The sequence below is a fragment of the Mytilus trossulus genome, chromosome 12 (assembly GCF_036588685.1).
Source record: "Mytilus trossulus isolate FHL-02 chromosome 12, PNRI_Mtr1.1.1.hap1, whole genome shotgun sequence".
In the NCBI taxonomy this organism is placed as follows: Eukaryota; Metazoa; Mollusca; class Bivalvia; order Mytilida; family Mytilidae; genus Mytilus; species Mytilus trossulus.
This window is the reverse complement of record NC_086384.1, coordinates 22,638,215-22,766,297: the sequence shown is the minus strand read 5'-3', so window position 1 is coordinate 22,766,297 and position 128,083 is coordinate 22,638,215. Positions and strand designations below refer to the sequence as shown.

The 128,083-nt window shown below is 32.9% G+C and overlaps 4 protein-coding genes across 5 annotated transcripts; 2 read left to right on the top strand and 2 right to left on the bottom strand.

The window, feature by feature from the left end:
* The first annotated feature begins 2,590 nt into the window (after positions 1 to 2,590).
* Positions 2,591 to 19,514, top strand: LOC134693341 (collagen alpha-1(III) chain-like). Of its 2 annotated transcripts, none has more exons than XM_063554097.1 (6): positions 2,591 to 2,699; positions 6,904 to 7,026; positions 7,813 to 11,540; positions 12,268 to 12,437; positions 13,242 to 13,318; positions 14,590 to 19,514. In XM_063554097.1, the coding sequence occupies exons 1-6, from the start codon at positions 2,681 to 2,683 to the stop codon at positions 15,390 to 15,392; spliced, it is 4,920 nt and encodes a 1,639-aa protein (XP_063410167.1). In that variant the 5' UTR covers positions 2,591 to 2,680; the 3' UTR covers positions 15,393 to 19,514. The 2 variants fall into 2 exon arrangements, with proteins under 2 accessions (XP_063410167.1, XP_063410166.1); XM_063554096.1 differs by having other exon boundaries at positions 13,164 to 13,318.
* A 7,068-nt stretch (positions 19,515 to 26,582) lies between these two features.
* On the bottom strand, positions 26,583 to 35,450 carry LOC134692316 (uncharacterized). Its single transcript, XM_063552766.1, has 7 exons — positions 35,356 to 35,450; positions 33,971 to 34,125; positions 30,817 to 32,179; positions 29,612 to 29,749; positions 28,739 to 28,837; positions 27,763 to 27,854; positions 26,583 to 26,882 (listed from the first exon to the last, which is right to left on the bottom strand). The coding sequence occupies exons 1-7, from the start codon at positions 35,444 to 35,446 to the stop codon at positions 26,583 to 26,585; spliced, it is 2,238 nt and encodes a 745-aa protein (XP_063408836.1). The 5' UTR covers positions 35,447 to 35,450.
* Positions 35,451 to 44,426: 8,976 nt separating this feature from the next.
* Positions 44,427 to 82,029, top strand: LOC134693340 (large subunit GTPase 1 homolog). Its single transcript, XM_063554095.1, has 15 exons — positions 44,427 to 44,568; positions 48,174 to 48,300; positions 49,259 to 49,379; positions 53,259 to 53,345; positions 54,523 to 54,609; positions 56,236 to 56,379; positions 57,873 to 57,960; positions 58,898 to 59,317; positions 60,414 to 60,515; positions 63,586 to 63,729; positions 66,793 to 66,916; positions 76,256 to 76,335; positions 76,683 to 76,793; positions 80,471 to 80,518; positions 81,771 to 82,029. Exons 1-15 carry the CDS (start codon positions 44,476 to 44,478, stop codon positions 81,984 to 81,986), a joined length of 1,992 nt encoding a protein of 663 aa, XP_063410165.1. The 5' UTR covers positions 44,427 to 44,475; the 3' UTR covers positions 81,987 to 82,029.
* An 18,594-nt stretch (positions 82,030 to 100,623) lies between these two features.
* Positions 100,624 to 108,812, bottom strand: LOC134693333 (uncharacterized). The gene is made up of 2 exons (XM_063554088.1): positions 108,737 to 108,812; positions 100,624 to 102,719 (listed from the first exon to the last, which is right to left on the bottom strand). The coding sequence occupies exon 2, from the start codon at positions 102,709 to 102,711 to the stop codon at positions 100,663 to 100,665; it is 2,049 nt and encodes a 682-aa protein (XP_063410158.1). The 5' UTR covers positions 102,712 to 102,719; positions 108,737 to 108,812; the 3' UTR covers positions 100,624 to 100,662.
* Between the last annotated feature and the right edge of the window lie 19,271 nt (positions 108,813 to 128,083).

Here is a 128,083-nt window from a genome sequence, read left to right as displayed (position 1 = left end):
ACACAGTATATATTCCATTGAGCGAAGAACTTATCATGCTAGGAATGTACGATTACAAAAAAAAGTACAGTGTCATAACTAATACGATTATGAATACAGTTAAATGGATTATTTGGAAATGTAGGAATATAATCAAATATCAGTCTAAAAGTTTTACTTCCAGCCAATTGATAGCATATGCAAAACGGGAACTGGGAAGTTTAATTGAATCTATGGACAAATCATTATCATCCAAAAAAGAAAATGTTGCAGCTGAAATAAAACTTATAATAAATCTTATACATTAGTAAGTGACGAAATAATTTGTACTTACTTTCTTTTCCTTTTTAGAACATAATACATCCAACGATAGAAATATACAATACACGCATTTACAAGGTCGAGCATGTGACCTATAAAACCACTGACCGACACATAACAATGTAATCCAGGTGTTAAAAGTACAAAAAATTAAATGCCAATTATATAAGCAAAGGTAAATTATTGTGTAGATTGTAGTGTGTTTTGGGGGACTTTTATTAATGTATTTTATTTACTGTAGAATATTGTGAACATTTTATACGCAAACTCAATCTGTGTAATTAATATGAATGTATAACTTATGTATGGAAAAAAATATTAAATAGATTTCTTTTTATGATAGAGTCCACCGTTTATCCCTGGACGTTGGATCATTGTAAACACAGGGCCCCTTGTGTATTCTTCCCTGAGTTATACAAGGAAAATGTAATCAGGTGATTTTCAATAAATGTATATCAAGTCTTAAAAAAAACCAAAAAAAACCGTATATTTTGTTATTTAAAAATAATCAGTGCCTGAGGTCTATATTTTTGCAACTGCATGGTGAACACTTTTTTATGCAGATGCTGATATAGATTTATTATATTTGTTTTTCTAAAACTTAAACTGTTTCAATGACTTTGCTTATCAGGGTTTTAATACTTAGTTTAAACATTTAAATCAAACTCCTGCTTTTTACCTACTTGTTTTAACTGCGGTACATGAATAGTACTGCTTTATTTGCTGATTTATCATGTGTAACTCTTTTAATTTTGATTAAATTAATATTTATCTGTGAAATTTAAAAAAATTTTTTTTTTACATTTTTCATGTTGATATCGTTTTTGAAAAACATATTTTTTTATGTTTTACATTTTATAAATATTCCGCATAAACTGTGATCCATTATTATTTATCTTTCGAAACTAGTATTCATATATTATTGTTAAAATTGAAACATTCATACTTGTTTTTGTGCTTTATTACAAATGTCTGTTATCTGAATTTGCAAATTACTTGTTTAAATTTAAAAAAAAAAATCAATGTTCATAACTTATTTATTCGACACAAAAATGTCTCATGCCAATAAAATATCTATATATTTTCCCCGAGCGCATTTTTTCCCCGGGCGCATTTTTCCCCGGGCGCATTTTTCCCGGGCGCTTTTTTTCTTCCCCGGGCGCTTTTTCTTCACCCGGGCGCTCCCGGGCGCATTTTAGTAGGACCCATTTGACTATATAAGCATATACTAGTTTACCAAGGATTTGAAAAGTAAGAAGGTCTTATTACTCCAAAATCTTTGAATATACTTACTCATAATACTCACTGACTGACTGATAACATAGACATTTGTGTATGTATGTCTCTGCTTATAACTGTTATGTCGGCAAATGCTGTGGGACATTGATTGGAAAATAAATTTTATGAAAATTCATCACTATCTGTATCTGTATCTGTATAATACTGGAAATGAACATATTGCTTACTAAAACTTATCTCTAAGAAGTGTGTGTGTGTGTCTGCGCGCGCCCGTGACTAACCTCACTGACGTAACTAGTCGCGCGAGTTAACTGCCTTAATACTAATAATTCCTACAGTCGAGAAAAACAAGTCAACGGCTGGTATTTCTGTACAAAGTGGTTGAGGGTTACTCCCAGCTATTAATCCCGATTATTTTCTTGTTTTTAAAATAGTAAACATAAGAGGAAATCCAACCTAAAACATTTGATAATTTTGTAAGTGCCAATATAGTGAAAAATTTACGGTGAAGAAGGCACAAGACACTGACTATTCCCTAATAAAACAATCAATATCAGAACACTTTCTTTGTCAAGTCTCGCATACTACATTTGAACCAACTGGAAAACAGTATTGTATGCACAAATAAAGTTGAGAGCTTCAAGGCTGCTCAGTCTCCAACATGGTAAATAGGTGTCTTTTCAGTAAAAGCCAGAATTGGTATCTTCAACGTTCTCATACAGATACCGATATAGACAGATACTTTCCAGTTTTACAGCCTTCACCCTGGGTTAATATGTATGTTCCTGGTTCACCTCAGCATATTTGGCGTGAATAAAAAAAAAATAAGTTCCTATCAATGACAGTTTGTGGAAAAAAAGAGAATGTTTATAAATGTCCTTATTTGCTGATAAAGGTTTAATTTTTATAATCAGTGTAATCAATTATATGAACTACCTTAAAAATAGTCCCAAAGAATTACTGGCCTATATTAGTAAGTTCATTAGCGAAATTTTGTACGTCGCATCACATTTTTTCAACTTGAAGATTTGGGTCTACGGTCAGACTATTTACTGCTAAGCTACAATTAATGGGGAATTCAACGGCAGCGATAATTGCCGAAATTTGTACTATTAAACCAAGGCATTCTTGTTAAAGCATAATGTCTTCTGGTGCATCAGGTAATATTCAATTGAATAATCAACATCTTTACGTGTCTCAGCTGTCGGAAAGCTTTTTGAATGCAAGCACAACATCAGCCCGGTTCAATTACCATGTGGTATCTCAACTTTCTGTTTGGCTAGCCACTCTTGTTAGCTTTTGTTTTTGTTAATCTTCAAAATAAAAGTATTCACATCAAGTTGCTGTAGCTGGTTAAAATTGATATGCTTGTGTATTACCTATTTGCTTCGAAACATGTCAAGAGTAGCAAAAATTCCTTTCATGTCGATCCAGCCCCACGTCGATCGGGCCCAAGTGAACCTGTCCCACGTCGATCTGTCCCAACATCCATCCGGCCCATATTTAAAGTCGATGCGGCCCCAATAAAAAATATATTTATAAGGAATACAAATAAAGATATTTATTAATTGTTATTCACATAAATGTTTATGGGATTTTATTATAAGGTAAAAAAGGTGTATGGTAAAAAAAAATGTTTTCATTACAAGTTTTCTAGATTATTTGGTATAATTATATTAAAATTCATTTATTTGTATGGGCCTGGATCGACTTGGGACGGATCAGTTTGGGCGGGAACGACCTGATACCAAAGATTTTTATTGCAATATTGGCATGCAATGATGTTTGTTTCGCATTAAAGATGAATGTTGAGTCTTTTCACCCAATCAAATTCATGTTTGCCCTTGTTTTTTGGCCCTGTCTTCTATTGCATTGACACATGTTAGCAGAATGCTAGATTTCATAAGGATCATTAGATTCTTATTATTTTTTAAAACTTTAAACAATGGAAGCAGGATAAATTGCCCCACTGACAAATCGACCCACACCTAATTGCCCCACTTTTTATACCAACTCGTCCCACTTTTTAAAAAAATCACAATTTTTACAGTGCATCATAAGCCTCTAAAGGCTGGTTGGTATAATTATACATTTTTATTGAATGCTTATGTTTGAAACTGCAATATATTGTATTTCATGTATATGTACCAAGTTGTACTCTAAAATAAAAATATATATCTATCTATTCTATACAAAATGTATTACTCCTACCATCTCAAGGGTTGGCAAAACCCGGGTTTTATGACCCTAGAGTCTGCAGCTTGAACAATGTTGAACGATTGACGTATTGACGTCGTACAACAATCACTTTCCTATTGTGTTATCAGATATCTTCTATTATGCAGTCAAAATTTAATGGGAACCTTTGTAATGTCCTGGAAATGGTTGGCAAATAGGGATACATCAATGAAGTGTTATGTTTGCCGGGATATTAGTCATATATTATGTCCCATAAACATGTTCAAAAATGTATATAATATATTAAAATTCAGCTTGTAAACTCTTTTTTCTTAATTTTATGATACAATGTTGCATGCAGCATGTATCTATTGCATACACATAGTTCTAAAAACAATTTTTTTTTTTGACAATTCGATAACACAAAAGGGACTGGACATTTTGAAATTCAGTCAGTCTAAAAGGTTTCAAGAAAAAAAACTGAATCCTAATTTCCTGTCTATGTGCAAACAGTATATTATGTCATAAAGCTATAAAAAATAAAACCATGATTTTGAAAAGTATTGTTTGTCCTTTGGCCCAAAATCACATCTGCTCCCATTTTCTCACTCCCTTTCACATTCGCACCACATCTAGGTAGACACCCTTTTAAAGTTGTTGCGTTGAATAAACTTTAAATCATGCTTTATTAAGGTGGTACCCAAGGCTTAAATTAAAATATTGTTTGTTTGCAGTTTACCGACCGACCCTCGAAAATCCTCCCGACTGTGAAAATTTTATTGCTTAAAATTTGAAGATTTTTTTTTTAATACCTCTATTGACGCGTTCCGGAACTTTGGGTCCTTTCCGGAAATGATTTAAAGTCTGGGTCAATTACGCATTTCAAGTTCCGTTTTTCTTAGCTTCCCTTCAAGCGTTCATGTGACCATTTAATGATTAAGCACATGGAAATTGTTTACCTGTATCCATGAAGTCACGGAGGAGTACTTTACGCTGTCGTCTCGTGTCAATTTTAAGACAAATAACAAACAAAAAAGTTTATTAGTAAACTGTTTATACAGATTCAGGCACATGTAATGATGTGTGATGATATCATTGACGGTGATGCAGCGGATATTCATAACTGACACAATAACCATTCTGTCTCAAACAAATCGGGTTCAGAATCTGTGGAGCCTGACTTTATGGAACCAATTTAAGTAGTTAAATAATTCGACAGCAGCTTGAAGTTTAGCGTATCTTCTACAAATCGTTGTGAAGATGACAAAGATGAAACCACTCCTCCCTGACTTAAATCTTCATAGATATCTGTAAACCCGCCTTTACGGAGGAAGGGCTCATTTGAAATGTTAATGGATATATAGATCATGCCAAATCAATAAGAAGCAACCCTAACTACACAAAGATGTAGAGAACATGAATGGTTAGCTTGAAAAATAAATATACTCTCTCTATATTAAATCTATCTTCGATTGCAATGAGTATGCTCCTTTAGGATAAGGGTGGCTGCCCCACTCATTGCAATTATTCTCTTTCTTGCAATATTAAATATACCCAAACTGTGTGGCCTGTGTGAATTCAATTAGAACATGTCCTTAGGAGCTATGCTGCCAATTTTATTTATGCATTAAAAACATTTCAGTACAGACTATTTACTTTTAATGGGGTGCTATGGATTTCACCCCAAACTTTCAATTGAGGAAGATTCAATGGTTATTTTTTTTTATTAAAAATACACTCTTTAATAATTGTCCTATAAATCTATAGTATATACATTTTTCTGATGAAAAGACTCTACTCATGAAAACATTCTAGTCAAGAAGCATACATGTCTGAATATATTTCTTTTAAAAACAGTTCTAGTCATAATGACATTCCTTGTTTATAAGTGTTCCAGTATTTAATAATTATACCATATTCTATGTCATAAATTGGATAATGACACTATGTTAAAGTTTCAGTTTTGGTTAAAAAGTTTTTTATCTGAATGCCTGTTCATTTGATGTTGGTTTTCAGCATGTCCAGTGTTTGTTGTTTTTTTTCTTCACAAGAAACTTGGTTTAGTGTAACTGCTTTTTTAAACTGTATTTTGGCTGATAAAATAAAATATTTTTCCTACCTACCGACCCTTCAGTCTGAAGGTACTGTCGGAAAACTGCAAACAAACATATTTTTAAGGTTGGCCCAACACTTTCGCTAAAATAAATTTGGCTGGTTTAATTTTCATAAAATTTTGACAAAGTATTTACTTTGACCCTTTAACAAAAATATAAAAATTTCAAAAATTTTGAACCAACCGTTTTGTCAGAAAAATTACAATGGTTATATAGTAGTTTGACAAACACCAATTTTGATCATTAAGAAGCTTATTTTTTCCTTTACAACTCAACGTTATTTAAACGTTAAGCTGATTTTACAGAGTTATCTCCCTGTAGTGTTAGGTACCACCTTAAGTTTATTTTTTTTAAATAGAGAAAATTAGTTATAGTTTTTTATTTAATCATGTTAATATTAAAAATAAGATAAAATAACATTCTAAAAATGTAAATATATTTTTTGTGAATTAATTTCTCAAAATAGATTAATGAAAGACAGAAGATTCAAAACCGCTATCAAACTAATCACAAACTATTTAAGATTTTTTGTACTTAAAAACTGTCAAAAATTTCTTTGAAGAAATTATAAATATTTTGATATAATATATTTGCATCTAAAAATCATCTTCTATTTCAACTTGCATTTGAATATGAATTCAGAAAATAAAGGAACAAACGAACCCGAGGGCCAAATGTGTGGGTTGTGAAAGTGTTTATGGATCAAAAGGGCCTGAAACAGTTGAAAAATAGTGATCTTGAACATGATGAAACAGGTGCCACTTAAATCTTCATTTATACAACAGGAATTTCTATAATATTTAAAATTAGTAGGGATATAATTATACATTGATATGATTGTATTACTAAATGTCCTACAGTCCTATGATGAATTTTTCTGTACCTGTAGTCATGGTAGTAAAACCATGCATTATCTTCAAGAATTTCAGGTAAAATTCAAAGATGTTCAGTGGAAAGCAGGTTATATTTCTGTGCATTATTAATACTTGCATGATTAGTGATTATTTTGTATCTATGTCATGTATGTCTTTAAATTTAGTATGAAGTCTAATTTTATCATTCTCCTTATTAGGAGGCTATGCGACAGCAGGAGGAGGAGCTGCCCCACCCCCACCACCACCCCAGGGATCTGGAAGTTATTCACAATATCAGCAACCAGCCAGTGGATATTCAACTGACAACTATTCATCATCAGGTATAAACATGTAGTTTAGAGAATACAATTTTCATTTGTTTAGAGAATACAATTTTCATTTGTTTAGAGAATATCATTTTCATTTGTTTAGAGAATATCATTTTCATTTGTTTAGAGAATATCATTTTCATTTGTTTAGAGAATATCATTTTTATTTTGTTTATATCATGTAGGTTGTGAATGAACTTTCTTTATCATGGTTTTAAAAAGCACCTGCTGAAATAAAATTCAAATAATAACTCAAAACAAAATACTTTTCCGCAACTTGAAATTCTGACATTGATTGATTTTTTTAACCAAGTTTTTATATCTACATTTGTACCATGTCCTCAGGAGCTACATGTACATATAGATTTTGTCAACTGTATGTTTTGCATTATTTATGTATTTGCTTTTTAAATTTACATTTGATAAACTACTATTTTTACTGTTGTCTCTAAAAAGATACAATATTGTATTAAGAGGGATGATATAAGGGCTGTTCCAGAAAATACAATGCTTTACCCATGAACAGAAAATTATATTTTTCCCATGGGTAGTTGATGAGGAAAAAGTACATACATTAAATATATTGTGCCATGAATATTTGATAGTGTTGGTTGGTAATTTTGTTATGCTACATACAGTTATCATAATTTGGTAGCAGTTATCTAATTTTGATTGTCCCTTAAGAAAGAGTATTAACTTAATGTCACAGTAGTTTCAGGATGATTGAATGATTACAGTTATATAATTAAATAAAAGTTTTAAATGAATTTTATATTTATTTTTATATTTATTTTTTAGGATACAATTATTATTCATCAAACCAATATCAAGGACAGCAGCAACCACCCCAGCCACCTGTGCCGCCCACAACAACACAGAGCCCGTCACAATATTCCACATCAGCAGCATCCTACTCAACATCATCATCAGCACCAACAACAACAACACAGTATTCAACAGCAGCGACACCGACAGACTCGCAGTACTCAACATCACAGAGTCAACAGTATTCAACAAGTAACTCACAACAACCTTACTCTCAGTATAATTATTCACAATATGGCAATTATACTCCAGAACAATATCAACAGATGTGGGCTAATTATAACCAGTATCAACAAAGCTCAACTACAGGCTACCAACAAGCAGGTCAAACTCAACCAGTAACGACAAGTAGTACTACTCCTACACAACAAGCACCTGCTCAGGCTACTGGATACCAGCAACAAAGTCCTGCTAATCCACCCTTACCGACAACGCCCACAACCCCTGGATACCCACCACCCAGCCCAGCAAGTCAGCCGACTTCAACACCAGCAGCTGTTCCTACAACCAATGCAAGTACAACACCAACTAGTGGTCAACCATACCAACAAGGTACAGGGTATCAAGGATCAAGCTACCCACCAACGAGCTATCAACAGGGTAGTAACTGGTACCAACAGGGAGAAGGCAATTATGGGTACCAGTCTAGTACAAGCTCTGGATATCAGCAAAGCACACAGCAAGGGACAAATCAGCCACCACCACCTCCAGATAAAACAAAAGAACCAACACCAGAAAAAGCTACTTCATCTTATCAACAGGCAGGAGACAGTTACGGCTATCAACAGTCTGCTCCAGGATACCAGCAGGCAAAAGGCACTGAAAGCTATTCACAGGCAGGAAGTTATCAGTCCCAGAGCAGTAGTGGATACCAAACTGCTCCAGCGCCAGGTAATACAGGTTACCAGCAGGCACCAGGGGCTTCTGGTTACCAATCAGCTCCACCAGTAGCTACAGGATACCAGCAGCCACAAGGTTCATCTGGATACCAAACAGCTCCAGCCAGTACAGGTTATCAACAGGCTCCAGCTTCATCTGGTTACCAAACAGGACCTGCAAGTACTGGATACCAACAACCTCCTAGTGGACCTGCAAGTACTGGATACCAGCAGCCACCTAGTGGACCTGCAAGTACTGGATATCAGCAGCCACCTAGTGGACCTCCCAGTACTGGATACCAGCCTCCTCCTCCAGGACCAACTGGTTACCAAACAGGACCAGGAAGCACTGGATATCAGCAAAGTCCAGGAAGCACTGGATATCAACAAGGACAAAGTAACACTGGCTATCAGCAAAGTCAAGGAGGAACTGGATACCAACAAGGACCTGGTGGATACCAGCAAGGAGAAGTCAAGGGAAGTACAGGATATCAACAAGGCTCAGATGTCTCTGGCTACCAGCAAGGACCTCCTAGTAAGGCTCCGTACCAGCAAGGTCCTACTGACTATCAGTCCAGCTATCAAAAAGATCCTCAAGGATATGGCAGTCAGCCACCATCTGGTGATTATAGAGACAATAGTACTGGTTACAAAGGTAGCAGTTCAAGTTACCAGCAGGATGCAAGATACCAACAAGGTAAAGACAGTAATCCGCCTGGAAGTAACTATGACTACCAGCAATCAGGTCCTCCTACTGATTACCAACAAGGACAAAACTGGAACCAAGGTGACCCAAAGCAAGGATCCAGGTGGGGAAGTCAAACTGACGCAAAGCCAGCATCTAGATGGGGTGATCAAGGGGAAACAAAGCCAGCATCAAAATGGGATCAAGTTGATCCAAAGCCAGCTTCTAAATGGGGGAATCAAGGTGATGCAAAGCCAGCATCAAAATGGGATCAAGTTGAACCAAAACCAGCATCCAGATGGGGGAATCAACCACCAGAATCAAATTATGACAAACATGGGCCAAGTCCTTCAAATTATCCTCCAGGTAACCAAGGACCAGCAGTACCACCAATTAAGCCAGGATATGGTGATTATCAACAGCCACCACCAGCTAGAGCCAAACCAGATAATTTTCCATCTGATGATATGTATGATGATGGTCCACCAGATACCAGTGACAAACCATTTATGACAGGCATGGTCCCTTCACAATATTCAAGAGATGAAGATAGATTTGATCGAAGAGGACGTGGAAGAGACTTCAGAGGTGGTCGAGGTGGAAGGGGACGTGGTTATGATGGACCTGATGATCGTGATAATTTTGGACACAGAGGTGGTGGTCGTGGTGGACGAGGTGGTAGAGATCAAGATGATCGCTTTGATAGAGGCAGAGGAATGGGTGGTGACCGTTTTGCAGGACGTGGTGAACGAAGGGAATCAGAAGACAGATTTGAAGGGCGAGGTAGAGGAAGAGACTTTGGAGGAGGAGGACGTGGTCGTGGTGGATATGGACATGATGATGGAGTTAAAGGAGAATTTGATGATAATAGAGGAAGAGGGAAAAGTTTACTTGGTGAATTTGCAGGTGACAGAGGCAGAGGAAGTGATTTTGGAGAAAACAGAGGGAGAGGTGGAGACTTTTTTGGTGATAACAGAGGGAGAGATGGTGACCTCATGGGAGATCACAAAGGCAGAGGTGGAGATTTTATGGGAGATTCTAGAGGAAGGGACTTTGGAGATAACAGAGGAAGAGGTGGTTTTGGAGGTGACAGAAGAGGTGATCATAGAGGTGGATTTGGAGGTGACCACAGAGGTGGATTTGGTGGTGACAGAAGAAGTGGTTTTGAAAATGACAGAAGAGATGGATTTGAAAATGACAGGAGAGGCGGATTTGGAGGTGACCACAGAGGTGGATTAGGAGGGGACCACAGAGGTGGATTTGGAGGTGACAGAAGAGGTGGATTTGACAATGACAGATTTGAAAATGACAGGAGAGGTGGCTTTGACCCTGACAGGAGAGGTGGATTTGGAGGTGACCGAAGAGGTGGATTTGACAATGACAGGAGAGGTGGATTTGGAGGTGACAGAAGAGGTGGATTTCATGGTGGAAGAGGGGGTGGAGGAATGAATGAAAGGGAAAGATCTTGGGACAATTCTAGGGACAGGGACAGTCCAAGAGACAGAGAACACTCTAGTTCAGTTAGAGCTTCGAGTAGGTCATTTGGTGGAAGGAAAGACAGTTTTAATGAGAATGAAAATAAGAATAAAATGGACATTAAGGAGGATAGACAAGCTAAACGCAAAACTGAGAATGTATCTTCTTCTCTTGGTGAAGATAAAAAGTCCCAACCTCCTGTCAAGATAGCTAAAGTTGATCCTCTAAAGCCAGATAAGGAGAAGAAAGATGAAAAGCTGGATGACCTGAAGAAGACAGAAGAAGAGTTGAAGAAAATAGATGATGAACCAATGGAAAGCAAGGGCAATTATTCCGATATTGATGAAGCAGAACTTGACAAGAAGATTGAGGCCTTGAAACAACCATTGTACTGTAAACTCTGTGAAACAAAGTTAAACAATGCATTACAAGCTAAACAGCATTACGAAGGTAAACCACACATGAAGAAAGTTAGAGCATACAAAAATCAGGCAGCACTCGATGCCACATTGGCAAAAATAGCAGCAAAGAAAACTGGCATTCCAACTGATGATAAAAAGACTGCTGAAAGTGGGAAAAATGGGGATGGAGAAAAGAAAGCTGATGAAGTCCCTAAGAAAGACGAGAAAGATGAGAAAAAGGATGCTGATACAAAATCAGGGGTATGTCTTGAATTTATTTTGTTAAAAGTAATTTTGTAAACCAACTTATTTTCAGGGATACTTTATTTCGTGTTTAGCCAATATAAGCCATTCCCTGGCTGTCTAATTTTGTGATATTCAAATTGTTTCATGCAGTTAAATAAGGAAAGATTCAAGTACATGTATTACATATACACAACGATTTTTTTATGCTATTTTGGTTCTTCTCACTTAAGTTGCGAAATATAAGTTGGTTTACAGTAACTTAAAATTTCAAGGTTTGATTTTGAAAAGAGTAGTACCAGGGTATTTGATAAAGAGTTTGATAAGAAAATAACAGTACCAGCATAAATTACTAGACACATAGGGTTGACACAAATCAGAGACCAACAAAAAAGAGCATCAGTCACAGTATTGTTCCAGATGACATCACTACATGTCTTACAAACAGTTTCAAAGGTTTTAGAAAATATCTAATTATTTAAAATATGACATTTAATTTTTTAGTTTGACCTAAACCTGTATTGAAGTGAGACTTGTACCCATAATTTCTATATTCACTCTCTACTGTACCCCAACAATTCAGCAATGGGAATAATATTTTATTGACCATGCCATGTAACCTAGATTTAGTAAGCTATGGATTAACATTAGCTATTACTTTTTTTTTAGAAAGAGTTGCCTCCCTTGAGGCTGGTTTTGTAAAGAAGTGGAATTGTTTGATAATTGATACTAAATGTTTTTGTAGGACATAGACTTTCCAGATACTTGTGATATATGTGAGATGGCATTCCAGCACCCTTCGATGGCAGAGGCCCATTTCAAGGGTAAAAATCATAAAAAGAAGATGTTAAAGTTAGAAGGCAAACAAGATGTTGGATTTGAACTTCTTGAGGAAGATGCACCCCATATTTCTAAGTAAGAATATTTGAAGAATATTTGAAGAAATGCATGAATTTGTAGAGACAATAAAATTGTAACTTAAATTTCTGCAAAATGAATGATGTTTACAAATCTGTGCATTCCTTCATCTTTTAGACTGCTGTCCGTCAGTAAATCCCCTATGATGTTATTGTTTTGGTGTTAGGTAGTTTGCAATGAAATTGTGGGGTCACACTACACTATATAAAAAGAAGATGTCTCAAAATACAAAATCAGAGAACAAAATATTTTAGCATCTGTAGTGCACTGCGGTTTTCAACATTGAGTAGAACCCATACTGTATACTATTAAAGCGAAGTCAGAATAATGTGGACTGTTACCATGCAAATTATCATGTCAAAAGTTCAAAAGGGAATGTCCATTATTTATCAAACGGCAAAATTAAAAGATCGAGCACATCAAACCAATTGATAACAGCTGTCATATTCCTGATTTGGTTGAGGCATTTTTTATGTAGAAAATGGTTGATTTAATAACAGTAGTAAAATATTTTCTTTGTATTGGCATAGAATTACAAGCTTTTTTTCTGTTATATACTCACCAGGTAAATACTTTATTGTTTTGATTGACAATTAACCGATATCACATCACTCCCATTTCATTACATGTCTCATAAAATAAAAATAAAATTTTCTGAAAAATGCCTGTGGAGAATTTTGTTAGAATTGTTTTTGATTAATTTTTGTGGTCTTGTTTTTGTAGGGAAGTAGAAATATTTAAATGTTGTTTATGTAATCATCAGACAATGTTTGAAGACAATATATTTGAACATTTAAATAGTGAAAAGCACAGACAGAAAGCCGGACGTGGTCCACTTCCTATGTATGGGCCTGGTGGGAAAATAACATTGATTAAAGGTATGGTTATTGTTACTCAATTCTCTTTGTGAATACTTGCACATGAGGCCACTACCAACACCCTAATTTTTGTCTGTCTTGTTTGATTCTTTCTGCCTCTCCCTATGGTCCACAACCTACTGTGGATTCATTTATTTTCGTGGTTTGGGGAAAAATTGCATATTCGTGGATATTTTATTTCGTGGTTTTGGAAATAATCTACATACAATCTCTTAGAAAACTTCTCAATCAATGATCATTTGAATTCGTGGTTCTCCTTAACCCACGAAATCCACGAAAATTGGTATCTAACAAATATTAATGAATCCACAGTATGTATGGGCCTGGTGGGAAAATAACATTGATTAAAGGTAAGGTTATTGTTACTTAATTCTCTTTGTTAATACTTGCACATTGGGGCCACTACCAACACCCTTTACTGTTGTCTGTCTTGTTTGATTCTTTCTGCCTCTCCCCATGTCTTTTCCATGATTCTCAGTTCACTCTCTTTTGTGCGTCTCCATGTTTCTTTCGGTCTCCCTCTCATTCTTTTACCCTCTGCAGGTGTCCATAGAAGAGCTATCTATAGTGGTTAAGCAACAAATTTATATTTTTGAACTCAACAATATGTATAATGCTTTGCCAATATTCATTTCTTTGAGAACAGATTTTAAAACATTGATTTATAACATTTGCTGTATACTGTTGAGACAGAACGGAAATAAAAGAAATATTTTGAAAGCAGTGAAAACTGTGCATCTTATAATTGGCATGACTTTATCAGATGGCTAACAATATTGAAAGGTTCACCATGCGGAAACACTATAAAACGTGACAAAATTAACAAGTTAAGAGTAACAATTATGATCCATCATTCTAAGTGAAATGAAAGGTTATATCATATAGTTATGGCTACTTAGATTATATATTTTGCAGTGGATGGTAAAAATGAACAAGCAGAATTTGGTAGCGATGACTTTTCTGATGATTTGAAAGGTATCAGTCATAAATGAGAGTCAATATCTTCCTAGTTAATATCTTCAATTATAAGGATGACTGATACCTGAAATATATATATATATACAGTTCATAAGTAAATGATTAGTTAATGACAATACCAATACTAAAATAAGGCATATGCATAGTTATATACTTTAATTCAGTTACGGACCTGTGATATGATGGGTGTGTTATAGTACTATAGAAAAAGATTAAGTTTTTATTTGATACATTCAAGTTTAAACAGTCAACAGATACTGTATGCATAAAAGTATTTCAAATTAATTTTTCAGATGATGTACCAAGTTTGCTTGGCCCAGGTCCACCTTTAGGAGGGCATGGTCATGGCCCAAGACCACCAATGAATAAGGGCCCAGGACCACCTTCACTCTTAGATATGGATGAACCACCTCCTAGAGCTCTGTTAGACATGAGACTTAACAGAGGGGGTCCTAGGAGACCTAGTATAGAAACTGGACCCGGAATGATGGATAATCCTCCATCTAATAGGTCTCCATTGTTCGATGGTCCCCCAAGGCGATTTGATGGACCAAGGGGTCGTGGTGGTTTTGATGGACCTAGAGGTCGTGATGATTTTGATAGACCTAGGGGTCCTCCTGGATTTGATGTACCTAGGGATTTTGATGGGCCAAGAGGCCCTGGGGGCTTTGATGGACCCAGAGGTCCTGGAGGGTTTGATGGACCCAGAGGTCGTGGTGGCTTTGATAGACATAGAGGACGTGGGGGCTTTGATGGACCAAGGGGACGTGATGATTTTGATAGACCTAGGGGTCCTCCTGGATTTGATAGACCTAGAGACTTTGATGATTTTGATGGACCCAGGGGTCGTGGGGGTTTTGATGGACCTAGAGGCATGCCCCATGATAGATTCCGTGAACCATTCAGGGAAAGGCCTCCTTTTGATCTTATGGAAGTGAGTGATGAAGAAGTGGACCGTGACCCAAATCCCTTCAGGAGTTTGGAGAGAAGAGAAAGAAAATCGAGAAACTTTAGAAATGATGATTTGCCATTTGACCGTCGCAATCGTAGAGGTCCAATGGGTCGAAGAAATTCAGCAGATGAAGAAATGTCATGATTCATATTGTAATCATTATCATGTATAGTTGAAGTCATTTTACTGTTTATAGTACCATTCATCAAGAAATCTGCCATTAACATACATCTCAAGTGACCATTGTTCAACTGTTTACACTGCATTCAAAATGTAAAAAGAAAAAACATTGTATTTGATTGGTTGAATTGATATGTGGGAGTTTTCCTTTAATCACTTAGAATTTTAATTGAATTTCATGATTTTATATTTTTGTACAGATTTTTCATGTATGTTTGACATGAAATTTGGCCCATTTATTACATAAAAAAATCAACTGCAGTCATTTAAAGGTTTCAGTATCTGTAACACATTTCCATTTTGAGTAGTATTATAATGGTCACTTGGGTTATGTCAGAAATTCTTTTGTTACATTATGTAAATATGTCTCTTTTGCTGGAGTGTCATTTTGTCATTCGTCATTGTTTTTGGCGGATACCAAGTATCGTAGAATTCCTCTGGGATACTAAGTGTCATAGAACTCTTAGGATAATAAGTATTGTAGAATTCCTCTTGGATACAAAGTGTCATAGAACTCCTTGAATACTAAATATTGTAGAATTCCTCTGGGTTACTAGTAATCATAAACTCCTGGGATACAAAGTATCCCAGAATTCCTAGCAAACTATAATGGTCACATTCTGGAGAATTATTAAACAAGTACATCTGGAACCAAGTTCTTTAAAGTTGGTTGGTAAAGTCATTTAATTACTTTAATAGCCTATTATACATTTTATGCAGATTGTGGGTATTCTATTAACTTGGATATGGGAGGGTATGAAGGGAAATATAAATTCTATCAACCACCAACTTGTAGTAATTTCTCCTAGAAATTAATTAAATTTAATGGAAAAGCCCTTGAGAACATATTTAGATCAATTTCAGTTTTTTGTAACCATATTTCAGCTTTTAAAAAGTTTTTCTGACCATATTGAGGCTATATTCCAGGTTATTTTCAGGGTTTATTTTGTATTGAGATAGTTGGTGTAATGATGGTCAGGGGATATGTCATTTAACTATGTGTTATTTGAATAAATATTTATCATTATAAGTTGATAAAAAATACACATATTTTGTGTTATATATACTGTAGAAACATTAATTTTCTTGGGGTTAAAATTTCGTGGTTTTGTCTCTCTGTAAGATTTCATGGGGATTTAATTTCGGTGTTTCCTTAAACTGTAAGTGGTTTTGTATGGAGGTTAAATTTATGTGGGGGTTTTAATTTCATGGATATATTCTTTCCACAAAATAAACGAAATTAAATCCTCCACGAACATTTTTGCTTTTACAGTAGGTACAAAAGAATTCAAGAGTTGAAAGTGGGATTTTTGGTGTGTATGTATTGTTGGAATATAAAAAGCTGATAAAAATATTTTTGTTGTTTGGATTTCAACATAGTTGTACATTGTGTTATAATTTTGTTATGATTTTAATTAATTAATTGATGTGTTATCACAAGTTGATATTTACCTAGGCAGTAGGCTGAGGTAAATATTAATTAAGAATTATCTGTAATTAAGGCATCTTGTATCCTCCAAAGATATGGATATTTATGATTTTTTATGTGACTGAGCCATAATCTTTTTAATGCTTGACAATGTTATGTGTATAATTTTGACCTGTTTTGGTGAATATAAGGTTATTTGTAAGAAAGGTATAAATATATGTGAGTCATTAAGAAAGAAATGTTCTTATTGTGAGTTTTTTTTTTACTATTTTTACTATTTGAAGATAGCAAAAAACTAAGATGGTTTATCATATTATAAGGGTCATTAATCACACTTTTTTTTTTAATTTTTGTATCTTTAATTAACATTTTAATGAGGTGCAAATAAATGTCTTAAATTTAGTTTGAACCCAACATTGTATAGTGCTTAAACATAAGAAACCATGCATTCATTATATTATTTTTTTTCATTTAAATTTTATGTGAAATTGAAAATACATGGGGCAGATGCACATAAGGCAGTATTCCAAATATATAAAAAGTTATATATACTGGTGGTAAAAATAATCAAATAACTGGAAAACATTGAATTGAATGAAAGTTTTTTTTTTTTCACAACATAAACCATGAATTTATTTATCAATTATATTGCAGTAGATCAGTTCGATTTCAATTTATCAAGTGCAAACCAAGGCAACATCATATTACAGCTACTATTACCATTTGAGTTGGGTTTTTTTATTAAAAAAAAAGTGTATTTTCAGGTGTTTGTCTATTACTGATTTATGGTTTTTAATTGGGTATCTTCTTACTTTTTTTTTGAAGATTTATAGTTGCTTTAGTACAAATATTTTAATAACCTGTAAAGCAATTTTTGTTTGAGTACCTGCCATATTTTTAAATAATTCTTGAAAATGTTGAAAGAGTTATTCCTGAATTGAAATCTTTCAGGAAAATTGATATATATATATATGGTTTGTTTTGTAAAATGAACTTTTAGTACAGGAAATAAATGTAAAAAAAGAAAAGATAAGTAGCACTTCTTGTTGGTTTATAGAAATACCATTCAATTTCTGTCCCTTAAAAAAGGTTACTGTTCATTTGACCCCTTATCTCTTCACTGTTGGTCATCAATACCATTCAACTATGATCTTGAAAATAAAAAGTATTTATAAACAAAAGTCATGTACTGTTTTATTTCATATTAGATGATATCACTAACACAATATTGAGTGTACATTTATCACTATATAATTAGAAACTGTAATTTAATTATATGCAGCATGTCTTCAAATTGTAATAATTAAACTAACATGTTTGTCAATGGTTTCCAAAAGTTACCAGAATCTGGTTTTTTATAACAGTTTGTTATGAGCAGGTGATTTCTTTTTACATATTTGTACAACTGTATTCATAAGTGAAAGATGGGATAGGAACAAAATTATGTTTAAAAAAGTTAAAATGCACTAACAGTGCAATTACATGTTTGAATGACATACAGTACCATGGCCTGAATAAAAGAGTTTTATGGAAAGACTAAAAAAGTCTTAAAAAGTTGCACTCAAGTTAGATCAGTTCAAATCCCCGACGAATTTGGGATGAACTCTGGTGCTTCAGATGGTAAGCAATTCCTACTTCACCTCATGTCTGTTTTTGTTCAAATAATAATTATTTCCATTATGAACAAGATGGCATCTACCATTTTGTCAAAAATGAAAAGTAGGAAAAAGTGATTTGAAACATTTGCACTTGATGTGGATATTAATTTTTGGTAATTTGCATAGTCCCTCAAGTCAGGAAAATACCTTCAATAATCAGATTGATTGATGTAACTCTGTTGTTTGATAATAAACCGATATTTCTTTGTATATGCAGCATTAACTTCCTGTTTTGAGTGTGTGTTTTTAGTGTTAAGGTCACATAAATACAAATGGGAAGACAAGATGTGTTTTGTAGTGTTTTGTTAATGTAATTGTCACAATAAATACAAATATGAGAAAAAAACAAGAGTTTTTTTGGGTGTGTGTTGTTACACATAGAATACAAATAAAGAAATATGAATATTTATTTATGCTGAAATGACCATAGAACATTTGTATACAGTGAGTTGCCAATATTGCTATATCCTCTTTGTTTTATGCTGGTTTATATTGACAACATGGTCTTTAAGATGTGTGCAATTTTCTGAGCTCACCATTGGTTTAAGTTTAGCTATGATGTTAATTTTGTTTGTACCCTGTTATAGTTTTGCGATTGATACAGGACACCAGAAAGTCAAATATGCCTTAAGATGCCACACAGAATAAAACAAGCAAATAGAATACTTTTACCTATATTGTCCTTACAGGCATAGATTATTGAAAACAAGATTCAAACTTGCATTACAAATTTTTTACAAGGGCCATTTTATCTTTAAACTTATACACTTCTCAGCAAACCCCATGGTCTCATTTCTAGTTATACACCGAGGTATATTATATATTTATATGCAGCTAATTTGATTGAAATGTTTGTCAATATCTAATTTCAATCTTGCATATTAATACTTGTTAACCATTGTTTTTGCATCAAAGATACACCATTAACATTTGTCATCTAAACCTGATGTACGATTTCTGTTTTATTGTACAACATTGATTAATAAAGTGTTGTTATTATATTTTAGTTACTTTGCTTTTCTGTTTATTTGTAAGTCAAGACTTTGGATAAAGGAATGGAAGAATAGAAAGTCACTTAAATTTTCTATTTAGAATTTAGAGTAAATTATTTTGCAACTTCTTTCAAGTTTGTTATGGCAAACTCATGATCAGTTCATATTGGCATTTTTGTCGAGCCTGCAACTTTTGTTGCAGAAAGCTAGACATAGGGATAGTGATCCGGCGGCTACGGCGGTGGCGGCGGCGGTGTTAGCTCACTTCTTAAAAGCTTTATATTTTAGAAGGTAGAAGACCTGGATGCTTCATACTTTGTATATAGATGCCTCATGGTACACACTTTCTGTCAGTCACATGTCCAATGTCCTTGACCTCATTTTCATGGTTCAGTGACTACTTGAAAAAAAAGTTCAGATTTTTTGTAATGTTAAATTCTCTCTTATTATAAGTAATTGGATAAGTATATTTGGTATGTGCGTACCTTGCAAGGTCCTCATGCCTGTCAGACCGTTTTCACTTGACCTCGACCTCATTTCATGGATCAGTGAACAAGGTTAAGTTTTCGTGGTCGAGTCCATATCTCAGATACTATAAGCAATAGGTCTAGTATATTCGGTGTATGGAAGGACTGTAAGGTGTACATGTCCAACTGGCAGGTGTCATCTGACCTTGACCTCATTTTCATGGTTCAGTGGTTATAGTTAAGTTTTTGTGTTTTGGTCTGTTTTTCTTATACTATATGCAATAGTTCTACTATAATTGGTGTATGGAATGATTGTAAGGTGTACATGTCTAGCTGACAGGTGTCATCTGACCTTGACCTCATTTTCACGGTCCATTGCTATGTTTTAAGTGTTTGTGTTTTGGTCTGTTTTTCTTTATTTATAAGCAATAGGTCAACTATATTTGTTGTATTGAAGAATTGTTAGCTGTACATGTCTGCCTGGCATGGTTCATCTGACCTTGACCTCATTTTCATGGTTCAATGATCAATGTTTCATTTTATTGGTTAATGTTGAGTTTATGTGACAGTTGTAATAAATCTTTATATTTAGGTCTATCAAGATAGTATCAAGGATAAGTAAAGAAGGCGAGACATTTCAGTGTGTGCACTCTTGTTTATTTTCACATAGAAATTTAGGACTTTTAAGGGTTCCATATTGAAAAATTCAAAACGATTTTGCTTGTAGGACAGAATCAGTATGCCTAATTTCCACCAATGTAAGCTTGTGCTCCGACTTGTGCAAGTATTTGAAAAAAGCTTCAAATGATGTTATTGTTGTGAAAATTACTGATGGAAAGGTTAAGCAAAAATAAAAAATCGAATGTCAATAGCATTATAAATTTTTTTATAATGCAACATTTCTTTAAACACAACAAGTGATCCCAATTCTTGAAATGTTTAAAGAATCACATTAATAAGTGCATACAAAAATTACTGACATTGCAGTACATGACAAGAATAAATCATTACCAGGACTCATGTCCAGTCTCATGATTGTCTCTGGTGTGAACAATGAGCAGTTATGAACAATACAGCAATGTTGTAAATATTGAGTTCCTTATAATTATATTGACATTATCAGTTGGGTAGACATTTACCTTTAATCTGGCTGCTGATTTTGTGTTGAAAGAGAAAATAAATAAATCTCATCTTGGCTACATTGATATTTGTTGATCGTTTTAAAGGTTTTAAACTCGATGAAAACGATTTGTCTTGGGTGGTAGAGTGTCTACTGTGGAATCAATTATTTTCGTGGGTACCCATTGTCGTGGTTTGAGGAAAACTTGCATATTAATGGATATTTAATTTCGTGGTTTAGACAAGGACTGGATACTTTCCTTTTAAAAATTGCAATTCCATGAATATTTAGATTCGTGGTTCCCTTGTACCCACAAAATCCACGAAAATTGGTATCCAACGAATATTAATAAATCTACAGTATACTAGTATCAATAATTGGCCTGTCAACACTGAAGTTGTTAGTTTGAACACCTGGTGAGACGGGGAATCATATTGGATCTTAATTGACGAGGACTGCCAGTTGTTCTGCAGAATGTTGGTTGCTCTCTTCTGATTTTCTGCTTTATGCAATTACACACTGTCAGCCATAATATAGCCAAAAGTGTTGGAAGTGGCATTAACCACCAACAAATTGTCATCAAAGTATAGGAAAAAGTAAAATCACAATTTGAGGAAAATCAATTCGGAAAGTCCATAATCACATGGCAAAATCAAATAACAAAGCGCATCAAAAACGAATGTACGAGAACTATCATATCCCTGACTTGGTACAGGCATTTTCAAATGTAGAAAAATGGTGGATTAATATAATATAATAAAATATAATTTTAAGTCTAGCCAAATATATAATTGAGGATAGACCATTACTTTGATTTGTATGGAAAGATACAGAGGGTACAAGGATAACTGAAATTTGGTTTCAGGGTTAATATATATCCGTGTGATGAGTTTCCAGATTCATCCCTCTATAACTTCCTGTTTACCGAAATATTTCGGCTGGGGTACCATCAGTGAGCAGTAGCTCGCAGTTTTACTTGGTATTTACGTCTCGCCTGCATATCAATACAATCACGAGATGCAGATTTTTTTATACTTAAGCCAACCTTTACAAAATCCTGACAGAGAATAACAATTAAAATGACATAAAAATACAATGTAGTTAACTTGACAAATATGAATTATGAAAAACTAATCATCACTTTGCCTAGCTTTGATATTTACAACTGCCACATACCTTATTGAAGAAATATGTGCTGGTTGAATAACTATACATGCTTCTGAAACTGGTGAAGTAACTTAAATTCTGTCATCCAATGTATTATAATACCATGATCTTAAACATTAGAATCTTAACAGCCTCCATACATGAAATTTATACTAGGAAAACTGAAGTTCGAAATTGGCATTCAAAATTAATGGAATGCATGAATATAGTCCGAAATGACTTTGATTTTTGAAATACTTACAAGGACTTGCAAGGTCCATGCAAATCTCAAAAAGTCCATCAGGCATCGAAGTTATCTCACGATTACATTTATAGAATTTAGAAAATGGCTATACCAAGTCAGGAACAGTTGTTATCCATTCGTTTGATGTGTTTAAGCTTTTGATTTAGCCGTTTGATAAGGGACTTTCCGTTTTGAATTTTACTCGGGAGTTTGATATTTTATTATTTTACTTTTCACAATGCGATAGCTTAAACTGTAGAGGAAAAATTGTGGGCATTTAGAACTGTCAGATTTGAAATGTTTCAATTATCAGGTACTAGTACTGTGACTAACACAGGCAGTTTTGGTGTTTTTAGCCTTGGCATTTTTGGCATCAAACTGTTGCTTTAATCAAAATGTTAAATCGTAAACAAGACCCACATACACTTAGATATACAAAATTGAAAGCCAACAAACATACAGGGATAAAAACATAGCTACAGAAGAAAATGAATATGACAATGTTTAGTATTTGTTAACATAGAATATCGGTAAATATCACCTTCTGAACCGTTAAACATAGACAAAACATATCCTTAGACGTTAAGCGACTGCAAGCGAATTGTCTCAATATTAATGAATATATTGCAATGGTAAAGACTAAAAATTGATTGAAATATTTTATTGTTTGTCCTTTTAAAAGCTGTTCAGATCAAAATGACCGTTTCAGAACAGTATTTGTTTACTTTTGAGTGCCTTTATTATACTGTTAATATTGTAAACTCTTTTGTGTGTTTTTTCTTAATCTTCTTATCGAGATTAAAAATGAAAGGATTGAGATTTCGAACAATTATATGGCAATTTCTTCTTTAGCTTGTATCAAAAGAGGGGCGAAAGATTCCAAAGGAACAGTCAAACTTATATATCGAAAATTGACTGACAACGCCAAGACTGAAAATGTGTAATAAAACAAACAAACAAATAATAGTACACAAGACACAACATAGAAAACTAAGGTACACAAGACACAACATAGAAAACTAAGGTTTAAGGTGGTATAGGAGTCTAAAATAAAAATGATAGAATTTGTTCATACTTTGCCAAAACGTAGAATCTATTGATATATAAATAAATTTGGTGTATTTACTGTCTTCTCATTTGTTAAAATTATTAGTTTTATTTTCAATGTTGTCAATTTTTATGGCTACACGCCCACTCTGACGTTGTGTATTCATACGCCAACATGTGTGTATGTTGTTTTTGTTAATATAACTAATATAAAAAGTTCTTTGAGCCTTATTCTTGATGAAAATTTATTTATAATGAATGGCAATAATTTATTTTGATTTTATTGAACCATAAAACTAATTTTTGACTCTTCACATTTTACATAATCCGCTTCGCGGATTATTCAAAGTGAAGAGTCAAAAATTAGTTTTATGGTTCAATAAATTCAAAATAAATAATAGCCATTCATTAAATGTTGAAACATATAATAAAAATGATGGGTCACCGCGAATTTTATCAAGCTACAGGACGTGAAAAAATGACATATTTTGTATGGATTATATGTAGCAAAAAACAACATTTTGTGATTAGAAACTAAACAAAATGTTAGAATTGTTTGATACTTAAGGAAAAGATAGCTTTCAGACAATGCTTTGAGAATATCAAAAGAAAAGAAAGGGTCACCGTACGTTTTTTCAGGCTAAAATACAAAATAGGAAAATTCCATGATGAATCCCTCAGAAAATGAACTATTTGAGAGTTACCTCCCCTGAAAATGCCAATTTACCAAATAAATTAAAACAACCAAAAATAATCAACATTTGTTAAAATATTAATATTTATAAGTTATATTATTATAAATTGGTTGTTCTTTTAAATGAAAATTCACATTAAATATCTGCGGTCCTGCATCATATTTTGCTAATTTGATAGAAAATATGGACCTTTGGTTCTCTGTTTTTTACGATCCAAGATGGAGGAAGACACCCATACCACCTTAAGCAATACGAACCCTACCAAAAACTGGGGATGATCTCATGTGCTTCGGATGGGTAAGCAGATCCTGCGCCACTTGTGGCACCAGTCATGTTGCTCATGTTATTACAAACCTGGTAAATAATCTAATTCGGTAGGTCACATTCGTGGTGAAAAAGGAAGTGGATTGTATATACGACATACGGAACATATCCGAGATCATCTGTGAAACTGTTATTCCATAACGGTCAACCAACTTGTGGTTGCGTCCGTAAAATTTACGAAGGGATTCTTTCAACTCTGCCATTTGGAACTCTTGATTTAATAGCTTCCCTGTGAGCACCAATCCTCTTTGAAGGAAATGATGTTAAGACTATTGTATCAATTGGGAGATATATACTCCGTATGCAGGCTCTGTTGGAATGTTTCTACATAGAAATGGAAAGTTCACAGTTGGGAAGCTGTAATCACCTTGGTCGTAAGTTTTGTTTTCAAGCTACCCTAATTGGCAATTTCTACATGTAAATCAAGATATGAGGCAGACTTAACTGTATCTGTTGCATCCCTATCGCTAGTTGATGGGATAGATGCGTTTATTAAAGTCACCAAATTTTGAATTACTTAGTGAGACTTAACTGTATCTGTTGTATGTGAGAGAACATCACCTATATATATAGTTCAAGGATATTGCTCACTTCTTATCTTATTCCTAAGGAGTTCCTGTATGTGGTCAACCACATAACGAGAAAGAACAAGTCTGAAAGAAGAAGAACACAATTGGTTCTCATTGGAATGCCGACATTCTGTTAAAAAAAACCGTCCTTCAAACGTAACACATATGTTGTCAATAAAGAAATCAAGCACTTGGTCGAAATGTGTTTATGTCATATCATAAAGTCTTTTATACTTGAAAAATTGGTTGTAATGGCAGTTCGTTCATTGCCTGTTTGTCAACTATCTTCACAAGTTTAAACCCAGTAGTCAGCACTTCGGTGTTAGCATGCATATCAATTAGTATATGGTAATTTTTATAAATTTACTGTTTGAAAAAGTATGAATTATTCGACTTATTAAGGATTTTCTTATCCCAGACATAGATAACCTTAGCCGTATTTCACACAACCTTTTTTGAATTTTGGTTTATCAATATTCTTCAACTTTTTAATTTTTTGGCTCTCTAACGATTTTGATCTGAGCGTCACTGATGAGTCTTATGTAGACGAAACGCACGTCTGGTGTATTAAGTTATAATCCTGGTACCTTTTATAACTATTTACACCACTTGATCGATGTCACTGCTGGTGGACGTTTCGTTCCGGAGTGTATCACCAACCCAGTAATCAACATTTCGGTGTTGTCATTCATATTAACTATAAGGTCTTTGAAAAAGTATGAATTATTCGAAATACTAAGGATTTTCTTATTTCCGCATAGACAATCTTCGCCGTATTTGGCACATTTTTGGTCATCAATGTTCTTTGAACTTTGAACTTGTTCAACTTTCTAACTAGTTTAATTTGAGCATCACTGATAAGTCTTGAATTGACGAATAATTTTATTTTTTTTTCCTCCTCATTTTTGTTGAGGCTGCGACTAACAGAACAAGTAGGAGAGACAAATTTTTAATGGGTTCCGCGGAACCCTTACAACTTTTTTGAGGATAGGGAGCAAACATGGTTAGTAATTTTATGTTAAGTAGTAGGTGTTTCATCTATTACAAGAACTATATAACAATACTATATCAATTCGATAAATCAAATGAATAAGATGATACCTTGAACAACGAAAAAATGGGTAATGCCAGAAATCATTTCACTATTCACAGACAGACAGAAAATATCCAACAACACGTATATTCCTAATCGTCTGTACGTTATATTTTATACATCAACGCTGCCATACGAGTGCCATTGATCCTTACGCATGAAAAGAGTAGTTTACTAAACAGGGGATCATTTACATCAACAATAAAAGACCAATTTTGGGTAACTTAAGGTCAATTTAGATCACTTGATGTTTTTTGTAGAGAATTTCAGCCATTATCAATAGTTTTATATTCCAACTACAATTTGGAGACAGTTATAAAAAATAAAATATTTATAAAATATATAATAATTGTATATTAATACATGGTTCTCATATCACGGTCTCTTCAAACAACACGTTTCCCTGTGTTCTGTAGCGTCGTGATGACGATAGATCCGACATACTCTGGAAAGAACAGTGAGGCATTGTGGGATCGTCAGGTTGAAAAAGATGAGCATGCGTCCATGCTGGAGGCATTCCTTCCTCTGCGTCAAATTCATATAAAGGCTTCTGTTCCAATTCAATAGGATGAACGATGGTACTACGACGTCTGTAATTCAATTCTGGTGCCACAGAAACGACAGAAACACGTTTCCCTAGTAACCAGTGAGTACAAATTTTCTTTCCATTCTGAAATATATCACAAAAGCAATAAAACAACTGAATATGCTGAAGCCTTTAAGTAAACATATCTATAAAGAAGTATGAAAGACGCGGACGTTAGGACCGTTGCTGTAAACATCATACATTTATACTTGCTATCATACTTTTCGGAAAACTATTTGATTAGATGGTAAATTACTATTTCATTAGATTGTATGGAAAAAGATGGACGAAAGATACCAAAGGGACAGTCAAACTCATAAATCTAAAACAATCTGACAACGCCAAGGCTAAAAATGAAAAAGAAAAACAGAAAAACAATAGTACACACGACACAACATAGAAAACTAAAGAATAAACAACACGAACCCCACCAAAAACTAGGGGTGATCTCAGGTGCTCCGGAAGGGTAAGCAGATCCTGCTCCACATGTGGCACCCGTCGTGTTGCTTATGTGATTACAAATCCGGTAAATAGTCTAATTCGGTAGGTCACATTCGGTGTACACAGTGTAGGAATAAAAAAACTTGGCTTTCGTCGAATTTGAAAGGTCTTTAATTACAAGCAATTTGTCTAAAGATCTAAAGATTTTTCCCCTCGAGAGATAAATTAGATTATATTTTTTGCTTATACTTTATAATTACAATCCGTAATAACTAATTTCTGAAACAAAAGAATAAGATAGAACTTGATAAAAGACAGAGAAATTTAGTTGTAGATTACATACTTGTAGCCGAAAAGAAACGATTTTGAAGGGTTTTGTGTAGTTTAAGGAACCAATAAATAGTAAAGACCTCCAATTGTTTAGAAGTCCTTAGTGAGATGTGACAATCACATATAAATAAAGGGTACAGTAGTAAACCGCTGTACATGATTGTCAACTCATAAACATTATATAATAATATACCTTTAAATCTATATAACCCCTTTTCTGTGTGTTGTAAACTCGGTCACGTGACAGTAGTTTATACGTATTATCACTAATCTGTATTTTGTTCGCTAAAATGAAAAGAAAAACTTATCATCATACCCTAATAATTACATTAAATGTAATATGTTTCATTATAATACGTTATTCGGATTGGCTAACTACACATCAAGTGTTATTCCTTAAGCAATTGCATTTTACATAAAGTGCACAGGTGAATTAAATGAAAAAAAAATGATAAAATTTGTGTCATAAATCAAGCCTAGCTAAAAAAAAATGTAATTATTAGTATTGAATGTTTCTTTTTGTAACTTCATATGGTTGTAAAAGCGTTGACCTTCGCTTCATATAAAATGTACTTCGGTCAATGCTTTTACACCCAAATGAAGTTACAAAAAAAAGCATTCAATTCTTAAAAAAACATTTAGATTCATCAACTGAGTAGCTGAATACGGATTTAATGTCTGAACAAATGTCAGTAAATACATTAGACCATATTTGTAAAATATGTATTTATAACATTGAATGATAAAATAACTATACATCATTTATGACTTCGTCACTTTGCCTTTGCAAATATTTCAGTTTGCATCTCTGCGTAACGATCTCTTTGAAATCTCTTTGCGGTCAAACTAGTATTTTTAAAACAACTTTAGATAGTTTGACAACTTTGCTTAATCAAAATTTTTGAATTTGAGATGTAAACGTATAGAGTATACATTTTTACACTATTTTAAATGCAACCGCCAGCGAAAAATAAATCAGTTTCTATATGAACCGACAGGAATTATTATCGATAAAAAATAACATATATTGTGATTATTATAGAAAGAAAAAAGGACAATTATCGGTTTCATAACGAGTGAGAATTGAATATCGCTTGATATCAACTCTCGTTTAATATTTAAATTTTATTCCCTATAATAAACACAGATATAAACCAGTAATAACTTACGAAATGAGGATTTTTGTAGTGTCTGTACCGTTTTCAATATACCCCCATATATGCGAAATCTTGTCTTTGGTTGCGTTACTATTGAAGCGCAACTGGAATCTACAAAATAGATCATATGTTATAAATAAGATTATAAGATGAAGATTAGACTAAGGTTCCTTCATAAAGTAAATAGCTTCAGATGGTTAAACATGAGTTGTATCTCATTGTTTTAATGAGTTTGTTTATGGTTGTGTGTGTTCGCTTTTCTATTTCTATTCTCTTATCCCTTTTCCAGATGTTAAATAGATCGATTTGGAATATATTCACTGTTTTTTTTATACTGCATGTAATATCGCGAGGAGGAACTTTTACAAATTAGAATTATCCAATATCATAATTTGGTCCTATACTGTCAGGCATAAATCAGTTGTCGTCAAATAGTCCGTTTCTATGTATGTTGGCGTTTGTTTTTGTTGCATTTCGGTGTTCCGTTGTTTTACGCTGATAATTGATGTGTTTCCGACGGTTTTAGTTTGTAACCTTGATTTGTTTTCTTTCAATTGATTTTTGACTTTTGAACAGCGCGATATACAATTGTTGCCTTTTATTTATCTATACTGACTTATTGTTTTTTTCGAGATCCATAGAACAAGATATAGTTTTACGCCAAAAAATGGCTTCGAACTAAACGATATATTATGTTTGAGGTTTAAATTTGTGTGTGTGTTTCCCTGTCATGTGTAATTTGACTTCATTTAAAGAAAATGTGGTATAATTGTCAATGTGCTAACTCTCCACAAGAGACCAAAATCCATGTCTAGCAAAAACAAAATAAGCATGGCCTAAATACGTTTACAAATAAAAACAAAGCACCATTGAGACATTACCTACCTGTATGAATACCAATACGTAGGCGTAATTTGCAATCTGGCACACTATCTATCTCTAAATCTCCACATGAAACACTGACATCCAACGCCATATTGGCTATATGTGATGCATGGTAACATCTTTGCTCTTCTGTGAAACCTTTATAATGAAACAAAATGGTATTATAAGTTTTCTGTAAACGGATTTAACAAAAGCATATATAAACTTTTTTTCTAAATAAGTTTTCTGTTTTGTGTTCGTATGCTTCTTTTTTGCTTGATCTTCATTTCTCAATTATATGAATAAACTCAGCATAGATACCAGGGCTAAATTTAGTATACACGCCAGACGCGCGTTTCGTCTTCAAAAGACTCATCAGTGACGCTCGAATACAAAAAATGTTAAAAGGCCAAATAAAGTACGAAGTTGAAAAGCATTTAGAACCAAAATTCCTAACAGTTTTGACCCACTTTCGATATTTTAAATGTAAAACCCTATAAAACACACTAATAAGTATCAATTAATACACATTGAGACAACAAAAATCTCACAGATTTTTAAAATTAGCATTTGTGCAATTTAGCCCGTCGAAAATCAAGAATGGTCATGCAAAAAACCTTAACAAGGTAACACGTATTTGACCTTTTGATGTATTTATTCACACGTTGGTCGTATTTGACCTTCTTATGTGCTTTACCTCTTCAGGTGCCTGTTTTACCCACACGGTGTATGATAATAAATTATCGAAACGAAATGGTAAAACCTGTTTCATCAAATAAAACAAACAAAAACAGGAATACCAAACTTTAAATCACCTTAAAAAGAAATCATTAGACAAATTTCGTAGAGATGGCATAATAAAGAACTGTTATCGAATATTTTGAAGGAGATATTTACGTGTATTCTATCCATTTTACTCAGTCTGTTTACCAGATCTTTAATATACTATACATTGAAGAAAGTATAAAAGCTACATGCATTTTGTTTATCGTTTTTTAAATTTCATTGAATATTATGTAAATTACATGCAAAATCGTGTAATTCTAAGAAACTGCCGTTCAAGACAAATATTTTTTTTTTTTAAATATTTCTTGATTTATCGTTGAAAAATACAGGTAAAAACTTTGGGATGATGAAATTATATCGTTAATTTCAAGTTTTTTTAACGATAATTTAAAAAAAAATGTTGATAAAGTAACCCATATAAGTAATTTATAAATGGTCACCTGAAATAACCGTGTATGATGAGGTTCCTTTCGAGGCTATGAAAACATCATAGAAAGACGCTCTGTCATCTATAAGTCGTGTCATATAAGTCACAACGTTGACAACTTCGTTTGCCGACAAGTAATTTAACAAACGATTGAAGTTTGCAATGTCAATCATCATCACGGTGACCTCTTGGTAGTAGGGGTCATCAAGAGTGACATCCTCGATTCGTCGATGTACATGTATAGACGAGCTGCATCGCTCACCGCGTGAATGTCTCATTCTTATGTCTGCAGGTGTTGAATGCCCATAATTAGCACCGTACCATCTATTGTTGGAAATATTTGTTGTTGAGGACTCTCTATGAAATACTTCATCTGAAAGATTCTCATAATCTGGTTCTTTGTAAGATTTTTTCTCTTTGAAATCAAAGTCAAAATCTAAAGACGAAAATAATTGTCTTGGAATTACGTCTGATAAAGTATCCTTGAAAAATTCGTTTTCATAATTGATTTCTTGTTCTAACAGGTTATCACAATATTTCAAGTCGTCTACAAGTTCAAGTTTACATTTATAGACAACAGCAAAAGCAGCTACAATAATAGACGCAAATAGTACAAGCAAAGTAATCATGGTTAAATATTTCTCAGCTAGATTGACACGTACTTTCTTGATCAGTATTTCCTGATGAATCATTTCATGAGTAAAATCAAGTGCTTGAAGAGACACATTGATAGATAGATGAGAATCTATCACCTCGAAGCATGATTGGTTACTACTAGGAACAAAATTGTCTATAGAAGGATATTTTTTTATGAAGTCATTTACAGCCTCGATGATAACAGTTGTATTGTCGGTAAAGTCTTTGAAAAACAATGAAGACATGTGACCTTTGGCATAATTCATATATCTGAAAAAAGAATCTATTCTGTCAAACTCTGTATTAAAACGACAACCCATCAAGAGCAAATAATAACATTCACGAAGAAATGTAGATGCTCTGATTCCAGACGCTATTCTAACCAGTGGATCTTCAATTTCAACAAATACATCTGACGTTAAACGGTTCACAAGTTTATTAACACGATGATCTATGACAAGGAAAAATAGATCGAACACAAACAATGTATCTTCATAGTTTAAAGTTCTCATACTATCGTTATGGCAAGTTTCCAATGTTAAGACGGACAAAATAGTTTCATTGGTCAAAAGGTATCCATGGTAATATTCATAGAGATCAGCCACCATGATGATAACTGTTTCTACTTGTTCTTCCGTCATATGACCATGCATTGCAATTTCAAAAAAAGATTGCAGTTTTTCATTCATTCGGTGAATTGTCCGTACATCAGCGTCAACTGTCTGCAGTAATTTTGTACTCTAAAAAAATAAAACGATAATATATAATAATGATACAAATGATATTGATGATAATAATGATAATGGTAATATTAATGATCATAATTATAATGATAATGAAAGTAAGGATTATGATAATACTGATAATGATAATATTTATAATGATAATAATGACGTTGATGACGAAAATAATAATGATAACTATAACAATGTTTATGATGATAATGATAACGATCTTTACGATAATGATGATGATGTATGTAGAAAATTACTTGATTCCTAAAAATAGGAAAGGGAGATAGTTATCAAAGGTACCAGTATTATAATTTAGTACGCCAGACGTGCGTTCCGTCTACATAAGACTCATCAGTGACGTTCATATCAAAACAAGTACAAAGTTAAAGAACATTGAGGATCCAAAATATAAGGGGTCTTGTTAATTGAAAAACGATCGTTGTAGTCATGTCTGCGTTTAGCTGCCAGTTACTGTGAGTATTCAAAAACTTTAATAGTCTCTCTTTTACTTTGGTATGTATAAATATACGCTGCCATGTCCGCTCTGTGTTTTCGTCAGATGATTTAAGTTTATATCGTACTGTAACGTAATAACATTATTTTGTCGTTTTTTAACCTTGTCATATCAGTAGGTTGTTGGCTAGCAATAAAACAAGGTTAAGTTCACCATTTTCTACTTAAGAAAATGCCTGTACCAATTCAGGGATAGAACAGTAGTTATCCATTCGTTTAATTAGGGACTGTACGTTTTGAATTTTCGTCTGTGTTCAGTATTTTTTTTTTTTTTAATTTTTACATTATGATAGAACTTGGTGTTCAAAGGTAAACAATTTAGTCGTGAAATACAAGAACCGTTATAATATGTTAGTTTCAAATGAAAACAATAAGTATGGAATACAAGTACATGTTTTACTGAAAAAAATATTCCAGTATATATTCTTAAATGGAAAAGAACCTTTGTTCGTAACGGAATAAAAGGAAAAGAGTACTTGTTCCTGGTAGAAAAAAGGTAGTAGAATATCTGTTCCAGGAACTGTAACCTTGTCTATATGTAGGAACCCATTTACTGAGGCATATCATCTTTCTGACATTGTTGTTTCTCAGTTGAGTGATTGACTATTGAATATAACGACTGGATAATTCGGCTTATCCAATCAAAAAAGGAATTAACAAATTACAGTAACACGCAACGACTATGGAATGGCATTATTATAAGTTAACTCTTAAAAAAGCGATACAGCGTGCGTCGAAGGATTTTTTGGAAAAAAATAAATACAAAAAATAATTGAAAAAACACTATCAAAATCAGACGTCAACAATTATCAGAATGCTAATAGGTGTTAGCATGGTTAAGTAAAACTTTTCTTTCTCGCTGTAATAAAAACTGTTGTTTTATACACTTTTAATGAGTGATGGGAGAAATGAATAATACAATGTGAACGTAAACAAGCTTCATAAGATATGTGTTAATGAGACAAAAACTCGAAAACATAAAATCTAGAAAATTATCGCCAAATATGACATGGTCTCAAAACCATACACAAAGCTGTTATTCGCAATGAGTCTTTATAATGCTTAAATATTTAGTGAATATTTGCAAAATATATGTATTTCATTTACGATTAAACTTAAACAATGTTATTTACTTTTAATAATATCCCCCCCCCCCCCCCCTTGCAAATACAAATTAGCACTCATACTCCATCTTGTTATATCTGTTTATATTGACGAATTTAATTGTCACACATCGCCTTCATGCAGTTGGTTTTCCTTACAATTTAAAAATATTTGACTTACCGTATTAGCTTTTTCAAGGCTATATATACTGATTCCACAAAAATAAAAACCAATTAATACAAAAACAGAATACAGCATGATAAACATTCCCAGTTTAACAATTTTATTTGGCTGTTTATAGGATCTAGACACTGACATTTGCTTTGAAAGCTTTCCTGAAAAACAAAATTATGATTGTTAAGCTATATATCAAAAAAGTTCCCCCATATCAAATTTCCATATTTCTTTTTCATAATTTCCATTTTTGTCATAATGTCCATACAATTTGTTATTGTGTGCCTTGAAAATTGTTAGAGAGCTGAACATATAATTTATTGGTAATGACTTCTTTTATACGGGCGCAAAAACTTAACTTTTTTTTGCGTCGTCCTGAATATGCATAAGATATAGATGTGTTAACAAACAAAAGTAAATTCATCAATCGTTTTTAAAACATTTTTTTTTATCTGTGACGTTTTTAAAGGTTTTCTGATGCAGAGCTGAAACTATGGGAAAATATTATATTTCCCTCAATTCGTGGGTACTATTGAGTATGACAACTTTAGCACATAATCGAAGACCTTTTCGTGAATATCAAAATGATGTGCATGTAACAATGGTTTTCTATTGGTAAATGTCTATTCTCAAGGTTATTACTTTTAAGCTTGGAGCTCACACGATGAAAAAATTGCAGTTTTTGTTTCCAAAAAAACTCAAAGTATTTATACTTTCCACAATTTGAACACAGTAATTTTGTTCACAGGATATTAGAATTAGTCTTTAATGGTAGAATTATGAATCTTTTACTTTGTTTGCTAGGCTCGTGGTCGCGTGCTCTAGTTAGGTGGTGGATGTTAAGAGATTGATACATCAAACTAAACTTTACAATCAATAGTTGCTGCTTCTCAGCTAAGCACGCTGTATTAAGAGCATAGAGATTGATACCCTGGTGGGTCAAACTAGACTTAACCATTAGTATTTGCTGTATTAAGAGCATATGAGGAGTCAGAATGATGTATCTAACAGTGGATAGGGTAACATCAAACTCCGTACAGGGATCGTTTCCGTTCCTTTACTCCATCTAGTGTAGAGTAGTATGCGGACCCGTATGCGGATCGGAGCTGGAACTGCCAGGGAGTTCGGGGTAACATGTCCTCTTGCGGACTTTTACCGTGTGAACGTTAGATATCCGACTTAGCGTGTCGGTCTAGTCAAAAATATGGTTCATTTTTATTCAACGGAAACCTGCTCTTGCCCGGAATATGCAACTGAACTAAAAAAAAGTATTCAACCACCATCTCTTAATTTCTAACACTTTGGAAACATGGAACATTTTTTTTCTTTTCTTGTATTATAAGTCTTCCTACCTTTTTATTTGATCAAATAGTTAAGAATATCAACATTACCTTCGAGTTTGAAGAGTGTATTTTCTAAATCTTTTCTAGTTGTACTTATATCGCTAGCAGCTATGCTGAATTTCTGTAAATGTTGCATCATCTTGAAGCTGTGGACAAAAATGAAATAAATCATAAGATGTACAAACTTATAAAAAACTATTTTTATTTAGATTTTGTTTTCATTAAATATAATTATAACCATAAGATACAGTAAAATACAAGACGTACACGTTTTCCAAACTTCTATTAGTTTTATTTGGTCAAGTGAACTCAATTTCGTAGATGCAATAATTGGGCAAAGCTGAATTATAAAAATCTTTCAAGGAAATCGTTATAATTCTTTAAAAAAATCAAATTCAGAGTTTTATTGCCATATAAACTTTACAGTTTGTGACATATAACATGTATAACAACAACAAAAACAAATAAAGTCAATAACTAAGTAACTCAAAATATATACACAAATTCAGGTAAATATTAAAGGGTCCCCTGTCCTCAGTTCCATTGACTTTTTTTATAAAGGATCCTAGTTTATTCACTTGTGTTGGTGTTGATGGGTTAAGTATATATATAACTTTGTCATTGTCAGTGAGATTAGCAAATGAATTACTTTCTCTGTTAATGCAATTAAAATATGTTAATCTAATATTTGAATTATGAGAACAATTTATTAAGAAATGTTTCTCATCATCTAGCATTTTTTGCAAAGTCTCTCTTCGCGAGGAATTTTGAAATGCCTTCCTTTTTCAATTAACAATGAATGGTCACTGATTCTAAGTTTTGTAATTGATTTTCTAAATTCAAAGTTTGGGTTAGAGAATAAAGGTTTGATCAAAAGATACAGAATTACGTGGAAAAGTGTGAAATCACAAATTTAAAACTGTATGTCATAAGTAAATTTGTTTAGCTATAAGCAATGGTCAATGTTACTCACTTTTGATATTATATCCAAAACACTTAAATTTTTCTAAACATTTGCTTTTTTAAAAGTATTTTTTCTTCAGCATAGTAAAATTATTTACAAAAGGCAAACTACAAAAAAAACGAACACCGAGGAAAATACTTAACGCAAAATCACAAGGCAAACGTCAAAATCAAAAGCTCAAACATATCAAACGAATGGATAACAACTGTCATGTTCCTAACATGCTACAAACATTATCTGATTTAGCAAATGGTGGATAAAACCTGGTTTTAAAGCTAGCTAATCTAAACTCAACTTACCTTTATCGTTACAAAACAATATTGAACAAAATCAAAACAAACGTCTCCGCCAGTCAAGTTGGTATTTGTTTATGCGAAGAAAACTCGGTGTGAGGTGAAGACAAACATGATAAACGTGTTAATGAGTCGAAAGATCATTCATTGTTATGTCACATTTAGTAAATAAGTGATAACTGGACCCATGTCCGTCTTTATATTTTCTCCTCATGGTCAAAACTTTTTGGTAACATGAGTAATTTACATTTTCTATTTCTGTCGTTTATGTCAAATTGAGGCATGTTTAGTTGCAAATTAAATGTAAAATTAAATGTGATAAAATAAAAAATGTTTAAAAGCAAACAAACAAAAATTCCATTATAAATTTGACCAGAAGAATGTATGTGTATATACATATGAAAATGCTTGTACCAAGTATGACAGTTGTTATCCATGGTTTGGTGTGTTTGAGCTTTTGATTTTGCCATCGCCTACAGGGACTTTCCGTATAGAATTTTTCTCGGAGTTCGGTATTTTTTGTGTTTTACTTTTATTATTCAATTTGTTATTCCCTTTTCATTGTATCTTCAAGATGACAATTCACGCGGCAAAACGACCGAGCACTAACATTTTTCGTCTTCGCATACCACGAAAATCGGTCAGATTTTTCATCACAATGTAATGTCACGTCTTGTCTTTGAAGGTAAGTGACATTCAATGGCTCAATAGAGTTAATATTTCTTGTAGTTCTCTATGCTCGTTTGCAGCTGTGCTATATGTTCTTTCGTATAGAAGTATTTTAATTACGAAACAAAGAAATAGAAAATAAATGAAGAATAATTGATCATTAAAATAACGGATTGGTGTCAGATAATGATGAGTAAAGTAGTGAATAGAACCAAAGATTTTGTATAATAAGACTATATACAAAATCTTGATAGAACCAAAGTACCGGTGTATTAAAATTTAAGAAATTTGAAGATATGCCATTTGTTTTAGAAGAGCTTTCCGAAGTCAAGGTTTAATTTTGTAGAAATGTCGGCGATGAAGTTGGTTTATGTATATATTGTGTGTCCTAAGCGTCTCTAATAAATCTTTTTGAAGAATAATGCGTATATAATATGGGAAATGGGTAACTGTGTTATTTTTTCAATCTTATTTTGTGTGAGAATTTTTGTGTGTGTGTTTTTGTTTTGTTTTGTGGGAGATTTATTTTCGCGAATTTTTGTGAAGCGAATATAAATTGTCGCGAATAAGTAGAAATTGGATCTCCCCTTATTTTTACTACATCTAATGAATTTGGAAATCGCATAATTAAATTGCAGCAAAGTGGGCTAGAATACAGCAAAGCGAGAAATAAGGTATCCGCGAAAAATAAGTTGATTACATTAGCTGTAGTTGGCAAAACTTTTAGGAAATTTGGTTCTCATTGCTCTTCACCTTCGTACTTTATTTGGCCTTGTAACTTTTTTGGATTCGAGCGTCATTGATTAGTCTTATGTAGACGAAACGCGCGTGTGGCGTTAATACTAAATTTAATCCTGGTATCTATGCTGAATTAATTTACAACCACTGGCTCGATTCCACTGCTGGTGGAGTTTTAATTCCCCGAGAGTATGTGACCAGCCCAATAGTCAGCACCTTTGTGCTGGCATGAATTATCATTGATATATTTATAAATTAACTGTTTACAAAACTTTTGAATTTTTGAATTACTAAGTCTTTTCTATCTCAGGAATAGACTACCTTAGCTGTATTTATACAAATAGAAACAATTTCAGTATTTCTGAATAAAAAATGTTCTGTTTATTTTAACACCCCATTTTTCTCTCATCTATTTTTGTTCGAAAATATTTCTCTATTTTAGTATAGTTTTTTTGGCCCAGTATACTGAGGTTATGTTAACACAAGTCTGAACCTCATACACTGAAGTGAACTTTAAAAAAATTACATTCAGTATCTTAAGGACTAACATATTAGGTGACGAGTAGCTAGTGATAACTTTGCCATACGTATATTGACTGCCTATGAGGTAGCTCCAACTGTGAAAGTAAATGACAGTCTTGTACGTTACATAGCCAAAATGTGAGAATTAGATAACATCTCTATTTCTAATTTTCTGCTGCTTACTGTACACTGGTTAACCTATTTATCATTTTTACAATTCTGAAACCTACGTGTACTATGTAAAAATATGTAAAAGTATCTAATCAAAGTAATACACAGTAACACACACAATATATCCAAAGTATATTCAGGCAAAGCCAGCTTAGAATGAGGTTATCTTGTTGTGAAGGTTACATCAGAGTCTTCAGAGAACACAGAACGATATGTTAGGAATATGACAGTTCTTGTTCATTCGTTTTTGATGCGTTTTGTAATTTGTTTATGCCATGTTATTATGAATTTTTCGAATTGATTTTCCTCTAAGTTCAGTTTTTTGTGATTTTACTTTTTTGACGGATAATTGACACTTTCCTCCTTGATGTCAGGCACATTCAGATGCTTGCTACAGTTTTGAAACTTATCGAAGTATTGTTCTGTTTGCATATTTCATATAAATCTTGTCTATAAAACATATTATGTGTTTCCTCAACAAATAATCAGCCACATTTCCATTGTAAAAAAAATATATATATTGAAAATGCAAACAAAACGAAACCTTTATAAACATTCGATGAGATCAGTTTTCATGGTAATTATTGTTGTAAACGGAAATAAACTTCAGGGTCTCAAGTATTAGCCAAAAGAGTTATAGGATTGGTGTTGGAAATAAGCTCATCATAGATACCAGGACTAAATAGTATATACGTCAGACACGCGTTTCGTCTACAAAAGAATCATCAGTGACGCTCGAATCCAAAAAAGTTAAAAAGGCCAAATAAAGTACGAAGTTGAAGAAAAAACGTTCTGCAAAGACTGTATATATAGCAAGCGTTTTTACGTGCTGTCAGGTTAATTCTATGTTAACCTGGAAGCCGATAAAACTTAGGGTTTCGAATCAATTTTACCTTTTTCGAATAGCAAATTCAGAGAATCAACGAAATTTCATGTACGTCAGACCAAGAGCGCCGACTTCTGGACCCGTGAAGACGAACCATACACGACAAGTGGTTTTAAAAGTTATTAAACATATATACCAGGACTTTAATTTATAATGTTGTTTACATGCAGCTGCTCTTTTTGTCTATAGATACAAAATAAGCGCGGTTCAATGATTTGATGTTAGGGGTTGGACGTTCATACAGGAAGGTTTTAAAAAACAGGCTCCTAAAGAAATAAGATGTGCCGCTAAGATTGCCAATAAGACATCTCTCCACAGAAAAAAACCCAACATCAATGACATGAAGGTTAATTAACAGCTATAGTCCATCGTACTTTCTTTCAAAAATTTATGAGTTTGAATGTTCCTCTGGTATCAGTTGTCCTTCCTTTAACGATTAGCCAAATCCGTACTGCATAGTCATCTATAAAGGGCTCCAAAATGAAAGATGTATGTACAACAATTCAAACGCGAAAACTATGTGCCGGATTCATGTACAAACAAAACAATAAACAAAAAACATATGATATAGCAACAAACGAGTAGTTTGCAGCTACTAGTACTCCTTTGTGTCTATACAAAACAGGCGCGGGTCCAGGATTTGTTGTTAGGGTTAGGGCGTTCATAGGAAGGTTTGACAAAATCAGCAAAATCGAGAAAACTTTAAGTACAAAACAATGAAAATAAACTTATAACATACAGCAACAACCACTGAAGTATGCACATTCCTGCATGACTTTTTAATACCTTCTTTGTCTGTGGCAAACATTCTTAGTTTTTAACAGAAAATAGGAGCATCAGTGATATAAGCCATGCACCGGTCATTGCACTGTTAAATAAGTATTCACACCCGCATGATGTAAAGACATAGATTAACTTAGTCTGATTTTCAAACCTTCATATGCCCATCCCTAACATCAAATCAGTTACATGATGGGTGAACGCACTTTTTCATATATAATTTTGCATATATATAGCTTTTAACTTTCTATTTGTTTAAAATAAAGCAGTATAGACCATGGTGAAAGTAGCGGTTTTACTTTTAGATAATGGTGCATCTGGCTAGAAAATTTACTTGAAACAGAACTAAGTTGTCGAGTAATACAAATTTTAATTTAAAAGTAGTTCGAATACAAATGTCTAGAGACTAATGCACGATGCGTAAATCACGTTATTAATGGCGTTGTATCATTTAGTGACGTATATCACTGGTTCATGAGGGTGGTTCATTAGAACTAATATTCATTCATGGTTCAGAACATTGCTTTCCTTTACTCAACTGAATCCATTCCTTTTAAGGATGATTTTTATTCTTCTGTTTTTTCGAAAACCTACAATTAGGAATTATATATATATAAATATAGGAAGGTGTGTTATGATTGCCAAACTAGTTTACTAGCCGCGTGATCCAAATGACATGGATGTATTCAACTATAGGTCATGTATGGCCTTCGAAACAAAAAAGTCATAATCTTGCCGTATAGTCAGCACAAACGTATCAACATGTTATATAGTTCAAATGAAAAACAAAGTCCTTATTTTTGACAAAACTAATTTGACGCCGGGACAACATCCAACGACCAATTTAATCAAATATATATATCTCTAATGCCGTTATGTTCATTTGCTCCGACAAGCACGCGATATCCAATAGATCTGAATTAATCAGATTGTTTAATAACACAAGTACAGATGGGCTCCTAATTTGGGACAGGCCGGGGTAAAGGATGTTGCGGGGGTGAACAAGTTAGTGAACAGTCAACCCTCCTCTTACCTTGGACAGGCGTACAACAGCACAACTCAGAAAAAAGACACAAAGTATCAAGCAAGAGTAATCGCAATTACCGAAAGTTATTTTTAAAACAAATTACAACTTATGCAGAAATCGTGTTCCTACAGACTAAGAATATCGACGGGAAACACGTTTTCATAATTGTATAAATATATATTATATACTAGTAGTTATGTTTTAACCTATCAAAGACAAAATCATTGCTGATACTAAGGCAGCAACAATTCGATTTTCTGGGGGGGGGGGGGGGGGGGGACTTCTTCTTCTAGACAGTTTTCTATTCAAAACCATATGAACTAACATTATTAAAATGTTTATTAGGCAGCAACCATTTGATTTTCTGGGGGGGGGGGGGGGGGGGGGGCTATGAACTTTTTTTGGGGGCAAACTTTTTTTTTCGCCTTTGGCGAAGAACAATGTATTTTTTTTCAAAAAAAAAACATAGCCCCCCCCCCCCCCCAGAAAATCAAATGGTTGCTGCCTAATAAACATTTTAATAATGTTAGTTCATATGGTTTTGAATAGAAAACTGTCTAGAAGAAGTTCATTAAAAGGATGAATGAGTTAGCATGGAACGTATATAAATTTACGGGTTCTAAAACAAAAATATCAACAATTTACAAATAAGTGTTGTTATATCTTTAAATTAAATAGAAACCAGATGGATCTTACACGTCTGCCATTACAGGGGGCGCAATTGGTGCCTATAGGAAAAACAAACTGTCGACGAAACGTTATAGTTGAAAAGTTGAAATTGTTGTCAAGAAGAACATTCCAAGCTTTAATATTTAATGGCATTTCGTATCAGCAAAGTATAGCAGTTTAAGTTTGCTATTACACATGTAGTTGGTCTGAGAATTCCATGATACAGCGTTGTAGAAAAAAAGGATAAGATATATCCATCCATTACACAAACTAAAAACATGCACAGCAAACAAAACAAAAAGCAAACAAAACAGTGCGTTTATTGCTGTTCGACATCAAAAATATATGTGTATACACATACTAGTAGTTTTAAAAAAATCGTCACGCACCTGTAGAGATATATTTTTTTGTTTATCTGCAACCATTACAGCCATATAGCTATCAGCATGCTCAAGATCAAAAGTTTCGGGGTCAAATACATGAGACATTAGGGTCTAAATAGAACGGCCAAAATCGTTAACGATTCGTGGCTTTTTCTCGTGGGGGTAACAACATTCATTATTTTGTTTTCCTTAAAGAACTTACTAAGAAATGGTGATTATATCAAGAGAATGTTAATACATTTGCAGTGGATGCGTAGACTTTCGAACGTCAAATAATTGTAACATCTGTCGTAGAAAAATCGATTACAACTATGTCAAATCATTCAAGATACATTAAATAATACCTTATGGTGTAATTTTATCTAAATATAGGAGAGATAGTGACATTAAGGTTGGTTACAGTTAGTATGACTGTTATACCTCCGCAGTCGATAAAGCTGCATCGCACTTGCAAGTTCTAAACAAAAAGCGCAACACCCAACACTGTTTTGAATTGAGTCAAGAGTTTACCATTATCCTATTGAACAGTACATTCTCTGAAATATATAATGGATTGTTGCTAATATGTCCAGTTGCAAATATTACTTGAATATTAGGACGATACCATGTTAAGACTGTTATGTTGACATTTGGATGAACCTTCACGCGGTACTCTGTATTTCACAATAAAGATCGGTCGAAATCATGGTAATAGTGGGATCATTCCTATGTCTATAAATCATAGATAGTGGAATAAAGCAAGTAGGGGCATTACACAGGAATACTTTTATTAAGATACTTACACTCTGAATGTATGGTATGCATATTGAAAATAGTACGGGTTACGTTCTTTTAAACCGTGGCTGACCAGCAACTTCTAATATTGTGTTTTAATTGAAACTGATAGTTATGGGAAGCTGACACAAAGATTCAGAGACCTATATATAATACACTTACTAAGTTACCACGTTACATGTACGCAGTATGTGTATAACAGAGGCTCGGGTGGTTATGCGTCACCGTCCCCTCAGTCGAGTTGATTGAACAGTGAACGTGTCCGGCTTATGCGGACACTGAAAAGATCGTTCCACTGGGAACGAGCTCTGGCAAAAAAGACCAAAAAGCAGATGTCCAGATACTCTAATATTCTATATAAAATTTATACATGTATGCTGAAGCCAAAACATCGTGACATGTATCATTGTATGTAATTAAACTCCACAGTCAAAGTCACGACGCGAAGCCATTTCAGTTTCTCTTGGTCTAATTCAGACCCTGAACAAAATGTTTCTTTGATAAGTCTATTCGTTGCACAAGTACATCTTAGTGGGTGAAGTTCCTCCATAAAAATGGCAAATTGTTCTACAAGATATCCTTTAAGTTGAACAAGCCAGTCCTCAAAATCATCCGCAATTCGTGATTTACTTTTTGCATTTAAAGTATTGAAAGAAACAAATAAATTCCAGACAATACACATGAAATAATAAGTATTGGTGTCAACTTCACACTAAAATTTCCACTGGACAAATTGGCATTATATATATCATGAACAAAATCCAGCAACTAAAATTAGCAAATACAATATATTCAGTCGTAAAATATGAAGAGTAAGCATGGACTAATATCCAATTGTTCAAAATATTTGTATGACTCGATATGGATTAAAAATTAAATTGGTGTACCTTTACAACAAAGAAGGATAGGGCTACAAAATAAACACAATATGAACATTTTTTTCTTGATCATAAAAAAACGTAGGTGGAAAAACTGTCAAAATAGGTGCAATTTGGGTACCGTCACGTTATCATTTTAAAAGAAAAACAATTTCTGGGATTTATTTTGACAGAACTGAGAAAAAGATATTTAGATATGAGTATTCCTTTTAATACAGTATCGTCATATTTATAAATAAATGTAGACTGACTAGCAATGAGTCGACTTGTCGAATACTATTTAATTTTTTAAGCTAGTGACTCGAAAATTAAAAAATCCGGAATTCATTTAGTCCGTTGTTGTACTAAATTTGTTTTTTTACAGCACTTCCTGTTTATATTTCTGGTGAAATTGTGCAACACGTGAAAGACAAAATGGGAAAAAAGAAGAAAGAAGGTAACCTGGGAAAGATGTTGATCAGAGACAGATTTAGTCACAAAAAGCACAGATCTTCAGGGGACCAATTTGTAAGATTCTAGATACTAATAATTAATTATGACATTATGTCATACATAGTTCGATCCTCTCAATTTCATACTTTTATTTCATTCATTGTATGTTCCTTTCATTAATCACAGTAAACACGTTTGTTAACATGATACGTGTAAAAGAGTTCATAGAGCCTTGATAAGCCATGGGTGTTCTGGCTCCCTAAAAGTTGGAGCCAGAAAAATCGCCAGCTCCTATTATGCTATATTTTGAAAATTTGGACCAAACTTTAGAACGAATTATAGTTAACCCGTACCATTGTAAACTTGTACCAACGTCAACTCGTACCACTAAAATAAAACTTGTACCACTGCAAACTCGTACCACTGCTAACTCGTACAAACTTATTTAAATGCATTTGATTGGTGTTTAATTATGAATATATACTGTTATTTTTTCTTAATACCTCTTAAGTCTGTAAAATGTATATAATTTGAAAGTACAATGACCAATTTGTTCCAATGTTCCATGTGTATTGGATAGACAATACCGTGGCAGATTTGATTTGTTGTCTCCCTTGAAAACAGTCTTTATTAAACTTTTGCTGATAACCATTGGATTTAATTTTAAATCATTCCAAATCAGTTACTTTGAATAGATTTGGGTACTTTTCTTTTGTTTCTCAAAGGAATTTTATTCATTGAAAGAATTAATTTATTTTGTTTTAAAGGTTGTAAATTGTTTATGACCAACAGTTAAAAGTATGAAATTTATTATATATAATATTCAGCCCTGTTCTTTCGTGCAGGGCCTGAAAAGCCAGTCAAGGTTGTTAAACACTTCCATATATATAACGATATACCAACCTTACAAGTTCCAAATAATTAAGAAATTATAAATAAAAAAATTTGAAAAATTAAGAAATTACATGTTATATTATGTTAGTGTCTTAATTAAAAAAACAATGTATTTTGTCTAAGTTTTTATTAAAATCCAGTATAAAATTCCAGTAATTCAACTTTTTTTTATTAAATTTACAAAGAAAAAACACCATAAAACATTCGTATTTTTGAATATATTTTTAATGGTACGACTTCTAAGTGGTACGACTTTACGTTGGTACGAGTTAACTTTTTTGGTACAAGTTAACTTGCTTCCTTTAGAACCAGCTACATGTAGAGTCTTTATTTATTTTACCAAAATTTAAACAATGTTCAATTTCTTATGCACTCAGCATACACTTAACTTCATTTAACATTTAATGCTAAGTAAGTTATTGATAATACATATACGCTTAACTTCATTTAACATTTAATGCTAAGTAAGTTATTGCAAAGGGTTTATATACATACAACAAAACAACAATGAGTATTTTCTTAAGTACATGTATTTATATGTCAAAGAATATAAATTAGATTATGGTTTGTATATTCTACAGAATAGAGAAAATGTTTTTATACTGCAATCAGCTATTTTACTATACATATAAAGCTATACGTATAAACGTAAGCTTTATACGTCAATGACCCCAACTAACCTATAAGCCCCGCCTCCTTTTTGTATTTCATCAACAACGTCACTTCACGACCATGCCAACGTAAAGTAACAATGGTCAAACTTTTATGAATTTAAACTTTTATGTCTTCAAATTGGTTATTTATATACCATGGTTATCAAATGTTATCAATTAAGTTCATTTTCCCTTTCTAATTCCTTAATATGTCAATGTTTTACCGCCTGGACTACGCTCTTAGGGAAATACCCCAAAATGGTACCCCAAGAGGGAAATTCCAAACACTTTTTTTAACAATTTTTGTTACATAGTTTTTTCAATTTCAATTTTTTTTTCAATTTCAGTATAAAAACAATATACATATAGTGTCTTGAAATATGAAATTTATTTGTAATCGGCACGAAACGGGAAAATGCTCGGTAGAACCTCGCATTTTCTCGTTTCTAAGCCTCATACAAATAAATTTCATATTTCAAGACACTATACGTATATTGTCTAATTACTTTAAAATATAAAGTATTGAAAAAAATGTGTAATTGAATGAAGAAAATAAGATAAGAGGTGTTTAAATTTTCAGAATAGTGAAAATTTGTATGAAAATAAAGAATGCAGAAAAAGAAGACAAACATTGACAAAAGGCATCCTATCCATACTGCTACTAAAACCCTCTTTAACTCTTCCCATAGCTCAAAAGACCTAAACATATAGATTCTAAAGCCAGAATTATGTAGAAATATCTTAGACATGTCTAATGTACAAAATAAAATTGAGAATGGAGGTATCTGAATGATAAAAAAAGTAAAATTGTGTTATCTTTCTTTTTTCGGGTGTGCTCCTTCTTTGGAGGTTAATAAACAGTAAATAGAACAAGTAACAAGGTGAACAATGGCAGTCAGTTTTGTTATTTTCGTATCATAATTGAGGGCAGTCAAAGACAAATTATGTCTGAATTTGATATTTTTTACGGGAAACAAGTAAAACAATGTTTTTTTAACAAGTTAGTCATGGTTTTCGACTTCCTTTCAGTTACGCTTTCTCCATACAACAACGGTAAACATTACAAATTGTGTTGTTGTATGACCATTTCTTCAAAGACAAAATGCTGACTGACCAATTCTATTTGAATTTAAAATTAATGACGCATCCAATAAATGGATTACCTGTTACAACAGATTATGGCACCTGTTGTAACTGTTGATTAGCTTGGGGTAGTAAACAAAATCATAAACTTCTTGCCAGGTAAAATTTTGTTCAATTTTTTTTTGCTTAAAATGAAGATCAATATGAAGAAATGAAAATTTTGCAAACTGTAGGAAAATGTTGGCACCTGCCGAGCAGCCGATTTTCATCGCCAAATGAAATATAAAATTGCATGTTGTAACATTGGCGACACACTGCGCAGTCCCTGTCAGCTTAATACATATCTATTTTATTCCATGTCTATCATGTTTTTTTTCTATGTTATATTTCAATTATTTGATAATGCTCAGAGATTGAAGTATTTGTGTCAATTATCAAATCAAGTATATTACATATTCTAAACATACATGTGACAAATAATGTAAACAAAGAATGTAATGAATTACATGTGAAAATTCATAATACATGTATGTTACTACCACTTTCATTTTTTTTGGTAAAGTACATGTACCTTAAAAAAATGTACATTTGTACTTCCATACATGTATACATGTAGTCTAAAAGTTTTGGTACACTATGGCCAACTGACCCTTAGTTTATTATGAACGTTAAAAGCTTGTCAAAAATAACATGTTTATTTGTGAATTGGCAGTGGGATTATTATAAGAAAAATTAACTGGTCAGGAAATATAAATCAAGTAAGAATTAAAGAAATAAATTAAGTATACAAACATGATAAATGGTACAATACATTTTTTTTATATCAGGGATAGTAAAAACCACTATATGAATATATAAACCTATTCCCTATTGAAAAATCCTAGCAGTTACTGGCAGCAAGTCCATTGTTCTCATCTTAAGTTGTCCTACCCTTAAAATTTGGTGCTGTACTTCATAAAAGATTTCATCATGTTCATACTACAAGGAAATTCATGCATGATTGTAATGAAATGATTTTTAAGTTAAATGTAAAATATGTTTTATTTTTAGTTACATACTACAGACCTAAATGATGGCTATGAATGGGGAAGACTTAACTTGCAGTCAGTCACAGAACAAAGCAATTTAGATGATTTCCTGGCTACTGCAGAGCTAGCAGGAACTGAATTCACAGCAGGTAACTAGTATATATTTATTATTAACACATGTATGTTTACACTGAACAAAAAAAAAAGGACCAGCAATAAATACTTCATTTCAAATACTGATTTCCTGATCTGACCTCACCAAAAAAATGAACCTTTGTAGCATCACATCCTCTATTTTGTCCTTGTGATTCTTGTTAACTAGAGATTTCTGGAATCAAACTTTACCCTAACAAATCAGACCATGTACATGTACAAAACTCATACAGGATTTTCAAAAAACAGCTTAAGAATTTGTGTTATTTTTGTCAATATGGAATTGATATGAATAATAGTTAATATCAGAAATATCCATACATCCGAATAATAAATACATTATGAAACTTTGTGGGTTATAAACAAGCCACCAATACTATGGCATTATTTTTTACATTATATTCAGAAATTTTTGAAATTGTAATGTTTTTATAATTGAGAAGATAAGGATGGTACAAGTATAACAGTATAAGTGTTAACGTTGTTCTCTAATGTAATGCAATAATTAATGTTTTTATAATTGAGAAGATAAGGATGGTACAAGTATAACAGTATAAGTGTTAACGTTGTTCTCTAATGTAATGCAATAATTAATGTTTTTATAATTGAGAAGATAAGGATGGTACAAGTATAACAGTATAAGTGTTAACGTTGTTCTCTAATGTAATGCAATAATTAATGTTTTTATAATTGAGAAGATAAGGATGGTACAAGTATAACAGTATAAGTGTTAACGTTGTTCTCTAATGTAATGCAATAATTAATGTTTTTTCTGTTATTTAAGCAATCTCAATTATGAATGCAAGAAAAGTTCAGAATTCACAGTATTTAAGAGAGTGATGAATATTTATACTGAAGCTGGCAAAAACAAAACTACGACTTTGCCAACCCTGAGCTAAGTTCAGAATTACTGGAATTCAAATTGATCTAAACTTTTATTGCTATATTTTGTAGAGAAATTAAATGTAAAGTTTATAGATCCAAATAAGAATTCTGGACTACTATCACATACCGAGCAAGCTAACGTAGAAAGTCTTCAGGAACAACACAAGGATCTTCTGAGAATTCCACGAAGGTAAAGTTTAAATGAGATGCAAAATGTTTTATTTGACATAGATTTTACCTCGTGCTACATTTGTCTTATTATAGGGTATACTTGAATAATTTAATTATGGATTTAACACGTCTTCTGATTGGCTGACATCATTTTATTTATCATATCATAGACACAATTTTGTCATGTGACCATGATGTCATCAACGTTTTTTCATGATTTATCGCCGTTTTAAAATGGAATTTAGAATTACATGTACAAGAAATAACTGTAATCAGTTTTAAAAAAAATAATTTAAAAATGTGGTGCACACTGTTAAATAACCTGTTTCATGCATTATTTAGTGTGGAACACATTTTTTATGCTATTTTTTTATAAACAGAAAAAAATTATACAGTCATGCCTTAAATATTTTTTGAGTTTCCAATATAAACACATTGGCTTAACCATTTTTGCTTATTTAATAAGAGATGGCAAACAACACTTTTTCCTTTGTCATGTTTGTGAAGATTCATATTTTATCTTTATTGGTGGTGGAAGAATAAAATTTCTAGAATCCTCAGAGTTGCATTTTTATGGTAGCTCAATATGTATCATGATGTATATTCCTAGAGGAACATAGGCAGATCCAGGGCCTCCCTTTTGTTGGAAAAATTTTGTTGATTATATAGGGAATCACTGAAGCATGACTGGAGCCCCCCCCCCCCCTTAGGTCAGTCAGAGCCCCCCTCCCTTTAGGAAAAGTTCTGGATCCCCCACTGAGTAATGTTAATATATAAACAAAATAAGTAAGTGTATGTCAAAAAGGATAATTATGAAAAAAACTCCTGCATGCATTTTGTGAAACTTTTAATTTTTAGTTAGGAAATTTTGGCAAACAGAATAGAGCTTTGTTCAATTACAATAAAAATCTGACAGCAGGAGCCACCTTTGAATTTCTAGAAGAAAATTTTATATCAGCTAGTAAAGTTTTGAACATCATCTGTATTTTGTTGTTTTACATGTAATACACTGCAAACAAAAATGTATATCTCAATCACCCTATCTGTTGGCCTATCCAAAACATTTGCCTGTGTGCGGGCCAATGGGGCACAGGAGCATAACTTTCATTGGGATGTGTCATATACATGTACCAAAGTCAGGTAGGTCACTCTGATTTCAACCTTGATTCATTTTTAGAGTAAATCCTTTTCAAATTTGTGTCTGGCTCATATAATGTTGTCATAACTTGTTTACAATAAAAAGTAAGGTCATCATACTTGCCAAGTTGGTATGCAGTTGGATTATGGGCGTGTAGTGTATTATTGTACATAAAGTTAGATAACTCTGACTTTGACCACTTTGATATTATACCGAACTTGACTTTGACCTTTGATGCCTATTATGGTAAAACATTAAGACTTTGACTTTTGACACCTATGATGGAAAAACATTGCATGATGTTTGAACCGTGCATTATACCATTGGTTTTCCTGTTTGAAGGGTTTTACACTAGTAATATTTTATGGCCCTTTATAGCTTGTTGTTCGGTGTGAGCCAAGGCTCCATGTTGAAGGCTGTACATTGACCTATAATGGTTAACTTTTATAAATTGTTATTTGGATGGAGAGTTTTCTCATTGGCACTCACACCACATCTTCCTATCTAATTACTTTTGTATCATAGAACTTAGATTACCAAACTTTGTACGCAGAAGCATCATGGGGGTGTCAAATACCAAATTAACTCTTCTCTGTAGAACTTAAGCTAATTAAACTAAGTGTGGCAATAATTTATGTACATGTATGTACAGTACATCTATACAAACCTCAGATTTTGTTTCTGCATCAGTATAATTCTGCGAGATTGACCTATCAGTAACAAATTCTGAAATTCTAACATAGAGAGGAAATGAATATCAAAACTCTCAAAATGTCATTGCCCCAATGCTGAACTTCATAGTTGACTAGGATTGTCAATTTTCCTACCAATTGTCTGTGGTTCTCTCCGAGCACCCTGGCTCTCTCCACCAATAAAAACTGACCACAACTAAATCGCCAATGATGATGAAAGTGGCTTTAATGTGTTTGGACTTTTGATTTTTGTCTTTTGATTTTGGACTTTCCTTTTTATACGCCCGTCAAAATTTTGACGGGACGTATTATGGTATACAAATGTCCGTCCGTCTGTCCGTCCGTCTGTCCAGCGTAAACATGTCGCACCGTAACTTGAGAACGACTTATCCAAATTTCATGAAACTTAACATAGTTGTTTTTATGATGGTCAAATGATCTGTATACTTTTTGGTGAAAATAAGATTAAAACTTTTTGAGTTACGGCACTTTGTAACTAAAACAGGGGTGTGTTTTTTTCACATGTCGCACCGTATCTCAAAAACCATTCTTGATTATGGCTTAAAACTTTAAACTCTTCTTAGTTATATTAATCTTAATATCTGTATACTTTTTGGTGATGATTCAAAATTTTATTTTTGAGTTATTGAGTATTTTGTAAAAAAGGGGGAGGGTTTTTTTACATGTCGCACCATATCTCAAAAACGATTTATGATTATTGCTTAAAACTTTACACATGTCTTTGTTATATTAATCTAAAGATCTGTATACTTTTTGGTGATGATTCAAAATTTCATTTTTGAGTTATTGAGTATTTTGTAAAAAAGGGGGAGGTTTTTTTTTACATGTTGTGTCGTATCTCAAAAACAATTTATGATTATTGCTTAAAACTTTACACACTTCTTTGTTATATTAATCTTAAGATCTGTATACTTTTTGGTGATGATTTAAAACTTTATTTTGGAGTTATTGAGTATTTTGTTAAACAGGGGAGGTTTTTTTTACATGTCGCGCCATATCTCAAAAATAATTTATGATTATTGCTTAAAACTTTACACACTTCTTTGTTATATTAATCTAAAGATCTGTATACTTTTTGGTTTTGATTCAAAATTTTATTTTAGTGATATTTAGTTTTTTGTATAAAAAAAACAGGGTTGGGGGTTTCACATGTCCCCCCGTGTCTCAAAAACAATATATGGTTATTGCTTAAAACTTTCTCAGAAACTATTTATGATTATTGCATAAAACTTCCACACAAGACGTCGGGCGTATCATGCGCTCATGGCGCAGCTGTTTATTGAATTTTTCTCGGAGTTCAGTATTTTTGTGTTTTTACTTTTACACACCAACCGATCAATCTGAATTTCACTGCAGCAACTGAAATTATCTATGCAGGGTACTAGTCGCACTGTGAGTGCAGCCTGAAATTATCTATGCAGGGTATTAGTCGCACTGTGAGTTGTTTTTACTTTTCAGCTCCCCTTCAGTAGAATATCCTATTATTTTTTATTAGCATTTGTTTATTTTATTTTCTGATTTTGTTACAGTAAGTATTTATCAATGATATTGGTATACTGATATTTAAAGTTCAGTAATTTAACAGGTTTTCACATACAATGTTCAGAAAAACATTGGCAAAGAAACAAAAAAAGTTTTAATTGCTATTTCTGTTGCTTGGTTTTTATTTCACATTAAACTTTCACAGTTAACGTAAATGTTGCTAAATTTTTGATTAAACACATTGGAAATGCATTTGGTTTTTTTGGTGTTTTTTTTTTGTAATGAAACTTTTTTCTCTTGTTATTTGGTTTAATAATTGAAATAGCATTTTAAAAGTATGACTTAAGTCCAATAAAGTAAAATAGACAGTGATCATATAGTTGGAACCCCCCACCCCCTATGTCCTGAGTTGGGACCCCCCCCCCCCCCCCTTCGTCAAAGAGCAACAGATTGTCTTTGTTTTGTTTCAGACTTCATGAAAATAAGTAAAGTTATATAGTCAAATGCTATACATGTAATCATTTTTTTTTTTGAAACAATGCTATGTTGTATAATATATTTTCAGACCACCATGGGATATTAATACTTCCCCAGAAGAGTTGGACAGAAGGGAAAAAGCTTCTTTTCTGGACTGGAGGAAATCTTTATCTGTGTAAGATATTTTCTGTATTTGAATGCTGTAGAGAGAAGTTATTTAAAAAGGGAGTTCATTGTTTTGCAATCTAGATGAAATCACTCACCAACTCAATAAATTTCAAAGGACCTTTAATATGTTAAGGTTATAAGGACAAATTGACACAAAAATTATGTCTAAAAAAAATAAATTCATAACATTTTCAAAAAAAATGCACTAAAAATCCTGTACTGTTAAAATATTGCACGAATGCATGTGCTTAAAAAAATATTTTTCTGTGCTGGATTCATAGGTGTGAGGTCATGAAACAGGTTTTATACACATATATTTCTTCCCATGTTTACATTTTTTAATTGCTTTTTTCTAAACAATTGACAAAGACTTAAAATACAAAATTGGAGTGATTAGAATATTTCAAGCTAATATAAAACTTTATACTTTTACTTAGGCATACTATATATATATCAATGACATTAATTATATCAACATGTAATATAAAAAAAAGAAGATGTGGTATGATTGCCAATGAGACACCTCTCCACAAGAGACCAAAATGACACAGAAATTAAAAACTAAAGGTCACTGTATGGCCTTCAACAATGATCAAAGCCCATACCGCATAGTCTGCTAATAATGGCCCTGTAATGACAATGAAAAACAATTCAGACAAGAAAACTAAGACTGATTCATTTACTAGAATTGCCAGAACATTTTGGTCTACTACATACTGCACTAACCATCAACACTCGTTAAAAAGATTTAGGGTAAATTATTTTGTAAATTAGTTTTAAAGAATCCCCTTTAAAAAAAAGAAAATATAATTTCTATCTGCATGTGCGATTATTAGATTTATCATGCACTTAAGGTGGTACCCAACATTTTCACTAAAATTAATTTGGCTCGTTTAATTTTCATTAAATTTTGACAAAATATTTTCTTTGACCCTTTCAGAAAAAAAAAAATAAAAAAAATTTAAAAATTTGAACCAACCATTTTATCAGAAAAATTATACTGGTGATATAGAAGTTTGACAAACACCAGTTTTGATCACTGAGAAGCTTAATATTCCCTTTACAAAACAACTTAATTAAAACGTTTAGCTGACTTTACAGAGTTATCTCCCTGTAGTGTTAGGTACCACCTTAACAGATTTCTTAATTGATTAAACGTATTAGATATTCTAATGTATTTGTAGGTTGTCTGAGGTAGAAGGCATTATCTTAACACCATATGAAAGGAACTTGGATTTTTGGAGACAGTTATGGAGAGTTATTGAGAGAAGGTATTAATTGTTTATTGTGTGTGACTCTATGTTATGTTTCCGTGTAATTTAAAGATTGTTCTGCAAAAGTTAGGATTTTCCTTGATTTTCCTCATCAACTGATGATGTTTATCCTAGGTCACATTTATAACCCCATAAAAAAATCAGAAATCTTTTGAAATTCAAAATATGAATGCTCCTAAATTAAGAAAATTTAAAAAAACTAAGGAGCCAACTCCCTCAGGCAAAGTTGACCTTTGATAAATTTTATTATTTTTTGGCGGTACTTTTGGTCATATACATATTGCTTTTCAATTGTTTTGATTGTGTATATCAGTACCTTTGGTAGGAATACTGATTTCCCTAGTGAATTAAGTTTAGAGTCCAATGCACCTGCCCAGAGCAAGTCCAAACTCACAACCTTATTGTTGATAGGCTAGTGTTTGCTATAGATGAACTACTTAGACCACTCAGCTGCTGGGGCACCAAAATATTGTAAAACCATATATGCATGAAAGTTATCAATTCAAAGATTTTTTTTAGCCAAGAATGTTTTACAACTAGTTCACTGGTTGTATTTATAATAATCTTATAATTTGTTCCCCAGTTTGAGAATATGCTGAGATGGCAGATCTTTATAAGTCCTTGATAAGATATTAGCACAAAGAGTATTTTAGGATATATATTGTAAATTGAAGTCAAAGTCTGTTGACAGCATTTAGTCATTGGCTAGCACATTCTTTGTTCACAAGAATTTTCTAAGTTGATGTTATAAATGGTAAAAAAATTAAAATTGTTTACCACTGAAGCTGAATACGAAAAACAAGCCTTGACTTCAATATATATCTTAATATTCTTTGTGATAATATCTAATAAGTGAGGGATCTTCAAAAATTAACAGTAAAATGATATTTGTCACAGATGTGCCTGTGCCTATAAAATAAGTTTATTAAGTTGTAAATTATTGTTTAAAACTGTGAAATGCCATCATAGGTTTTCTAAATTCTTCAAAACAGAAATGCAGTTGCTAATATTACAGTAAAATGCTTTGAGTGTGTAGGTAATGGTTATATCTTTGGCTAGATTGCTTTTTAGCTGATCCGTGAAGTCATTATAAGGTAAACTATACTACCCTTCCTTCTAACCCTAAAGACAGAAAGATTTGTTATCTGTCAGGCTAGTCTACTCTATACCTAATCTAATAATAACTTCACAATTCAGCTAGAAAGCAACCCATACAAAGATTTTACCTTTACCTACACACTCAATGCATTTTGCTGTAAAATATAAGACTATGAAATGTTTTTTTGTTCAGTGCAGGAATTAAAAACATTTCAGGTTTAATACTTGTTGCAGAAATTAAAACATTATTTTGATGTACAGATTGTGGATGCTAGGAATCCATTATTGTTTTATTTTACAGCGATATCGTTGTACAGATTGTGGATGCTAGGAATCCATTATTGTTTTATTATACAGCGATATCGTTGTACAGATTGTGGATGCTAGGAATCCATTATTGTTTTATTATACAGCGATATTGTTGTACAGATTGTGGATGCTAGGAATCCATTATTGTTTTATTATACAGTGATATCGTTGTACAGATTGTGGATGCTAGAAATCCATTATTGTTTTATTTTACAGCGATATCGTTGTACAGATTGTGGATGCTAGGAATCCATTATTGTTTTATTGTGAAGATGTTGCAGCATACGTACAGGAAGTGAACCCTGAAAAGGTCAACTTTTTACTGGTTAATAAAGCTGATCTTCTGACACAAGAACAGAGGTATAAATAACTTTTTATTACTTTAGTAGTTTTAACTGAAGTTTCGGACCAAAGTAGACCCATTGTTTTTTTTCGGCTACTGTCTGCTCTATGGTTGTTGTCGCTTTGACACATTCCCCTTTCCATTGTCAATTGTCATTTTATCAATTAGGTGTGAACTTTATGAATTACGGTTTATTAAATATGGAAATATGATCATGCAGGTGTGTTATAGTATTCTATGGACACATATGATTGTCAATTATAATACATTTACTGCAATCTATTTTGTAAATGTCAAAGTTTTAAAGGTTATTTTGAAGGAGTGTACAGATTGGTTAACTCAGTCAACTTACTCACAACTGAAAAATAAGAAAAGTATTGCACTTACCTGTACTAAAGTTTGCTAAGAAATAAAGCTTCAATGACATTTTTATTTATTTATGTTTAGAAAAAAAGTTGAGTGCAAAATTGGAGAAAATAATTTTGGCAAAATAAAAGTACCGCGGTACATACATGGTACCCTATGCCTAAATGGGAGGTTATTTTTGGAACTAAAAGTGACATGGTTCATATAAAACTTTTCATTAGACCAAACATCACTTAACTTCACATATCAGTAAATTTCAATGGTGAAATACATAAAAATACTTGATGTTTACAGTGCAAGATGAAGCAATATTTTACATTTATGATTACAAATAGTTAATTCAATTCTCTAAATGGTGATAAGAAAAGGTTATTGATAATAAAATTTCATTTAAAAAATACAGAATATATAACTGTTGATTCATTATTATTCATGATGTACTAATTTGTATAGGAAAGGGGAATCTCAACTTTTAGTGTTCAATATATTCAAATTTCTATAAGGTTGTATGCAGAATTTTTTAAATCTAGGTCATCTTGTGTCCACTAAAATACCTTTTTTCTGCAATTCTTTGAAAAAATTAGTCAATGTTCCCAAAATTAATCCACAGTACCTACCTTCTTAAATTGATGGTCTATTTATTCCACTCATGCAAAACAATTTGATGTATTATTCTTCTTTTATTTAGGATGCATTGTCTTCCCATTTGGTTCTATCAAAGTAACCAAATATCGATATTTGATAAATTATTTGAATTTGTGGATTTTGTAACCCAAAAATTTTGGTATCTCATGCATAATAAGTTATTTATAGTATATTGTTAAGGTTGGACCTAACACTACAGGGAGATAACTCTGTAAAGTCGGCTAAACGTTTTAATTACGTTGTCTTGTAAAGAAATATTAAGCTCCTCAATGATCAAAATTGGTGGTTGTCAAATTGCTATATAACCAGTGTAATTTTTCTGACAAAATGGTTGTTTCAAAATTTTTAAAGTTTTTATATTTTTGTTAAAGTGTCAAAGTAAATATTTTGACAAAACTGTATGAAAATTAAACGAGCCAAATTAATTTTAGTGAAAGTGTTGGGTACCACCTTAATATTAACATTTACTTTTAAATAATGTGTTACATTTTCTTCGCAGGCAGATGTGGTGTGATTACTTCAATGAGAGAAATATCAAGTTAGCATTTTGGTCAGCTTTAGCAGAAACAGATAGACAGAAAGAAGAGGTAATAATGTAATAGAAAAATATAATATTACAAAATGAATAAATACTTATATTATTTAAACATATAACTCTAGATCTCAGCTGTTTCTCTTATTTTATGGAAATTTATCCCTTTCTGAACCCATTGTATAAACAAATGTAATCATTGTGTGGTTGCAAGTGATCTCAGAAGATGATTGGATGATTTTAAGGGTTATAACCTTTATCAGCTCACTGGATAAATCAAAATATGCTATCAGGTGTTAATGAAATTGATAACCTTGTGGAAATTGAAAGGCACTTGAAGTGGATTTTAGTTTAGCAAAAATGGAAAATTAATTATTTAATCATTAGAGAAATAGATTCTTACATAGTTACTTCTTACTTGTTGATTTTCAGTTTATTCAAATTCGATTCTTAAATAATAAATTTGAAAGTCCTTGCAAAGGCTCAGATTTTAAAATTGACAATTTAACTAACTCGATTTGATAAATCACATGATCCACTGGTTTCAATGTAAGAATCTATATTTACCTGTTTTGAAGCTATGATAGTCAGAAGCAATACAGAAAATGTGGCAACCTTGTTTAAGCTAGACAATCTATATTTGTTGTTTTTAAAGGCCCAACTTTGTCATAATTTCTTTTTACATGTCAGTTCTTAAAAATATAATAAATTGTAGAATACATGTTTGAAAAATAGAAAAACAATGTATTTATATCCATACAAAATAGATACCAATACACCTGATTATTATATATAAAAAGATGTGGCATGAGTGCCAATGAGACACTTCTCAGTCCAAGTCACAATTTGTCAAAGTAAACCATTATGGGTCAATGCACTGTCCTGAATATGGAGCTTTGACTCACACTGAGCAGCAAGCCATAAAGGGCCCCAAAAATGACTAGTGTAAAACCATTCTAACATAAAAACCAACAGTCTTATCTATATTTCAGAAAGATGAAGATTCATCAGATGATAACAATTCAGATGCAGATGAAAGTGATGAAGGCGACGAAAACATGTCAGATGAAAATGAAACTGATGAAGGTGAAGATATGAATGAAGTTGATGAGGATGTCAAAGATACAAATCAAGAAAAAGATGTGTCACATGAAATGTCACATGATATACAGGAACGTCTGCAAGGTGCATCTGTAACAGACTCTGAACCCAAACTGTCTAGTGATGGCAAAAGTGAGGACATTAAATTTGAAAGTCAGAAGTCAGAAACAGACTATAGTGATGATGCTTTAGTAGACGATTGTAGTCATAGAAACCAACATGATGTTTTGAATGGAGAAGAACTTTTGAAAATGTTAAGAACCCTCCATAGCAGTACTAAAGCAACTCCAGATCAAACCACTGTTGGAATGGTATTATATTTCTTATTGATTAAAAAACTTTCTAAGAATGAATAAGGAGATGTGGTATCATTGCCAATGAAACAACTACCCACCAGAGTTCAAATGATTTCCATTTATAGTATACTGTATGGCCTTCAATAATGAATAAAAAAAAATGCCCTATGGTCAGCTATAAAAGGTCTGAAACCAGCCCAGTAGTCAGCACTTCGGTGTTGACATGAATATCAATTATATGGTCATTTTTATAAATTTTCTGTGTACAAAACTTTGAATTTTTCGAAAAACTAAGGTTGTTCTTACCCCAGGAGTAGATAACCTTAGCCGTATTTGGCACAACTTTTTGGAATTTTGGGTCCTCAATGCTCTTCAACTTTGTATTTGTTTGGCTTTCAAACTATTTTGATCTGAGCGTCACTGATGAGTCTTATGTAGACGAAACGCGCGTCTGGCGTATAAAATTATAATCCTGGTATGTGATAACTATTAAACAAGAAAACTAACAACCTAACTCATAACAGTATATGAAAAACAAATCTGACATTGACAGACATGAACCAATTAAAACAACTGAACTACAGACTACCATCTTTGAAGAATGTGGTAGGGTTAAACATGTTTGTAAGTGGTTAACCCTCCCCTTACCTAGGACAGTGGTGTATCAGCACAACATAAGAACAAATTGTAAAAATCAATTAGCTTAACTCCAAAGATTGGTATGAGGCACAAAAACACTGAAATAAATGGGCTTGCAGTTACTGAAAGCCAGTTCAAAGCCAATAACAACTAAATGAGAAATCGCATTAACCCAGATTAAAAGATAAGGCAAAATGCATTTAACAGATTTGCTGTAAAGAAATCATAACATTTTGAGAAATGGAGGACCTTGTGCAATGCTAAAAGCTAGGTAAACTTGATCAACAGGATGTAGGATCATAAAGAGCAATATATATTTAGTCATGTTTTAAGCAAAATCTTTTTATCAATCATTTTTAAACAATTTATGAAAAAAAAATTGACAGGCAAGAACCAATAACACTAACTGTGTTATTTATGTAATGTTTGTAACTCACAAAAAACATTAAATATGTATTTTGATTTGTTTAAGATTGGTTATCCAAATGTTGGTAAGAGTTCTACAATAAATGCTATACTAAAGATGAAGAAAGTACCTGTATCTGCCACGCCTGGTAGGACCAAACATTTCCAGGTAAGATTTCCATATTCATACCGTAGCAGCAATTTGTTCTTGATTTCTAAGTGTTGTTCTCTCATGTTTATAATACATCCCTTTAACATAGTTTAAGGGGCTTTTTGGGGAACCACCATTTTTATACGACTGCAAATTTTGAAAAAATTTTCGTCGTACATTGCTATCACGTTGGCGTCGTTGTCGTCGTCGTCCGAATACTTTTAGTTTTCGCACTCTAACTTTAGTAAAAGTGAATAGAAATCTATGAAATTTTAACACAAGGTTTATGACCATAAAAGGAAATTTGGTATTGATTTTGGGAGTTTTGGTCCCAACATTTTAGGAATAAGGGGCCAAAAAGGGCCCAAATAAGCATTTTCTTGGTTTTCGCACTATAACTTAAGTTTAAGTTAATTGAAATCTATGAAATTTTGACACAAGGTTTATGACCACAAAAGAAAGGTTGGGATTGATTTTGGGAGTTTTGGTTTCAACAGTTTAGGAATTAGGGGCCAAAAAAGGGCCCAAATAAGCATTATTCTTGGTTTTTGCACAATAACTTTAGGTTAAGTAAATAGAAATCAATGAAATTTAAACACAATGTTTATGACCACAAAAGGAAGATTGGTATTGATTTTGGGAGTTTAGGTCCCAACAGTTTAGGAATTAGGGGCCAAAAAGGGACCCAAATAAGCATTTTTCTTGGTTTTCGCACCATAACGTTAGTATAAGTAAATAGAAATCAATGAAATTTAAACACAAGGTTTATGACCATAAAAGGAAGGTTGGTATTGATTTTGGGAGTTTTGGTCCCAACAGTTTAGGAAAAAGGGGCCCAAAGGGTCCAAAATTAAACTTTGTTTGATTTCATCAAAATTGAATAATTGGGGTTCTTTGATATGCCGAATCTAACTGTGTATGTAGATTTTTAACTTTTGGTCCCGTTTTCAAATTGGTCTACATTATGGTCCAAAGGGTCCAAAATTAAACTTAGTTTGATTTTGACAAAAAATGAATCGGTTGGGTTCTTTGATATGTTGAATCTTAAAATGTACTTAGATTCTTGATTATTGGCCCAGTTTTCAAGTTGGTCCAAATCTGGGTCCAAAATTAAACTTTATTTGATTTCATCAAAAATTGAATGAATGGGGTTCTTTGATATGCCAAATCTAACTGTGTATGTAGATTCTTCATTTTTTCTCCCGTTTTCAAATTGGCCTACATTAAGGTCCAAAGGGTCCAAAATTAAACTAAGTTTGATTTTAACAAAAATTAAATTCTTGGGCCTCTTTGATATGCTGAATCTAAACATGTACCTAGTTTTTTGATTATGGGCCCAGTTTTCAAGTTGGTCCAAATCAGGATCTAAAATTATTATATTAAGTATTGTGCAATAGCAAGTCTTTTCAATTGCACAGTATTGTGCAATGGCAAGAAATATCTAATTTCACAATATTGTGAAATAGCAAATTTTTTTTTAATTAGAGTTATCTTTCTTTGTCCAGAATAGTAAGCAGGAAATATCTTATTGCAAGAATTTTTTTTAATTGGAGTTATCTTTCTTTGTCCAGAATCAACTTAAATCTTTGTTATATACAATATACAATGTATATTCAATTTTTACTACCAACTGATAAATTTAAATAATCTTTACCATTCAGTGATAACAAGCAGTTTTTTTACATCTTAATATTTTATGATGTATTTAAATGAGAACTTATTGTTGCAAACTCCATTAGAATATTTTTTATTGAGATTAGTTTTGGAATAAGGGAAAGGGGGATGTGATTAAAAAATTGGGTTCAATTTTTCTCATTTGAAATTTCATAAATAAAAAGAAAATTTCTTCAAACATTTTTTTGAGAGGATTTATATTCAACAGCATAGTGAATTGGTCTAAGAGAAAACAAAAATTTTAAGTTCATTAGAACACATTCATTCTGTGTCAGAAACCTATGCTGTGTCAACTATTAAATCACAATCCAAATTTAGAGCTGAATCCAGCTTGAATGTTGTGTCCATACTTGCCCCAACCGTTCAGGGTTCAACCTCTGCGGTCGTATAAAGCTACACCCTGCGGAGCATCTGGTTGTTCTCTGTCTCTTTCTCTCTCTATCCATGTGTCTGGTTAGTGCACCTTCACCTAAAAAGCTTTACGGATATAGATGACACTTAACTCAGTAGTAGAACACTACCTGAGCAAATTAATCAAGAAAGATTATCCCAGTGCTACTTGATAAAGGGGAGATTATCAAATGTAATAATTTAAATATTGAAATATGTGGTTTATCAATAGTGTCCTTATTTATATATTTTCAGTCCCTGCTTGTAGAGATAGATCTCACATTGAGTTATTGCCCTTGTTTATATATTTTCAAACACTGTTTGTAGAGAAGGATCTCACATTGAGTTATTGTCCTTGTTTATATATTTTCAGATACTGTAGAGAAGGATCTCACATTGAGTTATTGCCCTTGTTTATATATTTTCAGACACTGTTTGTAGAAATGGATCTTACATTGAGTTATTACCCTTGTTTATATATTTTCAGACACTGTTTGTAGAGAAGGATCTCACATTGAGTGATTGCCCTTGTTTATATATTTTCAAACACTGTTGAAAGAGAAGGATTTCACATTGAGTTATTGCCCTTATATATATATTTTCAGACACTGTTTGTAGAGATGGATCCTACATTGAGTTATTGCCCTTGTTTATATATTTTCAGACACTGTTTGTAGAGAAGGATCTAACATTGAGTGATTACCCTTGTTTAAATATTTTTAAACACTGTTTGTAGAGAAGGATCTTGCATTGAGTGATTTCCCTTGATTTATATGTTTTCAGACACTGTTTGTAGAGAAGTATCTTACATTGAGTTATTGCCCTTGTTTATATATTTACATTGAGTTATTGCCCATATTTATATGTTTTCAGACACTGTTTTGTCGAGAAGGATCTCACATTGAGTTATTGCCCTTATTTATATATTTTCAGACACTGTTTTGTTGAGTAGGATCACACATTGAGTTATTGCCCTTGTTTACATATTTACATTGAGTTATTGCCCTTGTTTATATAATTTCAGACACTGTTTGTAGAGAAGGATCTGATGTTGTGTGATTGTCCTGGTTTGGTTTTCCCATCATTTGTATCGACTAAAGCCGAGTTAGTTGTCAATGGGATCTTACCTATTGATCAGATGAGAGACCATATACCTCCAGTTTCTCTTGTATCCTTCAATATAAATTTTCACAAAACTGATGTAGCACATTATATTATACTTTTATAATGTTAGGATGATAGTTAGGGCCACGCCTTTAGACGGGTCGCCCTATAGTGATCAGTCTGTCCGTCCGTAACACTTTAACTTTGTGTCCGCTCCATATCTAGAGAACCATTATGATTTCATACTTTATACTTTACATGTTTATTAACCACCACCAGAGGGTGTGTCATGATGTATGTAAAACTTCTTAGGTCAAAGGTCAAGGTCAAAAACTTCGGTTTCAGTTGACTACCCCGTATCCTGTGGTGAAGATCGTGTCCGCTGCATATCTAGATAACCGTTATGATTTTATACTTAATACTTAACATGTTTATTAACCAACACCAGAGGGTGTGTCATGATGTATGTACAACTTCCTAGGTCAAAGGTCAAGGTCAAAAACTTTGGTTTCAGCTGACAACCCTGTGTCCTGTGGTGAAGATCGTGTCCGCTCCATATCTAGATAACTGTTATGATTACAAAGTTTATACTTGACATCCATTTTAACCACCACCAGAGGGCGTGTCATGATGTATGTACAACTTCCTAGGTCAAAGGTCAAGGTCAAAAAAACTTTGGTTTCAGTTGACAACCCTGTGTCCTGTGGTGAAGATCGTGTCCTCTCTATATCTTGAGAACCGTTATGATTTCAAATATTATACTTGACATCCATTTTAACCAACACCAGAGGGTGTGTCATGATGTATGTACAACTTCCTAGGTCAAAGGTCTGTCTGTCTGTTGGTCTGTTCATTGCTAACAAATTTGATCCACACTATAGAAATAATTTGCTTCTTTGTGTTATATTTTTCTTAAATTATAGCGAACCATATGAAAGTTTTCCACAGAGTCGTCTGCTCTTTACCAAGGTATTTAAACTTTTGCAAGTTTACCTGTCCCATTGAATCAATACAATAGTTTTTGTTCTCTGTGTAGTTTATTCACCTGGACATTTAAATTTCTTCTAGGAGAAATCTATCACTCATTGATTAATTTGCCTGACCAAAAAAATATATTCTTTGTTGATTGAAATACATGTATAAACTCACCTAAACTGCATGTGATACAATATTTATTCAATATCAATAATATATATTCAATCTGTTCAATATAAACACTGATTTAATCATAAAAAGTTTATTTCTGATTTTTTTTTCAAAGAATCTGCATGTTTTTCATGGTTCTTCAGTTATAAAGAATACATTTATGAAGACCTTTATTTAAACATTATCATTTTAAGTTTTTATTTGTGAACAGACTAAAAAATAGCAAATTTTAATAGGTAAAATGTTGAAATTTGATCAGAAATCAACTTTTAATTTTTTAAATCAGTGTTTATATCAAACAAATTGAAAATGTGTTATTGATTGAATAAATACAACATCACATGCAGTTTAATATTTACTTATTTGTACATGTATTTCCATCATTGACAGTTCAATTTTTGTTCAGGTAAATTAATCAGTGAGTGATAGATTTCTCTTGCAAGAAATTTAAAGGTCCCATTGAATAAACTAAACAGAGTTCAATACCTGTTGTATTTGTTAGATGGGACAATAGAACTTACAAAAGTTTAAATCGACAGGTAACTTGCAGGTGAATCTGTGGAAAACTATGATAGGCTTCGCAATAAAATCATATATTTTTCAAAAAGTTGCATGCCCCTCATCAATTTTTTTTAACATTTAATTAGCAGTTTTTTTGGAGGGTCATAATATATTGAAGGCATAATTCTAAAAATATGTGACAAATAGCTAATGAGCATCACCTAGATTATTATTACTGTTTGCAAGATCTCCTTACAATGATCATTTCCAAGTTTTTGCTGATCTTCAATTGTAAACTAATTAAGCAATATTGTGTATAAGTTTTTTTACAAAGGAGTAGGGGCAATAAGCCCCTTATTTGGCCCAAAAATTACTGCAAATTTAAAAGTTATCGTACATATTTTCAAATTACTAAAAACTTGACTAAGGTATAAGGTACTAAGAAAAACAAAACAAATTTGACATCGAACAAGTTACCATGGCAACGAATCATGACTTAATTTGCATATTTTGTTAAATTTCATGATTTCCTTGTTTTTTCATCAAATTTTAAGTATATTTTAGATTGAAAAAGTATGTGCGCACACAAGAAACAACTTTATATTTGGTGAGATTATTCCAATAGTTATAATAAAGCTTCTGTTAAATTATTTTGTTGTTTCTCGGCTGCGCAGGATGTTTCCTCAACGGAAATTATGATAGAAAACTGCATAAATTCTGTATTTTTCATCGTTTTTGTGAAAACAATACATATTATGACGTAATTGTGACGTCATCAGATAAAAATCTTTGTGTTTTTAATTTATATTTCTTGACCCTATACATTTCTAAACATAATGTGTCAATTTGAAATGGTTATCAAACATTTTATTTTCTTGGGCCAAAACTAGGCCTTAAAGCCCCTACTCCTTTTATTCCACAATTTTCCTGATAGAAATAATTTGCTTCTTTGTGTTATATTTTTCTTAAAGGAAAATCCATATTTTTCAAAAAGTTGAAGCCCCTCAGCAATTTTTCATTTTTTAACATTTAATTGGCATTCTTTTTTGGTGGGTCATAATATATTGAAGGCATAATTCTAAAAATATGTGACAAATATCAATTGGGCAGCACCTTTAAACATATTGTTCAAACATCAATCCATATATCCAGAAGTCACCTTAGAGAAGTCAACAATGAGTTCACATCATGCAGTCATTTCACTATTATACTATGAAAGTAAGTTGAGAATATTTATCAGTTTTAACTTAAAATCTTAGAATAAAATCACACATGAGACTATGTAATAGCTTCAAATAATGCTTTATATCAGATTATCAATACAACTTATTTACCCCATGTTATTGACAGCAGGGCCCACAGAGATGGCTCCCATCTCAATGGTATCTAGTCATTCTAAAGAACAACAATTGTTTTCATTGGTCAGTTTTTATTTGCTGTCAGATTACAGTTTAAGATATTTTTCTTAACTGATGTTAAGGTGTGTCACTATATTCCAAGAAATATAATGGAAGAGATGTATGGTATAAATCTGCCCCTCCCAGGGGAAGCGGATGACCCAGATAGAGATCCTACAGCTTATGAACTACTAAATACATATGGAAGTTAGTATATTTACACCACTTATTTTTCTCTGCACCCGTACTTTTAGTTTTTTCGATCCAAATTTTATAAAACTCATACACAATATATACTGAGAACCACATTTGAATTTGGACATTATGTCATCATTTTACTATTATCCCACTTTTAAACATTTTTTTAAATTATTTTTTTTGTTTGTTTCTGCACTCTAACTTATAAAGTGTGTCTCATTTAAATTTTATGAAACTCATGAAGAACCACAACTTTGTCTCATCCAAACTTTATGAAACTCATATAGAACCACAACTTTGTCTCATCCAAACTTTATAAAACTCGTATAGAACCACAACTTTATCTCATCCAAACTTTATGAAACTCATATAGAACCACAACTTTGTCTCATCCAAACTTTATGAAACTCATATAGAACCACAACTTTGTCTCATCCAAACTTTATAAAACTCATATAGAACCACAACTTTGTCTCATCCAAACTTTATAAAACTCATATAGAACCACAACTTTGTCTCATCCAAACTTTATAAAACTCATTTAGAACCACAACTTTGTCTCTTCCAAACTTTATAAAACTCATATAGAACCACAACTTTGTCTCATCCAAACTTTATAAAACTCATATAGAACCACAACTTTGTCTCATCCAAACTTTATAAAACTCATATAGAACCACAACTTTGTCTCATCCAAACTTTATAAAACTCATATAGAACCACAACTTTGTCTCATCCAAACTTTATAAAACTCATATAGAACCACAACTTTGTCTCATCCAAACTTTATAAAACTCATATAGAACCACAACTTTGTCTCATCCAAACTGTATAAAACTCATATAGAACCACAACTTTGTCTCATCCAAACTTTATAAAACTCATATAGAACCACAACTTTGTCTCATCCAAACTTTATAAAACTCATATAGAACCACAACTTTGTCTCATCCAAACTTTATAAAACTCGTATAGAACCACAACTTTATCTCATCCAAACTTTATGAAACTCATATAGAACCACAACTTTGTCTCATCCAAACTTTATGAAACTCATATAGAACCACAACTTTGTCTCATCCAAACTTTATAAAACTCATATAGAACCACAACTTTGTCTCATCCAAACTTTATAAAACTCATATAGAACCACAACTTTGTCTCATCCAAACTTTATAAAACTCATTTAGAACCACAACTTTGTCTCTTCCAAACTTTATAAAACTCATATAGAACCACAACTTTGTCTCATCCAAACTTTATAAAACTCATATAGAACCACAACTTTGTCTCATCCAAACTTTATAAAACTCATATAGAACCACAACTTTGTCTCATCCAAACTTTATAAAACTCATATAGAACCACAACTTTGTCTCATCCAAACTTTATAAAACTCATATAGAACCACAACTTTGTCTCATCCAAACTTTATAAAACTCATATAGAACCACAACTTTGTCTCATCCAAACTGTATAAAACTCATATAGAACCACAACTTTGTCTCATCCAAACTTTATAAAACTCATATAGAACCACAACTTTGTCTCATCCAAACTTTATAAAACTCATATAGAACCACAACTTTGTCTCATCCAAACTTTATAAAACTCATATAGAACCACAACTTTGTCTCATCCAAACTTTATAAAACTCATATAGAACCACAACTTTGTCTCATCCAAACTTTATAAAACTCATATAGAACCACAACTTTGTCTCATCCAAACTTTATGAAACTCATATAGAACCACAACTTTATCTTATCCAAACTTTATATAATTTCAGTCGGTTGATTTTATGAATTAGAATGAAATTATTTTCTTCTGAATTGTCTGCCCATATAGGTGGCGTTTAGGTTAAGTGGTTTGTGTGATTTGGCGGTTAAATCATTCGGCACGACAGGGTCTACTCGATAGGTCACGTTAATTTTTCTAGCTGTGTTAGTCGATTAGTACGTTCGAATTTAGTCTTGGATTATGAAGGTGAACCCGATATTTCATTGAGAACTGTTTTAACTGCTTTAAATCAACAAAGTAGAGGTACTGAGTCGGCAAATATTGGTGGTAGAGAGAAATTTGGTGGACTTGGATAAGTTACAGTGTGCTAATCAGTTGATGGAGTACCACTGCCAGGTGAAGAGAAAAGAAAAAGGGAACATACTACTCTTGTGGGTCCTACACACACTTCAGGTCCAGCAGTCCGTATGTGAATAGTAGGAAATCACCCACCAAACCTGGCCTCAGTGAAATTTTGAAAGATGAGTATTTAAATTATCTATAAATTTTAGCTATAATAGATAATTGTATTGGTTATAATTTGACCAATGATTTTATTGAATATCAAGTAGGTCAATCTGATATTATTGTTAAGGATAGACTTAGCAGAAACATTCAATTTTAAATGGATATTGATACGCCTATATTTATTATAGATACTATAAGAGATGGTTGTATATTACCTTTCTATTCAAATACAATATCGATTATTGTTTGTCAAATAATTTATTATTTTTAAGATACCTCTTTTGTTAAATCAGCGATTACAAATTTATAAGCTATGATTTAATTGTAGAGATGTCAAATATTCACTTTGTTGTGAATCTGTTAACTGTTTCTGTTCAGTTAAACAACACGTTAAAAATCAGATTTGAGACAGAATATGACAGGTATTTGCGGAAGACAAGTGTAAACTTTGAAGATATGCGTATTGCAAAACATTACATTTATACCAATTCATATACGTTTAAGTATGTTATACATTAGTCTATATGTTTCCACCTCATGCTAAATATCTATGATTTGTATGGGACTTTAACGGTGTTTCTGCTTGTTATAGTTTTACTAGAATATCTCATTAAAATGGAGAGAAGAAAATAAGCAGATTATTATGTACTTAGACGATGCATTCGGTACACATGACGATGAGGAATTATGTAATACAAGTAGCGGTTTTATACCCAAGGCTGAGACGTCTGTGGACTACTATTAAAACCTTATAATTTCAGGGGCTAAGTTAAAGGAGTTTTTACTATTCCTGACAATTGTATACACAATATAATGAATATCATTTCATACATTGATTTGTGTTTAGCTAAAACGGAAAGTATTTGTTAGGGAGATATAGCTTCTTTGGTAGCCAGGACAGCTTAATATATCTATTTCTCAAGTTATAGGCAATATTGTATATTTATTGACAAGACATTTGTCTAATGATATAAATAGTGTTCATTCATACCGGAGCAGTAATATACATTTATCTGTAGACAGTATTGGTCTTATAAATAAAAAGATTTAAGGTTTTAAATGCACATGAAGCCAATATTAAACCTTTTAAATCTGAAGTTCTTGGCAGACTATAGCGTACAGTGAAAACCCATGTAATATTGTTCACGATATGTGGTTTATAGAATGTGAGGTTTCTACAAGTTCCAAATGGAAGGAGTTCACAGTAGTGAAAAATGTATTTTTGTCGTTGATAAACTTTTTAGCTTGCAACAATATAAGATTACTAGTAACCACATTTAAAAATGTTGTTAGTGAAAGGAGCACGACATCAGTATTGCAAAAGTTGATTTTAGACATTTTAGCACATATATATTGCACAATGTTTATATTGACATGGTAGTGAGTCTACGTACTGAGGATAAGAGAGCAGATTATCTTAGTCGGATTGTTGATTAACATGATTGGCTACAGGCTAATTCTGAATTTGTATTTCAGATAGTTGATGATTGGCCACAGGCTAATTCTGAATTTGTATTTCATATAGTTGAATCCCTTAGGGGACCTCATGAGGTTGACTAGTTTACCGCTGGTTACAATTTTTAAATTGATAGTTTTTATTCCAGATTTTGGAATGTGAATTCGTCAGGTATTGACGCTTTCACGGTTGATTGGCGAGGGATTAACGGGTTGTTCGTTTCACCTATTTCTTTGTTCCCACAAGAATTAATGTATTTTCGACAGTGAAAATTAAACTTTTACTCTATACTGGCTCTCTGCTGGTTTTTTGGCTAAAGCTTTTTCTATATGGTGATGGTTTTTCTATATGGTGATGGTTTCTTTTCTGAAGTGACAAAATTTATGGATCTTTCTACTTACAGACATGCTTATATAGCTGGTAGAGTAAAAAGACCATATTTGGCAATGTTGATTTAACATTTGCATATTTAATAGCATTAATGATGGATTTTTTATCCAGTCATATATCACTTTGATGTGAGCATGTATTATAGATCACTTTGATGTGAGCATGTATACTATCACTTTGATGTGAGCATGCATATGATAGATCTCTCTTGATCTCTTGCATGTATATGATAGATCTCTCTTGATCTCTAGGTATAGATTACTAGCTTTACTAGATTTGAATCTCAGTTTTTGATTTGAGATTTCATATGAATTTTGTGGATAATTAGATGCATAATACTTAGCTGAAAGTTATAATTTTAGATTGCTTTTATTAGTTATGTTTTATTTTTTAATTACAAATATATTTTTGCAGGCACTCACCGGAAGAATTGCAGAATTAACCTGCTTCACTAGTTAGCAAAGTGAATTTTCTCTCAGAACTAATGTAGGAATCTTAGCAGTTTCGACTATGAAGGATATTATCTGAGTATTTTACGCTGGATCAAACAGAATTGAAAATGGTTATACTGTACCAGCAAAAGCTTTTTACGTTGGTTTATATTTAGCTGTATTGACACATTCGAGAAATACTGTTAGTCCAGTTGAACAACCGTTTTACTCTTTACAGTGGATACATTCTCTTATTGGATCATCATGTTTACCGACGAATTCGTCTTTAGTAATTAACCTACTAGAAGATGTGAGGCGTAGCTTGCCTACTCCTACGAATATAAAGGAGCCTGTTTCGTTAGAATTACTGCATGTAATGTGGGTTGTTATGTTTTCTTTTGGTGACTTGTATAATCAGCGTATTTGATATTTGTACGTGTTTCTTTTGCGAGTTGAGTTGCTATCTATTCGACGAAGTGATTATTTTAAGTTACTTTAGATCATATGTCTATTGTCATTTAACGTTTCAAAACAAGCGTATACAGATTGAGAGAAGGTATCATTCGTATAAGTGTCAGTGAAACATTTGATTTATTTCTGCATTGGGCTGATTTTTCTAGCTATTTTGATGGGGTTACTTATTTATTTATTTTATTCTACTTTTTGTTTGGATTTTTTCCAAATGTTTAGATGTTGATGTTTTACGTAAAAGAATACGCCAGTGTCATACTATAGGATGCGCGAGCTCTTTATTGAAGTTTTCTGTCGTATGTTCTTGATATTAAGTGTTATGGGTTTCACAGTTTTAGGTCTGAAGGTGCTAGTGCTTGTGCTAATTTAGGTTTTAAGTTTATAGAGACACGGTAGATGGTGTTCCGAAACGGTAAACGATATTATCGTGAAGGATTCTTTGGATAATTTCTAGCATTATTTTCAGATCTTAAGGTCAAGGAACAGTAAATGGGCTATGTCGCAGATTTTGCTAAAAATTTGCATACATCTTTGGCTCGTTGAACTACAACTGAAAATCGAAAAAATAATACATTTATCTCTTTTATTATCTGAAAAATTGCAGATTGATTTCTTTTAATATGGGTAAATATTTGTATAGAAAGCACATAAAATCGGCGAAAAACCTTCTAAAATTTGTCTTAAAAACGCTAAATCTCTAATTCTATTCCATAGATTTTTCTTAAAAAACTATATATTGTTGACACATACATTTCTGTTTTAATGATATAAAATAATCATAGGGTCACCGACTTCGTTTTTTGTCTAATAATCAATTTGATACCTTGTTGGTGGTGAAAAACGTCAAAAACCAACGTTTTGCGGCCTGCAACGCGATAACGTTACGGTTATTTCGACGTTTTGTTGGATTTTTTCACAAAGAACGCAACATTGAATGATGTATACCGTAAAAACGAAGTTGGTGACCCTATCTTTATTTTGCATCATTATAACGGAAATTTAAATATCAACAACATATAGTTTTTTAAGAAAAATCTATGGAGTAGAATTAGAGATTTGGCGATTTTAAGACAAATTTAAGAAGGGTTTTCGCCGATTTTATGTGCTTTCTATACAAATGTTCACCCCTTTTGTAAGAATTCAAACAGTAATATTTCAAATGATAATTGAGATAAATACATTTTTTTTCGATTTTCAGTTGAAGTTCATCGAACCAGAGATGTATGCCAAATTTTACAGAAATCTGTGACATAGCCCATTTACTGTAACTTGACCTTAATTACATAATATAGATCACCTTTTTTAAATTTTCCCGTTCTTTGTGTTTTCGGCCCTCGGCTCTGTCGTGTGGTATTGCACTTTACTATTTTTTGTTATTTATTAGTATGATTATTATCAGTGGTTTTGGTATATGGGTGTTAACGGAAGAAGAAATATAATTTCAGTCGGTTGATTTTATGAATTAGAATGAAATTATTTTCTTCTGAATTGTCTGCCCATATAGGTGGCGTTTAGGTTAAGTGGTTTGTGTGATTTGGCGGTTAAATCATTCTGCACGACAGGGTCTACTCGATAGGTCACGTTAATTTTTACATCCATGCTATTTGATATTAGTTTGTATCATGCATTAAGAGATCGATTGTTTACAAATGTTTGTGTGTATTGAAATACTAATACATATATATATATATATATATCTAGCGGTAAGGCTAGAGTGCAGGCGTTTTGGTGTCACGATATCTCAGTAGCATAGGTTCGTATCCCGGCGAGGGAAGAACAAGAATTTGCGGAAGCAAATTTACAGATCTAATTTGGTTGATGTTTAGACGAGTTGTATATATATCTATATAAATGATGACTTTTCGTACTGATTCGAAATTTGTATACAATAAATATAATTTAATGGTTGTTATTAAACCAGCCCTCGGCTCTGTCGTGTGGTATTGCGGCCCTCGGCTCTGTCGTGTGGTATTGCACTTTACTATTTTTTGTTATTTATTAGTATGATTATTATCAGTGGTTTTGGTATATGGGTGTTAACGGAAGAAGAAATGAAACTCATATAGAACCACAACTTTGTCTCATCCAAACTTTATAAAACTCATATAGAACCACAACTTTGTCTCATCCAAACTTTATAAAACTCATATAGAACCACAACTTTGTCTTATCCAAACTTTATAAAACTCATATAGAACCACAACTTTGTCTCATCCAAACTTTATAAAACTCATATAGAACCACAACTTTGTCTCATCCAAACTTTACAAAACTCATATAGAACCACAACTTTGTTTCATCCAAACTTTATGAAACTTATATAGAACCACAACTTTGTCTCATCCAAACTTTATAAAACTCATATAGAACCACAACTTTGTCTCATCCAAACTGTATAAAACTCATATAGACCACAACTTTGTCTCATCCAAACTTTATGAAATTTATATAGAACCACAACTTTGTCTCATCCAAACTTTATGAAACTCATATAGAACCACAACTTTGTCTCATCCAAACTTTATGAAACTCATATAGAACCACAATTTTGTCTCATCCAAACTTTATGAAACTCATATAGAACCACAACTTTGTCTCATCCAAACTTTATGAAACTCATATAGAACCACAACTTTGTCTCATCCAAACTTTATGAAACTCATATAGAACCACAACTTTGTTTCATCCAAACCTTTATAAAACTCATATAGAACCACAACTTTGTCTCATCCAAACTTTATGAAACTCATATAGAACCACAACTTTGTTTCTTCCAAACCTTTATAAAACTCATATAGACCACAACTTTGTCTCATCCAAACTTTATAAAACTCATATAGAACCACAACTTTGTCTCATCCAAACTTTATGAAACTCATATAGAACCACAACTTTGTCTCATCCAAACTTTATGAAACTCATATAGAACCACAACTTTGTCTCATCCAAACTTTATGAAAGGTATATAGAACCTCAACTTTGTCTCATCCAAACTTTATGAAACTGGTAACACCCACAACATGCATACAAAGTTTGAATTTGGGCAATTAGTAATCAAGTGTTAAAGTGTTATTTGCCTGTTCAAATTGGAAAGTTGCAAAGAATGAGTTGCAGCATTTGTGTCCCAAGGTACATTTGTTTATTTTACTTTTGAGTTAAGAAAATCTTATAGAATAAATTACTGGGTAAAAAGGAGTAGGTCCTAAGGGAAGATTTTGGCCTCAAATTTCAAGTTCATCTGAAGAAAGATATTAGACACTTTTTAGACACTTAAGTGTCTAAATCAGTTGATTTAATAAGTTTATGTGAAAGATTTTAACTGATTTACTCCTTATAAATGCTCCAATTCGAGCTACAGCATAAAAAATCTATCAAATATGCCCAAAAATGTCACTTTTCAGATGTTTTTTGTCAAAAATGAAAGTGACTGGATCCGTGCTCATCCTCAACCTTTATATATATGTTATTATTATAAAATACAACTTACATTTCAATAATAAGAATGAACGCAAATGTGGCCACTTTCATTTAAGACGGAAACCGTCTAAAATTTAACTCAAATGCTTACATTTTGAAGATTTCAGTAATTAAGCATGACTTTATGATGCTAGTACCTGATTTATGTGCATTGTATTGTCAAAGATAACCCATATTTATGTAGCAGAAGCATTTCACTTTCCAATGAATAACTAACAGTTTACATTTTAACAATTTTGTAAAACTGCTATATTTATGGGCCAAAAAGGGGGCTTACTGAACCTACTCCTTTAATAAACTTTCAAAAATTAATCAAACTGCTCAGAGCAAGATTATAAAAATGCAGAATTAGAGAAATATGTATTGATAAAATATGAAGAGGCTGAAGTTACCAAGTGAGAATAAAAAGTTGAAATGAGACATGAAAAAAGCAAAAATCAGCCAAATTGTAAACAGCAGTTTTCAAAACATTACAAAACAGCTATAGAACGAGCATCATGAACCCCACCAAAGAATTGGTGATGATCTTGGGTGCAACTATGTTATTGCAATTTTTCTAACAAAACTTTTTTGAATTGGTTGCTAAAATATCATACAGTAGAGGGAAGTCAAGCAAGAAAACGTAAAACTTAAGCATTGTATTTAATTCCTTGATGTAAATTCAATTTATTGTTCTTTGAATTATCGATTTCTGATTGGTCTAGACGAGAGGGTAACATTAAAAAAAATATCACCCGCTCAGCCATGTGATAGAGTAAATTTACACCCTCTTCTTAGCCAATCAAAATATGGCTTTTTAACGTGAAGTATAATAATAGTAAATGTTGACAAATTTTCTTGTTCATGTAAATTCAAATTAATGTTATGTAATTTCAGCAATGAGAGGCTTTATGACATCAAATGGATTACCTGACTGTCCAAGAACATCAAGATATATACTGAAAGATTATGTCAATGTAAGCATAAACTAAAACCTATTGATTTCACTGGGATTGATGCTTGCTAGTTTGAAATATTTTAAGGTTTATTTTCATATATTTCTTTTATCTTGATAGCAAAAGTAGCAATAAAAAGTCCTTCTCAAATATTTTCAACTTTTTAGAAGATAAAGTGAGAAGAAAAATGACAAGGTAAAATACTTAAATTTCTGTATGTACACATGAGTAAAAGTTATCGTATATTTTTAATCTCATTTCAAAAATTCCAACAGGGAACATTAATTAAAAGGGCAGAAACGTCTTGAAAAAGTGTTTTTTTAGTACAATAATATTTTCAATACAAATAGAAATTGTTTTATTTGCAGGGTAAATTGTTGTATTGTAAGAATCCTCCAGGAACTGATCCTGAAGTGTTTCAATGTGCCTGTACAGTTATCCCAGAGGACAAGAAGAAAACAGTATCAGCTATGATATTAGTAAGATATTTACATTCATATTTTAAAGTATATTGCTTCATCTACATCCATGCATTTTTTGATTGAGTTAAGTCTGCCAATTGATATTTTGTGGTATGCTTTTCTATGTTGTGATGTTATGCTATTGTTTCAGAAAAAGGGAGAAGGTTTGGATCCATTTAAACGTTTAATCCCGCTGCAAATGTTTGCACCTGTCCTAAGTCAGGAATCTGATGTACAGTAGTTGTCCTTTGTTTATGTAATATATACATGTTTCTCGTTTCTCGTTTTGTTTATATAGATTAGACCGTTGGTTTTCCCGTTTGAATGGTTTTACACTAGTAATTTTGGGGCCCTTTATAGCTTGTTGTTCGGTGTGAGCCAAGGCTCCGTGTTGAAGGCCGTACATTGACCTATAAAGGTCTACTTTTATAAATTGTTATGGATGGAGAGTTGTCTCATTGGCACTCACACCACATCTTCCTATATCTATATCAGTTACATGTAGTTTATAAGCCTTCTTCAATCATGCTCCAGTGACTCACAAAATCTAATATAAGTGCTCATAAAATTGAGAATAAAAATGACTCATGAATGGCAATTGATATGGTGATGCTGTTTTAAATCCATCCTTTCAGTTTTAAGGAGAATATGAGGCTTTGCAGGAACTCTTTATAGACACATTTATACTTTTGTCAGCCATTTCCTTAAAACTATACTGGTTCCTGCAAAATATAGCATTACAACATAAACATTTGACATGATTTAAAATTAATGGTTGCAGCAGATTTGGAGACAGATTTGGGGTCTTTCAGTAACAATTCAGATAAAAACCCAAATGCCAAATGGTTGAATAAATCTATTGTTTCAGAAGATTATAAGACATTCTAACATTCTAAGATTTTACCACAGGTTGTCCCTTTCTGCCGATATTTTACCCCTCGCTATCACTCAGGGTAAAATATTTGTCATAAAGGGACAACCCGTGGTAAAATCACGATATATTCAAGCCCCCATGAAAAATTTCTTAATTATTATAAACTATCAGTTGGTGAAAAAGTTTGAATTATTTTTATACGACTGCAGATTTTGAAAAAAATTTCGTCGTACTGTGAAAGTACTTTAATTCGTGGGTATCAATTTTCGTGGTTTGAGCAACATTTACATGTTCGTGGGTTTTTAAATTCGTGGATTTTAGTTTTCTTAAAAAAAATAATTGAAAAATTAAAGCCTTTAGACACGAATGTTACAAATAGTCTGGATTGAAGGAAATTGCAAAGTAATCATTGAACCGTGTAAATCATAGTGACAACACTAATTAACCCAAGATAAAGTGATCAATAGATTAGAGACCATGCAAGGTGTTAATTTGGCCATAAACATGTCACCTAAAGAAAACAGCAAAATAAACAAATGCTATAAACGTATCTTAACTTGTCAAATAATTTTTATCATAATCAAGCCCAGCATGAAATTATTATTTCCCACGTGTACGAAAACTATGAGGATATAAAATGAACACTTTATCATACTAGCATATCAATACCGGAAATCTGACTTTCATCATCAAAAATTTTTTTTATGAAAATTAAAAGATCAAGTTGTACAGTTTAGGTTATTAAAGATTAAATGAGTATAATCTTGCATGCAGGTGTAGTTATGTGACTGCTATTACCGGTAAAGTATTTTCGATTTAGCTTTATTCAAAACATTCTTCAGATCGTATCAGTAGTCAAACCTTTGAGTCAAATTAACCTATATGGGAATCTTTCTTGACTTGGTTTGGACAATGGTTGTTTTATTTCGTTGGACACTTAAATTCGTGGATAGAGTCATCCACGAAAACCACGAAAATTGGTACCCCACGAATAAAAGTACTTTCACAGTATATTGCTATCACGTTGGCGTCGTCGTCTGCGTCGTCGTCTGCGTCGTCATCGTCGTCGTCTGAATACTTTTAGTTTTCGCCCTCTAACTTAAGTAAAAGTGAATAGAAATCTATGAAATTTTAACACAAGGTTTATGACCATAAAAGGAAGGTTGTTATTGATTTTGGGAGTTTTGGTCCCAACATTTTAGGAATAAGGGGCCAAAAAGGGCCCAAATAAGCATTTTCTTGGTTTTAGCACTATAACTTTAGTTTAAGTTAATAGAAATCTATGAAATTTTGACACAAGGTTTATGACCACAAAAGAAAGGTTGGGATTGATTTTGGGAGTTTTGGTTTCAACAGTTTAGGAATAAGGGGCCAAAAAAGGGCCCAAATAAGCATTATTCTTGGTTTTTGCACAATAACTTTAGGTTAAGTAAATAGAAATCAATGAAATTTAAACATAAACATAAAATAATAAAAGGAAGGTTGGTATTGATTTTGGGAGTTTTGGTCCCGACAGTTTAGGAAAAAGGGGCCCAAAGGGTCCAAAATTAAACTTTGTTTGATTTCATCAAAATTGAATAATTGGGGTTCTTTGATATGCCGAATCTAACTGTGTATGTAGATACTTAACTTTTGGTCATGTTTTCAAATTGGTCTACATTAAGGTCCAAAGGGTCCAAAATTAAACTTAGTTTGATTTTGACAAAAAATGAATAGGTTGGGTTCTTTGATATGTTGAATCTAAAAATGTACTTAGATTCTTGATTATTGGCCCAGTTTTCAAGTTGGTCCAAATCTGGGTCCAAAATTAAACTTTATTTGATTTCATAAAAAATTGAATAAATGGGGTTCTTTGATATGCCAAATCTAACTGTGTATGTAGATTCTTCATTTTTGGTCCCGTTTTCAAATTGGCCTACATTAAGGTCCAAAGGGTCCAAAATTAAACTAAGTTTGATTTTAACAAAAATTAAATTCTTGGGCCTCTTTGATATGCTGAATCCAAACATGTACTTAGATTTTTGATTATGGGCCCAGTTTTCAAGTTGGTCCAAATCAGGATCTCAAATTATTATATTAAGTTTTGTGCAATAGCAAGTCTTTTCAATTGCACAGTATTGTGCAATGGCAAGAAATATCTAATTTCACAATATTGTGAAATAGCTATTTTTTTTTTAATTAGAGTTATCTTTCTTTGTCCAGAATAGTAAGCAAGAAATATCTTATTGCAAGAATTTTTTTTAATTGGAGTTATCTTTCTTTGTCCAGAATCAACTTAAATCTTTGTGATATACAATATACAATGTATATTCACTTTTTACTACCAACTGATAAATTTAAATAATCTTTACCATTCAGTGATAACAAGCAGTTTTTTTTACATCTTAATATTTTATGATGTATTTAAATGAGTAGTTATTGTTGCAAACTCCATTAGAATATTTTAATTGAGATTAGTTTTGGAATAAGGGAATGGGGGATGTGATTAAAAAATTGGGTTAAATTTTTCTCATTTGAAATTTCATAAATAAAAAGAAAATTTCTTCAAACATTTTTTTGAGAGGATTAATATTCAACAGCATAGTGAATTGCTCTAAGAGAAAACAAAAATTTTAAGTTCATTAGAACACATTCATTCTGTGTCAGAAACCTATGCTGTGTCAACTATTAAATCACAATCCAAATTTAGAGCTGAATCCAGCTTGAATGTTGTGTCCATACTTGCCCCAACCGTTCAGGGTTCAACCTCTGCGGTCGTATAAAGCTACGCCCTGCAGAGCATCTGGTTATATATATTTTCCATGATTTTTCTAATTTTTAGGCTTCAGCTCCAAAGCAGTCAAGACTAGATAGAGAATTTTTCAAAAAGGTATGTGAACACTTAGTGTTTCCCTTGAACATGATTTTATTTGTACATATATTATAACTCAAAGAATACATAGCTGTGGGTGTTATAAACAATCAACTTTTGAAAAGAACAAAAAAAGAAAAATGTGCAGATGAAGATAGTATTTTATATGACCAAAGTTACCAAAACTGGTATCTATTTACTGTGGATTCATTTATATTCATGGGTATGCATTTCTGTGGATGGCAGATAACTTGCCTTTTCGTGGATAGGTGATTTTGTGGCTTAGCCAAAGGTTGCATACAACCTGACAGAAAAACTTTAATTCATTGAACATTTAAATATATTGTTCACCTGTACCCACGAAAATAAGGAAAACTGGTATCCAAGAAATAACAAAACTGAAAAAACGTAAATACATTTACTCCATATTGGTATTATTTTAGTAGGTTTCTCTATATGAATTGGATTTTGAATAAAAAAGCATATTCACCTGTGAAAGTGTTTTTTACTGCGCTAAATGTCACACGCTTTTACATGCAATGTTATATGGTAAAATGTTTAATGTAAAATTTGATTTGGTATATTTTTGTCATTAAATAGATTTTCTTCTCTCGGAAATTTTTGGCTTTTGTTTCGGTAAATATGGGGCTTAATTGACTTTTGAAAAACTGATATTCACTGAGGCCAATGGCCAAAGTTGATATCATTTTTTCAAAGTCAATAAAACTGCATATTTACCTCATCAATGGACAGTAATTGTATATTATTAAATGCATCTTTGATTTTAAAAAGTTTTAAGAATATTATTAAGTCAATACTCCTAAGGGATATAATGTTCTCAATTACTAGTAGCTTAAGTCCAATTTTTTTCTTTCATATTTTGAATAATGGATTGTGTCTGTCTGTCTATCTATCAGTCTGTCAAATTAATTAATACACTTTTTTCTCAATGCTTGAAGATATTGATTTGATTATTGGTATATAGTTTTATTATCTAAAGTTACAATTGATATTGAATTTTGTTCTGGTCTGATGATTTTGTGCAGGGTTATGGTCCTTGCACTTGAAAATTCACTCAGTTTTCTACCCTTTTTTTTCCTCATAACTGAAGATATTATCTTGATATTTGATGTAGTTTACACCATGACAATTTATAGATCAAGTGAGAATTTTGTCCCAAAACAATTATTTTTTTAACTGGCAGGGGACTATTGCCATTCAATACTCACAGAATACTTGTCATTGCAATGGTTTTTTTTGTAAATTTCAGAGTCAGCATAAAGCCCATTCAATGGGAGTGACAGGAGTTTCAAACTTTGCCCGAGTCCAGGGTGTTACACAGATCAGTTCAGACTCAAATATTGCTACACCTAGTAGTAGTAGTAGCAGTGTACAAACTTTGAATGAAAAACCATGGAAAAAACACAACAACACCAAGAAAAGAGAAAAGTTACGCAGAGTTTACAAGGATCATGATGATGATTAAAATGATTTCTGTGATTACATAAATAAATTTTATGGAAAATACATTTTTTATTTTATTGATGTAATACATAATTGATATAATTAAGTAATCTGATGGCCAGATTATAAATAAAAAAGAACTTAAACAGAACAGAAAATTGTATTTGAAATTGAGAAGTTAGAAAAATTCTTTGGAAGCATTTAACTTTTCTTAATGTCTCTGAAAACAGTAAAATTGAGAATCGAGAACACAACCAAAGAGCAGAAAACAGCCACATGCCACCAATGGGAATTCTCCTGGCTTCTAAACAAAATTGAGCAGTAGTTCAGTGAAAACGGATGTCACACTAAACTCCAAAACATATAATTGTATTAAAATTAATAAATATACTAGACAAACAAAGGTCATAGTCTCCTGACTTTAGACAGGATGCAACACACAGCTGTGTTAACCTGTTTTGTGAGATTTCAAGCTTCCCCTATACCTCTTAAGCCAATGTAGAATAAATAAATACACACAGTAAAACTCAGTTTAAAAGAATTCTGAGAACCATGTCAGAATAGGTAACAAAAGAAACTAAGTAAAATGACAATGAAACACAAACGACTTCTAGTAGTTACTGACATGCCAGCTCCAGTCCTCATTAGAAGTATGAAAATGTCCAACTGGCAGGTGTCATCTGACCTTGACCTCATTTTAATGGTTCAGTGGTTATAGTTTAGGGCATTTCCAACTGTGAGATTATTTTCCCCATAAGATATTTTGTTCTTCAATTGACATAGAATCAAATTTTACCAAATAAATATTTTACGTTGATTTCGTCTTTGCAAAAATGCGGCTGAAAATTGGACATTTTTGCAATTTGGGAGAATACAAACGTTTTTATCAAAAAACATAAATGTTATCTTTTGATCAACATAGACTTATGTAATGGGGCTCAAACTGAACAAAACAATTCAAATTAAAAATTGTCAGAGTAGACATTAATTTAATTAATTTCATATAAGACTTTTCAAGATGTTTTGTTTCATCATAAAAATCGGTTGCCAACCTTATTTGTATCAAAAATATGCAAATAAAATCCCAAAGTTTGATAAATGATTACTTTGTGTCTAAATTTACAAACAGCTTTGCTGACTGTGTTCAGTTATCATCTCAAACATTCCTTTCTTTGTAATCTTTTCCTGTGTATAGTGTTTGCTTCAGTGTAATCACAGACTGAAATTGTTTGTTGATTATAGTGTTTGCTCCAGTGTAATCACAGACTGAAATTGTTTGTTCAGTATAGTGTTTGCCTCAGTGTAATCGCAGACTGAAATTGTTTGTTGATTATAGTGTTTGCTTCAGTGTAATCACAGACTGAAATTGTTTGTTGATTATAGTGTTTGCTTCAGTGTAATCACAGACTGAAATTGTTTGTTCAGTATAGTGTTTGCTTCAGTGTAATCACAGACTGATATTGTTTGTTGATTATAGTGTTTGCTTCAGTGTAATCACAGACTGAAATTGTTTGTTCAGTATAGTGTTTGCTTCAGTGTAATCGCAGACTGAAATTGTTTGTTGATTATAGTGTTTGCTTCAGTGTAATCACAGACTGAAATTGTTTGTTGAGTAAAGTGTTTGCTTCAGTGTAATCACAGACTGAAATTGTTTGTTGAGTATAGTGTTTGCTTCAGTGTATCACAGACTGAAATTGTTTGTAGAGTATAGAGTTTGCTTCAGTGTAATCACAGACTGAAATTGTTTGTTGATTATAGTGTTTGCTTCAGTGTAATCACAGACTGAAATTGTTTGTTGATTATAGTGTTTGCTTCAGTGTATCACAGACTGAAATTGTTTGTTTAGTATAGTGTTTGCTTCAGTGTAATCGCAGACTGAAATTGTTTGTTGAGTAAAGTGTTTGCTTCAGTGTAATCACAGACTGAAATTGTTTGTTGAGTAAAGTGTTTGCCTCATTGTAATCACAGACTGAAATTGTTTGTTTAGTATAGTGTTTGCTTCAGTGTAATCGCAGACTGAACATGTTTGTTGAGTATAGAGTTTGCTTCAGTGTAATCACAGACTGAAATTGTTTGTTGAGAGTATAGTGTTTGCCTCAGTGTAATTGTAGACTGAAATTGTCTGTTTAGTATACTGTTTGCCTCAGTGTAATCACAGACTGAAATTGTTTGTTGAGTATAGTGTTTGCTTCAGTGTAATCAAAGTTTGAACTTGTTTGTTGAGTAAAGTGTTTGCTTCAGTGTAATCACAGACTGAAATTGTTTGTTGAGTAAAGTGTTTGCCTCAGTGTAATCACAGACTGAAATTGTTTGTTTAGTATAGTGTTTGCTTCAGTGTAATCGCAGACTGAACATGTTTGTTGAGTATAGTGTTTGCTTCAGTGTAATCACAGACTGAAATTGTTTGTTGAGTATAGTGTTTGCTTCAGTATAATCACAGACTGAAATTGTTTGTTGAGTATAGTGTTTGCGTCAGTGTAATCGCAGACTGAAATTGTTTGTTGAGTATAGTGTTTGCTTCAGTGTAATCGCAGACTGAAATTGTTTGTTGAGTATAGTGTTTGCTTCAGTGTAAACACAGACTGATATTTTTTGTTGAGTATAGTGTTTGCTTCAGTGTAATCACAGACTGAAATTGTTTGTTGATTATAGTGTTTGCTTCAGTGTAATCACAGACTGAAATTGTTTGTTGAGTAAAGTGTTTGCTTCAGTGTAATCATAGACTGAAATTGTTTGTTAAGTATAGTGTTTGCTTCAGTGTAATCGCAGACTGAAGTTGTTTGTTGAGAGTATAGTGTTTGCTTCAGTGTAATCACAGACTGAAATTGTTTGTTGAGTATAGTGTTTGCTTCAGTGTAATCACAGACTGAAATTGTTTGTTGAGTAAAGTGTTTGCTTCAGTGTAATCACAGACTGAAATTGTTTGTTTAGTATAGTGTTTGCTTCAGTGTAATCACAGACTGAAATTGTTTGTTTAGTATAGTGTTTGCTTCAGTGTAATCACAGACTGAAATTGTTTGTTGAGTAAAGTGTTTGCTTCAGTGTAATCACAGACTGAAATTGTTTGTTTAGTATAGTGTTTGCTTCAGTGTAATCACAGACTGAAATTGTTTGTTGAGTAAAGTGTTTGCTTCAGTGTAATCACAGACTGAAATTGTTTGTTGAGAGTATAGTGTTTGCTTCAGTGTAAACACAGACTGATATTGTTTGTTGAGTAAAGTGTTTGCTTCAGTGTAATCGCAGACTGAAATTGTTTGTTCAGTATAGTGTTTGCTTCAGTGTAAACACAGACTGATATTGTTTGTTGAGTAAAGTGTTTGCTTCAGTGTAATCGCAGACTGAAATTGTTTGTTCAGTATAGTGTTTGCTTCAGTGTAATCGCAGACTGAAATTGTTTGTTGAGTAAAGTGTTTGCTTCAGTGTAATCGCAGACTGAAATTGTTTGTTGAGTATAGAGTTTGCTTCAGTGTAATCACAGACTGAAATTGTTTGTTGAGAGTATAGTGTTTGCCTCAGTGTAATTGTAGACTGAAATTGTCTGTTTAGGTTACTGTTTGCCTCAGTGTAATCACAGACTGAAATTGTTTGTTGAGTATAGTGTTTGCCTCAGTGTAATCACAGACTGAAATTGTTTGTTGAGTAAAATGTTTGCTTCAGTGTAATCACAGACTGAAATTGTTTGTTGAGTAAAGTGTTTGCCTCAGTGTAATCACAGACTGAAATTGTTTGTTTAGTATAGTGTTTGCTTCAGTGTAATCGCAGACTGAACATGTTTGTTGAGTATAGTGTTTGCTTCATTGTAATGGCAGACTGAAATTGTTTGTTGAGTATAGTGTTTGCTTCAGTGTAATCACAGACTGAAATTGTTTGTTGAGTATAGTGTTTGCTTCAGTGTAATCGCAGACTGAAATTGTTTGTTGAGTATAGTGTTTGCTTCAGTGTAATCGCAGACTGAAATTGTTTGTTGAGTATAGTGTTTGCTTCAGTGTAATCACAGACTGATATTTTTTGTTGAGTATAGTGTTTGCGTCAGTGTAATCGAAGACTGAAATTGTTTGTTGAGTATAGTGTTTGCTTCAGTGTAATCGCAGACTGAAATTGTTCGTTGAGTATAGTGTTTGCTTCAGTGTAATAGCAGACTGAAATTGTTTGTTGAGTATAATGTTTGCTTCAGTGTAATCACAGATTGAAATTCTTTGTTGAGTATAGTGTTTGCTTCAGTGTAATCACAGACTGAAATTGTTTGTTGAGTATAGTGTTTGCTTCAGTGTAATCGTAAACTGAAATTGATTGTTGATTATAGTGTTTGCTTCAGTGTAATCGCAGATTGAAACTGTTTGTTGAGTAAAGTGTTTGCTTCAGTGTAATCACAGATTGAAATTGTTTGTTGAGTATAGTGTTTGCTTCAGTGTAATCACAGACTGAATTTTTTCGTTGAGTAAAGTGTTTGCTTCAGTGTAATCACAGATTGAAATTGTTTGTTGAGTAAAGTGTTTGCTTCAGTGTAATCACAGATTGAAATTGTTTGTTGAGTATAGTGTTTGCTTCAGTGTAATCACAGACTGAAATTTTTTGTTGAGTATAGTGTTTTCTTCAGTGTTATCACAGACTGAAATTGTTTGTTGAGTATAGTGTTTGCTTCAGTGTAATCGCAGACTGAAATTGTTTGTTGAGTATAGTGTTTGCGTCAGTGTAATCGCAGACTGAAACTGTTTGTTGAGTATAGTGTTTGCTTCAGTGTAATCGCACACTTAAGTTGTTTGTTGAGTATAGTGTTTGCTCCAGTGTAATCACAGACTGTAATTTGTTTGTTGAGTATAGTGTTTGCTTCAGTGTAATCGAAGACTGAAATTGTTTGTTGAGTATAGTGTTTGCTTCAGTGTAATGGCAGACTGTAATTGTTTGTTGATTATAGTGTTTGCTTCAGTGTAATTGAAGACTGAAATTGTTTGTTGATTATAGTGTTTGCTTCAGTGTAATCGCACACTTAAGTTGTTTGTTTATTATAGTGTTTGCTTCAGTGTTATCGCAGACTGTAATTTGTTTGTTGAGTATAGTGTTTGCTTTAGTGTAATCTCAGACTGAAATTGTTTGTTGAGTATAGTGTTTGCTTCAGTGTAATCGAAGACTGAAATTGTTTGTTGAGTATAGTGTTTGCTTCAGTGTAATCACAGACTGTAATTTGTTTGTTGAGTATAGTGTTTGCTTCAGTGTAATCACAGACTGTAATTTGTTTGTTGAGTATAGTGTTTGCTTCAGTGTAATCGAAGACTGAAATTGTTTGTTGAGTATAGTGTTTGCTTCAGTGTAATTGAAGACTGAAATTGTTTGTTGAGTATAGTGTTTGCTTCAGTGTAATCACAGACTGTAATTTGTTTGTTGAGTATAGTGTTTGCTTCAGTGTAATCACAGACTGTAATTTGTTTGTTGAGTATAGTGTTTGCTTCAGTGTAATCGAAGACTGAAATTGTTTGTTGAGTATAGTGTTTGCTTCAGTGTAATGGCAGACTGTAATTGTTTGTTGATTATGGTGTTTGCTTCAGTGTAATCGTAAACTGTAATTGTTTGTTGATTATGGTGTTTGCTTCAGTGTAATCGTAAACTGAAATTGTTTGTTGAGTATAGTGTTTGCTTCAGTGTAATTGAAGACTGAAATTGTTTGTTGATTATAGTGTTTGCTTCAGTGTAATCGCACACTTAAGTTGTTTGTTTATTATAGTGTTTGCTTCAGTGTTATCGCAGACTGAATTTGTTTGTTGATTATAGTGTTTGCTTCAGTGTAATCGCACACTTAAGTTGTTTGTTGAGTATAGTGTTTGCTCCAGTGTAATCACAGACTGTAATTTGTTTGTTGAGTATAGTGTTTGCTTCAGTGTAATCGAAGACTGAAATTGTTTGTTGAGTATAGTGTTTGCTTCAGTGTAATGGCAGACTGTAATTGTTTGTTGATTATAGTGTTTGCTTCAGTGTAATTGAAGACTGAAATTGTTTGTTGATTATAGTGTTTGCTTCAGTGTAATCGCACACTTAAGTTGTTTGTTTATTATAGTGTTTGCTTCAGTGTTATCGCAGACTGAATTTGTTTGTTGAGTATAGTGTTTGCTTCAGTGTTATTACAGACTGTAATTTGTTTGTTGAGTATAGTGTTTGCTTCAGTGTAATCTCAGCTGAAATTGTTTGTTGAGAGTATAGTGTTTGCTCCAGTGTAATCACAGACTGTAATTTGTTTGTTGAGTATAGTGTTTGCTTCAGTGTAATCGAAGACTGAAATTGTTTGTTGAGTATAGTGTTTGCTTCAGTGTAATGGCAGACTGTAATTGTTTGTTGATTATAGTGTTTGCTTCAGTGTAATCGTAAACTGAAATTGTTTGTTGAGTATAGTGTTTGCTTCAGTGTAATCACAGACTGTAATTTGTTTGTTGAGTATAGTGTTTGCTTCAGTGTAATCACAGACTGTAATTTGTTTGTTGAGTATAGTGTTTGCTTCAGTGTAATCGAAGACTGAAATTGTTTGTTGAGTATAGTGTTTGCTTCAGTGTAATGGCAGACTGTAATTGTTTGTTGATTATAGTGTTTGCTTCAGTGTAATTGAAGACTGAAATTGTTTGTTGATTATAGTGTTTGCTTCAGTGTAATCGCACACTTAAGTTGTTTGTTTATTATAGTGTTTGCTTCAGTGTTATCGCAGACTGAATTTGTTTGTTGATTATAGTGTTTGCTTCAGTGTAATCGCACACTTAAGTTGTTTGAGGAGTATAGTGTTTGCTCCAGTGTAATCACAGACTGTAATTTGTTTGTTGAGTATAGTGTTTGCTTCAGTGTAATCGAAGACTGAAATTGTTTGTTGAGTATAGTGTTTGCTTCAGTGTAATGGCAGACTGTAATTGTTTGTTGATTATAGTGTTTGCTTCAGTGTAATTGAAGACTGAAATTGTTTGTTGATTATAGTGTTTGCTTCAGTGTAATCGCACACTTAAGTTGTTTGTTTATTATAGTGTTTGCTTCAGTGTTATCGCAGACTGAATTTGTTTGTTGAGTATAGTGTTTGCTTCAGTGTTATTACAGACTGTAATTTGTTTGTTGAGTATAGTGTTTGCTTCAGTGTAATCTCAGACTGAAATTGTTTGTTGAGAGTATAGTGTTTGCTCCAGTGTAATCACAGACTGTAATTTGTTTGTTGAGTATAGTGTTTGCTTCAGTGTAATGGCAGACTGTAATTGTTTGTTGATTATAGTGTTTGCTTCAGTGTAATCGTAAACTGAAATTGTTTGTTGAGTATAGTGTTTGCTTCAGTGTAATCGTAAACTGAAATTGTTTGTTGAGTATAGTGTTTGCTTCAGTGTTATCGTAAGCTGAAATTGTTTGTTTAGTATAGTGTTTGCTTCAGTGTTATTACAGACTGTAATTTGATTGTTGATTATAGTGTTTGCTTCAGTGTAATCGTAAACTGAAATTGTTTGTTTAGTATAGTGTTTGCTTCAGTGTTATCACAGACTGTAATTGTTTGTTGATTATAGTGTTTGCTTCAGTGTAATCGTAAACTGAAATTGTTTGTTGAGTATAGTGTTTGCTTCAGTGTAATGGCAGACTGTAATTGTTTGTTGATTATAGTGTTTGCTTCAGTGTAATCACAGACTGAAATTTGTTTGTTTAGTATAGTGTTTGCTTCAGTGTTATCACAGACTGTAATTTGTTTGTTTAGTATAGTGTTTGCTTCAGTGTAATCGCAGACTGTAATTGGTTTGTTGATTATAGTGTTTGCTTCAGTGTAATCACAGACTGAAATTTGTTTGTTTAGTATAGTGTTTGCTTCAGTGTTATCACAGACTGTAATTTGTTTGTTTAGTATAGTGTTTGCTTCAGTGTTATCACAGACTGTAATTGTTTGTTGATTATAGTGTTTGCTTCAGTGTTATCGTAAACTAAAATTGTTTGTTGAGTATAGTGTTTGCTTCAGTGTAATCGTAAACTGAAATTGTTTGTTGAGTATAGTGTTTGCTTCAGTGTTATTACAGACTGTAATTTGATTGTTGATTATAGTGTTTGCTTCAGTGTAATCGTAAACTGAACATGTTTGTTGATTATAGTGTTTGCTTCAGTGTAATCGTAAACTGAAATTGTTTGTTGAGTATAGTGTTTGCTTCAGTGTTATTACAGACTGTAATTTGATTGTTGATTATAGTGTTTGCTTCAGTGTAATCGTAAACTGAACATGTTTGTTGATTATAGTGTTTGCTTCAGTGTAATCACAGACTGAAATTGTTTGTTGAGAGTATAGTGTTTGCTTCAGTGTAATCACAGACTGAAATTGATTGTTGATTATAGTGTTTGCTTCAGTTTAATGGCAGACTGAAATTTTTTGTTGAGTATAGTGTTTGCTTCAGTGTAATCGTAAACTAAAATTGTTTGTTGAGTATAGTGTTTGCTTCAGTGTAATCGTAAACTGAAATTGTTTGTTGAGTATAGTGTTTGCTCCAGTGTAATCACAGACTGAAATTGTTTGTTGAGTATAGTGTTTGCTTCAGTGTAATCGTAAACTGAAATTGATTGTTGATTATAGTGTTTGCTTCAGTGTAATCGCAGACTGAAACTGTTTGTTGAGTAAAGTGTTTGCTTCAGTGCAATCACAGATTGAAATTGTTTGTTGAGTATAATGTTTGCTTCAGTGTTATCACAGACTGAAATTTTTTGTTGAGTATAGTGTTTGCTTCAGTGTAATCACAGATTGAAATTGTTTGTTGAGTAAAGTATTTGCTTCAGTGTAATCACAGACTGAAATTGTTTGTTGAGTATAGTGTTTGCTTCAGTGTAATCAAAGTTTGAACTTGTTTGTTGAGTATAGTGTTTGCTTCAGTGTAATCACAGACTGAAATTTTTTGTTGAGTATAGTGTTTGCTTCAGTGTTATCACAGACTGAAATTGTTTGTTGAGTTTAGTGTTTGCTTCAGTGTAATCACAGACTGAAATTTTTTGTTGAGTATAGTGTTTGCTTCAGTGTTATCACAGACTGAAATTGTTTGTTGAGTATAGTGTTTGCTTCAGTGTAATCGCAGACTGAAATTGTTTGTTGAGTATAGTGTTTGCGTCAGTGTAATCGCAGACTGAAACTGTTTGTTGAGTATAGTGTTTGCTCCAGTGTAATCACAGACTGTAATTTGTTTGTTGAGTATAGTGTTTGCTTCAGTGTAATCGAAGACTGAAATTGTTTGTTGAGTAAAGTGTTTGCTTCAGTGTAATCGAAGACTGAATTTGTTTGTTGAGTATAGTGTTTGCTTCAGTGTTATCGCAGACTGTAATTGTTTGTTGAGTATAGTGTTTGCTTCAGTGTAATCACAGACTGAAATTGTTTGTTGAGAGTATAGTGTTTGCTTCAGTGTTATCGCAGACTGTGATTTGTTTGTTGATTATAGTGTTTGCTTCAGTGTAATCGAAGACTGAAATTGTTTGTTGATTATAGTGTTTGCTTCAGTGTAATCACAGACTGAAATTGTTTGTTGAGTATAGTGTTTGCTTCAGTGTAATCACAGACTGTAATTGTTTGTTGAGAGTATAGTGTTTGCTTCAGTGTAATCACAGACTGAAATTGTTTGTTGAGAGTATAGTGTTTGCTTCAGTGTAATCACAGATTGAAACTGTTTGTTGAGTATAGTGTTTGCTTCAGTGTAATCACAGACTGTAATTGTTTGTTGAGAGTATAGTGTTTGCTTCAGTGTAATCACAGACTGAAATTGTTTGTTGAGAGTATAGTGTTTGCTTCAGTGTAATCACAGATTGAAACTGTTTGTTGAGTTTAGTGTTTGCTTCAGTGTAATCACAGACTGAAATTTTTTGTTGAGTATAGTGTTTGCTTCAGTGTTATCACAGACTGAAATTGTTTGTTGAGTATAGTGTTTGCTTCAGTGTAATCGCAGACTGAAATTGTTTGTTGAGTATAGTGTTTGCGTCAGTGTAATCGCAGACTGAAACTGTTTGTTGAGTATAGTGTTTGCTCCAGTGTAATCACAGACTGTAATTTGTTTGTTGAGTAAAGTGTTTGCTTCAGTGTTATCGCAGACTGTAATTTGTTTGTTGAGTATAGTGTTTGCTTCAGTGTAATCGAAGACTGAAATTGTTTGTTGAGTAAAGTGTTTGCTTCAGTGTAATCGAAGACTGAATTTGTTTGTTGAGTATAGTGTTTGCTTCAGTGTTATCGCAGACTGTAATTGTTTGTTGAGTATAGTGTTTGCTTCAGTGTAATCACAGACTGAAATTGTTTGTTGAGAGTATAGTGTTTGCTTCAGTGTATCGCAGACTGAAATTGTTTGTTGAGAGTATAGTGTTTACTTCAGTGTAATCACAGACTGAAATTGTTTGTTGAGAGTATAGTGTTTGCTTAAGTGTAATCACAGACTGAAATTGTTTGTTGAGAGTATAGTGTTTGCTTCAGTGTATCGCAGACTGAAATTGTTTGTTGAGAGTATAGTGTTTGCTTCAGTGTAATCACAGACTGAAATTGTTTGTTGAGAGTAAAGTGTTTGCTTAAGTGTAATCACAGATTGAAATTGTTTGTTGAGAGTATAGTGTTTGCTTCAGTGTAATCGCAGACTGAAATTGTTTGTTGAGAGTATAGTGTTTGCTTAAGTGTAATCACAGACTGAAATTGTTTGTTGAGAGTATAGTGTTTGCTTCAGTGTAATCACAGACTGAAATTGTTTGTTGAGAGTATAGTGTTTGCTTCAGTGTATCGCAGACTGAAATTGTTTGTTGAGAGTATAGTGTTTGCTTCAGTGTAATCACAGACTGAAATTGTTTGTTGAGAGTAAAGTGTTTGCTTAAGTGTAATCACAGATTGAAATTGTTTGTTGAGAGTATAGTGTTTGCTTCAGTGTAATCGCAGACTGAAATTGTTTGTTGAGAGTATAGTGTCTGCTTAAGTGTAATCACAGACTGAAATTGTTTGTTGAGAGTATAGTGTTTGCTTCAGTGTATCGCAGACTGAAATTGTTTGTTGAGAGTATAGTGTTTGCTTCAGTGTAATCACAGACTGAAATTGTTTGTTGAGAGTATAGTGTTTGCTTCAGTGTAATCACAGACTGAAATTGTTTGTTGAGAGTATAGTGTTTGCTTCAGTGTATCGCAGACTGAAATTGTTTGTTGAGAGTATAGTGTTTGCTTCAGTGTAATCACAGACTGAAATTGTTTGTTGAGAGTATAGTGTTTGCTTCAGTGTAATCACAGACTGAAATTGTTTGTTGAGAGTATAGTGTTTGCTTCAGTGTAATCACAGACTGAAATTGTTTGTTGAGAGTATAGTGTTTGCTTCAGTGTAATCGCAGACTGAAATTGTTTGTTGAGAGTATAGTGTTTGCTTCAGTGTATCGCAGACTGAAATTGTTTGTTGAGAGTATAGTGTTTGCTTCAGTGTAATCGCAGACTGAAATTGTTTGTTGAGAGTATAGTGTTTGCTTCAGTGTAGTCACAGACTGAAATTGTTTGTTGATTATAGCGTGTGTTTCAGTGTAATCACAGACTGAAATTGTTTGTTGAGAGTATAGTGTTTGCTTCAGTGTAATCGCAAACTGAAATTGTTTGTTGATTATAGCGTGTGTTTCAGTGTAATCACAGACTGAAATTGTTTGTTGAGAGTATAGTGTTTGCTTCAGTGTAATCGCAAACTGAAATTGTTTGTTGAGAGTATAGTGTTTGCTTCAGTGTAAACACAGACAGAAATTATTTGTTGAGAGTATAGGGTTTGCTTCAGTTTAATCACAGACAGAAATTGTTTGTTGATTATAGCGTGTGTTTCAGTGTAATCACAGACTGAAATTGTTTGTTGAGAGTATAGTGTTTGCTTCAGTGTATCGCAGACTGAAATTGTTTGTTGAGAGTATAGTGTTTGCTTCAGTGTAATCACAGACAGAAATTGTTTGTTGATTATAGCGTGTGTTTCAGTGTAATCACAGACTGAAATTGTTTGTTGAGAGTGTATTGTTTGCTTCAGTGTATCGCAGACTGAAATTGTTTGTTGAGAGTATAGTGTTTGCTTCAGTGTAATCACAGACTGAAATTGTTTGTTGAGAGTATAGTGTTTGCTTCAGTGTAATCACAGACAGAAATTGTTTGTTGATTATAGCGTGTGTTTCAGTGTAATCACAGACTGAAATTGTTTGTTGAGTGTGTATTGTTTGCTTCAGTGTATCGCAGACTGAAATTGTTTGTTGAGAGTATAGTGTTTGTTTCAGTGTAATCACAGACAGAAATTTTTTGTTGATTATAGCGTGTGTTTCAGTGTAATCACAGACTGAAATTGTTTGTTGAGAGTGTATTGTTTGCTTCAGTGTATCGCAGACTGAAATTGTTTGTTGAGAGTATAGTGTTTGCTTCAGTGTAATCACAGACTGAAATTGTTTGTTGAGAGTATAGTGTTTGCTTAAGTGTAATCACAGACTGAAATTGTTTTGTTGAGAGTATAGTGTTTGCTTCAGTGTATCGCAGACTGAAATTGTTTGTTGAGAGTATAGTGTTTGCTTCAGTGTAATCACAGACTGAAATTGTTTGTTGAGAGTATAGTGTTTGCTTCAGTGTAATCACAGACTGAAATTGTTTGTTGAGAGTATAGTGTTTGCTTCAGTGTAATCGCAGACTGAAATTGTTTGTTGAGAGTATAGTGTTTGCTTCAGTGTAATCGCAGACTGAAATTGTTTGTTGAGAGTATAGTGTTTGCTTCAGTGTAGTCACAGACTGAAATTGTTTGTTGATTATAGCGTGTGTTTCAGTGTAATCACAGACTGAAATTGTTTGTTGAGAGTATAGTGTTTGCTTCAGTGTAATCGCAAACTGAAATTGTTTGTTGATTATAGCGTGTGTTTCAGTGTAATCACAGACTGAAATTGTTTGTTGAGAGTATAGTGTTTGCTTCAGTGTAATCGCAAACTGAAATTGTTTGTTGAGAGTATAGTGTTTGCTTCAGTGTAATCACAGACAGAAATTATTTGTTGAGAGTATAGGGTTTGCTTCAGTTTAATCACAGACAGAAATTGTTTGTTGATTATAGCGTGTGTTTCAGTGTAATCACAGACTGAAATTGTTTGTTGAGAGTATAGTGTTTGCTTCAGTGTATCGCAGACTGAAATTGTTTGTTGAGAGTATAGTGTTTGCTTCAGTGTAATCACAGACAGAAATTGTTTGTTGATTATAGCGTGTGTTTCAGTGTAATCACAGACTGAAATTGTTTGTTGAGAGTGTATTGTTTGCTTCAGTGTATCGCAGACTGAAATTGTTTGTTGAGAGTATAGTGTTTGCTTCAGTGTAGTCACAGACTGAAATTGTTTGTTGAGTATATTTCTTTCTTAGATGGACTTGAATGCAGGGAGCCTTCATTTCGCAGAAGGGATATTCCAGTGTTTTCATCTTCCTGGCTTTTAATGTAAGAATAGAGTATCAGTTTTAAGCATGGTTGATCTAGTTCTCTTATTTCAATATTAAAAATCATATTTTGATATATTGCCAGTACGAGTTTCTCATTTCTTTCTAGAGCTACTGGATGTGATGCAACCAACAATCAATCAATCTAGAGCTTGGTTTTAATTTTTATACGACCGCAAATTTTGAAAAAATTTTCGTCGGATATTGCTATCACGTTGGCGTCGTCGTCGTCGTCGTCGTCGTCGTCCGAATACTTTTAGTTTTCGCACTCTAACTTTAGTAAAAGTGAATAGAAATCTATGAAATTTTAACACAAGGTTTATGACCATAAAAGGAAGGTTGGTATTGATTTTGGGAGTTTTGGTCCCAACATTTTAGGAATTAGGGGCCAAAAAGGGCCCAAATAAGCATTTTCTTGATTTTCGCACTATAACTTTAGTTTAAGTTAATAGAAATCTATGAAATTTTGACACAAGGTTGAAGACCACAAAAGAAAGGTTGGGATTAATTTTGGGAGTTTTGGTTTTAACAGTTTAGGAATTAGGGGCCAAAAAAGGGCCCAAATAAGCATTATTCTGGGTTTTTGCACAATAACTTTAGTTTAAGTAAATAGAAATCAATGAAATTTTAACATAATGTTTATGACCACAAAAGGAAGATTGGTATTGATTTTGGGAGTTTTGGTCCCAACAGTTTAGGAAAAAGGGGCCCAAAGGGTCCAAAATTAAACTTTGTTTGATTTCATCAAAATTGAATAATTGGGGTTCTTTGATATGCCGAATCTAACTGTGTATGTAGATTCTTAACTTTTGGTCCCGTTTTCAAATTGGTCTACATTAAGGTCCAAAGGGTCCAAAATTAAACTAAGTTTGATTTTAACAAAAATTGAATCCTTGGGGTTCTTTGATATGCTGAATCTAAAAATGAACTTAGATTTTTTATTATTGGCCCAGTTTTCAAGTTGGCCCAAATCGGGGTCCAAAATTAAACTTTTTTGATTTCATCAAAAATTGAATAAATGGGGTTCTTTGATATGCCAAATCTAACTGTGTATGTAGATTCTTCATTTTTGGTCCCGTTTTCAAATTGGCCTACATTAAGGTCCAAAGAGTCCAAAATTAAACTAAGTTTGATTTTAACAAAAATTAAATTCTTGGGCCTCTTTGATATGCTGAATCTAAACATGTACTTAGATTTTTGATTATGGGCCCAGTTTTCAAGTTGGTCCAAATCAGGATCTAAAATTATTATATTAAGTATTGTGGAATAGCAAGTCTTTTCAATTGCACAGTATTGTGCAATGGCAAGAAATATCTAATTTCACAATATTGTGAAATAGCAAATTTTTTTTTAATTAGAGTTATCTATCTTTGTCCAAAATAGTAAGCAAGAAATATCTTATTGCAAGAATTTTTTTTAATTGGAGTTATCTTTCTTTGTCCAGAATCAACTTTAATCTTTGTTATATACAATATACAATGTATATTCACTTTTTACTACCAACTGATAAATTTAAATAATCTTTACCATTCAGTGATAACAAGCAGTTTTTTTACATTTTATTTACAGTTTATTTTATGATGTATTTAAATGAGTAGTTATTGTTGCAAACTCCATTAGAATATTTTAATTGAGATTAGTTTTGGAATAAGGGAAAGGGGGATGTGATTAAAAAATTGGGTTCAATTTTTCTCATTTGAAATTTCATAAATAAAAAGAAAATTTCTTCAAACATTATTTTGAGAGGATTAATATTGAACAGCATAGTGAATTGCTCTAAGAGAAAACAAAAATTTTAAGTTCATTAGAACACATTCATTCTGTGTCAGAAACCTATGCTGTGTCAACTATTTTATCACAATCCAAATTTAGAGCTGAATCCAGCTTGAATGTTGTGTCCATACTTGCCCCAACCGTTCAGGGTTCAACCTCTGCGGTCGTATAAAGCTACGCCCTGCGAAGCATCTGGTTGGTATTGTTTTTATACTTTTTTCTTTAATTTAATTTTGTTTTAACTGTGAATGAGCTTTTATAGTTGGTAGTTTATCAGAGATAGATATTGATTAGTTACCAATACTTTTTGTTTGAATGTACTTTATAGTAATAGATTTTTGAATGTTGGTTTTTAAAGTGTTCCAAAGTTCATCGTGATTCATTTATTTTAATCTTGTTTGAGCTATTGTAGGTTTCAGTGAGGTCTTTATTTTTCTTTTACTTCATATTTGACTTTTTGTAGTTTAGTTATGAGCCTGTTGTTTATTTTGCTGCAAGACTAAGTTAATTTCACTGTAAACCATGTTGTGAACACTTGCTCATATTGGTTGTAATGTTTGGCATATACTGACAAATGAGGGGATGGTCATCTACGACAGATCTAGGGTTGTGTCGTTTCTTGCTTATGACCTAGGTTAAGTTATCATTTAGAAGAGTTGTTGCATTCGGCAATCCTCGGTAGAATCCGGTACTCTCCTTGAGGGTACGGAATGGAACGAGATGAGACGAATGATTTGTTGATGTATAAGGTTTACTTGGTATGGCTGCTGGTGTGTTCCATTCAATATGGCCGCCAAGGTTCAAATAGCAACGTACCCAGATATTTGAGTTTGTTTTCTTGTATAGACCTCTTTTGAGTTAGATACCAACTTGTTCTAGGGATTGTTCTTTATCTGATGGGGGTCGACAATAAGTGCGTATAGGTAAAGTGATTTGTTACCTTCATAAGTTTTTTGCCCACAGGTCTTGATCGGTAGCTGAATTTGTGATTTGTAGTGTGGATGAGAGCTGATTTGAGATATTATAGTCTACTATGTATTCACACTGCTTATGATTTGTCTTCTCGTTATATTGTTCAACGACATTTTTTTTTCGGTTACCAATCCATTATTATGACATATCGTATGATTATTTAGCCATGTATCAGTTTTAAAATATATTTTTTTCAACTGTTGAATGTCAAAGTTGTATCAATATGAATTGTGTAACCTTACAGCACGATCTAGTGGTTAAATGTATATTACCGATTGATAGGTTTGAGTCAGTCTGAGTTCGAATAGAAATGCGCGCAAAGTAGAAGACGGTGACTGGAAAATTCAAAACGGAAAATCCTAATCAAATGACAAAATGATAAAACACATCAAACGAACGGACAACAACTGTCATACTCCGGACTTGGTACAGGGATTTTCAAATGTAGAAAATGGTGGATTTAACCTGGTTTTATAGCGCTTATCCTCTCACTTGTATGACAATCGCATCAAATTTTATTATATTTACAACGTTGCGTGAACAAAACAAACATAATATGTAAAATTGTCAAAACAGGGGTACAGCAGTCATCAATGCGTGCATTGCTGAAGATGCTGACCCTACGCATGTTTATACACCAGTCTCGTTCCGTTTGGTATTCATGTTATTTTCCTTTAACATGAACTTTTAAAAGAGTTTTTACGTAGTTTACAAATAGTGATTCTTATCAATGAACTCACATTGATTCACATTTGATAGTCAGTTGTTATCAGAGTTCATTTATTAAGTCTTATCTTGTATATTCGAAATTCTGGTCGGAACATTCTATTTTGAAAATATTTAATTTCAATATTGTAATTGTTCACTTTCAATTTGGCATTTCTCATTTCTAAGTTGATATTTCTTAGTTCCAACTTATTTGTTTAACAATTTAAACTTCAAACTTAAAAATGTCAACCTGGAAGTGAAAACGTCAAGTTTGAAATTTAGAAAAACCAAGTTAAAATTAGAAATGTGTTTGGAAGCGAGAAAGTCAACCTAAAAAAATTGAACTGACAGCTTGAAAGTAAATATGTCAAGCAGAAACTAAGAAAAAAGTAAAATAACGAAAAAAACAAACTACAAGGAAATTTATATCGGAAAGTCCCTTTTCAAAGGACAGAAACAAAAGCCCAAACACATCCAAACTGTCATATTCATGACTTGGTACAGACATTTTCTTATTAAGAGAATGGCGGCTTTAACCTCGTTTTATAGCCAGATAAACATCTCACTTGCATGACAGTCGTATAAAATTCCATTATATTGACAACGTTATGTGAACAAATCAAACATAAACTGATTAGGCGGTAAGTTTTCTCTTTTGAATTGTTTTACTTATGTCATTTGGGGCTTTTTATAGCGAACTATGCGATATGGACTTTGTTCATTGTTGAAGGCCATACGGTGACCTATATTGGTTAATTTCAGTACCATTTGGTCCCTTGTTGGAGAGTTGTCTCATTAGCAATTATACCACATCTTCTTGTAACATATACAGGGTTAAAATGTCAAAAATAGCATTAGGGATACAGTAGTCAACTTTACGTTATAATCTAAAACACTATATAAACAAACAAATAAAATTGAGAATGGAAATGGGGAATGTGTCAAAGAGACAACAACCCGACCAAAATAAAAAAACACAACAGCAGAAGGTCACCAACAGGTCTTCAATGTAGCGAGAAATTCCCGCACCTGGAGGCGTCCTTCAGCTGGCCCCTAAACAAATATATGTATGTAGAAAATGTCGAAAAAAAAACCCTGGTTATATAGCTAGTTTAAACCTCTCACATAAAAATATGACAGTCACACAGAAATTAAAGATGCCAACTTCGAACTGAGAAACGTCAAATTAGAACTAGTTATTTCACTGGGTACCAATGTACAATGAGACAAGGGGATGTCAACAGGTATTTGCACATGTTTGAAAATGAATAAAAAAGTTACTTAATCATTTTCTTTTGAAAAATAAATTTTGTCACAAAATTGTAAGATAACCCCGTAAAACCATTGGAAAAAAAGGTGGAGGTCCAATTGTTCAATCATATTGGTGAGGAAGACAAATGAACACCCTTCCACCACCAAAATCATGATTGCTATAATTGAACAAATATCACTGAAATTGTGGCCAACTTAACTTGAATCCTGAAGCTTGAGTCAACCAATTGTTTTTTTTGAAGATTAGAAAACTGTGAGTGGCCAATCTCATACTGAATAAGTTCCAAGTGAAAATGACCCTATACGTAGCCTTGAAGTAATCAATATGTATATTACTATTTGTTTGCAAAAAGAAAAATATCAATGTTGAAACGGAAAATGTTGTTCAAAAGTTCATATGAATCACCATTTGTAATTCGTTCTTTCCTCTGTCACTTAGTTTTTGTATGTTGTGTTTAGCTGAGCTCGTCTATGAAGTCGATCATTAAATAAATATTTTTATTGGGAAAAAAAAAATTAAAAAATCTGTAACCTTTTTATTTTTATTGTAAATAAAATTGCACACCTTCTTAATCCAAAGAGTAAATATCTGCTGAGTGACCGTCCCAACACTTAGCTTGGCCATCACACTTGTGTATTTTATATGTATGTGTGTTTGCGTCAAAGCTTATCTCAAGTTGATGAGAATGTGAGTTATCGGTCGTAGTTCCTACTGTTACTGTCAGGCCTTTAGCCAAATCCTGCATGTCATCATAGTCAATATAAAACTCGTGGAAATGATGACCAGGTGGATCTTGGTTGGTGACAGATGTTCGGAAGTGTGAGTCAGCTTGTGTTATTCCAGCACCGGCAAGTGCACTTGGTTTTTGGTCAAGATATCCACCCAAATCTTTCAAGTGATTCAGAACGTCTTTAACCGCGTCAAGCTCCTTTCCAATCTGGTTACCTTCACGAGTGACAGGCATGACGGGATATCTAAGTCGAAGTTTTCCAACGCCTGGAATATCTGGGAGTGTGATACGTTGACCGGAAGACACTACTTTTTTTACAGCACCATGCCTGTCGAGTACACCTACTGCCCCTCGGTCAGTATCGGCCTTATCCTTATCGACATTTGTACCATGGAAGAATTCGACGGGTGTTTTATAGAAAAGTTTAAAAGATGTACCATTATATGCTTTATCTACTGTTGTTCCACCGTTCCTTTTACCGCCTTCAACGATTGCTGCTTGACCATGACGATCTCTCCTGTCTACTAGTTTAAGGTTATGAGGATTCCAACTAAATAAAGGAGTCAAATAAATAAGTTCTAATGGAATAGCGTAGGTATACCTGACTGCTTCTGTTTTACATTCCTTGTGGTGAGTATGTTCATTCTTTGCACAGTAATGTATTTTCATTGGTGCTACCTTTGGGTTAGACGTCTGAGCAACGAACAAGTTACTATCTGAAAATCCACGATGAACATCTCTTATACCCATAGCTCCCTTTTTATCGTGTTTGAATCGTCGATGATAGAATCCGGTATTTAGAAGAGTGGCGTTTACTGTATGAGGATCTAAAGTGTCCATTCCAAATGTATTATCGTGTAAGACAGCTCCATAGTTGTCTTTTCCTGGGATTTCATTCATAATTTTATCGAGAAGACCATTATGATAAACAGTATCTTTAAAGTTACCGAAGCCATCTTCCCATTGGAAATGGTTTTCTCTTCCCAATCTTCTAGCAAATGAAAATCTTGCTGCTCTTGTATGTGCATATTTTGTCAAGTTCATTTTGTGTCCAATTCTTCCTGCCATATCATCAACGGGTTTAAGTGCGGCTAAAGGTAAATCAAATGACAATGGATGGCATGATATCCTATAGTTCCATTGCGCATACTCGGGAGTTCCGTTGATCATATTCATGATTGTTGTTGGGAGGTATGAGAAATTCTCTAGGTAGTGTTTTCCTCCAGTGTAAGATGTAAATCGGATCTTTTCTTGTAAGTCAAACCAGCTCTCAGCATCGATGGAATGACGATCGCTTTGGAATGGTTCGTCAATGGACTTTGTACTTGTTGTCCATGTACCCTCTAAATAACACAAAACCGGTTTGAAGTATGGTCTATAGTCTCTGAAGTTATGATTTTGAAATGCAAAAGCACGGAAATAGTTTTGCATTTCATGAACTTGTTCTTGTAGATTGGGTTTGGCCAATACGGATGGCGGTACCGCAGGGAAAGGGACATCGTCCTGTTGATTATAATTTTTAGAGGTTTTGCTAGGCATACGCAATTTGTAATCATTATGTCTTGTTCTAAATTCTACGCCATTCATGTTGGCAATAAATTCTCCCATTCCGACAGTTCTGTCGTAATTTGAATGTTCATGGATAGAGCAGACAGAGTTATAACTGTGGGTTTGAGTGAAATATGATTTTGTACCATCATTTGTAGTACGTATCTGTTTGATTCCGGAATCAGCATCGGCACGAGCTCTTTCTCCAATCGAAAGTTCTGTTAACATGAGCTGTCTAGTAAGATCTTCTACCTTTTTGGCGAGCGTTTCAAACTGATGATCAGTCACGGCTGACAGGGTTCCTGTGACCAGCAGGGAAATTGCTAGTAACAACCTCATTATGAGTTCTGAAAAAAAAATATGAATTGATATAAGGAAATGTGGCATTAGTGCCAATGAGACAACTCTCCATCAAAATCAAAAGTAAACAATAATAGGGCACATTTAAATATGAGAATAAATGAATTGGTATTGAGTATGTCAAGTAGCCTGTTCATTTTGTTGCATGCTAACAATTCTTGACCAATGGTTCGTTTTTCTACGCTCTATATCAATATGAAATGTTGTCTAGACGTGAGGACTTGGATTAGGTTTACATAATAATTTCATTATGAGACCGTAATCTACAGAAAATTGGGGGAAAAAATAAAAATTAGAAATTTTTAATTGATGTTTATATTAATGTTTCATGTTCTGTCCGACTCGGCTTCTGTTAAAATCATTATTTATTTAGGTGGACGATAAACATTTTATTACTAGATTTATTATGTCTGTGGTAGAGACGGCAATGTTTTCTTAACCGTCTCATGACTTGGTGCACGTGTTAAATTTTCAATCTTTGTCAGGTTTATTCAGTCAGTTGCATTGATAAGATAGTAACAGTATAGAAGTGCAAACAATTCAAATCAGGAAATAGTAACTTGTTTGCAATGTGGATTTTTCAATCATGATTATATGGATTTAACATTTCAAACAGCGTGTGTTCTGGCATTTTATGGTTTTCTGAGATGCAATGAGTTTACATGTAGAACTGTGTTTGATCCAGATTCAAATTTATGCGTTTCTGACATAAATTTCGTTTCAGAATGCGAAGTAACTGTTAATTTAAAAGCTACAAAGACAGATATATTCCGACAAGGTATTATAATTTCCTTGTTCAAGATAGAGGGCGTCGTTTGTCCGTATAAATTGCTATCCCAGCTGATGAGTGTAAGATTAAACCTAAACGCAAAGCAGAATGATTCGTTTCTCGTTGAAGAAACCGGAAAACCACTTTCCCGGAACTATTTTATAAGCAAGCTAAAAACAATACTCATAGCATTAGGATATAGTGACAAGGATTATAGCGGACATTCTTTTCGATCAGGTGCGGCCACAAGTGCTAGTTCTCAAGGTATTGAGGACAGCATGATACAAACACTGGGACGTTGGAAATCAGATTGTTTTAAACGTTACATTAGAACTTCCAAATTGGATATTAAATCCGCGCTGGAAAAGATTAAATGACAAGATACAATCCGAAAACGTTTTTTACCATCGGTTAAAACTTTGTAATTTGTCCTCCATCCTAGCCTTGTGTCTTTTCTTCTCACGTTGATCTCAATATTGTGGTTAAGGATTTTTAAATTGACATTAATTTTCTCTAGATCAACTTTAATTTTAACAAGACACAAGGCTTCATCAGGCACAACATCTTCAATCTTTTGGGGTTACTCAATATGCAACTTGGGCAGGCAACATAACGTTACATATTTCGTTTTGGGCTATGATATTTTATTTTGGCCAAATATAATATCGTTTCCCCAAAACATTTCTGAGTAGTTAGGGTGCCTACGTGCCTTAACGAGGAATAGTCTCATCTTGATTGCTCAACAGCTCTATTTCACGTCGGTCTATGCCCACAAAGATTTACTCTTATGCGGTACCACGTGGAAAATCAAGTAAGGCTATACCGCTCGGGAACGGCTTGCTAAAGTACTCTGAGACAAGTAGACTGGTAGTCGTACACACACGTGTATGCAAATACCCCTATGGTGACGCATTTCTGTCAAAGATATGTGGCTAGCTCAGGCACAGTATTTTAGCGGCAAATTATCCTTAATTATCTGAGAACACACTATCATTTTATGTACATACTGTGTGTTTTGTGTCAACTGCAGGTAGCATGTAATTTGTTTTGTTCTTGATTTACAATATGACAGAACTGAGTGAATTACATGATACTAGAGAAAAAATATCCTCAAGCATTCACACAGTGTGCCGCGCACACTGCTCGGATAGTTAAGTATAATGTTGGCGTCAGTTAGTTTACATTCATCGCTTTTTATTCACTGACGCCAAGGAAGTTTTCTGTAACATAACGTGTTGCCCTTAAGCCCAAATATTTGTATAATAAAAATAATTATTTTATTATGTTTTATATTCTTTCAGTACTCAAACAATCAGACTGGGTATCTTGAAATACTTCCTGCTGGACGTTTACAGGCTTTATATCAACAATAACTACTTTCGTAATTATGGTATATTGTCTGTGATCGTTCTTATAGACGGTCATTAAAAGCTATCAATTATCTGCGGTCAAGGTTAATTTATATGTATTTGTACATATCTCTAATCATTGTTCACGCCTGTAATTCTCTTATCAAAGGTCTATTAAGGTCAACGCATTGAGGTTTTATTAGTTAATTGGCTTTGGTCTGCTGTGTCGGTATTAACTTTGGATCATACGCTTGATGTGTATTTATTATGTTTGAAACATGTTGTATAAATAGTGTAAAATAGAGCTAAAAGAAAAGAGTGCTCAGAATGGTATGGTTTTCAAATATAACTAAAAATGACAATCCTAGATTCTTTATGTATTTTAAATGTGAGTGTAAACTCATGATTGTTTTGTTGTAAAGGTCACTGCTTACAATTTATTAGATACGATAGAGATGATTGTTTCTTTCAAATTCATAAGCATGAATCGGAAAGTTTGTAATTTGATTTATGCTGATGAATTACTTGTACAAAAATGTCAGTGGCAGATCCAGAACTTTTTATAGAGGGCACTGACTGACCTTGAAAAGGGGGATGGGGCGGGCTCCAGTCATGCTTCGGTGATTCCCTATATAATCAACCATATTTTCCCAATTACAAAGGGGCGAGATAGGCAACCCAATCATCAAAAATAAAATCCAAACTTTAGACTAAAACCTCCGGAGTGTAAATACTCTCTATAAATTGACAAGCTCTAAAGCATCATTATTCTATAAATATTGTTAAGTATAACAAAAACTAATTCTAAAAATAACAATTTTAAATTACGTAATGTTGAGTGCATAATCAATGTTTGTCTAGTCTGACAGTAAAATTGGAAGATATTTATCCGGCGAAAGCTATAGTCTATTGGTTTAATATTCTATATTTCAGGAGGTAGAAGACCTAGATAATTAAATATTTTCATAAAGTCGCATGCCTTATATATTCTCGATGAAGCGTATGTCTATGACCTCATTTTCATGGTTCAATGATTGCGTTTATCTAGGACTAAATTATTTCATTGTCATTGTGTAATTACGATTTACAGGACAACTGTGATAACTTCTGTTCAAGGTAAGTATGTTCCTCCCTTGACCTCATTCAAAGATATGGTGATCATTGTAAGTCTTCGTGATTAGGCCTGTTTCTCATGTAATGTAAGAAGGTCAACCATTTTCAGCGAATTGAATGTTGTAAGTTATAAAGTTCCATAAATAAACGTGACCTCAATAGAGTTTGTTTACATACACCTAGTTATGCTAGTAATGTCATTATATGTGCCAACTGCTTATCTTATTTTGAAAACGTTGTGTTGCTTTGACTGTTGCTCATTATATTTTATTTAAGGAATGACTGCAACATTTTTTCTGTCTATGAAGAAAGAAAATTAAAAAAATTGGTGCACAATTCGAATAGACAGAAAAAATATTAGTCATTTCTTATAATTTAATTCTAAATTCAAACCGTAGAAAACCATGAAATAACGTTGATGACGTCACGGTCACATGACTAAATTATGTCTATGGGCTCATAACAAAATTACGTCAGCCAATCAGAAGACGCGTTTCATCCAAAATTAAATTATTAAGATTTATTCAGAGGTTAATATGTACTATGAAAACTGAAAGATAAGTAGTTGTTTCTTCATTTAATTATACCCCACGCAACGAGTTGCAGAGGGTATAATGTTTTTGACCCGTCAGTCCGTCCGTCAGTCCGTCCGTCCGTCCGTCCGTCTGTCAGTCCTGTTTCTTGTCATCGCAACTCCTCTCAAACCACACAACAGAATTTCACGAAACCTTTTCAGATAATAAGGACATATTATGTAGTTGTGCATATCGACGGGAAATTGCGATTCAATTTTTTTTCTAGGAGTTACGCCCCTCAGCTATGTGTTATTTAATTTATTATACTGAATGTATAACACGATATGTTTCCACTCTCGCCAGGAGTAAAATATGAATGATTAAATATATCACTCGGCAAACCTCGCATTTTAAATTTGAACATTTGAATAAATTTTCTTTGGAGGGTAACTAGCGTATAACACACACACTGGGAGCAATAATAGAAAATGCATCAATAATTCATTGAAATTAAGACAAAACTGGGACTAATAGTTAACTGGATAAATTCTTGTATATTAATACAATAATACTTGACTGCATACCATTGGACATGAAAAACAAACAAATCAAGAATGTTTAGATAAATTTGAATATGATACCTTCTTTATTAGGAATATTGCGTGATATTATTTTGAATAAACTAATTTTATTAAAATACCGAACGAGCCTTTGTGTATTAATATTTTAAAAAATAAATAAAATGAGAGTTAAAATCAAGCTAGATCAGGGGCGGATCCAGCTATTTTCAAAAAAGGAAAAGGGTAGGTCCAACCATATGTCCCCTTCAAATGCATTAATCGTCCCCAACAATTGGGGGGGGGGGGGGGGGGGGCTCTCATAATGCATCGTAAAGCTATGGTGGCCAGATGCGGCCATTTCGCCTTTTTGCGTTTTCGTATTTTCTCTTTCACTTTTCATTTTGCAAATGCGAAATCACGAAATCGGGAAATCGAGAAAGCGAAATCGGGATCTCGATTTCCCGATTTCTCAATTTCTCTTTTTCGCTTTTTCGATTTCTAGATATCCCGATTTCGCATTTCTTAATACGATTTATACTTTCCCCGACCGAAGGACTATTTTTATATATGATTTTTACATTTTTCATTGGTGACAAATAATTTATGACGTCCAATTTTTTTGACTTCATGGCTGATTACATATCTTAGAGAGAGTCTCCTCAGGGGATTTTTGATTATGTGATTATTTGGTTTGGTTTTTTTGTGATTATTTGATCATCTAGGACTATCACATATTTTTGATTATTTGATCACAAGACCAAATATCTTATGATCATTTATGTGTGATTATTTGATCATTTAGGACTGTATTTTTGATTATTTGAATATCTTTTATAAAAAAAAACCTTAAAAATCATGTGAATTGGCAAAAAAATCGCGATCATATGATTACTCGGAAACCCACTTGAGGGGCCTCAAGAGAGAAGGCATTTCGGTCTTAAAGTATAATCATCAAAAGTTGCATGCAGACTATCAAAAAATCATTTAATAATTATAGGTTTCATAACATGATCTAGTGCGCGTACGTTTTCATTGCATCTATTGCGCATTAATGTCATGAAAATTGGTGAAGTTATCCAATCAAAATGAACGTTACAAACAATGTTGCATTAGAATCTGCCTTATATCATCTAAGTGAGATGTTCATAAAATCCAACATATCACGTCAAATGTGATGTTTGAACTGAAGTCAATAAGAAACCGAGTTTATCAATTTCTCTTCTATCTATCAGCTTTATATGGTGGTCAGATGCGGCCATTTCCCCTTTTCTTGTTTTCGATTTTTTTTCCTTTCTCTTTTCCAACGCGAAATCGGGAAATCGAAAAAGCGAAATCGAGAAATTGAGAAATCGGGAAATCGAGAAATGTAGAAAAGTAAACGCATATAAACAATACGCACATTCCAAAATTCAGTTCAAGAGATGTCAGAAGATCTAGATGTAACCAAAAAGAATGCCAAAAAGGAAAAGGACTGCAAAAAATCATTTTCTGTTTGCATTAGTGATTTTTTTACCATTAAATGACTAGGCCCTAGTTGATATTGTGGTGCCTTTTTTCTGAGGATCGGTTTAAAAATTGTATTGCCTTAAGAAAAACATGCAATTGTTTTTAAGTCAATACACCAATATACTTGAAGTAAGTTATCCATTCTAATACAGTTGTATGTTGAAGGCGGCCAAACATTTATTGTCAACCTACCTTATGTGTCGCCTATCTCGTATTACCGAAAGACTGCGTAGCAATGCGAGGTTACAGTGTCATTTATAAGATACCATATTTCAGTCACGTGGTTCCAAGGCTGTACTGGTCAATTTATAGGATATTTCACCAGTTATTCGGTTTGTTGAGATTCTGGTTCAGGACCAGAACATGACTACTATATTTTTTCCAAATAAAAAAAAAGGATGAATTTGATTTAAAGGCACATATAAAAAATACATGCAAATTATAACATGACTGCAAAAATGTGCTTCCAATTCTATTGATTTGGTTAATACAGATCAAGAAATAAGGTGCTTATTTTACGATATTAATTGAGTCCCAAATGAACTGCTTCTATTTTCTTTTTCTTTTTAGGGATACTATTTTCGCTTTTCACAGTTCTGAATTATATCATTATCTTACAACTGTGAAATATATCAACACTAATGCAAAAACCAAACTACTGAACAATGACCTCTAATTTAAAAACAATCCTCAGCTATTTTTGCGTGTAACATTGTAACACTAGGGCAAAAACAAAAAAAAGTTTAAACATTTCTAAACGAAAATTCATTGATTTACCCTACAGGAAGGTTTGACCATAAATGTTGACAATCTGTGTGTGTCAAGGTGTGGGAAAAAAAGGGGGGGGGGGGTCTTCAATATTTTTCTTTTTATATGGTATTTTTTACTATTCCCTAGCTATTGTGTAAAAACTTTTCATAGGTTCACAACATCCATCCATCATTTTATGATAAAAGCAAAATCATCCAGTTATAAAAAAGTAAAAAAAGATTAAGATTTTCATAAATATTTTAAGGAGGGGGCTTATAGTGTGCTATTTCTGTCCCTTAAATAAAAATTCTATCAATCAAATAACATATTTTTCAGATGGTCGCATGTCAATTTTTTTTTATAGTTTTTACCTAAAATTGGACATTTGGCAATCAATATCTTACAAATAAGGAAGGGACAATAGCTTACAAAAGTACTCATTATAGTTGCTTCATTTTGAGAATTTCTCATTAATATTTAGCTTTGAACAATCTTAACTAAATAGAAGTGCAAACTTTGTCTTAGACCGAGCATCTATATATAGCATATATATATATAGATGCTCGGTCTAAGACAAAGTTTGCACTTCTATTTAGTAAAGATTGTTCAAAGCTAAATATTAATAAGAAATTCTCAAAATGAAGCAACTATAATGAGTACTTTATACGATAACAAATGCAGCACTTCATAAACCCAATGACTTATAGTACAAAAGAAAAACAACACGCTTAATCTACAGTGTCCCATTTACGCCGGTCATATTGACGTTCAATGTAGATAGGAAAGTTTATAGAAGTCATCGCTCATCATTTTCCTGAAAAGGCGAGGATCTATATTTTCCTTTCATTGCCATAAATTGAAGCGATAGAAGTTTGCCGATGATTAATACCATAAATATATTAATATAAAAATCAAGATTACTACTGTACTGTACTACAAACTTAAAAGATGGATTGTATGAGTGATGTGTACTCAATGTTCAGTATCAATTATTTACTGGAATTTACAGGATGACAACAACAAAAAAATCACCAAAGTTACCATGCTTATACCTTTGTACTCTAAACACATGGTTCCTCGATCCACAACTCGCCAGTTCTGTTCAAATCTAAAAACGTTTAAAGGCCAAATAAAGTGCAAACTGAACGTGCATCGAGGACATAACAGTCCAAAGTGTTTACATACAGCGTACGTAATCAATTCAGGGGTACAAAAATACTTCTTTTATTGAACAATTAAAAACGTTTTAAGTAAGATATTTTGAAACTGTCCCCATAATTTGTTTTAAATCATTGGTATTTTGAACTCAGGGCACTGACCGGTATGTGGGGATGCTCTTGATGCTGGGGAAACTCAGTGGCGTATTCAAAGGGGATCCGGTGGTTAAAACCCTCTTTTTGTAAACGATCAATGCATTTGAATGGGGACATGTAGTTGAACACCCCTTTTATCCTTGGTTAGGACCCCTTTTTAAAATGGCTAGATCCGCCCCTGAAGCTAGCTTTCGTATTTGAAGTTGTCGTTAAATGTACAACAACACCTGAAGTTGTATCATCAGGTTAAAAGCTATGGTACCAATACATGATATATTGGGTTTGAATAGTGTGAAATAGTGGATCAGGAATTGGCTCACTGTTCATACCTATACAAATCAACAGTCTTATACAATAAACATTATGACACTATACTATTGTACTAAATCTGGTTTGAGCACAATAGTAAAGTGTAACATACTAACGAATTTCAATGTTCAATATTACTTAAGTCATTTCCTCAGTTCTTTCCTGCTTTGCAATTTTCCTCTTATTATTATTTTTTTGTGGGGGGAGGTGTCTCATACACATTCATTAAAAAATATGCAACATGCATAATACTAGTGCACAATGGACTTAAGAAATCGATCAGTCTAGACGGTACAAAGCATTTTTTCAATATTTGGTCTAGAAACCTAGTTTCACATTTTTATCTGGAAGTCATTACGCGCACAAATAACAGGTGCTTTAATATACAAATTTTCTTGTTCGACATTATCGAGACATGATAAAATAAAATAGCCAAAATTGCCTTTCTAATATGACGTCCTTATTACGCTTTGTAAACAAAGCCGTGTCCTAATGAGCACAACATATGTTTGACACATGCGCACGAAGTTACTGTTTATTTTTCCTATTAGAATCGAAATAATTCCTTCATGTCATGCTCTATGCTCTATGCTCATTTTAACATGGATAGGCATTACATTTGATCACATTTTACAACTTGCTAACGCTCAGTGTAAAATATCGACAAATATAATGCCTACTCATGTTAAAATGAGCATAGAACATGACATGAAGGAATTATTTCTTAAATAATAAAGCTAGAAATTGGCTTATTTAGTAATTTGGAGAAAAAAAATATTTTGAAAGGAATCACATTGTATAAAATGAAAGAACACAGACAGCCATATTAGTCTTTCTCATTTGATTAAAGGTGATAGTTCATATCTTTTTCGAGTGGAACTAAATGTTTTGGTTTAGTTATTATGATATTTATCAGAATAAATCAAATAAAAGAAAAAAATGAAAATAAGGAATGTGTCATGGTATACAACCTCACTGCCCTGAGTGACCAACGAGTAGGTTATAACAAAATAGAATAAATACTTCAAAGTTTTCACATTCGGGTCCAAACTTAAACGACTACCCAATATAATGAGCTACAAAAATTAATAGAAAAAGTAGCAGGGCTATGTAAAAGCTTTGACAACTAGTAATATATCTCTTACCAAATATCAACAATTGCGATGGTTTTAGTTAATCATAATAAATTGAGATTGGAAATGGGGAATGTGTCAAAGAGACAACAACCTGACCATAGAGAAAACACAACAGAAGGTCACCGATAGGTCTTCAATGAAGAGAGAAACTCCTGCACCCGGATGCGTCCTTCAGCTTGCCCATAAACATAATGTATATTCCTTTTCTTGATTATTTGATTATAATATACATAAAGCACTTGTACATGGTATTTCCATATCACTGTTTATTCTGTGCTCTATTTAGTATCACCTACACTGACTTGTTTGGCTGAATACAATCATCCACAAATAGACTGCTCAACCAGAGTACATAGTCTTAGTACCAAATAACCTTCTAACCTCTTTGTACCAATAAACTTCTACAATCACATCGCTAAATGAAGAAGTTAAATAAGTTCGTAAAAATGTGACTCAAAGTCTTCACAAATCATACGCAGTTCTTAACAATGAAAACAATAAAAATAAATGTTAATGTTTTCATGCTTTTCTTATATAAAAGATAAAATATTGTTCAAAAATCGAGGAAGACGATTATTCAATCTAATTAACATATCGATCTATTGTAACTAGATTATTTGTCTGATTTGATTTGATGAAATATCCATATATCGTAACTAAATTAATTTATCTTATTTGATAAGGATAATATCGATCTATCTTTTATAGATCAATTTGTATGATTTGATGACGATAAAATATCAATTTATCCTAACTAGATTTATTTGATGAAGATAAAATATCGATTTATCCTAAATAGATTTATTTGATGAAGATAAAATATCGATTTATCGTAACTAGATTTATTTGATGAAGATAATATATCGATCTATCGAAACTATATCAATTTGTCTTATATGATGACGATAAATCATCGAATGATCGTAACTAGATTAATTTTTCTTATTTGATGAAGATCAATATCGATCTGTCGTAACTATATTTTTATTTGATGAAGATAAAATATCGATCTATCGAAACTATATCAACTTGTCTTATATGATGACGATAAAATATTGATCTATCGTAACTAGATTAATTTGTCTTATTTGATGAAGATTAAATATCGATCTATCGTAACTATATCAATTTGTCTTATTTAATGAAGATAAAAGAATGATATTGTCATGAATCATACTAATTCAAACGAAACTCGGGGAGGAGATTTTACATGTTCAGTGGTCATATTTTCGATCAGACAATAGTCTCCAGTGGTTTTGTGTAGAAAGATGTTAGGTCACATAAATCGTCTATGAGTGTTTGTACACACCGAAGTCAAAACTATATATTTTAGATAAAGATGATGTCCGCGCTTTGCTCACAAGCGGCGCCTTTCATAAACACATAATCTGTTTCTCAATTCCAAGTCTTTGAGATGAAATTTTTAAACGAGCTGTGGTTTCATATTTACATTGCATGCCCCAATTGCTAGTAATAACATCATATTCTCAGATATAAGTCGGGTTTAATTGGTAAACGGAGCAGTTTCGGCTGGTCCTCCCGAATCACCTGAGATCAGCCTTGGTGGGATTCGTGTTGCTCAGTCATCAGTATTCGAATGCTGTGTTTTGTGTAATGTTGTTGTCTGTTGGTCTTCTCCATTTTTTTGCCATAACCTTGTCAGTTTTTTTTTCGACTTATGAGTTTGAATGTCCATTTTGTATTTTCGTCTCTATAGTTGACAAAAAACAACTATTTAAGGTATAGTCCGAGATTACTCTGACGTCCGACGGCTGTTTTGCCAGACAAGCTGGGCCCGTGGGTCGTCAGAGCTTGTCCCATATCAAAAAGTGGATATTTGCCCAAAATGAAAGGCAAGATGCAGAAATCGTAGGTCACTGTGAAAACTGTTAAAATATAGAAAAATAAAGGTTGGCAGGTCGGTGAAACTTACATAAATGAAGAGATAAATGAAAAATGAAGAGATTGAAGCCCGATTTATATAATTCCAAGGCCCTCAGTCGGCTCCAGAAGCGAGGAGGCAGTGCATCTATTTTTGGTGGGCAAATATCCACTTTTTGATATGGGACAAGCTCTGACGTCCCACGGCCCCAACTTGTCTGGCAAAACAGCCGTCGGACGTCAGAGTAATCTCGGACTATTTAAGGTATAACCTTATAGCCCTACAATTAAGCAACACCTATACTGTAGAGTCAGTTGTAAACGGCTCTGGTATGACTAAATGTGAAACAGTTCAAACGAGAAAACAATGTAGTTAAAACAAAGCAAAGATTGAAATACGTAAAAACACAACTATTATTCATCATATATATGTGAACCTTTCATAGAGCTATAGATACTATTTGTTGACATGTATGTACTTTTACCTTATATGTTGTATACCTCATGTATATATCTGACATACTTTGAAGATTCCAAAAGGAAGATAAGCTTTGGCTAATGAGGTTATCTTCTGAAATAGATACTATTTATTTACACTTAAGATAATTGTACATACGATGGTCTCGTGTTTGCGTGTTCGCCTCGAGTACAGGAGGTTTTAGGTTCGATCTTCGGTTTGGTTAAATCTAATTCTTGAAAAATATTCATTTCTTACTTTACCGCTAGCCTGACTAGGCACGCGACAAAGAGTAAGGGGAATGATGACAGTCATGATAATGTTTCCCATGACTGCTAAACAATGCTTACGGATAAATTGTGATAATTAAAGTTGTAAACTAGCAAGTCGAAAATCTACCTCAAGGTGACCTCCAAGTAAAATAAAAAAATATTTTTATGCATATCCAATCCTGATATGCATGTAATAACTGCCGCTGGACGTTGCACACATATCCACCACCATTATCATATGAAGTAACCACATTGCTGATATTTATTTAAGTGACTTTAAAACAAAAGAAAACTCGCGCGCTCGATCAATTCACTTATTTTTCACGTGTCAACAACTCTGTGTTAATTTTTCATTAATTTCAAGTTCCGGAAACTTCTGTAACAAACTCGGCAGTTTTGACTGTATTTACTACGCGGGCTTGCGATCAACAATCTCTGAATGAAATATAATCTGTCGACTCGATAATGCGTTTTAGATTCGTAAAACGAACATAGAGGACTAAGTTTAGTATATATATATGCATGCATTGTTTAAATGATTTCTTTAACATCTGGATAACAAGAAACTCGTTTCATATGACTTAAATTTCCAAGTTCATATCACAGTGTAGATACTTTTCTGTACGCTATCCGGAAGTCGCGATTTTCGAAGCGAGGATTTCAAACTGGCTAACAGAACGGTTTTGTTTTGGGTGCTTTTTCTCATCATTTGTTTACTCCTATATCTATAAAGTGCTTTGCACATCTTAAATGTATGTACAACATCATAAATATCAGTAACTGTAACAAAAACATGCAGTAGAATATAAAATATACGCGTGCATCACACCAACTTCATAGAAAAAAGTGAAATCGATTGACAATTTTGCTCTCGTAGTACAAAGCAAATAATCTTTTATTGCAAATATTTGCATCAGTTTACAGTAAAATATATACTGTTTCAATATTCCTACCGTATTTAAGTAGAATGTTCGTATTTCAAATAAAAAATATGTTTTCATTGAGGATCCCAAAATAAATTACTGTACGATCAGTCTAAAACTGACTGTATTCTAGTAGCGATTTCAGATTTTTTGTCTGTATGACCAGTCGTGATTTTGAAGAAAAAAACAACAACAAATGGAAGTTTTTAACGACCTTGACTGAAAAACAACGGCAATTTGAAGGTATATACGTGTCTATGTGATATAATTTATGATTATGTCCATGGAACTATAACGTGTAATTTCTTTCATCAGACAATACAAATATATTTCTGATGATTTTTGTAGACGGCAAAATAATTATATTTTTGTTTCGTCAGTCTTACTTAAAATCAAATGCCTATAAAGCAATACATGATTCGCTTGTGGACTTTGTATTAGTGTGTCGTTGCAGTTATCTGTTTAACTATTACATTTTTAAGACTATTTACACCGTCTACCGTTGACCAATTGGTGATTACATACATCAAGCATGTCTCTTTTAAAATGACAAAAAATAGATAGAGAAAGCTTTGTTTAAAAACTTTAGGTATTGAGGAAAGAATTAACGAAATAATACCCCGCCACTTCTATAGTCCATGTTTTGGAAAAAAATAAACCACCAGAAAAACTAAATTATAGGTACACAGGGGCATCATTTAATAACGAATATGAGAAAGTTTATACTTTTATTAATACTAGTACTAGTATATGGTAAGTTTTTGAAAGTTGCGTATAGTAAGCGGGTACCACCCAATAAGGTAGTGGAAAAGTCCATATCATGGAAATAAAAAACTGATGATTTTTCGAAAAACCAAAATAAGAGGTACACAATTGAATTAAATGATAAGGAATCTGAAAAATATTCATTAATTTATGACAAGTGTCTTAAGGAAGTTGTGGATATAAAATAGGTACGCCCAATATGAGGTTATGACAAAGTCCGTATTTTAGATAGAGAAACATCAAAAATATTTTTACAAAAAATTCGAAATAGAAGGTCCATAGTACATTAATAGATTAAAAATGGAGCGATTTTAGAAAAGTTTAACAATTCGTTTTGGAGGTCACAGTTGGAAATACCTGATGGGTGCCCCCATATAATGCAATGTTCAAGTCCGTATCTTATATAAAGAATCCCCTTAAAATATTTTTAATAAAATAAGAAATATATCCCTTTTTTTATACAAATAAGGCCGTTAATTTTCTCGTTTGAAAAGAGCACTTTCGAGTTCATCCGTCACCGGCAAAAACTCGTCAATTATGCACGCCTTTATGACGTCATTTACCAGATAGAGGGGCTCGCCTGTATCCCTGCACTATTTACGTTCATCAAGCGTCTTAGTGATCGTTTTTGTGCAGGATAAACTAGAAATAATGGTTGCTCTGTAGGTACTTACTGACAATTCCCTAATGACAGCAGTGTTGATTGTCTATTTTCAGAATTCAATTTGCCGAATAATTCGTACAATATAGAATTATAATTTTCCAACCACTCGCTCAACCTTGTAAGGAAGTGACGACGCCCCTAAACGCACAGATGACTGCGATAAAGGCGCGTATAATTGACCAGTTTTTTCCGGTGACGGATGAACTCGAAAGTGGTCTATTGTTTTACATTGTCATTTCGGGGCTTTTTATAGCCGACTTTGTGGTATTGGCTTTGTTTATTGTTGAAGGCCATACGGTGGCCTATATTTGTTAATAGCTGTGTCATTTTGATCTCTTGTGGACGGTTGACTCATTGGCAATCATACCGCATCTTCTTTTTTATATTATAATTTATGATACGGAATCGAAGTAAAAAATAATTAATAGTTATACCAGTGACGGATTAAAGAAAATTGGGATCCGGCGGTTTGAAACTCTTTTTTAACTTTCAATGCATTTGTATGGGAACATATATTTGGAATCCTCTTTTCTCCTGGATTGGACCCCCTCTCCATTTAAAAATGTCTGGAAACCCCAATGTATATTTAATGGTTTATGAGGAGATGCGCTTGCAAAACCGGCGAAACATGTTGTTCCAGTCCAACGGACGAACGGAAAGACGGACATCATTATCACTATAAACCATCGCTTTACAAAGTGGTGTACAATTGAGTGTGAAAGAGACAGATCTACATCCAAAAACAAAGTGAAGGAACTGTGATCAATTATAGGCTACAGTACGGCCTCGAATGTTTGTAAATTCATGCATTTTTAATAGTAACAATTAAATCTGTGTGATTGTACAATTTTAAGTATAACGGAGGACATTCCTGAAACTTCTATAAACAAACAAATTTTAACCTTCTTCTTATTTCAGCCACATTCAAACATCCTTATACTTAATGTAGTAAGTCGAGTACACCCTATCAAGCTAAAACATGTTTGAAAAGTTTACAGGATGTGCATTTATTAAAATATATTTGTGTTATTTAGAAAAATGACATCTTCTAATGTATCGTAAATAACTTTGAAATCACTACTAGAATACAGTGAAATAAAGACTGATCATACAGTTTCAAAATATACAAGCTCGACTGATCGTACAGTGAGAAATTCAAACAAGTGTAATTTTCTTATTTCTGGCTTCAAAGATCTGGCTGAAACTTTTACCACCACTTAAAATATACTCTATTTAGTAAATTAAGTCTGGATTTTACGTTAATTTGTACATTAAGAGTGCAAAAAGATTGTATTTAGGTTCACCGACTGATTTTCCTTAGTGATGCACTTGGAAATCTCTTAATTAAGGCAAAGATACGAATAATGAATGTGCTAAATTTAATTATAAACCATTTGTGAATATCGATGTCAGCTGAATTAATCATTAAGCAATGTACAGATGAACATCTTACCGTTTAATATAGTATATCCGACAAATTTAAAATGTGATCCAAAACGTTCTCGCTTCGAAAATCGCGACTTCCGGAAAGCGTACAGAATAGTATCTACACTGTGCATATGCCATATTTATTTCAGATAATTTGTTGGTATTCCATTTGTACTGAGACGAGTATGGCTATTCAGAAGTAGCGTTAAGGTAAATATTATGAATTTTGGACATTAAACAGAAACCAAATATTCCGGTTAACATGTACTTCTTCGCATAGTTTATCATTAATCGGAAACCCATTAACACACTAACCTCATAAATATTGCTTATACGGTAGGTGAATTAAAATTAGTCAATTCAAAGGCAAAGTTCAGATAAGTAAGTACACAGGACGATCAACCGGACAAACGTCAACAAACTAATATTACTTAAAATAACAATGTATCTAAGTTGACATATAAATAACAGCTGAAGTAACCAATTCATTTGAATTTATTTGTTTAAAGAAAAAAATATAATAATACAATTTATGTAATATACATAAATTCGGTTATTCTAGTGGAAAGTTTTAATCTCGTCCGTTGCAGTGCTTTCCTTTATAAATTCATATGTAGTCGATAGGATGTATAGTGGTGACGTCAATTTGACGTTAGCGTTCTTTTTAACCTTGAGCTGCAAGTGAACAGAATACAGAGAGAAGTATTTTGAAAATCAAGTTGAAGTATTATAGTGGATATTAAAAAGTTGGTATTTTATATATGTATAAAAGGCAAAGAGTAAAAGGCAAAGAGATATATGGATAATACAAAAAATTGTTTAAATAAAAAAATTGTAAAATAGTTAGAAATTGTTGAATTTCGAAACGGCGTGGCCGCCACGTGGTGCCGAATATGAAATAAAAGAAAAAATATTTAATCACAATACGACTTAAGTTAAAGAAATGATATTTTTGTGGTGAGTTTATATTTGGTGAATAATTCACCCAGTGATTCTGCTGCGGAAGTAATTACTTCGTAGAGCACGACATACTATCAATTCAACAAAAACGATAATACATCGTTTGAACGGCTACAGCTTTAAGATATATTGTCATTGATTAAAGACTTTTGGTTACACACACAAACAAAACGAATAAATTTGAAATAAGTAAATAAATAAATTTAATAAAAATAAATGCATAAATAAATATAATTGTGAGTTTCAGTATGTTGAGAAGAGGTACCAGGAAGCGTACAGCATCAGCGAGAGCTGGAGTAAGAAGGACCCCGGTGGTGTCGAAGGGAGTTTCGTCACGGGCGTCAGTACAATCATCTATGACGGTTACAAGGCCAGAGGCTATCTATACAACTTCTGGACATGACGGCGCTGCCATACCAACAACTGCAACAGTATCAACGATAAGAATGTTGATGCCAACATTTTCTAGCAATCAGACAACTCCGTCCACATTCCGGACATGTTACCATGGCAACCAAGACGTGCAATAGACCCCAGCCAACTGTTGATTACACACAGTTTTTGTCACAAACAGGTAATGTGACCAATAATGATTATGTACAAATTCCCAATAGAATTGAAAGTGTTCATGAGAATCTAGGCATAAATGTAACACAGTCAATTAAAGAAAAAATATTGAAAGGGGAATTCATAGATTTAGCTTGTCTATTAAATATTGCAGTCAACACGAGTTCTAACAAACAAAAGTTGACATGGGCTCAAGGGGAATTCATTTTACAACCCATTTCTCAACAATAAAAAATTACAAATATTGAGAAGTGGACAGATGCTTTCATCAATTTTATTTATATTTATTGTGCTGTGCACGTAAACCGATTTAAGGAATTGTTAAAATACATGCACACAATACGCCTTGGGGCTCAAAGAAACCAAGGTATGGGTTGGAAAAATTACGATGAGCAATATAGACTAAGAAAAGCTCATGAACCATCCAGTTTATGGAGTAATATAGACAATGAGCTTTGGTCGTTATATATGCAACCAGTGAATACTATCTCAAATGTGTCCTTAAATGTATCTAATAGTAATATTCAAGACAGTAGTGGTCATGGGAACAAATGCTATAGTTATAACTATGAGGGAAGCTGTTGGAAAACACCTTGCTTTTATAGCCATTTGTGTTTCGGGTGTAATGGTTCACATCCAATTATAAACTGTCAAAGACAACTGGGAAATGTGAGACCTCATGTTGGTAATACACAATATAACACAGGCTCTCAGTTTCAGTTTCGGGCACCCGGTGCTCAGTATAGAGCAGGGCCCCAGTTTCAATTTCGCCCAAGGAGCGCCGAGTCAAGAGTCAGATTTTCCCCAAGAAATGCCACACAGTTCACACAAGCAAGATATAGACCAAATATCAGAACTATGGCGAATTGGTAGAACCCCTATTAAGATTGTTGTTTTGAAAAATATGCTGAGGGCATATCCGTATGCAGGTGAAGCAAAAGAATTATATGAAGGATGTTTATGTGGTTTTCGTTTGAAATATTCAGGTCCGAGAATTTCTTTTATTTTCCAAAAATTTACAGTCGGCAAATTGTCATAAAGTTGAAACGTTGGATAAGTTAGATCAGGAGGTAAAAGCGGGTAGGATGGCTGGTCCTTTTTTAGAAAAGCCGATTTCTACTCTTAGGACTTCTCCTATCGGTCTAGTACCAAAAGAGAAAGGTTGGAGGTTAATATCTCATTTATCATATCCGGAAGGTTCCGGGGTCAACGATTTTATTGATCGCGATGAATGTTCCGTTCAATATGCATCTTTTGATGAAGTTATACAAATGGTCAGCTCACTTCGGAAAGTCTGCATTGATTGGGGAACGGGACATAAAGTCCGCTTTTCGTTTGCTGCTAGTGCACCCATCATATTTTGAATTGTTAGGGATTTATTTTTATGAAAAGTTCTTTGTAAATAAAAGTATGGCTATGGGATGTTCAATTTCATGTAATTTATTCAATAAGTGTTCGACCTTTTTACACTGGTTAGTAGTTGAACGGAGTGGAGTGAAATCACTTGTGCATTATTTGGATGAATTTTTATTTGGAGGCCCTGAGGATACACCTGTATGTCAAATGATGCTAGACACTTTTTCAGATATTTGTGAGGAACTAGGTGTTCCGATTGCTTCGGAAAAATCAGTTGGACCTGTAACATCTTTGAAATTTTTAGGATTGGTCATTGACACTGTTGAAATGGTTGTCAGAATACCACAAGACAAATTGTTAAAGCTAAAGTCCTTACTTGAACCGATTTTGTTGAATAAAAAGATTACACACAAGGACTTGGAATCAGTAGTGGGTTTGATGGCTTTCTGTTCAAGGGCGATTACTTCGTCTAGGGCTATCCTTCGCAGGTTTTATGATGTCATAGGGTCTATAAAAAATAAAATGCATTTTTATTCAATTAGAATGAATAATGATCTCAGAGAAGATGCAAAATGTGGCTGATTTTTCTGGAACATTTTAACGGAGATTGTTATCTATCAGAAAACACGTGGATAACAAATGAAACGTTGCATTTGTACACTGACTTGCATATTTTGATGGTAAATGGGCACAATATAAATGGCCGGAAGCATGGTCACATATTCCAATCATGAGGGACATTACTTTTTATACGACCGCAAATTTTGAAAAAATTTTCGTCGTATATTGCTATCACGTTGGCGTCGTCGTCGTCGTCGTCGTCGTCGTCGTCCGAATACTTTTAGTTTTCGCACTCTAACTTTAGTAAAAGTGAATAGAAATCTATGAAATTTTAACACAAGGTTTATGACCATAAAAGGAAGGCTGGTATTGATTTTGGGAGTTTTGGTCCCAACATTTTAGGAATTAGGGGCCAAAAAGGGCCCAAATAAGCATTTTCTTGGTTTTCGCACTATAACTTTAGTTTAAGTTAATAGAAATCTATGAAATTTCGACACAAGGTTTATAACCACAAAATAAAGGTTGAGATTGATTTTGGGAGTTTTATTTTCAACAGTTTAGGAATTAGGGGCCAAAAAAGGGCCCAAATAAGCATTATTCTTGGTTTTCGCACAATAACTTTAGTTTAAGTAAATAGAAATCAATGAAATTTAAACACAATGTTTATGACCACAAAAGGAAGGTTGGTATTGATTTTGGGAGTTTCGGTCCCAACAGTTTAGGAATTAGGGGCCAAAAAGGGACCCAAATAAGCATTTTTCTTGGTTTTCGCACCATAGCGTTAGTATAAGTAAATAGAAATCTATGAAATTTAAACACAAGGTTTATGACTATAAAAGGAAGGTTGGTATTGATTTTGGAAGTTTTGGTCCCAACAGTTAAGGAAAAAGGGGCCCAAAGGGTCCAAAATTAAACTTTGTTTGATATCATCAAAATTGAATAATTGGGGTTCTTTAATATGCCGAATCTAACTGTGTATGTAGATTCTTAATGTTTGGTCCCGTTTTCAAATTGGTCTACATTAAGGTCCAAAGGGTCCAAAATTAAAACCTTGGGGTACTTTGATATGCTGAATCTAAAAATGTACTTAGATTTTTGATTATTGGCCCAGTTTTCAAGTTGGCCCAAATCGGGGTCCAAAATTAAACATTGTTTGATTTCATCAAAAATTGAATAATTGGGGTTCTTTGATATGCCAAATCTAACTGTGTATGTAGATTCTTAATTTTTGGTCCAGTTTTAAAATTGGTCTAAATTAAAGTGCAAAGGGTCCAAAATTAAACTAAGTTTGATTTTAACAAAAATTAAATTCTTGGGCCTCTTTGATATGCTGAATCTAAACATGTACTTAGATTTTTGATTATGGGCCCAGTTTTCAAGTTGGTCCAAATCAGGATCTAAAATTATTATATTAAGTATTGTGCAATAGCAAGTCTTTTCAATTGCACAGTATTGTGCAATGGCAAGAAATATCTAATTTCACAATATTGTGAAATAGCAAATTTTTTTTTAATTAAGAGTTATCTTTCTTTGTCCAGTATAGTAAGCAAGAAATATCTGCAAGAATTTTTTTTAATTGGAGTTATCTTTCTTTGTCCAGAATCAACTTAAATCTTTGTTATATACAATATACAATGTATATTCACTTTTTACTACCAACTGATAAATTTAAATAATCTTTACCATTCAGTGATAACAAGCAGTTTTTTTACATCATGTATTTAAATGAGTAGTAATTGTTGCAAACTCCATTAGAATATTTTAATTGAAATTAGTTTTGGAATAAGGGAAAGGGGGATGTGAATAAAAAATTGGGTTGAATTTTTCTCATTTGAAATTTCATAAATAAAAAGAAAATTTCTTCAAACATTTTTTTGAGATGATTAATATTCAACAGCATAGTGAATTGCTCTAAGAGAAAACAAAAATTTTAAGTTCATTTGAATACATTCATTCTGTGTCAGAAACCTATGCTGTGTCAACTATTTAATCACAATCCAAATTTAGAGCGGAATCCAGCTTGAATGTTGTGTCCATACTTGCCCCAACCGTTCAGGGTTCAACCTCTGCGGTCGTATAAAGCTACGCCCTGCGGAGCATCTGGTTTAGAGTTAGTTCCAATTGTTTTAGCTATGTTTATATGGGCATCAAATTTTCAAAATTGAAATATTTTATTTCGAATTGACAATATGGCATTAGTTAGCATTATCAATAAAAGAACTGCCAAGTCGAAGCGTGTGATGGCATTTATTCGCCCCCTTGTTCTTTTTACAATGCAGCACAATATTCAGTTTAAAGGACAACATATTGATGGTTGTAAAAATGAAATTGCAGACTCGATTTCTCGTTTTCGGTTGAAGAGATTGCGGGAACTAGCACCCGGGGCCGAGTCGGTTCCAGAAAACAACCCAGAAGAGTTCAGAGAATTATTTGTTGTAAGGAAAATGATTGATGGAATGGCAAGGTCAAAGTTAAAGAGACCTGACAGTAGATTACCTATTACTATAGATCTGTTAAAAAATATTATAAAAAGATTTTGCCCGCATTTTGTAGCTCCAGATATGAAGCTGATTTTTTGCATTTCTGCGAGTTGGTGAAATGATAACTGCATGTGGCAGGGAAGGGTCTAATCATGCCATTAAAATTGAAAATGTGGAGGTTACTAATCATAATATAAAAATATACTTGGCGTCTTCAAAAACAGACCAGCTAGGTAGAGGGACTTCAATTTTTGTGGCCCGACAATCAGATGTTGGAATTTGTCCGGTAAAATTACTGCAAGAATATTTAAAGATTAAACCTCGAATAAGGGGTCAATTATATTGCCACTTTGATGGCTCTCCGATGACTCGATATCAGTTTTCAGGAATTCTAAAACACGCCCTGGGGTATATTGGTTTTGATCAATCAAAGTATGGGACGCACTCATTTAGAATCGGTAGTGCTACTTCAGCAACTATGCTTGGTTTTTCTGACGAGCAAATTAAAGTAATGGGTCGTTGGAGTTCTGATACTTTCAAAAGTTATATACGAATACCACAATTTTGAATAAATTTCGCTGAATTTGATGGTCAATTTAGTATATTTCATGTCAATACATACACGTTTTAAATTGTAGGCCAAGAAGTGTCAGTATGGATAGTAGGCTCATCTTTGATAAGAAATGCATTTGTACACGCAAGAAGAAGAACAGGTGGTGTAAATTTAGGTCTCCATAGAATAGGAGTTAAAATTAGGTGGCAAGGGTATGGTGGCATGGGTTTAAAAGATTTGGAATCGACAATAAAAAGACTGATGAAATATGAAAAAGCGGCGAAATATCTTGTCCTTCATATTGCTGGAAATAATTTGGGGAAGAAAAAATTAGGGTTTTTAAGGAATGAAATCAAGGCCACCTTGGAGAAGGTGCAAAGTTATCTACCTAATAGTTCGATTGTCTGGTCTCAGATTTTGCCCAGAACAAATTGGCGTCATTCAAAAAGTCAGGATAGCATGATGGCATGCAGAATTAGGATAAATAGTGCCATTGCATCATTCGTGTTAAAGAATGGGGGACATTGTATAAAGTATCCAGATATTCTTCCTAATAGTACTTTTTTAATGGAAGATGGTGTTCATTTGACTGATCTAGGAAATGACATATTTCTAAATAATTTGCAAGGTGCGCTTGAAATGTTTATTTGTTCTAGTTCTTATACATATCCAGATACATTTGGTACTAGTATGTGTTATCTTAGATAATTCTAAACAGTATTGGCCACAGTCCTATCGCAGCTCCATCCACACTTTAGTGGAGGTTGATCCGGTACGGTTGAGTTTGACATTTACCGTACCTAGTCAATTTGGCAACTTCGCTGCGTGTGATAAACTACAGTTACAGTTGTCTATATTTAAGTGATATTAAAAGTACATTTTGTGGATCGCTGTATCCCAGGATCCAACAGCTAAGTTAGTTGATCGCTGAAGTTTCAGGGAATGTTATCTACATTACACGAAAAGGTTTTCTACACAAATGTGAAAAATGCTGTGAAAACGAAAGGCTAGTCAGTGTAACTGTGACGTGCAGAGAAATTGACATGAACAACTCTTTGCTCCTTCTCTTTTATGACAAGTATCTAGCAGAGAAGAGTCAAAGGTCAATGTAAACATCTTAGATTTGACGCTACCGCCAAAAATAGTAAAACCGTTCAGTATCGTTTTCTTTTGGCGGCTACTTCAACATCAATATATGGAAAATTGCAAAGCTGAATTTTAGTCCTCTGTCAAACTGAGAAAGGAGGATTTTTACTCGGACGTAATGTTTATGTTCCCCTTTAGCAAGTCTCACTTATTTTTGTTGACGAAAAAATCCCCTATGTACACATTCATATCGTGCATTTTGCCGTTTTAGACAAATAATTCATTTTCATCCTGGTTTGGAGAAGGTTATTTTTTTCAGTTCGAAATAGGCAAGAATATTCATTTCCAAAATCCATTTCCGAGGATTTCGTGAAAACAAACGACTCTATAAACAGCATCTCATTAAAAAAAATATCTTGATAAATATATAAAAAGGATGTGGTATGATTGCAATTGAGACAACTGCTCACAAAAGACCTAAATAACACAGAAATTAACAACTATAGGTCACCGTATGCATGGCCTTCAACAATAAGCAAAGCCCATACCGCATTGTTATAATTGTCCCCGACATGACAAATGTAAAATAAATGAAACGAGGAAGCTAACGACATAATTTATATACAAAATCAAAAACGGAAAAAAAATAAGTAAAGAACAACAACCACCGAATTACATGACTTGGGACAAATACGTGCATTATGTGGCGGTGTTTAACTAGACTTATGACATCAAACCCTCCCCTAACCTGGGACAGTGGTATAACAGAACAACATGAAAACAAATTATAAAATTAGTTGAAAAAGAATCAACTCATCAGATGGATACAAATAGAATGACAAAAAAACAAAGAGTGGACGCCGACGGATACTTTTAATAAATCCAACACCAACAAAACACTTAAGTTCATATCCGAGAGTTTTCGAAGATGTTGACCCCAAATAAAAATAAAAATGCATCTGAGACTGAATTATCAATCAGTACACATACAACATCCAATAGATTTAGTGTAAAGACGTTATATACAGTAAGAGAAACACACGACCTTATGCAATGCCAAGATACAGGTAGTAGAGCCATGAATGTGCAGATGTATATATCAATAATAGTTAGTTTTATTATGATGTAATGATAACAAAGTCAATATTAATGACAATATAAAGAATGTTCAAAGATGTTATTTAAAATTTTAAATTGTTGAATTGGTAAACTTTTAGAATATATTTTTAATTTCTGGACCCTGAAAACAACATCTCCGTACAAATAGAAATGTGCTATCCCGTTTGAAATCAGTTTTCTGCAGATAAACCAAACTTCCAAACCAAATCTTTATATCTATGGAAGAATTTAGCGAAAGTTTAAAGTAATTTGTTGGTACGAAATCCCTGAATTCATAATTTACCAGTAAAACATTGCATACGTTCATTGAATTTCAAAACATCAACGTCCAAAAAAGGAAAATTAACAATAGGAAACGAAAAACCAACCCTTTCGTCGTTAATTGTAGTGTGAAACTGAAATACCGAATACAGGAAAGAACACTAATGGCCATTTATTTTTTTTATTTATTCAAAGAATGTTCCTTTGGATAAATATCAGCAGTATAGTTAGAAAACATATCATCAAGATAACGGTAAGTGTTTTAGAATTGATGAATTACTAGTAAATGCAATTTAGAAGGGTCTTTACTGAACTTAATCCGTAATGCAAAGCAGTACAAGATCAAGTCTGATATTAAATAGGCGCAAATGGTGCCTAAATGAATCCATACAACCTGTCGATAAACTTTGCTGCTGAAACGTACTTAATATATATTAAGGAAATTAACAGGTCATCACACCTCCAGTAAGTATATAAGTATATGTTCACTTGTGTTAATATGTCTTTTGTTTGAGTTAAGCCATTTCAATTGATATCTTATAGTGCGTCTTTCTATGTTGTGATGCTAACCTATTGTATTAGATAAAGATGAAAGTTTAAACCCGCTGTATTTGTTTCCACCTGTCATTAGTCCTGAATCTGATGTTCAGTAGTAGTCGTTTGTTGATGTGGTAGATAAGTGTTTCTAGTTTTTTCGT

Coding starts and splice junctions, on each gene's coding strand:
- LOC134693341 (XM_063554096.1), top strand. Junction 7,027..7,812: donor TGACAACTATTCATCATCAG/GTATAAACATGT, acceptor TTTATTTTTTAG/GATACAATTATTATTCATCA. Junction 12,438..13,163: donor GATGCACCCCATATTTCTAA/GTAAGAATATTT, acceptor TTGTTTTTGTAG/GGAAGTAGAAATATTTAAAT.
- LOC134692316 (XM_063552766.1), bottom strand. CDS start 35,446: ATGATGCAACATTTACAGAAATTCAGCATAGCTGCTAGCGATATAAGT. Junction 29,750..30,816: donor ATCATACACGGTTATTTCAG/GTGACCATTTAT, acceptor TTCATTATAAAG/GTTTCACAGAAGAGCAAAGA. Junction 27,855..28,738: donor ACTACAAAAATCCTCATTTC/GTAAGTTATTAC, acceptor TTTTCATTTTAG/CGAACAAAATACAGATTAGT.
- LOC134693340 (XM_063554095.1), top strand. CDS start 44,476: ATGGGAAAAAAGAAGAAAGAAGGTAACCTGGGAAAGATGTTGATCAGA. Junction 59,318..60,413: donor ATCAAACCACTGTTGGAATG/GTATTATATTTC, acceptor GATTTGTTTAAG/ATTGGTTATCCAAATGTTGG. Junction 76,794..80,470: donor CAGTATCAGCTATGATATTA/GTAAGATATTTA, acceptor TCTAATTTTTAG/GCTTCAGCTCCAAAGCAGTC.
- LOC134693333 (XM_063554088.1), bottom strand. CDS start 102,711: ATGAGGTTGTTACTAGCAATTTCCCTGCTGGTCACAGGAACCCTGTCA.